Source organism: Cetorhinus maximus, chromosome 10 (assembly GCF_964194155.1).
Source record: "Cetorhinus maximus chromosome 10, sCetMax3.hap1.1, whole genome shotgun sequence".
Lineage (NCBI taxonomy): Eukaryota > Metazoa > Chordata > Chondrichthyes > Lamniformes > Cetorhinidae > Cetorhinus > Cetorhinus maximus.
The window spans coordinates 65,249,594-65,393,772 of NC_135888.1; the positions used below are offsets into that span (position 1 = coordinate 65,249,594).

Below are 144,179 nucleotides of genomic sequence, written 5' to 3' on the forward strand. Positions count from 1 at the left end.
CATCTTCCAGGGTATGGATCTTTTGGTTTCTTTTCCTGTCCATTCGCCCTGTTGCTCTGGCTCTGGTGCTTTGTCTACCAGCTTCTCCTTGTGTTCTACACATTTTTGCCCAATGATTGGCCTTTCCACAAGCTCTGCAGATTGATCCAGATGCAGGACATTTCCTTTTGTCTATGAATTCACGTGGTTGTCCACAGCGTCTGCACGTCTTTCTGTCTGCTTGGTGTACATTCTGTTTTGCTTCTGCAGTGCATCAACCCAGTCTTTCTCTTGGCTTAACTGAAGGCTAGCCGTTTGGGCAGTCAGTGTCTTCATCTGCCTGTTTGTGTGCTCTGGCAGTGCCTATGGCCTGTGATGTTGTGAGCTCATCCTTCCCAATAAGCGCTTTCTGTACTTCAGGGTGTTCTGAACCCCAAATTAGCTGATCTAGCAGCCTTTCATCCATGTCCTTAAATTTATATATCCTAGCTGCATTTTTTAATCTTGTTACAAAGTTATCAATAGGCTAGCCTAATTCCTGTCTGAGGACTTGAAATTCATACTGGTAGATCCGATGATTCGATTTTGGCAATAGGTGGGTGCTGAATTTTTCAAAAATTACGTCTGGGTTTTTAGTGTCCCCTTGAGTAAGCTCCCATCTTTTAAATAAATTTAATCCTATATCTCCTTCCCATAGAAGGGTATAGCTGACCCTCTCTTCATTGATAGTGCCTCTTAGGAAACTACCAAATGTCAATCTGCATTTTAAATTTCGCTAATGCCTGTACAACATCGTCAGCTTCCCAGTACATTATGGACTGTAGCTGTGCGTTTATTGTTGTGCCTGTCAACATTTTGTTTCTTGTTTTCGAATGAACACTCAGATTTTCTTCTGGCACTATTGGGGTTGATTTTCCAAATCAGCGCTAAATTAATTAAAAATGCTTTAGGTTAACTCACAGACACTCGCTGCCACCATGCTATGTGTTCTTGTTGCTTTTTGAGTCCCAGATGTCGGTACACATCACACTTTAAGCTTGGAAAGATGAGAGCTCTTTATATTTAATATTGGCCATGTTGCCGTGTACAGAAGAAGTGCTGGTTTGAACTGGCACATCACATGACTCTAGTGGCCCACATGAAAAGTGGCCTCTGGAAACTTACACACAATAATTAGCTTCCAGCTAATTAGTTCCTAGATCTTTATAGATGTTTACAGATAAAATAACAATATAGACATTTACAGCACAGAAGGAGGCCATTCAGCCCATCGTGTCTGCTCCAGTCAACAAAGATCTGACTACACTAATCCCATTTTCCAGCGCTTGGCCCATAGCCCTGGAGGCTGTGGCAACACAAGTGAATGTCTAAATACTTCTTAAATGTTATGAGAGTTTCTGACTCAACCTTTCAGGCAGTGAGTTCTAGGCTCCCACCCAACCTCTGGGTGAAAACTTTCTCCTCAACTCCCCTCTTAGCCTTCTACCTCTTACCTTAAATTCATGCCCCCTGGTTATTGGCCACTCTATTAATGGAAAAAGTGCCTTCCTATCCACTCTATCTATGCCCCTCAAACTTATACACCTCTATCAGGTCCCCCCTCTCAAACTTTCCTGCTCCAAGGAAAACAACCCCAGCCTATCCAATCTTTCCTCATAGCTCAGACCTTCCAGCCCAGGCAGCATCCTGGTAAGTCTACCCTGCACTCTCTCCACTGCAATCACATCCTTCCTATAATGTGGTGACCAGAACTGCATGCAGTGCTCCAGTTGTGGCCTAACTAGTGTTTTATACAGTTCCAGCATAACCTCCCTGCTCTTGTATTCTATGCCTTGGCTAATAAAGGCAAGTATCCCATATGCCTTCTTAACCACCTTATCTACTTGCCCTGCTACCTTTAGGGATCTGTGGATATGCACACCAATGTCCCTCTGATCTTCTGTACTTTCCAGGGTCCTACCATTCATACTGTAATCCCTTGCCTTGTTAGCCCTTATTATGATACAGCCAATGGTAAAGGGTGAGTTGTTCAAATTCCAGAGGGAAACTTGAAACAACTGTCATAACTCATTTTTTGCAATTTGTATGTTTCGAGATGCATGCTTTGAATTCTGTATAATAAGACCACTGAGTCTCAAGAGGTTTTATAAAACTAAATTAAACATTTATTAATACAAGAAAGATTGTACACACATACATACGTCTACAAAATCACGACTATAATAACTACAAAAATCCCCTAATTAATCTGACTCTCAATTACATCCCCATTAAGGCAACAGGAAATCTCACAGATTTAAACAGACACCTGGCAAAGCACACCCTGGACAATCGCATTCAAAATGAGTTTCTTTCAGCTCTGGGTCCTTGCAGACAGCAGCTTGAGGCTTACAGGCTGGAGGTTTCTCACACTTGTTGGTTCTTAACTGCCTCTGTTTTACACACAATCTCCTTTCTCCTTTATATATATCTTTCTCTTTGAATATAAAATCTCTATTGTATCACAAGGCTTTTAACTTTACCTTTTCTAACAATAACATACTTTCATCCCACCAATTTTATTACTAAGCTGAAAAAAAATAAACACATTGGTTGGCATCTTCTAGCTAGGTGCAAGATTTCACCCGCAGTCTTGAATGGTTTCTTTTAACAAATGCAAATTTACATTTTACGTTCTACCCTCCTTACATTTACCTAATTAACATCTCAAAACTACTATACATCAAAGCACCCAAACTAACTGGCTTTAACCCAGTTAAGACACATACATAGACACAGACCCCACTATAACTCTATTTTATAAAGTAATTTCCAATGACATTATAGACATTAATATTTCTTCATGATAGCCCTCCCCAAGTGCATTACCTCACACTTCTGAAAGCCAGACTGTATCTCTTAAAGGCAAGGTGCTTATTGGCTGCAGTAGGGGATCAAACTGCTTGGACAGGACTTGAAGACCTAGAGGAAGCAACAGACCAAAAAGCATGCCCCCCCTCTGATTTTTAGATGCTTCGATGGAGTCACTGGTGCAGGAGGAGGACCGGAGGAGAGAGAGGTTCTCAACCCTCAGTGAGGCAGGATATCCTCTAGATGATTGCTCAGAGGAGTGAGAGTGGGTGGTCTGGGTGATCAATGTCATCAGTCTGGACCAAGGACCTGCATGCAGTGCCGCAAGAAGCTTAATGACCTCACATAACTGGTCAAGGTCAGTGAATGCATCTCTTACATGTCAAATCCTACCAACTGCACTATTAGCCTCATGCACTGCTCCACTCACCACTTCCCCTTCGCTCGCCTCCCAATAATCTACATCAACCATGGCTCAAACTTCACATTCACAGGCTTCACCTCACCCTCACACACTTAGCACTGCTGGAAGTTGCACCCTCAAATCTCAAAGCTTGCATACACTTCCAGCTATTCAACTGTGGCAGGCACAGCACCCGAACACATTTCAACACTTCTCTCTCTTGCAGTACAAGGTGGCCCATAATAGATGGCTGTAAACTGGCAGGGGTCAGACACAGCTACATGTGCAGACTCCCCAGGGACAAGAAGGCATTGGGAATAATTGGAGCTGCCTTCACTGAGGCCATGGCCAATGGTGTCTCTGAAGCCGTTGAGGATGATGGAATGTCCTGCCTAACGCACCTTCTCAAATCCCATTTTGTGCTCAACCAGCAATCTCTTTTGATTTAAAAGCTGCAGATGGTGTAACCATGTGTAACTTACTTTCCCTACCACCCGTGCCCCTCACCAACCCCGCCAACCTTCTTCTCCTCAAGCCATATGCATTTATGCTTTCAGATACCTTCGAAGTGCAACCTAGCCAGTCATTGATGCCTGATGTTGAAGGCTTAAAGGAAGAGCAGATGGAGTAGGAAAAGTACCATCATTTGATCTGCACACGCAGCAACCAGTTCAGATACTGGCACTGTGCATACTTCAGAGGCTAGCATAGAGACAGGATCAGCACATGGTGAGTCACTGGGCACGAGTGGCCTGCAACCCAGCCGGGGGAATGAAAGCTCATGTGCCAACTCCCTGTAAGACTGCAGAGGACGCAGATGAGGATTTCGATGGAGGGGCATACAGAAAATGGCTGATAGGTATGCACACAGAAATGCTTGGTGCATTGGCGCACCTGACAGAGAATCTCTTGTCATTATAAAGGAACATGAAGGGGTCTGGCTCCAGCTCCGCACAGGGCTTCACAAAGAGCTTGGAGCTCCTCCTTTCCAGTGTGGAAATGGTCCAGCTCCCACGACAGCACTTACAGACCAGCTGTGATGCAGTATTTGATAGATGATGTCTCAACTCCCATTGCATTAGAGATAGAAGCCACCCAAGTTCTGAGTGCTGTAGTGAAAGCTCAGACTGAGGTCATCAAAAGTCTGCCCTTTGCCATGCAAGCCCAGCTTGGTGCCACACATACTCAGACTGCTGCTGTCATGGATGCGAGTACCAATGCTCAAAAATGCTTTCAGGGTCTCAAGCAGTCTAACAGCATGTGCTCCAGAAGAGTGCAGGAATTGCTGAGGCAAGCCCTAGGGAGTGCCAATGTCTCTGGGGATCACAAACCTGATGTCCTCTCTCAGGATGACAGCATTCATCTTCCTATCACCGCCACTCCACCAGTACCTTTGCTGTTGCCTGTCAGTCAGCCAGCCGGCCCAGACTGTTGCCCCCATGCTCCGGTGCCTTCTGCTTCCAGAGCTGCTCGAGGAGGTTCCGCATGACCATCTACAGTTTTACTTCAATGTAAGTCAGCAGTCTTCCACCAACCCTCCTACTGGGTATCACTGTGTAGCAGCAGTAGGCCAGGCAAAGGCACGAAGAGATTGCACAAGAGTGATTAGTTGAGTATTGCGTAAAGCATTGGATATTGTTGGATAAAGTTGGTATGGAGTGGTTGTATTGTGGTGTTTTTTATTTCAGGGTTTTAGACAAGAAGATGTTGGTCAGTGACAGACAGATGGTGAGACAGGGAAGTGTTGAGCACCAGAGATTCATGACAGGGAACCAGAGGCTAATGTTACACTCATGGACAGCCCATCCGGAATGTCGATGTGCCAGCTGTCTTCTCGCTCTCCCCACCTCCTCCTTCTCTTCCTCTTCCTTCTCCTCCTCTGTTGATGGGAAGGCCTGTGTCAAGTAGTAGCCAAGTTTTTGGAGGGTGCAGCAGGCCATCACGAACCGGGACATCTGCTCTGGCGAATACTGAGGGGCTTCTCCCGGGTGGTCCAGTGAGCGGAACCATTGCTTCAGCACCTGATGGTCTACTCGATGATGGCAGCATGGCTATCATTGTATGAGTGTTAGCTACATGTGGTCCAGTTGTGGAGGGAGGTCATCAGCCAGGAGCACAATGAATAGCAGAGTACCCACCATCTGGTTCAATGTGGTGGCTAAAAGATTGCTGGAATAGGAGGCAACTGCCAGGCTAGCAGGCATTCACAATGTGCACACCAACTACGCATTTAATGAGTGGTACCCTTTGAGGTTGCAGTACATCTCACAAAGCCACGTGTGTGCAGTCAAAGACTCCCTGCACCGTATGGAAGTCCTACATTCTACATAGCCACACAAGCACATCTGTCTTTCTTCTCTCTGGCATACAAAGCGTCTGTGACCACTCACTTGCAACAATTGATGGTGAACTGTGAGATATTTGCTATGTCACCTGTTCCAGCCTGGACAGATCAGCTGTCAAAAGAATTTAAGCACCATGATCACCTTGATCACCGTTGGCAGTGTCATCCTTGCCCTGCTCTGACTCTGCAGGTCTAAGAGGCAGCACCAGTCCAGTGACCACCTTCTTGGTGCAGTACAACCACTGAACACACCGCTCCTGGCTTACGTACAGGACAATGCATCCTGAAGATGCCCCTGAAGTTCCTAGGTGGGTGAGGCCCCCTGCTGAGATCCCTTCTCCTCTTCCTCCTGTAAGCAGCTTGTCATCCTCTCCTGCATCTCCCTCTAATGCTACAGGCCAAAGGGCCTGCAACCATACCCTCATGATTGAAAACAAGTGCTCTTCTAGTAATAACCAATGCCTTCTCAATTTCTAGCACCACTTCCTGCAGATTTTACCCAATTTTCTGAACTTTTCCAACAACCCATTAGTTCCACAAACTCTGCAAGAAACAATAAACAGCGAAAGCAACTAACCTGCAAGTTGGATGGCGATGCATTTAAATAACATTGGTAGGGGTTCGCTCCTACACTGTGCATGCTTAAGAGAGGATGTCATGAGGGACTAAGACCTCACACTGTATATTTTTATAATAGATTTTATAATAGATATGCTCATTGATATTTCTAAAATTTTAAAACTGAATGAAGATCTTTAAAATGGCTGAACCTATGTCTGTCTGTGGCCCCCAAAGAAAAGAAGCCATTTGGCAGTTTTGGGAAAACTCGCACCTCATTATCTCTGAGCACCCACCAACGACCACCTGTGAACTGCACAGCCCAAATTCAAAGAAAGCCAGACAAAGGCCATCTACATTTAATAATCCAGGCTAGCCAGAAGGAGATGGATCATCTGCTAAGACAAAGGCCCTGCAACCTTCCTTTCAATTCCTAATGGCTGGGACATTTAACAGTTTTTGGAATCCAGCCAATGAGATACACATTCTTTGTCAAAGACCTGGTGCAGAGGTTCGAGTCATGTGACATGGTCCTCTGACTTGAGGAACAAGTAATATTGTCTTGTTGAAGTGCATAGCTCAGTCTGCTGTTTACCATCTAACTAGCAGCCTCACAGACAAGGGGCTCAGCCCAGGTTGGACATTTGGCCCCATATACACTGCTTCTGCTTGAAATTCTGTACCATCACCTACAAGCCTATTAATAACCCCATCTGATACATCTCTGCATGCCTATCTCATCATGTGGAGTCAACATCACCAGAAAAGTGAATTATCTAGCATCGGTTTTCAACCCACTGACCTCCATTAAGGAATGCCTCATTGGACTTTTATTCTGGGCTCTGGAGCTCACATGAACCAATATTGTCTATCCTTCCCTTTACTGTCTCAGTGTGGAGGTGACATTGAGACCCTGTTTCACATTTTGAATGTGTGCAAATAAACTAACCCTTCAAGTTCATCCTATCTTGAGTTTGCTGTGGGGTTATTAATAGAAAATTGGATCATACAGAAATCAAGGGGTTGGGAGATGCCCCACCACTTATAAAGAGGGAAACAAATCAAAACACCTTTCTGTTTACGGACAGGTGGTAAGGGGAGAAATTAGTGCTGTTTAAATTAACACCCCTCCATTCCATAAGAGTGTTAACTAGAGCAGTGAGCTCAAAGATGGTAGGTCAGGCATCAAAACAGCATTTGACTTACTGATGTCATGATTTTCCTATTTTTCACATAACGCCCATGCTATCACCCTCACCCAGATGGCAATCAGCATAGGCTGCACCAGAAGTTGTCATCTGACATTTTGCATCTAAAGTGGCATCCATAGTACCAAAATCACAAGTTGAATTCTATTGCACTTTCTATAATCTTCCACTTGAAACCTTTTTGCCCAAAGGCTGTATGACTGACATAGAATGTATATTGTAAATATCAGTAATGCAATTGTATTGAGGCACCTCAGAGTGGACCATGGTATATGGAGACAAGCTGAATTTTATTGCATTTTCTGAAATTATCAAGTCAAAATGTTGTGTAATGTACTTTTGTAAATTTTATGAATAAAGTATATTTTGGGAAAAAAAATCACTAACACTAGAGCCAAGTTTCACCATTAGTGAGTTTTAAAATCTGATTGGGTCATTTAGATTCCCTAAGCAAATATGCAGGTTGCGAAAATTAGTTGTATATTTTTTCCAGTTTACAATTGTCATAATTTCCCACTGTAACTTCAATGCAAGTCACCCTAAAGAAACAGCATTAATGGGCAAAATCGCCACTCAGCATCATTTCTCCAGGGTTTTCACTGATCCTGCACTGAAACGATGGCACCAAAAAAATTGGTAACAGATTTTACATTATCAGCTGATTCAGATCTATCCAATAGACCAGAAAATCTCAGCCTGAAACCTTAACCTGCCAGTTAATTTATAGATGTTTTAACCTCTGTAATTACATACAGTTGATGAATTCTAAATGCTTCTTTTAACAATGTAGTGTTAATTAGTTGATGACTCATTAGCCAAAACCATGCTGTGTCATTTCACCACATAATCAGAAACTAATTAATAGATCATCCAAAAGCAGATTACTACAGATGCTGGACATGATAATATTAGATCATCCAAACCTGCGAACAGCAAATTTATCACTTTAACAGCTCTTATAAATATAGAGCCAAGTGCATCTCAGCTCCAGACCGATTAAGATTCATACTGAATGAGTTCTCTGTGATCTGTTTCTGTTACAGTTTGCAATTCCTCCCACTACATTGCAGGGTGGATAATTAGCCCACCAGCAACAACAACAAAATAGCTGTGTATAAGCAATTGCTCAATACTATCCAGTTGTGATTGTGACACCCCATTACTGTTGCAGAATACACCCAAAGTCAAAAAAGAAAGGCTTGCATTTGTATAGCACTTTTCATAACCTCAGGGATGCTTCCAAAACATTTGACAGCTAATTAAGCACTTTTTGAAGTGTAGCCACTGTTGTAATGTAGGAAATTTGGCAGCCAATTTGTGCACAGCAAGGTCCTATGAACAACAATATGATAATTACCAGATCATCTATTCTTGTGCAATGTTGGTTGAGAAAATAAATGTTGGCCAGTGCTCAGGCAAAAAATCTCCCTGCTCTTTGAAATGTTGCTACAAGATCTTTTACGTCAATCTGAGAGGGCAGATGGGGCCTGGCGTTAAAAGCTCACCTGAAGTATAGCACTGCTGACAGTGCAGCACCCCCTCACAGTGCCTACCCAGATTTTTGTGTTCAAGTTTCTGGGGTGGCCTGAGACTCGGGCAAGATTGTGACTCATTGAGCCAGAACTGATGCACATTTGCACTTGTCCTGTAAGAAATTACTATTTATCGATACATAAGCACAGCTAAATGCAGATCAAATCAACCTCTCTCAACAGACCCTTGCCTTCCCAAAAAAAGTTTTATTTAAAGTGATCAAACCTTTAATGGAAATAAAACATTTTAGCGGTCACAGCAGGAGTTAAACAAGTAATAATGTTTACACAAACTGAAGTGCACTAAATTGCAAGCCAGCTTGTGACCCATCTTATAAATAAATAAATAGATAAGTTTGCACATTAAAGAGTTGATCATTTATGGCAATAAATTGTCAATGATTAATATGGCAATGATTAAACCTGAACAATGCAATCGATAAACACCCACAGAAAAGTTACTACACCTTTAGTACAAACAGAATGCACAGTGCAGAATGATACACTTCACTCAGTGGTGTGTAATGGAGGCACAATGGTAAAATCAGAGCTAGACCATCAATGAGTGAAATCGGGAGTTCAAGGAGTTGTGGAAATCTGACACTCACTCCTCCAAAAGGCTGTAAAAGCTGGACCAGATAACATTTTCAAGACAGGTAATAATGGATTTTTGTATGGATATTAAGGGATCTGAATCAAAGGCAGGTAAATGGGACTCAGGTACAGATTAGCCACAATCTAATTGATTGGCAGAACGGATGCAAGGGCTGAATGTTCCTATGAGGCTTTCCAACCCTTTGAGCATGAGTTTCACAATTAGGCATTGTAGTGGTGTTTGAGTGCAGTTTGAGATTACTGTAGGATGCCAGTGTTTCTTTTTTCTCAATTTTTCCTTTGAAGACACTGACTCTCCCTGGGTTAAGGTTCTACCAGCACTGGAAATAACTTCAGTACTTGTCCCTTAGTAAAAGAAAATATCTCCTCTTTGCAAAGAGATATCCCTAATAACTTTCAGTACAATACTCTCACTCTGAGGGAATGCTGCAGCCCCTTCCGTCAGAGTGCTGCCTCCTGTTTCACAAGAGAGAAGCTACTCATCAGCAGACATTGAAGAACAAGTAAACATTTCAACTTGATGGAGTTATGAGGAGCTGGCATTTTTTCTTCATCAATTGTTCCACTGATTTTAATCGACTTACTCTTAAGGTAATAGCTTCTGCTACGAGTCAACTTCACAAGTGCCAACTGTCCTCTAATAGTCATCATATTTCATATGTGAAGCTAGACAGGCTACATGGTTGTCAATCAAGATCTCTGCATGTGCACTTATTCCCAGGTCACTAACTAACGAATTCTAGCTTGAAATTACACCATTTTACAGCGTACAGCACTTAAAGCATCGGTCTAAAATTCTTCTCCAATGTTACAGGATGTTTTTAAAATCAATGGTCACAATTCTGCCAAAAGAACAGAGCAATTGGAGACGTTTATACTAAGCATATCATATCCTAACATCAGTGTAATTATGTCAAGCCCTCAGTCTCCTAGGGGTAGATTTTAACTTCACAGCTGAGTTGTAGATGTTCCACCCAGTATAGAAACTGCACATCGATTTCAGTGAAAAGGAAAATTGAGCATTTTTTTAACAACAGGTGATCCACAGCTTTACACCCAGATGGCAAGTTAAAAATCTACCCCACTCTGAGCAAAGCTGTGTTAATTCTTCTTTTTTGCCTTTAATGGTGTATTAATGAGCATGTTTTTCTGTTTATGAACAAACGAATTAGGAGCAGGGGTAGGCCACTCAGCCCCTCGAGCCTGCTCCACCATTCAATAAGGTCATGGCTGACTTGAGTATAACCTCAACCCCACATTTCTGCATGCCCCCAATAACCTTTCACAACCTTGTTAATCAAGAATCTATCTAGCACTGCCTTAAAAATATTCAAAGACCCTGCTTCCACCACCTTTTGAGGAAGAGAGTTCCAAAGACTCATGACCTCTGAGAAAAAAAAATTCTCCTCATCTCTGTCTTAAATGGGTGACCCTTTATTTTGAAACAGTGACCCCCTAGTTCTAGATTCTCCCACAGAGGAAACATCCTCTCCACATCCACTCTGTCAAAGACCCCTCAGGATCTCAAAGGTTTCAATCAAGTCACCTCTTACTCTTCTAAACTTCAGCAGATACAAACTTAACCAGTTCAACCTTTCCTCATAAGGCAACCCACCCATTCCTGGTATTAGCCTAGTAAACCTTCTCTGAACTGCTTGGAGGAGAAACACTTGTAAATATATTTTACTCATCCTCATTATCATAATGTGTACTCCACCCGAAAGGTAGGTTCTTGGCTCATAGTTTTCCCCATGTCTCTCTATCCTGTACCAGTCTTTTCATTTTCCAATAACTTCTTTCAATTTTCAAGCCATCCAGCATTGATATTCTCTTCCTTCCTTTTCCTCATTTCTTTGAAATCTTCCCCCCATAATGTCTCTTACTAGTCTGTTCTCTCTAAAGCTGGGCCCTGCTAGACACTCTGCCTTTTCCAAATTACACTCAGCAAATTTCTTTTTCATTCCCTCTCCTCAGCACTTGTTACATGTTACTATAGGTGGAGAAAATAGCAGAAGGAAACTGTTCCCCCATTCAGCCGTTTTTCTTGTCTGTTTACTCAGATCCACTTTCTCATTAAACCACTACATGGGAAAAAAGTGGTAAATTTTGCACTTAGACAGATATAAACATGGCTAAAATGCCCTCATAACGTACTTTAGCACAGATAGGACAAGGTGTTAGTGTGATGTTGGATGGTGCAGTGATCTAGATGGTGCAGTGATCTGGATGGTGCAGTGATCCAGATGTTGTCCTTTTTCTCTATAATGTCTACTTCAGAATGGAAGAAAAGTCACTATCTGCTGGCTGGAAGGGTCCTATATGAAACAGGAGACTAGTGTCACTAGAGTGGTTGATTCCAAAGTAGTCCCATGTGAAATGGGTTTGGGCAGTCTCAATCCAGTCCCTAGTGGGTGCAAAAACTGTCGCTAAATGCATCACTAAACTGGTAACCTCAGTTGGATAGCTGATATTGGGGAAAAGTGAAATATCTCGCAGCAAGTGCATTTCTCCAAATTCCAGGCATACTGTTGGGGCAAAATAGAAGTGCTTTAATTTGTATCTAACAACTTTGTACCTGTCCTCAGGGTGACTGACAATGTGAGGGTCTAAAATCCTTTAGTTCGATGAACACCAAATTCACCCAGGAATAAGGTTACTTATTGTAAATGAATTGTTAATAAAACAAAAGTAAAATACTGTTGATATTGGAAAGCTGGAATAAAAACCAAAATATGCTGGTAACATTCAGGCAGCATCCGTGGAGAGAGAAAGGTCATCGGCTTGAAATGTTAACACCATTTCTCTCTCCACAGTTGCTGAGGGCTCCCAGTATTTTCTGTTTTTATTGCAGTATGTGGGAACAACGCTGATCTGAAAATGTTTCCTTTGTGTTAAGTGTGTACCACTTTCTCAGAGAACTTTTACACTGAGCTTTTACACTCTATTTCCACACTTTCACAGGCTCCACCCCTCCTCATGGTATTCAACTTGACATGAGAGGTGGAGCTGCCCTTTGTCACAGCACCGCACAAGTGCTCTTGGAAATTCTTTGAGAAGAACAGGAGCAGAAGAGGGTTGATGCAGCTGTGGGCATAGCTCAGACAGATGCTGATATGATAGATGTAATGAAAGAGCAAGGTGTGCGACACGGAGGTTAAGTTGAGCACCTGCATCACATGAAAAGGCAACCAACACACCAAAAAGACAGCTATTACCATGAGAACAGTTTTGGTCGCCCTCTTTGCCTGCACTGATTGCTTCCTGCCCACTCTTCTGAGTGATTTAAAGACATGAAAGAGAGTCATTGAGTAGAAAGTGCTTATAATAATCAGGGGAATGATAAATCCCAATATGGACTGATAGAGTGTATACCAGTACATATCCTTTGTTCCAGAAGGCAGGTCCAGAGCACATATTTCAGAGCCTCCCATCTGAATAGTCCTGGAATATAACATGACTGGGACAGTCAGCAACAAGCTGCCAAGCCACACAAGAGTGTTCACCAGCACTGTCCGGCAGATGGTCCTTTTCTCCGTAGTGGGGTGGACTATTGCGATATATCTGTCAAAGAACAAAATAATTCAGTGGTTAGAGTTAGATTACAATACTGACATGCTGGGATTACTGCAGTAATACAGTTCTGTGGCTACTGCTAAGATGGGGCTAAGTGCAGTAACACTGTTTTGGTGGTACAATTTGTTGTTACTAACTGCTGTAATCCTGTGCTGATGGTACTAGTGTGATGGAAGTACTATAGCAATACTGTTCCAGTAGGACGAGTGTGCCAGGATAACTGCAGTAGCACTGTTCTTACGGTACCAGTGTGTCAGGATTACCATTTTAATTATGCCCTGACTTGTACAGCCTGCTGGATTTATTTTTATAGATTTAACTGGTCAAGATTCATACTGAGTTAGCCCAACATGTGGCTGTGTTTATAGCATTGAACTGGTGCTTTGGAATTCACCTATTTATATTGCAAAGTTAATTAAACTTGGATTCATCAGTTGAGAGGGGATGGAAACAATCTGTGACAGAGAAGCATTTCCAGTAGCATTTTGGAATCTGTTTGGACAGTGAATGCCAAGGAGATTGCTGGAAGTGGCTCAGTGAGGAAATTAACTGAACATGCTGGATCAAATTGTGGGGTTTTTGATGTGTTACTGACTGTATCTTTATTGAAGTTAATCCGGCTCTCTCACACTGTCAGCCTTCATCAAGGATTCCTGGCATCTTGAGAAGCACTGTATGTAGTGTTAAGAGTTGTTTGTCAAAATCTTTGAAAACGGATACCTGGGACATTCTCCCATTGCTGTCAGCGGGAAAGGAGCTGAAACTGCTGGAACTATTGAGCAATGCATCCCGGTGGCACATCATTTTACACTGCAAATGACCCCAATGCTAAGCTGTAAGGAGGTGGAAGCAGAAAAGTTGCAGGTGCCAGTCAACTGGCAGTGCCACCTCTTAGGTTGGCTGTAGATGTCCTTGAAGCAGATAGCACAGCTACCTGTCTGTCTCCCTACTAAGCAGAGCCTGCAGAGGTAACTGCTTTCACACAACATCAGGTAGATGTACCACTAGAAAAGACTTGCATTAATATAGCCCCTTCCCCAACCACCCCTCCACCCCACCCCGAACAAAGTGCAGTATAGCCAATGAAGTATAGTCACATCTAATGTAGGAAACGCAACAACTAACTTAGTGCATAAAAAATCCCATAAACATCAACTTAATAATGACCAGAAAATCCATTTTAATGATATTGGTTGAGGTATAAATTTTGGCCAGAACAAGGGAGAGAACTGCCAAGCTCTTCTTCAAAATACATGGAATAGTTTACGTCCACATGAGAAGGCAGATGGAGTCTTAGTTTAACATCTTAACCAAAAATTGGGACCAAGAAAATGCAATGGCATGCAGGTGTGATTGCTCACACAACGGCGGTGTGCCTAGTCTGGCTCTAGTGTTGATAAGCTCCCTAGCACATTTTCTTTCATCTTATACCACTTCAGTCATGAAATGGGGTGTTTTAAAGCCAATGCCCACCATTGATTTTAATTTGGCTTGTCAACCACCACATGGATCTGTAAATTTGTATTTAAGTGTTAGCTTTCTCTCTGGACCCCAGTCCATGTTGTACTGTAAAAGATTCCTTTCTGTTAACATCTCCCCTTTTCATAAATCTCTTCCAGTTCTGGCAATGTGTTACAAATATTTCAATTACAGTTAGTTTTAGAGATTTTCACAAAATAGCCTAGGTTTCATGGACAGTGGCAAAGCACCTGACCTCAAAGAAAGTTGTCCACAAAGATCTCAGAATCTCTGTGCTGGGGATTTTCCTTTTTCTGATTTCAGTTTGAACCAGGAGTTAATTCAAAAGGGTCTCAGGGGTCTCAAGGAGTCAGGGACATCCAGCAACAGTAATATTATCAAGCAGAGTAAGAAGCCAATCATACTGAAGTATTCTAACAGTCATGAAACCAGGGAGTAAAATACACTGTCCATTGTTTTTTTTATATTTTAGAGACTGAAATAAAGTAATAGGGACATACAGATGCGATTAAGGTAGAAGCTGAATATCTTAAACAAACTTTAAAAAATGCTATTTTAACTTTTTTTATCAGAATGAAGAAATTGTGCTTTCCACAAATATAAAATTATATTTTCAAGTCCAAAGAGATTTTTCAGCAGTAATTATGAACTTAGTGCACCTCATTCAACAAGGTACAACGTTTCAAGGATTTTTACAGCAGGGCTAGATTTCTACTTGATTGCAGCCTTTCATTTTACATATCTAGTTCATGTCTGATGTTAATATTTTAGAGTTTTTTTATACTGGGAAAATTAAAGTTGTAAAGGTTCAGTAATTAAAATGCTGGGCTGTAGAGTTTGCCAGAACACCTAAAAGAAATGGCAGTTCAAATGTGACCCACGTTTGCTGAATGAAGTCAGAAAGAATAGATAGAACTATAAAATAGCAGATGGACTTACTTAGCTAAAGAACTGGAGATGCAACGTCTGCAATGCTTGCAAGAACAAGGGCAGTCCAGAGAGATGTTTTTGTTTTGGGAGGTAGAGCTAAATTACTTTAAGAGCATTTGGTGAACCCTGAAAGGTTGTAAAACCCATTCACTTCATCAGATCAAATAATAAATTATATATGAGGGATAATTTACCTAAAGGTCAGTTTGGGCAAATCCCAGAGCAGGCTGTGTCATTATGCGGATGGCTGGAGCTTAGGAAGGTTCTCTGGTTTCAATTTATCTGGGTGTTTGCTGGACACGTTAGTTGTAGTTTGGATTGCGTGCGGTTTGCCGCTCACTGAAAAAAGATAGGCAAAGTAAATGAAATATACAGCACAGTTAGTTAGACCTGCACTGTAAGCAGAGTAAACGCATAGCTTCACCATTCGCCGTGTGGAATGTGGATAATGTTTAATTTCAGTTTGAACTTTATAAGGGAACAGAAATCTTATGGTAAAGAAAGCAACAAGCAGATTAGCTCGGAAGTATTGAAAAAGTAACCACAATAAGGGACTTAAGGATGGAATCATCCCAGATTTGCATTAAGTGCAGTAGCAGGCGGGAAAAAAGACGTTTTACCCATTAGCCACAATGGCGGCTTTTCACGCCATATCAAACCAATCCCACTTTATTCTGATGAAGAGTCATTCGGACTCGAAACATTAACTGTATTCCTCTCCACAGATGCAGTCAGACCTGCTGAGTTTTTCCAGGTATTTTTGTTTTTGTTTTGGATTTCCACATCCACAGTTTTTTGCTTTTATCCCACTTTATTAATCATGCATTTCCGGGAAGCATGCCCAGTCACTGGCGGGCGGCCTCCAATTCACCCTCCATGCCACCAACTCGCCCCTTCCTCACATCGGGCATTATACTTAAAGTGCAGCTGTACGCACACCTCTCAGCGCTCCCAGCCTAGGACTGCTGCACAGAAGACATGGCCCCGAAAGGCTAGAAGACTGCAGCCCCCCGATTCAGTGACACATCCGTGGGATGCCTTCTAGGCACCGTTGGATCTCGCCATGATGTCCTTTCTCCGGGCTATAGCTGCAGGAGGCTGATCAATGTCACCACTCCCACTTGAGAGGCGGTGGCAGAGGTGATCAGTGCCAACGCTACACAGAAGAAGTTCACCATCCAGTGCAGAAAGAGGATGAATGATCTCATCCATGCCGCCAGGGTAAGGCAACCATCTCATCACTCTAAACTCACACAGTCACAAACCCATCACACATTCACTGGCATCTATCTCACCTACTGCCAGCTCAAGGGACATCAGCACTCATACTCTCACATACACCCTCACATCTCCATCTGGCCTCATCTCATCTGGTTACTGCCTCCACAGCCCTCACCCTCTTGAGGCCACTTACACAGATCAACATGTAACCCTACACAAACCCTGGGATACCCCCCGCCCCCCTCCCCAGTACAGCTCTCACCCTGCAGCCTCTTCCCTTACCTGAGGCCACTTCTCCCCCTTTCACAAGGAAGCCATAGCCCTGCAACCGTTGAAAAATCACCCCCCGCGTTTTGGCTGGTTTTGTAAGTAGAGACCTGCCAATGAACCCCCTGAAAAGTGATGTAGTGCTGTCTGTGAAGCCTGGCGCTGATGACTACGAGTGCTGCCCAAAGCAAGGTAGGCAAACAAGCCTCGAAGTCCCGAGCGAAGTGCAGCTCGTCAGGTGCATGCCACTTATGTACAGTTGTAAAACATGTTGACGTTGTGCCCGGATGATCCAGTGTGAGGCAGATGATTCCGGAAAGCAGGGCTTATAATGATATACAGATATATTAAAATGATGTTCCCGATGTCCAGCGGTGGGAAAGACGGCCTGCCATTAACGGTCGGAGCAGACGATCGCAAACTGGTTCACAATAGCATGAAAACGATTTTTGGCTTTCCCACCATATTGTCTGCTCACGCCTGCCATGATGCCCAACACCAACGAGGACAGAAAATTCCGCCCTAAGGCATCCACAGTCAAGAGATGGTAAATGAAAGTTTTTCCTCTGAGAATAGCTGGAACTGAGGAGAATTTGCCAGTTGCATACTTACAAGTGGTCCCTACAGAAGTAAATAACTTTAAAATCGATGTGTCTTATAAGAGAATTATTGAGGGAAGTAAGAAGTAAACCTGAGTGTATAACATATAGACATGTCCCCTACAAAAATAAGAAAGGTACTGCCAAATCTAGACCTCCCTGGTTGTCTAGAGGAATACAGGGGAAAATCAGACAGAAAAAGAAAGCGTACGATAGGCACAAAGAACTAAGCACTGCAGATAGCCTAGACGAGTATAGGACGTGCATGGACGAAGTAAAAAAGGAAATAAGGAAATCAAAGAGAGGGCATGAAAAAAGATTAGAAAGTAAAGTTAAAGATAACCCAAAGATGTTTTACCAATACATTAATGCTAAAAGGTTAGTTAAGAAAAAAGTGGGACCTATCAGAGATGAAGATGGAAACTTGTGTGTAGACGCAGAGGCTGTGGGAAGGGTTTTGAATGAATATTTTGTCTCCGTGTTTACAAAGGAAAGGGAAGATGTAGATATAGTAGTCCAGGAGGAACGCTGCGAGATATTGGACAGGATAGTCATAAAGAGAGAGGAAGTACTCGAAGGGTTGAAATCCTTGAAAGTTGATAAGTCACCAGGGCCAGATGGATTGTTTCCGAGGCTGCTGAAGGAAGTCAGGGAGGAGATAGCAGATTCTCTGAGGGTGATTTTCCAATCTTCACTAGATACAGGGGAGGTACCGGAGGACTGGAGAAATGCAAACATAGTTCCATTGTTTAAAAAGGGATCAAAGGAAATGCCAGACAATTATAGGCCAGTTAGTCTTACATCGGTGGTGAGCAAATTAGTGGAATCAATCCTGAGAGATAGGATTAACTGTCATGTGGAAAGGCATGGACTAGTTAGGGATGGTCAGCATGGATTTGTTAAAGGAATGTCTTGCCTCACAAATTTGATTGAATTCTTTGAGGAAGTGACAAGAAGGGTTGATGAAGGTAGTGCAGTGGATGTTGTGTACATGGATTTTAGCAAGGCATTTGACAAGGTCCCACATGGCAGATTGGTCAGGAAAGTAAATGCCCATGGGATTCAGGGTAATGTGGCAAACTGGATAAAAGGTTGGCTTTGTAACAGGAAACAAAGGGTAATGGTCGATGGATGCCCTTACAAATGGAAAGTTGTCTCAAGTGGTGTTCCACAGGGTTCGGTGTTGGGACCCTTGCTGTTTGTGTTATCTATTAACGATTTGGACGTGAACGTGGGGGGCACAATTGGGAAATTTGCAGATGACACAAAGATTGGCCGAGTAGTGGATAGTGTAGAGGATAGCCATAATCTCCAAAATGATATAAATGGGTTGGTGGAGTGGGCGGTAAAGTGGCAGATGGATTTTAACATAGAGGTGTGTGGTCGTACATTTAGGGAGGTCAAACAGTTACAGGGATTACAAAATAAATGGGAATATACTAAGAGGGGTAGATGAAGTGAGAGATCTTGGTGTACAAGTACACAGGTCCCTGAAGGCAGCGGTTCAAGTAGACAAGGTTGTAAAGAAGGCATATGGAATGCTTTCCTTCACTGGCAGAGGTATAGAATATAAAAGTAAGGATATAATGTTGGAATTGTATAAAACACTGGTGAGGCCACAACTGGAGTACTGTGTGCAGTTCTGGTCTCCACATTACAGGAAGGACGTAATAGCTCTGGAGAGAGTGCAGAGGAAGTTTATAAGAGTGTTGCCAGGGTTAGAAAAGTGTAGCTACGAGGAGAGACTGGGCAAGTTGGGGTTATTTTCCTTAGAACAAAGAAGGCTGAGAGGTGACTTGATTGAGGTGTACAAAATTATGAGGGGATTAGATAAGAGTGGACAGGATAAAATTGTTTCCCTTGATGGAGAGTTCTAGAACCAGGGGACATAGATTCAAGATAAGTGGCAGAAGGTGTAGGGGGGACATGAAGAAGAACTTTTTTACGCAGAGGGTAGTGAGTTTCTGGAATTCGCTGCCCAAGCTGGTGGTAGAGGCAGAAACTCTAAACTCTTTTAAAAAGTACCTGGATCTGCACCTTAAGTGCTGTAAGCTGCAGGGCTATGGGCCAAGTGCAGGAAAGTGGGATTAGAAAGGGCACCTGGGTGTCCTCGGGCTGACATGGACAAGATGGGCCGAATGGCCTCCTTCTGTGCTGTAACTTTTCTATGGTTTCTATGTAGGTATAAACCATTTTGTTACGGTAATCGTGCTTATTTTGTTTAATTCTGTTACATATAATAAATTTGTGTTTTGATTTTTAAAAAATGAAATCTCGTGACATAATTGGTTAAAACAAGGTATTTGGATTTCTCTTTAAACGTTAACGGTCCTTAACTGAATCATAACGCTTTCAACGGTGCACCATACGGAGACGTGTAGAATCACTCCAAGCAACTTCCATGCTTAACATGTGCAGTCTTCAGAGGTTGTTAGCAATTTCACTAGCATTACTATTGCAAGATATTGGCCATTAAAATTGAAAATTCATAAGTGCATTGCCTACCTGGAATGCTAATCAAGAATTTGAGCATAATTTTGCTAGCCTGAAGAACAAGGACCCAGTGAGAGAAACATCTGCCCACTTTCCTGGCTTCCAGCCACCTGTCCCTCTCTGGCAAAATTGGCCAGGCGTAACTAAAACATTTATGCTTGTGTCTCTCTTGATGTTAATCCAACTCCTTTCTATTGTCAAACTCAATGAGGTGGAATTTTAACCCCCAACATCAGGTTGGGGGATGGTGGGCAGGCAGCTAACACACTGCCAGGAGTTTGTTATTTAAACTGGTCATTTAAATATCCTTACAAGGCTGACTGTCTCAAATTTAACTTATCTTCCCAACAGATAAATGGAGGGGAGGGCTACTTTGTGGAAAAGGGATGTTTACAGCTTACTGCTTGTGGACCATGTGGAGCGGGAATGTGTTCTCCCAGCTCACTAAGCTTTCCAGCCACCATTCCCATTGTCAGAATGCCCGCTCTCTCCCAGAGCGGAGACAGGAACCAGAGATTGGAACCTCCATCCCAGGGTCTGAGATCACATCTCCCCCAACCCCCAACCAGGCATCAGTGACCAACCACCCTCTGCCCACGAGCTGCAGCCCACCACACTGCACGTCCACTAGCCCAACTGCAGAATCCCTATCAGAGTGTTCTGATGCCTTTTCAAAACCCTGGAAGGTGAAGGAACTCTGACATTTCATTTTTTAAATTAGAAATATGATTCAAAGATTATTTCAGACAAGGAATTGTTGAGTGCTTCAAAAATGGACAACCATCGCTCAGCTCACTTGGAATGAAAGTTATGCTTACTGTTTGGAGAACATAACTACTGGATAGGCTGTTTCCCAATTGATTGTGATTGCAACTGGTCACCAGAGACAGATTGCGAGACAGAGCAAAAAGAGAGAGAAAGCAGATATAGATAAGCCAAAGGGAAAAACAGAGCTACATATAAACCATCTGAATCCCTCAACTATATCCCAGACCATTCATTTGTATATAAAATGTCTGAGCCCCTCAAACTGGTTCTAGCCTGAAACTCTCCCAGGTATCCATCATTCTATATATAAATGCTCTTATCTCCTTGATTAGATTCCAGCTGTAACTCACTCCACGAATCCATTATTCTACATGTAAATCACCTGAATTCTTCAACTGGTGTCCAACCTGAAACTTCACTTGCAAGTATCTAATATTCTCCATGTCAATCATCTGAACAATCACCTGAAGAATTAGATTCTGGCCTGAAACTCATTACCGGATACCCATTATTCTACTTTTGAACTCTTTGAATTCAAGGATGTACAATGTATACTGTATACAGTGTAAACCATCTTGTACCTATTGTTTCAGCTCATCTCGACAGCAGCATAACCACATGCTTCAACATTTCATCCAAAGAACCAGAAGAGTTCAAATTGTTAGCTATACCACTATCTGAGTCTATCAGAGCCTGACCTATAGTTCATCCAGGTATCGATTACTCCATAGATATGGACAAGAGTTTTTCATCCCGCTGGCGGGCATGCGCCCAACCTGAACGGGGTAATACTGTGCGCGATGACATCAGGTGAGTGTCCCAATGTCATCGCACACTCGCGCAATATTTCGCTCAGCGGACACACACGAGTGCTGGAGTGGCGCCCGCCATTAATTAAGCAGCCACTTAAGGCCCTTAACGGTCCAACTGACTGTGATTTTTCATTGCCCATGTGAGTTTCTGCTTGTCACACGGGCAAAAGGGGCAGGCGACCAGCTGACATCTTCACAAACCCCATCCAAGGGCGGGATAAAACGGGTCAGCAGCATTGCCAGGGTGAGTAGTGAGGAGTTTTGGAGATAGTTTGCAGCTGGTTGCTTATTGGTACTTGTCAGCTTCTTCTCTGTTCGGGGCTTCATTCTTAGCATTTCCAGGCTTAATTTCAGGACTCATTGCTGTCTGCCAGGCCCCCGGAGGATTCAGACTGTGTGGACACTTCCAGGTATCACACAACCTTCCTTTACCCTGGTAATGGGGATTGTGGTCTCTGCTGGAGGCATCTCCTCTGAGGAGGAAGAGAGGGGTAGAAGGGGGGGGGGATGCCACGTGTCCCAATGTAGCATCCAGGGGAGGGACCTGTGGAAAGACAGGCACAGGCGCAGGCACAAGGGGTGCAGGGCCAACAGGAAGCCCAAGTCGGAAGGGGCCGCTGAAGACGCCACTATCCTGCTGCCAGGGTTTACAGGCGGCGATGCAGCTACCTCAATATGCCCGAGGTGCAATGCCGAAGGAGGCTCCGCCTCTCAGGGGAGACCGTGACCTCCATTTCCCAGATGATTGGCCCTGAGATCAGCTCCGGCTGTGTGGGTGGACACCACATGTCAGTGGCTCTGAAGGTCACAGCGGCCCACAACTTCTATGCCTCCGGCTCTTTGCAGGGGTCAGTGGGGGATGTGTGTGGAGTCTCCCAATCAACTGTCCATAGTTGTGTCAAGCTGGTGACAGAAGCTCTGTGGGTACTGAAATTTATTCCCTACCATATGGGCGAGGCCAGCCAGGCTGAGTGAGCATTTTCTGGGTTCTGGGTTCCCCCGCGACAAGGGTGCCATTGGCTGCACACATGTGGCCACCAAGGTGCCAGTGGGTCATCCAGGTGTCTTCGTCAACAGGAAGGGATTCCACTCCATGAACGTGCAGATAGTGTGTGACCACAGGATGCAGATTCTGCAAGTCTGTGCAAGGTACCCTGGCAGCTCCCATGACGCTTACATCCTCAGACACTCCCTGGTGCCGAGGCTCTTCAGTGCTCCAGCCCAACTGGATGGATGGCTGCTGGGTGACAAGGGCTATCTGTTGAAGAGGTGGCTTATGACACCTCTCTGCCACCCAGGAACAGAGGCAGAGAAGCGCTACAAGATGAGTCATGCCTTCACAAGGGCAGTGGTAGCGAGAACCATAGGTTTTCTCAAGCTGTGCTTCCGATGCCTGGACCGTTCAGGGGGTGCACTACAATACCCCCCAGAGCGGGTGTCACTGATAGTGGTTGCATGCTGCACTCTCCACAATCTGGCACTGGCAAGAGGGGACCCACTGGAGGAAGAGGATCTTGAGGCAGCCGTACAGGTCACAAATGATGAGTCCAGCAGTGAGTCCGAAGAGGAGCACGGTGAGGAGAACACTGAGGATGTGGAGCCAGATCTTGGTAACCTACAGGGAGGCAGGGACACCAGGGATGCCTTGATCCAACGCTCCTTCAGCCAGGTGCCAAAGATCAGCTTCAACCGCATGCCAGGGCTGCCTCCTCCATCCCGGATGCCTGAAAGGACCCTTTCATTTGAACACAAAGAACATCCAGTGCCTGTGCAATTAAGTTCAGAGCCACCTATGTGCAGCATTACATAATGGCATTCCCCGCACCAATTAAATAAAAAGGTCAAGCATACTCAAGCTATGATGACAAAAACACGATTTATGCCATTCTGACAATTCAATAATCTCAACAGAAATGTTTCTGGTATTCAACATTGGACCAGTATACATAAAGTTAACAAAAATGAACATAAAATCACCTGTGAACTGTCCCTCTTGTGCTCATGGTGCCCTTAACCTAAGTTTGCAAGTGCTTTATCTAGGTGCTCCCCCCTCGCTGGCACCAGCTTTGGAGACAGCCTGCTGACTGTGCTGTCTTGTTGGCCTTGATGACCTTGGCAGTCATCCTCTGGCCAGTGGAGCCTGTGCTGGCCCCGCCTGATAGGGGGAAGCCAGTGCCACAGCTGGCATCTCCCCAGTCATCGCAGCCTCATCAGTTGCCACAGTCACTGGCAGAGGGGCGGAGGAGCTGCTACTATCATCCAGAGCATCCTGAGAGGAGCCCATGGAGACAACAGGCAGCTCGTGAGCCAATGTGAGGTCGCTGTGGACCTCCCTGCATGCCCCATTGATGGACGGGCGCCTAGCTGGGATACTGGGTGCCTCATCCATCTCCCACACTGACACTAACCACCTGAGGTCAGTGCCTGTGTGATGGCTTGCAGGTCTAAGTGCAACCCCAGGAACCCCTCATTCTGTCCCTAGAGCTTCCTCTCCATGAAAGTCAGCACTCTCTCAATGAAGGAGGCAGTGAGCTCGGTCATGAAGTTCAACGCAGTGCTGATGCTCTGCATGGACTCCTCCATCACGGAGACCATGGCACGCAAACCCTCACGGATCTCCACTAGATCCTCCCACACATCCCGCTGGTCATCCAGCATCTGCTGCCTAATGGGCGACTCCAGAGGCTCATCATCAGCCATCAACTGAGCATCATCCTGTTCCCCAACAGTCCTCCGACTGCAATCGCTCTGGGCACTTTCTGCCTCTGCCTGCACCTCAAGCGAATGTGGAGTGCCCTTACCACTGTGCACCGAGATACTAGCTGCCGCTCTAATGCCCACCAAGGTGTTGGTATCTGCACTGGTGCCTGCTTCAGAGAACGGGCGTGACACAGGTGCAAATGACGCCTGGTGGTCCTCTGGCGTCAGGGGTGGCCCTTCGGGGTCCGGAGAGCGAACGCCTGCTGGTGAACCTAAAAGGGAGAAGAAGGACATGTCATTAGTTAAAGTCATCACACTGTCACTATGCATACCAGGCACCCTGGTGGGACAATGGAGATTTGCATCATGGTGCCACCATCTTTCAATGATCAATGGGGACTCCAAGTTCAAGGCTCCCATCGATGAAAGGACTACACTAGAATGGTTGCACAATCGGAAACTCTCACCTCACTGCACTACACTTTTATCTTCGTCTGGCACCCCTGCCTCTCCACACCCAGTTGCACGCAGGACTTGCCAGCTCTCAAGCTCCTGGGCATCTTGCTCATACCTCGAAAGGATTAGGAGGGTAGTGGGGCCTCCGCCGGTCCACGACCTTTCTATATTCTTGTGGGCTGTCTTCTCCTGAAACAACAGAGGAGCATTGATTAGTCCACTCTGTACCTGCAGCCCCATTGCAGCCTGGCCAACCCCAGCTAAGGTGCACCTGGCAAGGCACTTCTGGGTCATGGCCCTCGTGCCACAAGGCTCTCAGTCCAAGCAACAGGGCTCACCTCCTCTAGCACCCCTGAGGTCCGCACGGGATGGCCAGGCCTAAACACATCTGCACACTGACCCATGCCAACACAGTGCTCACCCTTCCTGAGCGCAGCAGGTCATTGAACCGCTTCTGATACTGCACCCAGGAGTGCTGCACCACATCACGGCTGCTCACCATCACTGCCATCTCTTCCCATGCCCTCTCAGTGAGGTGCGGTGGCCTCCTCCTCCCATCCCTGGGGACAAGGATGTCCCTCCTGGCAGCCACCTCTTCCAGAAGGATGGCGAGGCCCCCATCAGAGAAGCCGGGGGTCAAGTGCCCACCCGACCTGCCCTCCTGCCTGCTATGTCCAGCTGCACTTGGGTCTATCGTGCCGGCTCAGGGAATGTCCTCCATGGCAGCCTTCCAGGGGCTGCCTGGTCTGCTTTTAAACCGGCCGCTAGGTCGCCATTGGACCCAGTGGCCGACAGGCCCCACCCCCACCCCGCAAGACCCTTCCTGGCTAGTGCGGTGCTGTGTTTCAAGCTGGGTGGGCCTTAATTGACCCGCCAGTGTGAAATCACGGTCATGGCCCGATCGCGGGCAGTGGTCCGTTTCTCGGACACTTCCGGGCCCACTTGCCGTGCTCGCTCGACAAAGGGAAAATCCTGCCCTGTGTTTTTTTCCTTTATTCTTTCATGTGTGTCATTGGCAAGGCCATCATTTGTTGCCCGTCCCTAATTGTCCTTGAACTGAGTGGCTTACTAGGCCATCTCACAGGGCAGTTAAGAGTCAACCACATTGCTGTGGGTCTGGAGTCACATGTAGGCCAGGCCAGGTAAGAACAGCAGATTTCCTTCCCTAAAGAGCATTTGTGAACCAGTTGGGTATCAATGATACAGTAGTTGGCATGGTCACCATTACTGAGAATAGCTTTATGTTTATTTAATTTAAATTCCACTTGCTGCTATGGTGGGATTTGAATCCATGGGCAGAATTTTCTTCTCATCGGGCGGGTGTGTGCATAACCAAACAAGCATAAAATGGCATGCGATGATGTCAGGCGAGTGTCCCAGCGTCATCGCACACTTGCGCAATATTTCAGTCGGCGGGTGTGCACAGGAGTAGGCAATGTGCTCGCCAACAATTAAGTGGCCTATTAAGGCCCTTAGTCAATTAATTGACTAGAATTTTTCGCTGCCCGTCCAACCGTTCGGTTGGTGGGTGGCAAAAAGGCCAAGTGGCCTTTGCATTTTTGGTGGAACCGCCTCCAGCCTGGCAGTGCTGAGCACTACAACGCACAATTCACGCTGGTTGGCCGGTATTTGGCCAGTCTGCGTGAAATTGTGGTCGGAGCCCGGTCGTGGGTGATAGTCGGCTTCCTGACCACTCCCGGGCCCGCCCGTCAGACGACCGGAATATCCTGGCCCATGCCTCCAGAGCACTAACCTGGGCCTCTGGATTACTAGTCTAGTGACATTATCATGAAGCCACCGTCTGCCTATATGCCTATATAAGAAGCATCCAAATGCCTTGATGAAGTTCTGTTATTCATCTCCAGCTTTTGCTGCTCTCTGTGATAGCAGCCCTTCACCATGAAATCCATTTATAGGCACATTGATATGTATTGTTTCCAAAGCACTGTACAGTTTGAAGAGCAAACATGCTAAAACACTGAAGGAGGAGAGGCTTCTTTGATTCTGATATAAAGCACTCCCTTGTGCAAAGGGTGCTTCTTCATCAGTGTCTGCATTTTTGAATAAACTAAACAGGATTTTGAAAATGAGTCATCCATATTGATTCTGCATTGCTCCAATATAAATGATACCCATATCTGGATGGAGTCTTGCTGGCTGGCTCCCTAGGAAAAGCACCACCAGTACCAGAATTAAACAACGACTGTCATCAGCATTATATTCTGTCTGGTGATAGGCTGAACTCACAACCTGCGGCTACAGAAATTTCAATCCTTTGTTTTTCTCTCTGGTAGAAGTTAGCCCAGCTTTGTGGTAATTGTACATATTCAAATCTTGCAGTTTGCTTTGTTTGATTGAGAACCTGAGGCGGAAGGTAATGCCCCAGAATGTAGAACCCCACCACAACTGAGGAGAGTTAAAAGAAAAGCTGAGGTAAATCAGGAATGAATGATGAGACGATGATAAGATTGGATTTTAAAAGCCTGAATATGATAGCGTGGGCTGATGCAACTGAGGAAGATGATCAGCTTCACAGTTTCTGGGAAAGAATAGCTTAGCGTAGGCGGCAGTGCAGTGAATCCTAATTTTCACATTGCGGGAATGTGAAAGGCAAGATAAATGTAGCTTATCACCCAGCTTCTCCACCCTGGCCCCCATGTTAGCCAATATTGTAAACAGTTCTTTTTCTTCAGGTGCTGCCCCCTCTCCTTTAAATCTGATGTCATCATCCCTTATCTCAAAAAACCAACCCTTGACCCCTCCAACCTGTCCCATCTCCAATCTCCCTCTTCTCTCCAGAGTCATTGTCTGTGTTGTTGTCTCCCAAATCTATTCCGATCTTTTCCGAACCCCACATTTGTATCCTTCCAATCAGGTTTCTGCCCTGACACAATAGTGGTCGTGGGTTTGGAAAGTGCTGTCTAAGGAGCCTTGGTGAGTTGCTGCAATGAATCTTGTAGATGGTACACATTGCTGCTACTGTGCTTCGGTTTGTGGATGGGGTGCCAATCGAGCAGGCTGCTTAGTCCTGGATGGTGTCAAGCTTCTTGAGTGTTGTTGGAGCTGCACTCATCCAGGCAAGGGGAAAGTATTCCATCACACTCCTGACTTGTGCACTGTAGATGGTCGACAGGCTTTGGATTATCAGGAGGTGAGTTACTCACTGCAGGATTCCTAGTCTCTGACCTGCTCTTGTAGCTACAGTATTTATATGGCAAGTCCAGTTCAGTTTCTGGTCAATGGTAACCCCAGGATGTTGATGCAGATGTTCTGACACCATGAAGTAGGCTTTGTGGTATGGAGTATTTTAACAGTAAGTCTTTATTAACAACTCATAACTATGTACATATTTATAGTAGAGAGTACAGTAATGGAGCCGACTCCAATCTAGGTCTTTACCCAACTCTGTCCATCTCTAGACTGACCCTGGCTCTGGGTCATGTGCTTTCTTACATCACTGTGTGGGCAGTACTCTACTCAGTCCCACATTAACTCTTTATGTACCAGACCCTACTGCTACAGTGACGCCCCCCCACCCCCACCGCCCCCACCCCACCCCCACCCCACCCCAAAGGATCTATCCTTGGCCTCCTCCTAATTCTTACCTCCTTGCTGCCTCTTGGCAACATCATCCGAAGACACAGTGTTAGTTTTCACATGTGCACTAATGAAATCCAGCTCTACCTCACCACCACCTCTCTTGACTCCTCCGCTGTTGTAAATTATCAGACAGCTTATCCACATTCATTACTGGATGAGCATAAACTTCCTCCGATTAAATGTTGGGAAGGCTAAAGCCATTGTTTTCCATCCCAACTCCAAACTACTGATTCCATCTTTCTCATTAGCAACATTCTAAGATTAAGCTGGTCTGTTCGCAACCTTGGTGTTACATTTGACCCAGAAATATCCTTTCGACCTCATATTCAGACCATCTGTAAGACCACCTATTTCTACCTCTGTACCAACGTCTGACTTTGCCTCTGTCTCAGTTCACCTGTTGCTGAAACCCTCAACCTTTGTTAATTCTAGACGATTCCAATGCACTTCTGGCTGGTCTCCCACATTATACCCTCTGTAAACTTGAGGTCATCCAAAACTCTGCTCCCTGTGTCTTAACTCGCTGAAAGTCCTGTTTCCCTATCACCCTTCTGCTTGCTGATCTACATTGGCTCTCAGCCAAGCAATGTCTTGGTTTTAAAATTCTCATCCTTATTTTCAAATCCCTCCATGGCCTCCGCCCTCCCTATCTCTGTAACCTCCTCCAGCCCATAGCCCTCTGAAATAGCTGCACTCCTCTAATTCTAGCCTTTTGTGCATTCTCAATTACAATTGGTCCATCGTGCCTTGAATTGACTAGGCCACATGCTCTGGAATTCCCTCCCTACATCTCTCTGTCTCTCTACCTCGCTTTCCTCTTTGATGACACTCCTTAATACCTACCTCTTTGACCAAGCTTTTGTCATCTGACCTAATATCACTCTATGTGATTTGTTGTCATACTATTTTTTATAATGCTCTGCAAAGCACCTTGGGACATTTCTTTATGTGAAAGGTGCGATATAAATATAAGCTGTCGTTTTTGTTAGTGCAGCTTAGAGACAAGGGAGATAAGTTCCGAGGACTACTGGCCATATATGAAGGAAAAGAATAAAGTTTGCAATGGAGAGAATGGCTGGCAGCTGCAGAGATGTTGCAGCCCGGAGTTAAAATAAATCGCCCATCAGACAACAAGCTTGAAGAAAACATTCCAGTACTCGAATTAAAAGTGGGAACTTTAATCAGACATGGCTCCCTTCAGGCTCAGGTGATGGCAAGAGACTTTGTTTGTCCAGGAGGCTGGGTTGGGTTGAGCTGTCACCGGCTCTTGATGGGACTAGTTTCTCACTTCAGTAGGGGCTATGTCCAGTAAGATGAGATGTACCAGACTCCAAGCTTAAGCTGGGGAAGGGGGAACTCCCAACTTAGGAAATCCCCACTATTGGTCCTATCCCATCTGCCTAACCAGGATTCTAAGGTGCCAAGAATATTTGTGGCTTTTCCACGGGACTTAAACCAGGGATCCACCAGATTGCCCAGGCAATTTCAGACCAAAAGCCAAGATTTTAATTGCCCCAGTGGAGGATACTGAAATTTAGTGATTCCACCTTCGCACAAGACTGAGCACTGATGACATGCATTCTACATAATTTTGATCACTGGAGGTGTATTATTAGCAAAAGAAGGTTCACCATTGATGTGAAGGAACAAAGCAGGATAGAGGCATAGCCCTGAACTAGAAATTACAGGACAGATTGAGCAATTTGAGAGGTAGACTAGATAGCTGTGGCCATAACTCGGTGGTCGGCCATGTATTATTAGATTGTTTGGAAGTGCATGGTGTCAAACCTTGTCAAGGCATTTGAGAATTATTTACTTTTTTTATTATTTCTTGTGATGTGGGCATCACTGGCTGGGCCAACATTTATTTCCCATCCCTAATTACTCTTGAGAAGGTAGTGGTGAACTGCCTTCTTGATCCACTGCAGTCCATGTGGTGTAGGTACACCCACAGTGCTGTTAGGGAGGGAGTTCCAGGGTTTTGATCCAGCGACAGTGAAGGAACAGTGATATATTTCCAAGTCAGGATGGTGTGTGAGTTGGAGAGTGTTATAGAGTTGATTTTCCAGGCAACTTTTCTTGGTGGAAACATTGAATTTTATTTACAAGACAGCAGCAGCAGCTACATGTGTGCATCAAACCCTATAACTAAAGAAGAACTCTCTTCTAGAGGTTCCTCGTGCTGCTAACTTATTGGTTTACACAGATCATGTGATTTTACAACACAGGATTATTCTTAAAGCTATATTCCCTTGTTTATCAGAACTATAATTACTACATTCCTCCCCTTTAACTTTTCTGCACATTTTGTATTTACGAGGATATTTATCTCATGACATTACAATATTTACACGTCACAAAATTATAAGATCAGTCTTTCAGCTGGTTTCCTGATCCATGTAGAACATTGTAGCTCCATGACTTCCAATTATTTGGAAGGAGCCACATTCTCTGGAACTGCATTAACATCAGGTACCTCATTAGGCAGAGGCACTTCAGTGCCTTCCACTCTGACAGAAACATCGGGCATTTCTATCCTTGATTGAGCAACTTCAACAGGAACCACAGGTTCAGCAATGGTTACAGATGGAACATCATTTTGTTGGGGTATCTCCCTTCTTCTTAAATGTTCCACATGCTTACAGCTGATTCAGCCCTCCACTTCCACGTGGTACAACAATGATCCAGTCACAGAGCGTACTTACTTACCAGGTAACCACTTCGGTCCTCTGCTGAAATTCCTTACATATACTGCTTCTCCAACAGTAAATTGTCGCTATTTGGTTTCCTTGACTTTTCTCCACCTTCCCCTCCAAATTGGGAAGTATCAGACTTAGTCTTGTTTGAAGACGGCACCTCATCAGTAACTGCAGGTGTTGTACCTGTCGTAGCGTGGGGGGTTGTTCTGTAGCGAAATAGGAAATGAGCAAGTTTAATTTCCAACGATTCACCTGTTAACTTTTTCATTCCCGCCTTAAAAGTTTGTACTGCTCTTTCCACCAGTGCGTTAGATGACAGATGGTATGGTGCAGTCTTCACGTGGTGGATACCATTTAGGCTGACAAATCTTTGAAATTCGGTGCTAGTAAATGCAGTACCATCATCTGAGACAATTACTTCTGGCAATCCATGGATAGAAAAGCTTGGCGTAGTTTTCTATAGTAGTACCTGACTTTGGCGAGTTAACCTATAAACATCTAACTACTCGGAATGAGCAACTATAATCAATAGAAACATGGTTCCAAGGAAAGGACCGACGTAATCTATGTGCAATCTAACCCAGGGTCTACTAGGCCACTCCCATGGTTGTAATGGGGTTGCCACCAGCAACTTTTGTAGCTGTTGCATTGCACGCAGTGTTTTACCACCTTCTCAATATCACCGTCCATTCCCGGCCACCAAAGATAACTTTGCGCTATCATCTTCATTCTTGAGATTCCCGGATGGGCACTGTGTACCTCTAAGAGTGCTTCTCTTACACAGTGGTAGAAGCACCAGTGTCTACTTCCATTTTTAAGGGTTTATCATTCATTTGCAATGTGACAGTAATTGGCTCTGTCTTCCTGTTGTAGGGTGGCTGAATTGCACTATTAGTGATAGAGTTGATCTGCAGACAATTCTTGGGTGGAAACATTAAGTTTATTTACAATATACTCAGCAGCAATTACACATGTGCTTTCAACTCCAACTCTATCTCTACAATGACTGCAGAGGTAACCCATGCTTCTCTCCTATTGGTTACTACAGATCATGTAATCCCTCCTTAACAAGTATTATTCTTAATGGTACATTACACACTAAATAAAACCATAATTACTACATTCCACCCCTTTAACTCAGCTATACATTTTATATTTACAAGTACATATTTTTCAAGATAACATAATACTTACACTGAGTAAGGAATTTACAAGTTCAGTGTTTCAGGTGGTTTCCTGATAGGTGTGGAGCATCTCAGCTCCACAACTTCTACGTCAGGAACCTCCTTTTCTAGAGTTGCCTGAACATCAGATGCTTCAGTGGGCACTTGCAGTTCTGTATCATCAGCTGTTACAGGAATATCAGACATGTCTGTCCTGGGTTGAGTATCCTCAACAGGAAACGCAGACCCAGTCATGGTCACTGGTGGAGCCAAATCTTGGTGATTTGTCTCTCTCTTCCTTAAATGGTCCACATGTTTACGGATGTTCCAGTCTTCCACCTCCACGTGGTAAGATAGAGGTCTAGTCACCGCACTTATTTCACCCGCTAACCACTTTGGCCCTTCCCTGAAGGTTTTCATGTATACCGGCACTCCCACAATAAATTTCCTCGACTATGCCAGTCGTGTCTAGTTTTCTGGCTTCCCTGACTCCTTTCCACCTTCCCCTCTAAATTCAGCATTATTAAGCTCAATCTCGTCCTGAGGCAGCATTTCAACAATAACTCTGCAGGTGTGATACCTGTTGTTGTGTGAGGGGTAGTCCTGTAATGAAAAAGAAAGTGTGCCAGCTTGGTTGCCAAGGAATCACCGGTTAGCTTTTTCATGCCTGTCTTGAATGTTTGAACCGCCCTTTCGGCCAGTCCATTTGAGGAAGGGTGGTACGGTGCAGTTTTCACATGAGTGATACCATTGAGACTGATAAACCGTGAGTAATCTAAGAAATTTAACAGTAAAACAAGTTCCTGTGGAACTGGGACATGCTCATAATTTTCTTGTAAAGGCAAATGACTAAGGGCATCGGCATTTGCGATTTGATTGCCAGGCCTATGTACGAAAGTGTATTCCTATGCTGCCAGAATTAAGGCCCATCATTGTATTCTTGCTGAGGCTAAGGATGGTATAGCCTTTTCCTCACTAAATAATCCTAACAGTGGTTTGTGGTCTGGAACGATTGTAAAATGGCAGCCATGTAAGTACTGGTGAAATTTCTTGTCACCAAAGATGATGAACAGGCCTTCTTTTTCTATCTGTGAGTATCCCTTTTCCGCTGTGGAAAGCGTCCTTGATACATACCGATTGGCCGTTCCGTGCCATCGTCCATCCGATGAGATAGCACTGTTCCCACTCCGTAGGGAGATGCGTCACATGTCAGCATCAAATATTTTCATCTGGTTGTAATGCACTAATAGATTGGATGAGAGTAACAATTGTTTCACCTTTATGAAAGCTTCTTTTTGGGGCGCTTCCCAAGAACAACGTTGGTTATTTTTGAGTAGGGAATGCAGGGAGGGCAGCACTGTAGAAAAATTGGGTAAGAACCGCCCATAATAGCGGATTACTCCTAGGAATGATTTGAGCTCTGAGGCATTCTTTGGCACAGGTTCTCTTTGTGCCTCTCTTATGGCTCTCATTTTCTCCTCAACCGGGTGGAGGCCCTGTGAACCTACCCGGTGACCCAAATAGATTGCCTCCCTTGCTTGGGGCGTGCACTTTTCTTTTTTTAGATGCATTCCAGCTTGCAAGAAATGTTTTAAGGCTTCTTCTAAGTTTGCCAAATTCTCTTTTTCAGTGAATCCTGTCACCAATATATCATCTAAATAGACTACAACCTGGGGCAGTCCCTGCAGTAAGCTTTCCATTGTTCTCCGAAAGATGGCACAAGCTGCGGAGAGACCGAAAGGCAACCATGTATATGGGTACAGCCCTTTGGGGGTATTAATTGTGACAAATTCCTGGGAGGCATTATCCAATTCTAATTGTTGATAAGCATGACTCATGTCAAGCTTTGTGTACGTTGTCCCTCCTGCCAGCTTGGCATGCAAGTCTTCAAATTTTGGAATGTCCAGTTTGGCTACTTTGTCAGTTTGTATTCCCCACAAATTCGGACACTTTGGTGGGGTTTAAGGGTGGGGATTATGGGTGCTGCCCATTCTGAGAACTGAAAAGCTTGTATAATGCCCAGTTTCTCTAGCCTGTTCAGCTCAGTGTCAACCTTTTCTCTCAGGGCATATAGCACCGGCCTTGCCTTCATGAGGCAAGGGGTTGCTTCAGGATCCACATAAATCTTGACCTGCAGGCCCTGGATTTTTCCCAGTTCATCCTGGAAGATGGTGGCATACTTTTAAAGTAGTTATGGTAGCCCATTTGCTCTCAGCTGAAAGATTTTGGACCATTCTAATTTAATCTCCTTTAACCAATCTCTCCCCAGATGGCTAGGCCCTTCACCTGCTACCACCATCATGGGTGGCTGTGCCGATTGGCTTCCATAATGGTCAGTTACTTTGCTAATGCCTTTACTTGAATGTCTTCACCTGTATAAGTTTTTAACTTGGCAGTTGTTTGTTCCAAACATAATTGATGTTCACCATTATTCAAATATCTGAAGGTATGTTCCCCAATTACTGTAGTGGAAGCTCCCATGTCTACTTCCATTTTAACAGGTCTGCCATTTACTTTCACTATGACAAATATTGGTTCTGTCTTTTCAACTTTCAGATTAAACAATGAGTAAATGTCAGAATTTGTTGTTTCAGGCTCTTCTACATTGTAGATTTCATTGGGCTTCTTCTTTTGTTTACAATCCTGCTTGAAACTTTCTTTGCACTGCCTCATTATATGTCCATTTCTATGACAATAGTAGCATTCGATTTTTTTAAACTGCCAATTGCTAAAGGACTCATTGTTTCCACCTCAATTAAAATTATTCTTCCATTTCACTGCTAAGTTATTTTTTTTTATTCTTTGGCTAGCAGGACATTTTCCCACTTCTCGGCAGAGTCTTGCTTTCTCGAGCCACTTTTGGCTGAGATTTCCCACCCAATGTGGAGGACAGCACCATTTTGCACACCTTGTATTGCTTTTGAATCTCTCACTGCGCTTTCCATGGCCAACGCTATCTCTAGCGCTTTGTTGAAATCCAGATTCACTTCGGACAATAATCATTTCTGAATAGTGTCCTCTTTCACACCACATACTGAACGATTTCTGAGCATGCCATTCAGAGTCATTCATAAATCACAATGTTCTGTTAGGTGCTTCAAATTTGCCACATAGCATGCAATTGTCTCACTCGGGGATCTATCTCGCAAATTAAACTTGAACCTCAGCATCGTGACTGAGGGCTTAGGTTGAAAATGACCCTTCACGAGGTCCACAAATTCATTGAAATTCTTCAAATCTGGGGCACTGAGTGCCGTCAAACTTTGAATCAAACTGTAGGTTTTGCTCCCACAAATACTCAAGAATACTCACCTCTTCTCTTCCCCCATAATCTTGTTTGCTTGGAAAAAAGACGTGAGGTGTTCTATGTATTGAGGCCAATCATTTGTGGCTGGTTCAACAGGATCAATTCTCCCAAATTGTGGCATTTTGAGAGAGGGTAACTTCAATTCTAACATAGCTTACTACTTATAATCACTGGGTGAGGTTAAGTACCAATTTATTTTTAAATTGATTTCTTGATTTTTTTCTGTTCAATCTCTCCTAACTAGTATTATTCTTAAAGGTACATTACACACTAAATAAAATCATAATTACTACACTTCCCAACTTGCATGTTGAATAAGGAATAAACGTCAGAATTGGTTGTTTCTGGCTCTTCCACACTTCATTGGACTTCATCTGTTGCCTGGAAGCCTGTTTTGATGTCGTTTTGCAATGCTTCAATATGTGCCCACTTTTGTGACAAAAATAATACTCCACCTTTTTAAATTGCCAACCATTAGGAGTATGATTATTTCCACATCGATAAAAATTCATTTTTGAATTTGCTGCTAAGCTGTTTCCTCTAAATTTTCAGTTAGCGGGAGCTGTTTCCCACTTTGCGGTGGAATCCTGGCTTTTCGTGCCATTTTCGGCTGACTGTTCCCGTCTAAATAGGAAAACGGTGCCATTTTGCACACCTTGAATTGCTTGTGCATCCCTTACAGCACTTTCCAACATAAGCACTATTTCTAACACTTTCTTAAAATCAAGATCCACTTTAGCCAGCAATCTTCGCTGAATAGCATCCTCTTGCACGCCACAGACCAAATGATCCCTAAGCATGTCATTCAGCATTTCACCAAAATCACAATATTCCACTAGGTGTTTTAATTTTGCTAAATGGTCTCCCCTGGGGCTCTTTTCTGTGAATTGAACCTGAACCTCTACATTGTGACTGTCCCTTAACAAGGTCTACTAATTCACTGAAGATCTTCAAATCAGGGGCACTGGGGGCCATCAAGCTTCAAATTAAACTGTAGGTCTTGATCCCACAAATACTCAGGAGAATTGCTCTCCTCTTTTCCTCCCCTGTAATTTCATCGGCTTGAAAATAGAACCAAGATGTTCTATATATTGAGACCAGTCATCTGTGGCTGGTTCAAAGGGATAAATTCTGCCAAACTGTGGCATCTCGGATGAGTATATCTTCCTTTCTTTTTTTAAATTATCTTAGATACTCACAATCGCTGGTCAAGGGTCAGTACCGGATCTGATTTATCCTCATCGTCAGTTTGTTATAAAGTTGATTTTTTAGGCAATTTTTCTTGGTGGAAACAGTGAACTTTTACAAGACAGCAGCAGCAGCTACATGTGTGCATCAAACTCTATAACTAAAGAAGAACTCTCTCCTGGAGGTTCCCCGCACTGCTAACTCATTGGTTTACACAGATCATGTGATCTTACAACACAGGGTTATTCTTAAAGCTATAGTCCTACGTTTATCAGAACTATAAATTACTACAGAGGGGAACTTGCATATGGCGGTGTTCCCATGTGCCTGCTGCCCTTGTTATTTCAGATGGTGAAAGGTTGCAGGTTTGGAAGGTGCTTCTGAGAAACCTTGGTGAGTTGCTGCCGTGTAACTTGTAGATAGCACACATTGCTGCCACTGTGCATTGATGGTGGAGTGAGTTAATGTTTAAGGTGGTAAATGGAGTGCCAATCAAGTGGGGTGCTTTGTCCTAGATGGTGTCAAGCTTGTTGAGTGTTGTTGGAGCTGCACTCGTCCAGGCAAGCAGAGAGTATTCCATCATACTCCTGACTTGTACCTTGTAGATGGTGAGTAAGCTTTGGGAAGTCAGGAAGTGAGTTGCTGCCACAGAATTTCCAGCCTCTGACCTGCTGTTCTAGCCACAGTATTTATATGGCTAGTCCAGTTCAGATTCTGGTCAATGGTAACCCCCGGAATGTTGATAGTGGGGGATTCAGCAATCAGAATGCCATTGAATGTCAAAAGGAGATGATTAGATTCGCTGTTGTTGAAGATGGTCATTGACTGGCATTTGTGTGGTGCAAATGTTACTTGCCCCTTATCAGCTCAAGCCTGAATGTTGTCCAAGTGTTGCTGCATATGGACATGGACTATTTCAGTATCTGAGGTGTTGTGAATCATGCTGAACATTGTGCAATTATCAGCAAACATCCCCATTTCTGACATAATGATGGAGGGAAGGTCTTCGAAGGAGCAGCTAAAGATGGTTGATAGTACACATTGCTGCCACTGTGCATTGATGGTGGAGTGAGTGGATGTTTAAGGTGGTGGATGGAGTGCCAATCAAGTGGGATGCTTTGTCCTGGATGGTATCAAGCTTGTTGAGTGCTGTTGGAGCTGCACTCATCCAGGCAAATGGAGAGCTGAAGATAGGACACTACCCCAAGGAACACCTGCAGTGATGTCCTGGAACTGAGATGATTGGCCTCCAACAACTACAACCATCTTCCCTTGTGCTAGGTATGAATCCAACCAGTGGAGAGTTTTCCCCCGATTCCCATTGATTCCAGTTTTTCTAGAGCTCCTTGATGCCACACCAAGTCAAATGGCGACTTGATGTCAAGGATGGTCACCCTCACCTCACCTCTGGAGTTCAGCTTTTTGTCCATTTTTGAACTAAGGCTCTAATGAGGTCAGGAGCTCAGTGGCCCTGGAGGAACCCAAACTGAGCATCAGTGAGCAGATTATTGCTGAGTAAGGACTGCTTGATGGCACTGGCGACGACACCTTCCATCACTTTGCCGATTACTATTCAAAAGCAGAATGGCATAGATGACAAGATCAGTAATGGCTCCCCCTAAATCTAAATATTTATACATTTACAGTAGGGTCCATTGGACAATGACCAAGAACAGCAGACTTAACCAATTTTCCCTCCCTATCCCTGAGCAATTATAATGTCTGAATGTCTCTGCTGCTACCCTGGTTAAACATAGGAACATATAAACAGCGAATAGGTCATTCGACCTCTTAAGGCTGTTCTGCCAACGTTTTTTTGAAAAATATACTTTATTCATAAACTATCTGGAAGAACATTCCAAACCATTTCAAAATTATCATCACAAAAGTACAATCAGATTCAACTTTTGCACATGTATCAGAAGGTGCATCAATACAATCAATGAATATTACAATCATTTCAATATGGTCAATGCAGACAATCAGACAATGGTACTGGAGTTATCAACATACATCATGTTGCACTCTGAGGTGCTTCAATACATTCACAATACAATTAGTATTTAATGCAGACATTCATTTTGAGCTGTACAGCCCGAGGGGCTCTCAATAGTTCCCAGCCCCTCGGTTCACTGTGGCAGAAAGGTCTTAGACAGTGACCTTTCCCCATTGCGCCTTTGTGGCGGCTGCCCCAAGCTTTAGTGCGTCCCTCAGCACGTAGTCCTGGACTTTGGAATGTGCCAGTCTGCAACACTCAGTCGGGGACAACTCATTGTACTGGAAGACCAACAAGTTTCGGGCAGACCAAAGAGCGTCTTTCACCGAGTTGATGATCCTCCAGCTGCAGTTGATGTTTGTCTCGGTGTGTGTCCCTGGGAACAGCCCGTAGAGCACAGAGTCCTGTGTCACAGAACTGCTTGGGATGAACCTCAACAGAAAGCACTGCATCTCTCTCCAGACCTTCTTTGCAAAGGCACAATCCACAAGGAGGTGAACAACGGTCTCGTGCCCACCACAGCCACCTCGAGGGCAACGTGCAGAGGGGGTGAGACTCCTGGCGTGTTGGAAGGATCTGACGGGGATGGCCTTTCTCACCACCAGCCAAGCTATGTCTTGGTGCTTGTTGAAAAGTTCTGGCGATGAGGCATTCTGCCAAATGACTTTGACAGTCTGCTTGAGGAACCACAAGATCCACCCTCTCCTTTCCCCGCAGGGCCTCTAAGACGTTACGTGCTGACCACTGCCTGATGGACTTGGGGTCAAAGGTAGTTCTCTGCATAAATTTTTCCACGAGGGACAGGTGGTATGGCACGGTCCAACTACTTGGAGCGTTCCGCGGCAGCGTGGCCAGACCCATCCTTCACAACACCGGGGACAGGTAGAACCTCAGCACATAGTGACACTTGGTGTTTGCATACCGAGGGTCTATGCACAGCTTGATACAGCCGCACACAAAGGTGGCCATCAGTATGAGGGCGATGTTGGGCACGTTTTTCCCCCTTTATCTAGAGGCTTCTACATCGCGTCCCTGCGGACACGATCCATTTTGGACCTCCAGATAAAGCGAAAGATGGCTCGGGTGATTGCCATCGCGCAGGAGTCTGGAATGGGCCAGACCTGCGCCATGTACAGCAACAGCGAGAGTGCCTCACACCTGATGACCAGGTTCTTACCCGCAGTGGAGAGGGAGCGTCACTCCCACATGCCCAGTTTGCTTTTCACCATAGACACTCGCTCCTTCCAGTTTCTAACACATGCCCCGGTCCCTCTGAACCATATCCCCAGCACCTTCAGGCCGTCAGCCCTGACAGTGAAGGGGACAAAGGATCGGTCAGCCCAGTTCCCAAAGAACATGGCCTCGCTCTTCCCACGATTTACCTTGGCTCCCGAAGCCAGTTCGAACTGGTCGCAGACGTGGATCAGTCTGCGCATCGACAGCGGGTCCGAGGAGAAGACGGCGACATCGTCCATATACAGGGAGGCTTTGACCTGTGCGCCTCCACTGCCTGGGATTGTCACTCCTCTTCTGCCCGGATCCTTCCTGATGGACTCAGCAAAGGGTTCTATGCAACACACAAAAAGAACAGGGGAGAGAGGGCAGCCCTGCCTGACTCCAGATTTAATAGGAAAGGTATGATTCCCACCCATTGATTGAGACTGTGCTACTGATGTTAGTGTAGAGCAGTTGGATCAAATTGCGAATTCCATCCCCAAACCCCATTTTGGAGAGCACATCCACCATGTGATGTGTGATATTCTGTCAAAGGCCTTCTCCTGATCCAGGCTGATGAGGCAGGTGTCCACACCCCTGTCCTGCACATAGGCAATCGTATCCCTGAGCAGCGCGAGGCTGTCAGAGATCTTCCTGCCCGGCACAGTGCAGGTCTGGTCAGGGTGGATCACCAATTCCAGAGTGGACTTGACCCGATTGGTGATGACCTTGGACAGAATCTTATAGTCCACATTCAACAGTGAAATGGGTCTCCAATTTCTAATTTCCTCCCTTTCCCCCTTGTGTTTGTAGATGAGGGTGGTGATGCCTTTCCTCATGTATTCTGACACACTGCCGGCCAGAAGCATACTCTCGTACACTTCTAGCAGGTCTGGGCCCATCCAGTCCCACAGAGCCGAATACAACTTTCTGCTAACTGGTTGATATCGGCTAACTCAGCCCAGTCCAGCCCAGAAATTGCATCTGGGGGATGTTAATTGTCTGTAAGTCTCAGCAAAATAAAAACAGAATTACCTGGAAAAACTCAGCAAGTCTGGCAGCATCGGCGGAGAAGAAATCAGTCAACGTTTCGAGCCCTCATGGCCCTTCGGCAGAACTGAAGCATAGTTTCAACAAGGGAGAAATATAAATTGGTTTAAGGTGGGTGGGGGGGAAGAGACACATTGAGGGTGTGGTGTGAGCAGATAATCGAAAGATGTCAGAGACAAAAGGGTCAAAGAGGTGTTGAAGGTGGTGGTTTTTGTCTGAGAAAAGTGCTAATTAAGAATGGAAGACAGGATATTCAAAGTACAGCTCTAGTGGGGGTGGGGTGGAAAGACTAAAGGCTTTAGTTTTAGATTTAAAAATAATGGAAATAGGTGGGGAAAGAAGAATCTATATAAATTATTGAAAAAAAAGGCGGGTGGGGGGGGGAAAAGAAACGTGGTGGGGATGGGGGGAGGGGGAGTTTAAGATCTAAAGTTGTTGAATTCAATATTCAGCCCAGAAGGCTGTAAAGTGCCTAGTCAGAAGATGAGGTGCTGTTCCTCCAGTTTGCGTTGGGCTTCACTGGAACAATGCAGCAAGCCAAGGACAGACATGTGGGCAAGAGAACAGGGTGGAGTGTTAAAATGGCAAGCGACAGGGAGGTTTGGGTCTTTCTTGCGGACAGACCGCAGGTGTTCCGCAAAACGGTCGCCCAGTTTGCGTTTGGTCTCTCCAATGTAGAGGAGACCGCATTGGGAGCAACGAATGCAGTAGACTAAGTTAGGGGAAATGCAAGTGAAATGCTGCTTCACTTGAAAGGAGTGGTTGGGCCCTTGGACGGTGAGGAGAGAGGAAGTGAAGGGGCAGGTGTTGCATCTTCTGCGTGGGCATGGGGAGGTGCCATAAGTGGGGGTTGAGGAGTAGGGGGTGATGGAGGAGTGGACCAGGGTGTCCCGGAGGGAACGATCCCTACGGAATGCCGTCAAGGGGGGTGAAGGGAAGATGTGTTTGGTGGTGGCATCATGCTGGAGTTGGCGGAAATGGCGGAGGATGATCCTTTGAATGCGGAGGCTGGTGGGGTGATAAGTGAGGACAAGGGGGACCCTATCATGTTTCTGGGAAGGAGGAGAAGGCGTGAGGGAGGATGCGCGGGATATGGGCCGGACACGGTTGAGGGCCCTGTCAACGACCGTGGATGGAAAACCTCGGTTAAGGAAGAAGGAGGACATGTCAGAGGAGCTGTTTTTGAAGGTAGCGTCATCAGAACAGATGCGACGGAGGCGAAGGAACTGAGAGAATGGGATGGAGTCTTTACAGGAAGCGGGGTGTGAGGAGCTGTAGTCGAGGTAGTTGAGGGTGTAGTTGAGGGCTCGAAACGTTGACTGATTTCTTCTCCGCCGATGCTGCCGGACTTGCTGAGTTTTTCCAGGTAATTCTGTTTTTATTTTGTTTTGGATTTCCAGCATCCGCAGTAGCTTTTAGCTTTTTGTAAGTCTCAGCACCACATTACAGTATCAGTACCAAATAAGCTACAAAGACATAAATTTTCTGTGTTTTTTTCTCCTTCAGCAGCCACAGTCCCTAGTATGAGCAATCTCATTTGGGCTATATGTAGATAAATGCCATTACAACACTTACCTAACACATCTCTCGGCAGTTATGACACTCATTCAATTATCCAATTGGGAGTGAGCTTGTACTTTCAGTTTGCCTGCCCTCATATCCACCTGTGGATTTAAGTATGATCTGGAAGACTGTTTACAAAAAAGGTACAAAACATGTCTAGCTGTCTGATGAACTAAGCAAGGTGAACCAATGATGAATCTGATGTAATCTCTACCTTCTACATGTCTCATTAAGATCTGACAATTAGTTGTTTCCTGCGCCCTGCCTGGTCATCTTTCTTTCACATGAATAGATCTGTCACGATTGTGCCCAGTTGGCTACGAGTTCCTACAATACCTGCATGCTAATTATGCAGAGAGAGCTATTCAGTAAGTTGTAAGATGGAGCACTTTACATAATTAGTGCACTAAACAATTTGAGTGCTTGATCAGGCAATTTTAGCAAGAGGCTACCTTTTCTATTCTCCTTCATTTTCTCCGTTGCCAACAATCTTCCAAGTGCACTGGCTTACACTGGAGTTTGGTTCTATATTTGCTAAAAGCCTTCTCGTATATCATCCAAGGGACCGTTCTTCTGTGAACCTAAGCAATGAATGAAGAATCGTATGCTAGCTAAGGTGCATTGAGGGAGATTCCCCTTGACATCAAGGCAGTCTTTGACTTTCTGTGACACCAAGTAAACTGAAGTCGGGAAAAACTCTCCAGTGGTTGGGATTGTGCCTCGCGCAAAGGAAGAATTATGTGCTCATTGGAGGCCAGCCATCTCAGCCCCAGAATATCACTGCTGGTGTTCCTCAGGACACTGTCCTAAGCCTAAGTGTATTCAGCTGCTTCATTAATGACCTTCCCTCCACCAAAAGGTTAGAAGTAGCGCTGTTCCTTGATGATCATAATGTTCAGCACAGGTAATGAAGCAGTCCAAGTCTACTTGCAGTAAGACTTGGACATTAATGAAGCTTAGGCTGAGAAATAGCAAGTATAGGATTCGCACCACGGAAGCGTCAAGAGAGAGTATAACCACCCCTCGTTTACATTACCATCACTGAGCCCCCACCATCCTCAGGTTTGCCATTGACGAGAAACTGAGCTGGACCAGCCACATAAATACTGAGGCTACTAAAACAGGTCAGAGAATGGGCATTCTGTGATAAGTAGTTCACCTCCTGGCTTCACAAAGCCTGTCTACAGCCTACAAATTAAAAGTCAGGAATGTGATGGAATACTCTTCACTTGATGGGCTCCAAAAACAATCAAGAAGCTTGACACCATTCATAAAAAAGCAATCTACTTCATCAGTACCCCATCAGCTAGCTTAAACATCCACTCTCTCCACCATCAGCAAACTGTGGTTGCGGTAAACATTATCCATAGGATCCTCTGCAGCAACTCACCGAGGCTTCATTAGCAGCACCTCCCAAACCCTTAGCCTCCAGCACTTAGCCGGACAAGGTCAAGAAGACAGCTCATCTTCTCAAGGTCAATTAGGGATGAGGCCAATAAATGTCGTCCTTACCAACATGTATATCCTGAGAACAAAATTTTGAAAAGTCCAATCCTATCCTCATTTACCATCTACAAACAAATAATTGTCTGATTAAGTCTGGAATGCACTGCCTAAGAATGTGGTGGAGGCAGGTTCAGTCGAGGCGCTTAAGAGGAAATTGGATTATTACCTGAAAACGAAGAATTTGCAGAGCTACAGGGAGAAGGCAGGGAAATGTCGCTAGGCGCATTGCTCGTTCGGAGAACCTATGGGTCGAAAGGCATCCTTCTGTGCTGTAACAATTCTGTGATGCTGTGAATTAGGTCCAGATAGCAATCAGGAGTGAGAAACCTGACCAGTGTTTTTCCTCTCCTTTGATTGCTGGTACTGAGGCAAAGATCAGCCAAGTTAGCACAGACTAGGGGTGGAATCATCCCAGATTTGCACAAAGTGTGGTAGCAGGAGAGAAAAAGGATGTTTTACCCACCAGCGGCAATGGTGGCTTTTCACGCCATTTCATCCCATTCGCAGTGCATCCTGCCTCATTAATTATGCATTCACGGGGAACACACTGGATCGCTGGCAGGCGTGCTTTGATTTGTCCACCAGGATGTGACCGCAGCGCTTCCTCACTCCAGGCACCATATTTAAAGCACACCAGAGCGCAGGCCTACTTCATGACTTCAGACCAGGACTGCTTGAGGCAACAGCAAGCAAGGTCACAAATCCAGCATGGGAGACAGTGGCAGTGGTGGTCAGTGCCAATGCCATGCAAAAGAGGACAGCCACCCAGTGCTGAAAGAGGATGAATGATCTCACCCGTTCTGCCAGTGTAAGTCACTCTTCTCATAACTCTCAACTCACGCACTCACAAACCCATCACACACCCACAGGGATCTCACTCACTGCCAGTTCAAGGGACATCACCATTCACTCTCTCACACACCTTCAACTGCCCTGTGGATCATGTCCTCATCCTGTCCATGGCACCACTCACCACCCACACATGCCAGGCATCCTCCTCATCTGGCCTGGCAGATGTGCTGCTTACACTCTCTCCATCGCTCTTCATGTAGGACAAGCTCGCACACAACAAAAGGGAGAGGCTGCAGACTGGTGGGGGAATGCCTGACCTCAAGGTCCTCACAGATTTTGAAAAGTCATCCAGCTGGCCGATGATCTGAACCTTTCCAATGCTGACGGTAAAGCTAGCGGTGCTCAAGCAAGTGAGGATCCAGCAGTGCAACATCCATCAGACAACCATGCCGTGAGTGAGTTCCCCTGTTCCGCAGTCACCTGCCATGCACTACTTATCTCTTCTTGCTTTCGCAGGCACATCTGGGAAGCAGCCAAGGTGGTCCACGAGCCAGGTCCTCGACTCAAGCCCCAAAGACACCTCGAAAGAAGAATCTGATGACACCCTCATTGAAGACCCATCACAGCGCTCACCCACACCCTCCACCAGTGCATAGACACACAGCCCAGTGGGATCTATCTCTAGAGTAGCCTTGGGGTCACAATCTGGTGAGCACATCGCACTGTCTGATCTACAGCAGGTGGTGGCAGGGAGTTCCCAACTTTCTGGTACTCAGAGGACTGCTGGAGGCCAGAAATTTGCTGAGTCTGAGTCAGATGTGGAACCTTTGGACTCGGTTATGTCACAGTCGCTGGAGATGTAAAGGCAAGCTCGGGGACATCAGGAAGGGATGTCCACTGCACTCCTCAGATTGCAAGGCACAATGGGGGAGTCTGTCCGCCTTCAGGCTGAGGTGATAGCACCGGCATGCCAATGAACCGAAGTCAACACTGGTAGGATGGCAGCCGCCATGGAGACTTTGGTCCAGGACATTGGTCCTGCACTGCTGCACAAGCTGAACCCCATTGCTGACACCATAGTTGGCCATCAACAGTGTCAACGCGAGAGGGGTGCAGGGAAGCTCAATCTCACTGCAGCTTCCTCTTCTCCCCAAGGAGTGAGCCTGGGGCCATTGGGCACCCATGGGGAGAGGATCTGCAGGTACATACCACGGGACCATCCATTCCGGTGACTCTGAGAGTGTCTGGCCCATCCGAATCCCCTCTTCCTGTGACGCCAGCAGCTCCAGCTCCACAGGCCGAGGAAGGTGCCACAGCCACACAGCAGGACCTCAAAAGCAGGCTGGGGCCCTCCAGGTCTCAGCCCTCCAGAGGACATCCATCAAGTTCATCAGGGACAGGGCGCAGCAGTCAGTAGGTTGCCTCCACCTCCGCCATGGGTGTGCGGGGAGCACTAAGACATAGCGGCAGAATTAGAAAGGTTAAGAAGATGTAACTATTTTGAGTCAACCAAATAAACTAAATTAACAAATTCAGGGACAAAGTAAAAAGCAGCCCCTTAAAGGGAAACTGCAAAAACAAAGACAAAATTTAAAGGAAACTTCCCAACATTAAATCAAAATGTGAACAAAAGGGTCTATAAAGCATCCCAGTCCCCCCAGTACCCGCCGGGCACTGAAGGCCTCGATGGTGCCAGCAGACACTGCATGCTCCCTCTCCAGGGACATCCAGCTGTGACCATAGCCATGGAAGAGGGACAGACAGTCAGGTCAAATGACCCCCTTGGTTGCCCACTGCCTAGACCTGTTAATGGCCAACTTAGCCAGGCCCAGGAGCAGGTTCATGAGGAGGTCCTCCTCCCTCTTGGCCCCCCTCTGCACCGGGTGCCCATGAATCAGGAGCGTGGGACTGAAGTGCAAACAAAACAACAGTAAAAGGGCTAAGAAGATGTAACTCTTTTGTTACAAAACAAATAAACTAAATTAACAAATCAAGGGACAAAGTAAAAGCAGCCCCTTAAAGGGAAACTGCAAAAGCAAAAGACAAACTCCAGAGGAAACTTACAACATTAAATCAAAATGTGTCATCAGCCATGTCCTCTGCGGGTAGCCTTTGTCCCGAGCAGCCATCCCTGCAACCTCTGTGGACTGTGGAAGACATCATGGATCTGAAACTTCCTGAGAATGTAGGAGTTGTGGACCCTCCTAGGGAATCATGCGCAAACCTGCAGCATTGCTGTGGTCACAGACCAGCTGAACATTCAGCGAGTGGAAGCCCTTGTGGTTCACATACTGCACTGATTGTTGCCACAGAGATCTAAGCACCACGTGAGTGCAGTTGATGGCAACCTGGACCGGTGGAAAATCAGAGATCTGTGCAAAACCCAACACTCTTCTGGCTTTTCTGATCCCGGTCAAAATGCACAAATTTCTGTGCCTTCACAAAGATGGCATCCATGACCTCCTGGCTACATTTGTGGGTGGAGGCTTGCAAGATCCCGCACAGTTGACCTGTGGAGGCCTGGAAGGAGCCGTTGGCATAAAAATTGAGCACTGGGGTCACTTTCATGGCCACTGGCAGTGGATGCCCTCCATGTCCCCGTGACACCAAATGCTGCAGTAGCTGGCATATGTGACCTACCAGTTCTCTGGACATGCACCGTGTTTGGCGACACAGGTTCTCGGTCATCTGCAGGAATGACAAGTGCCATCTGTAGACCCTGGGCCTAGCTATGTGCTTACCAGCGACGGCTCGCTGTGGCTCTTCAGCAGCCTGTGCAGGAGCCCCAGCCACCCCTTCTTCCTGAGAATGCTGCTCTTCCCTCTGCCCAGCCAGATGCCTCCGTCGCTCTCTTCTCCTTTGTCTCCGCTCTCTGTAAACCATGAGGCATACAGCTGGGTCACCAGGCTCCATGCTCCTGATGTATTCCTCCTGCAGGTAGAAAGAGAGAGAGACGTGGGTTAGCATTGGTCTGCTAGGGACCCCTTCATGGTTACGTGTGCGGCTCTGGCTCCGTCTCAAGGCCGCTTAATGTATGCTAGAGATTTCTGGCCACCACTTGGATGACCAGAGTTTAGTGCACTGCATGGCTGCCCGAAACTCCAACCAACTCTGCTCCACTCCACCTGACCAATTGGCGGCTGCTTCGCCCACTGGACTGCATGCTGTGCTCTCAGCTCAGGAGCAGGCATTCTCCTGCAAGGCTGCACTGTTAGCTTGAACCATGGGGGACACTGGTCCAAACATGAATGAAGACATTGCAAGGGGTTGTGTGCACCTGCACCAGTGACTCCATGGCCAGCTTTCGCATGGAGATTGTACAACTTGCCCAGTCGTCCAATTGTTCTGTAATCCACTAAAACGCTCATTAATTTGCAGTCTGCTGCCGAGGGGTGAAAAATTCAGGAGCATTTGGTGGCACTTAATCAAATTTGCAGTTGACACTAAGTTAGAAGGCAGAATAAGTTGTGTATATAGGATCAGGAAATTAAGGGATATAGACAGACTAAGTGAGTTGGCAAAACTGTAGCAGATGGTAGCGAAATGTGAGGTCATCCGCTTTGGATCCAAGACAAACACGTCAATATGCTGGGGTTCCTGCGCACGCCATTGAAGAGCCACAGCGAGTTATCGCTGTTCAGCGCATAGCCAGGCCCAGGGTCTACAGACAGCAATTGCCATTACTGCAGATGACCGAGAACCAGTGTCGCCAAAGACTGCATGTCTAGGGAGCTGGTCGGTCACATGTGCCAGCTGCTGCAGGATTTGGCATCATGGGGACTTGGAGGGCATCCACTGCCAGTGGCCGTGAAAGTGACCCCAGCACTCAATTTTTACGCCAGTGGCTCCTTCCAGGGCTCCACAGGTGACCTGTGTAGGATCTTGCAAGCCTCTACCCACAAATGTATCCAGGAGGTCATGGATGCATCTTTGAGCATCAATATGCTTTCTTAATGTTGGGAAGCTATGGGTTGTGAAGGAGAAAAGGATTTAGTTGTCTATGTACACAAATCAAAAGGGTATTATAATGGTGCAAAAATCCATTAGCAAGGCTAATGGAGTGTTGGCCTTTAACTCGAGGGTTTGGAATACAAAAACGAGGTAGTGTAGATTCAGTTGTACAGAGACTCAGTCAAATTCCATCTTGAACAGTGTGTTTCGTTTTGGGAACCACATTTCCGGAAGGATATATTGACCTTGGAAAGTTGCAATGCCGCTTCAACAGAGTAATAGCAAGGCTTAGAGTTAGATTATAAGGGAAGGTGACATATTTTGGTTTGCATTCCCTTAAGTTTAGAATTTCTCTTAAGTTTAGAACATTGAGGTTAAATACAGAGAAGCTATTTCCTTTAGAGAGGTAATCCAGAACAAGGGGGCATAATCTTGAGGTTAGAGGTCGGCCAGTTAGGGATGAAATCCGGAAGCAATTTTGCGTTAAAAAAAAATTAGTAGAAATGTGGAACTCTTTGGATGCTGGTATAAAGTTTCAAGACTGAGATTTTTATTAGGTAAGAGTATCAAGCAATGATTTCTCTTCAGGGTGTGTTAAGCAAAGTCACCAAGGCTAAATTAACTCTAAAGTTGCTCTTGTTAACTTATGCCTGAGCATGCAGAACTTTGGTAAGTGGGATGTATCCCTATGAGGACTTCATAGTAAGCAAGCAGAAACTACCTCCTGACATTGACCTGAAATAAAATTCTGTTTCTCTCAACACTGATGCTGGCAGGCCTGCTGATTATTTCCAGCATTTTGTGTTTATATTTCAGAAAATATACCTCTGGATTTGCCCTTTGCTTGAAAGAACATTCTTCATGGCTACTCCCAGCTTTGATCACCTCCTCCCTTGATAGGTAGCCACATAGGAATGGGATGTTGTGGCGATAACTGAGACTGGGTACAGAGTGTATATTGTGAAGAGGATAGTGATAGACTTCAAAAGGACATGGACAGGCTGGTCAAGTAGCAGCAAAAATGTACTGCAGAGAAATGAGAAATGATACATTTCTGGGAGGAAGGATGAGGAGAAGCAATATAAAATAAAGGATACAATTCTTAAGGCGCTGCAGGAACAGAGGCAAGTGGGAGTATTTGTGCATAAATTGTTTAAGGTGGCAGGGAGGGGTGAGAAAGTGGTTAAAAAGAATAAGTAATCCTGGACTATATAAGTAGAGGCATATAGTACAAAAACAAGGGAGTTATGATGAACCTTCATTAAACACTGGTTCAGCCTCAACAGGAGTATTGGTTCCCCAGTTCTGAGCACTGTGCTTTAGGAAGGCTTTAGAGAGCAGAAAGATTTATGAGAATGGCTCCAGGGATAAGGGATTTTCCATTTTGTGGATTGGAGAGGCTGGGTTGTTTTCCTTAACAGAAGTTGAGGGGAGATTTGATAGAGGTGTTCAAAATCATGAGGGATCTAGACAGAGTAGATAGAGAGAAACAGTTCCCATTGGCAGGAGGGTCAGGAACCAGAGGATAGCAATTTGAGGCGAATGGCAAAAGAACCAATGGCGACGTGAAGAAGAACTTTCTTATACAGTGAGTGGCTAGGATCTGAATTGCTTGCCTAGGAGTGTGGTGGAGGCAGATTCAATTGTGGCTTTCAAAAGGGAATTGGATGAACACTTGAAGAGAGAAGATGTGCAGGGTTATTGGGAAAAGGTGGTGAGTGGGATTAACAAAGTTACACTTACATACATAGGATTCCATAGAATATACGGTTTAGAAACAGGCCATTTGGCCCAACCATGCTCTGCTATATGCATTAATGCTCCACTCGAGCCTCCTCTCACCTTTCCTCATCTAAATCTGCCATCCTATCTCTTTATTTCCTTCTTCCTCAAATGCTTGTCTGGCTTCCTCTTAAATGCATCTATACTATTTGCATCAATCACGCCCTGTGATAGCCATTTCCATATTCTCATCACTGTTTGAATAAAGACGTTTATCTGAATTCTGTTTTGGATTGCCTATCCAGTGCCTCTATTAGTTGGGGAGGCAATGGCATAGTGGTATTGCCACTGGACTAGTATTCCAGAGACCCAGAGTAATGCTCTAGGGGCTGGGGTTCAAATCTCACCACGGCAGACGAGGTATTTGAATTCAATAAAAATCTGGAATTAAAAGTCTGATTATGACCATGAAACCATTGCCGATTATCATAAAAACCCATCTGGTTCACTAATCCCCTTTAGGGGAGGAAATCTGCTGTCCTTATCTGGTCTGGCCTACATAAGACCCACAGCAGTGTGGCTGACTCTTAAATTGCCCTTGAAACAAGGGCAATTAGGGATGACCAATAAATGCTGGCCTAGCCAGCATCACCCACATCCCATGAACGAATAAGAAAAAAAACTTTCATGCCTCTGCATTGCTTGAATGGGTACATAAGCTAGAGGCCCAACTCCAAGCATGTCAATGTAGCCACACCTGAACTGTCTCAGCTGCGGAGGAATGGTCACCTTATACAAGGTTTCCCTAATACATGGCTGCTTCCCTCACCACCAACCTTTGCATGTGTTTGTGCACTACCATCAAACTGGGCTTCCTTGCCCCATATCCCCCCCTGCTGTCCCCATACCCCAACCCCTATCCCGCTACCTGCAGATGAAGTGCAGGGTTTGCCCAGGCACCACACTGTCAGCCAGCCGACTTGCTTGGCCAACTGTCAAGTGACTTGCCTGTGCCCTTGTCTGAATGCGTGGCGCCTCTTCCTTGAAGTCGAACAGGCAACTTTCATGAGTGCTGCACTACATTAGTGCGTGCTCACTTCCGAGTTCAGCTCGCCAGGTGCACGCCTTATAAATGCTGTTGTGAATCACATCATTCTGAAGTCACGCCAACATGGTAGATAAATTCGACATGGGGCAGGGGTGATTCCAGCGGGCAAGCAAGGTGATGAGATGCAAATGCATTGAAATTATGTTCCCAACATTGGACGGTAGGAAAGGCTGTCTGTCATTGACGGGCAGAGCGGACGATTGCTAACTAGTTTCACAGCAACATGAAACCCATTTTTGGCCTTTCCACCATATTGTTCCCCCCCCCCCCCACCCCACCCCCCACCGCTCCCACCACCCACCCCACCTACCCGCCCACCAAGACACCCACCGCCAACAGGGCCGGACAGTTCTGCCCTAGGGGTGTCATTTGGCAAAAGATTCAATTTGAAATGATTATTTGTGCCTTGCCTGAGGTGAATTTGATGTGGGAACTTGTTGGCCAACCGTCTACTTCTCTATGGGAAGAATTTTCCCCCCAGTGGGGTTGGGGGGGAGTTCAGGAGCGAGCATGGGCAGGCGTGCCTCCGATCAGTGCCCCCAATTTACATGGGCGGGCCAATTAAGGCCCACCCAGCGTGATGTCCGCCAGGAAGCGCTATGCGCTCCCTGTGCGGGTGGGGGGGGGGATTCCCTCAGCGAGAGTGCGCTCTGCGCACTCATCTCCCTGAGGCTAAGTGCTGCCTCAGGGAGATCGGCTCCAAATGTAATAATGGTGAAGGTACAAAAACAAAATTTCCCTGACATGTCCCTTCATGTGACACGGTCACATGAGTTGAGACATGTACATCACTTTAAGTCAAACATTTATTAAATTTTTAAAAACCCTCATGAAACCTCATCCCGCCCATGGATGAGTTTTCATGCTTTTTCTGAAGCCCGCCAGGTCTCCCAGCCTGCCCGCCAACATTAAGGTTGGACGGGCAGGTCCATTAATAAGGTTAATGACTTTGTCAATGGCCTCAATAGGCTGTTGACTGGCCGGCGGGCACACAGCTGATTCGGCTGCGTCCCCGCTGACCTGAACATTAAATTATGCGGGGTGACGTCGGGAGTTCCGCATCATCCTGCATCATTTTACGCGTTGGTGAGCGGGCTTTGTCCCCGTCCCCTGCCCTAAAGATCCTGCCCTATGTCTGTAATCAAATTTCCCATGCTTTCGGCAGCTCCACTGAGTGAAAGGGATCACTCAGATCAGAGTTATTGCCAGGAATTACCAACACTTAAACATTTTCTAATCACTTCTTTCAAAGATTTCCATCAAATTAAGAGGCTGAAAATGACTACAACTTCCCACCAGGAACTAGAATTAAAGCTAATGTCTGGTTCCTTTAACTTTCCTCTCCTAAAGAGCATATTTTAGCTTGTGTTGCATTCATAGTCAGAAATTATTGGAACTTGATTGTGTGCATTCTTTTTGTAGGTCCAACTGTGCATGTGCACAATGAGTCCCAGACAGCAGTTGAGAGATGTGCAGACCCTAAACAGCAAGGGATTTATCCTGAAGGAGCTACAGTAGCAAACACATAAAAATGATGGACAGGAAAGTCTGCCCCACACTCACAGCTAGAAATACAAAGACAGATAGTAAGAGTTTCTATAGATATTTGAAAAAGAAGAGTTAATGAAGTGAGCATTGGTCCTATAGAAAGTGGGTCTGGGGAATTAATAATGGAAAATAAGGAGATGGCAGATGAATTGAACAGGTATTTTGCATCAGTCTTCTCAATAGAGGATACAAGTAACATCCCAGAAATAGCTGTAAATCAGGAAATAGGAGAGAGGGAGGGAGGAACCCATGGAAAATTACAATCACCAGGGAAGTGGTGACTGAGGAAATTGTTGTAGCTGTGGACTGACAAGTCCCTGGGTGCTGGTGGACTTCAGCCCAGGGTCTAGAAAGAAGTGGTTAGTGAGATAAAAACAAAAAACTGCGGATGCTGGAAATCCAAAACAAAAAATAAAAAATAAAAAATACCCGGAAAAACTCAGCAGGTCTGGCAGCATCGGCGAAGAGTACAGTTGACGTTTCGAGTCCTCATGACCCTTCAACAGAACTAAGTACAAATAGGATATTTCACAAATAGGATATTTCACCCCTCTCCTATTTGTAATTAGTTCTGTTGAAAGGTCATGAGGACTCGAAACGTCAACTGTACTCTTCTCCGCCGATGCTGCCAGACCTGCTGAGTTTTTCCAGGTATTTTTTATTTTTTATTTTTTGTTTTGGTTAGTGAGATGGTTGGTTTTAATTTTCTAAAATTCCCTACATTCAGGGAAGGTTCTATTTATTGGATAAAAGCAAATATAACTTCTTTATTCAAAAAGAGGAGATAGAAAGCAGGAATCTACAGCTTAACATCTGTAACAGGGAAAATGTTAGAAGGCATTCTTAAAGGTGTAATAAGAGGACACTTGAAAAAATTCAGAGTAATTAGGCAGCATCAACATAGTTTTGAGATAGGGGAATCATGTTTAACCAATTTATTGAAGTTCTTTGATGAAGTAACATATGTTGTGGATAAAGGGGAACCAGGGGTGTACTGTATTTAGGTTTTTAGGAGGCATTTAATAAGGTATCACATCAAAGGTTATTGTGGAAAATAAAATATCATGGTGTCAGGGGTAACATATTGGCGTGGATAGAAGATTGGCTAGCTAACAGGAAACAGAGACTAGGCATAAATGGGTCTTTTTCTGGCTGGTAAGATGTAATGAGTGGTGTGCCACAGGGGTCAGTGTTGGGGCTTCAACTTTTTACAATTTATATAAATGACTTGGATGAAGAGACCGAAGGTATGGTTGCTAAATTTTCTGATGACACAAAGATAGGAAGGTAAGTAAGAAGTGAAGAGGACACAAGGAGGGTACAAAGGGTTGTAGATAGGTTAAGTGAGTGGGCAAAGACCTGGCAAATGGAGTATAATGTGGGAAAGTGGGAAATTGTTCATTTTGACAGGAAAGCTAAAAAAAAAAAGCATATTATCTAAATGATGAGAAATTGCAGAGCTCTGAGATACAGAGGGATCCAGGTGTCCTAGTGCATGAATCACAAAAGGCTTGTATTCAGGTACAGCAAGTAATTAGGAAAGCTAATAGAATGTTATCATTTATTGCGAGGGGAATTGAATACAAAAGTAGGGAGGTTATGCATCAGTTATACAGGGAATTGCTGAGACCACATCTGGAGTACTGTGTACAGTTTTGGACTCCTTATTTAAGGAAGAATGTAAATGCATTGGAAGTAGTTCAGAGAAGGTTTATCAGGCTAAGGCCTCGAATGGGCGGGCTGTTTTATGAGGAAAGGTTAGACAGGCTAGGCTTGTAAGCGCCTGAGTCTAGAAGAGTAAGAGGGGATTGAATTGAAACATATAAGATCCTGAGGATTCTTGACAGGGCCAATGTGGAGAGGATGTTTCCTCTTGTGAAAGAATATAGTACTAGGGGTCACTGTTTAAAAATAAGGGACCATCATTTAGGACAGAGATGAGGAGAATTTTTTTCTCTCAGAGGGTTGTGGGTTTTTGGAACTCTCTTACTCAAAAGGTGATGGAAGTGGAGTCTTTGAATATTTTTAAGGCAGAAGTAGATAGATTCTTGATAAGCAAGGGGTGAAAGGTTATCGAGGGTAAGTGGGAATGTGCAGTTGAGATTGCAATCAGATCAGCCATGATCTTATTGAATGACAGAGTTGGCTCGAGGTGCCGAGTGGCAACTCCTGCTCCTAATTCGTATGTTCATATGATGCCCAGAGCATCATGGCCACACATTTCCCACCCTCTTCCCACTTCCCCATAATCTCTGTAATCTCTTGGGAGAGGGAGAAACATAGAAAAATAAAGAGGGGTAATATAGGAAAAAAGCTTTAGAAAATTACACTCCAACCCCTTCAGAAGGATGAAATCAGTTTATGAGATCACATTGGTAGCATGCCCAGCCTCGCATCTTTAGAAAGGATGTGAAGGCTTTAGAAAGGGTGCAGAAAAGGTTTAAAAAAATGGTTCCAGGGATAAGAGACTTCAGTTACATGGATAGGTTGGTGAGGCTGGGGTTGTCCTTCTCAAAGAAAAGAAAGTTGAGAGGAGATTTGATAGAGACATTCAGAAATCATGAGGGATCTAGGCAGAGGAGAAAGGGAGAAACTGTCTCCAGTGGCGAGAGGGTCAAGAAATAAAAGGACAAAGATTTAAGAAAATTGACAAAAGAACCAGAGGCGACATGAAGAAAAACTTTTTTATGTAGTGAGTGGTTACAATCTGGAATGCCCTGTCTGATAGAATGGCAGAGGCATTCAGTCATAGCTTTCAAAAATAAATTGGATTAGCACCTGAAGAGAAAAAAATTGCAGGATAATGGGGAAGGGTACAGGAGTGGGGCTAGCTGTGAGAGCCAGCATGGGCTCAATGGGCCGAATTTCCTCCCTCTGTGCTGAAACTGTTCCATAATTCTACTCAGAGGGGCTGTTTTTAGCCAAACCACCCATCAGCAACTGATGGGATTTGATCACCTGCCTATCTTTGAGCCCTATTAACTTCAATGAAAAATAAAATTGTACAGGTTAGCTGAGCTGAGCCCTTCAGTTACCCACCAGGCAGGTTAGGTTAGAATTGTGTCTGGAGAATTGGGGCTGTAGAGTCAATTTGGGGCAAAGGAGCACAGGATTGCAAGTGTTGTATACCAAGACACAGGAGTGCTTTGAATCACCTCAAGAGGGGCTGGTCTGATTGACTGACTGACCTGGGAGGGGATTATCATTTATCTCATTGCTGTTTGTCAGTCATTATTGACACAGAATGGCTTCACTACATAGCAACTGTCATTTCACTGAATTATTCATTGTGTGAGATGCTTTGAGACATTTCACATGATAAGATAATATATAAAAGCCAAGACTTATTATTAGAAAATCCAAATTGTAATACAAAAAGTGATGATTTCTTGTTATGTTCAGCTCCGCTCATCTATTTAAAGAAATTCACTAGAGACCCTTTCAATTATTAGAAAAAGCAGGAGATATTGTATGTGTTACAAAAGCAAAATACTGTGGGTGCTGGAAATCTGAAATTAAATCTGAAATACAAACAAAAATGCTGCAAAAACTCAGCAGATCTGCCAGCAGGTCTAGTCATATGGACTTGAAACATGAACTCTGTTTCTCTCTCCACAGATGCTGCCAGACTTGCTGAGCTTTTCCAGCATTTTTTGTTTTTATTGCCTTTATTACACTCTGCCCAACTTTCTATTCCATTGCAGCCATAGAAAGGAAAACGACTATATAGCAAGTGGCCAATCCAATATTGCCCGTCAAACACCGTCCACGATAGTTAAATTTACTCCATCCTGCCTGAACTAAACAACTCTCACTTGGCTTCTGCCTCACATTCTCTAGCAATTTTCATCCACTTTAAAAAGCAGAGAGAGTCGGCAATGATGTACTGTTGCTAATTGCATCAGTCACAGTCTGTGCCTTACAAATGGTGAGATATATGGTTTGATAAAAGCAAAAAACTGCAGATGCAGGAAATCCAAAACAAAAACAAAAATACCTAGAAAAACTCAGCAGGTCTGACAGCATCTGAGGAGAGGAACACAGTTAACGTTTCGAGTCCGAATGACACTTCAATAGAGCTAAGGAAAAATAGAAAAGAGGTGAAATATAAGCTGGTTTAAAGGGGGGTGGGACAGGTGGAGCTGGATAGAGGGCCAGTGATAGGTGGAGATAGCCAAAAGTCATAGACAAAAGAACAAAGAGGTGTTGAAGGTGGTGATATTAGCTAAGGAATGTGATAATAAAGGTACAGATAGCCCTAGTGGGGGTGGGGTGGGGGGAAGAGATCGAAATAGGCTAAAAGGCAGAGATAAAACAATGGATGGAAATACATTTAAAAATAATGGAAATAGGTGGGAAAAGAAAAATCTATATAAATTATTGGAAAAAGGGGGGATCAGAAAGGGGGTGGGGATGGAGGAGAGGGTTCATGATCTAAAATTGTTGGACTCAATGTTCAGTCCGGAAGGCTGTAAAGTGCCTAGTCGGAAGATAAGGTGCTGTTCCTCCAGTTTGTGTTGAGCTTCACTGGAACAATGCAGCAGGCCAAGGATGGACATGTGGGCATGAGAGCAGGGTGGAGTGTTGAAATGGCAAGCGACAGGGAGGTTTGGGTCATGCTTACGGACAGACCAAAGGTGTTCCACAAAGCGGTCACCCAGTCTGTGTTTGGTCTCTCCAATGTAGAGGAAACCGCATTGGGAGCAGCGAATGCAGTAGACTAAATTGAGGGAAGTGCAAGTGAAATGCTGCTTCACTTGAAAGGAGTGTTTGGGCCCTTGGACGGTGAGGAGAGGGGAAGTGAAGGGGCAGGTGTTGCACCTTCAGTGGTTGCATGGGAAGGTGCCGTGGGAGGGGTTTGAGGTGTAGGGGTGATGGAGGGGTGGACCAGGGTGTCCCGGAGGGAATGATCCCTACGGAATGCCGCCGGGGGGGGGTGAAGGGAAGATGTGTTTGGTGGTGGCATCATGCTGGAGTTGGCGGAAATGGCGGAGGATGATCCTTTGAATGTGGAGGCTGGAGGGATGATAAGTGAGGACAAGGGGGACCCTATCATAGTTCTGGGAGGGAGAGGAAGGTGTGAGGGCAGATGCGCGGGTGATGGGCCGGACACGGTTGAGGGCCCTGTCAACCACCGTGGGTGGAAAACCTCGGTTAAGGAAGAAGGAAGACATATCAGAGAAACTGTTTTTGAAAGTGGCATCATTAGAACAGATGCGACAGAGGCGAAGAAACTGAGAGAATGGGATGGAGTCCTTACAGGAAGCGGGGTGTGAGGAGCTGTAGTCGAGGTAGCTGTGGGAGTCGGTAGGCTTGTAATGAATATTGGTGGACAGTCTATCACCAGAAATTGAGACAGAGAGGTCAAGGAAGGGAAGGGAAGTGTCAGAGATGGACCATGTGAAAATTATGGAGGGGTGGAAATTGGAAGCAAAATTAATAAATTTTTCCAGGTCCAGACGAGAGCATGAAGCAGCACCGAAGCAATCATCGATGTACCGGTGAAAGAGTTGTGGGAAGGGGGCCGGAGTAGGACTGGAACAAGGAATGTTCCACATATCCCATAAAGAGACAGGCATAACTGAGGCCCATGTGGGTACCCATAGCCGCACCTTTTATTTGGAGGAAGTGAGAGGAGTTTAAGGAGAAATTGTTCAGTGTGAGAACAAGTTCAGCCAGACGGAGGAGAGTAGTGGTGGATGGGGATTGTTCGGGCCTGTTCGAGGAAGAAATGGAGAGTAATCAGACCATCCCGGTGGGGGATGAAGGTGTAGAGTGGTTGGACGTCCATGGTGAAGAAGAGGCGGTTGGGGCCAGGGAACTGGAAATTGTTGATATGATGTAGGGCATCAGAGGAATCACGGATGTAGGTGGGAAGGGACCGGACAAGGGGAGAGAGAATGGAGTCAAGATAGCAAGAAATAAGTTTCGTGAGGTAGGAACAGGCTGACACGATCGGTCTGCCGGGACAGTCCTGTTTGTGACAAGGTCCAGAGGAAGTTTGAATGGGAATAACAGAATCCTTACCAACAGCTGCCGTCTGAAAAAATGGAAGCAGCCGCTTTGATCTGAAATCACTGAACTCAATGTTCAACAGAAGGCTGTAAAATGCAGAATCGAAAAATAAGATGTTGAAGCTCCGTGTAGGAGGCCAAGACCGGAGCGGTCAGAGAGGAATGGCGAATTAAAATGACAGGTAACCAGTAGCTCGGGTTTACACTTATGAACTAAACAGAGGTGTTCTGCAAAGTATTCACTCAATCTGCCTTTGATTTCCCCAAAGTAGAGGAGATTGTATGCTGAGCAGTGAATATTAAATTGAAAGAAGTAGATGTAAATCGCTATTTCAGCTGGAAGGAGTGGTTGGGATACTGAATGATGGAAAGGGAGAATGTAAGGGGCAGGTGTTCCATCTCGTGCACCTGCACGGAAAGGTGCTGTGGGAATTGGAGTGTGATTGAAAAGCGGAGCAGGCTGTTGTAAAGGGAGTGATCCCTTTGGAATAGAGAAAGGAAAAGGGAGGGAGAGATGTGTTTCTTAGTGACATCATGCTGGAGATGGTGGAAATGATGATCCATTGAATATGGAGGCTCATGAGGTGGAAGGTGAGGACATGGGGAATCCTCACCCTAGTTGTGGGAGGGAGGAGAAGAGGTGAGAGCTGAAGTGTGGGAAATGGAACAGACATGGGCGAGTGTCTGTCAACCACGATGGCCGGGGGATGGGGGGGAATGTTGTTACGGACATGAGGGCAGGATGAATTGAATTATTATTACTTTCCCCCTCTTCTACCCATAACAGTGGTAGTTTGAATTTCTCATTTAATTCAGTATCCTTTCCCTTGTTGAAATGGGCCGTGCTGCATTTCCCAAACCCCGGTTTCAGGTCCGACGTTAAAAATAACCCCACAGCAAATTCTTTAAGGTGAAACAAAATTAGGGTTTATTAACATATTCAAATCCCAAGGGATGGATCATGACACATATTCACACTCATGAGCACACAAGGTAGAAAGGCAGAGAAAGAAAGGGAAAGAAGTTACAAATTGCGAGTTACTAAAAAATATCAAAGGGATTGGCAATAATACACGTGAGTATAGTCCAGTAAGTCAATGTCTAATGAAGGTTCTTTCAGGTGGCTTTGTCTGGCAGGATTCCTGGGTCTTTGTCCTAGGCAGCTAAAGATGCAGAAAAGCATTCTTATATTCTGGAAATTAGTTCACTCTACGTGAAATATAAGATTCTTTCTGGAGATCAGACTTTGAGAGAGATGGAGGTCAGAGTCAGGCTGCTAGCCTGGAGTCCAGTTTTCTCTTCTGAGGTTAAACTGCAACTGAAGACAGAATTCAAAAGTTGTATAACTGATGCAGTTCAAACAGCTCAAGTCTCGGTCACGCAGCAGGGTGGTTTTGGGTCAAGCCATTCAGCTAACGATTTTACTTAAGGACCCCTGTTAAAATCCATTGTATTTTGAGCAGGTAACTATGGAGCTATTAGCATAACATTGGTGATGAGGAGTCATAGGTAGCTCTGCCTTTGTCCAGAGCTGGTTGGGGCAGACATCTTGTCTACTAGTCTTTTGCATTGGCTTGGCTGGAATGTCCATATAATGCAAAGGGGATGTCGTATTCCAGTAGTATGATGAGTTAGCCTATGTCCATTGGAATAGCTTAGAATCTTCCAGAACTACCAGCATGTGACCAGCTGTGGCCATTTTATAAGCCCAGCAATTATCCATTTGAAAAAGAGAACTTAAACAAGAGAATGTGGAAGAGACACAAGTTTCTTTTAGATATTTTTCCTTCATTCCTTCTCAGCATGACAGTGTATTCAAGGTAGTCGTGGGAATCGGTGGGTTTGTAATAAATATTGGTCAATAGCCTGTCCTCAGAAATGGAGACAGAGAAATCAAGAAAGGGAAAAATCGCAGGTGAGGGAAGGGTAGAAATTGGAAGCAAAGTTGATGAAATTTTCCAGTTCGGAATAAGAGCAGGTTATGCCACTGATACACTCATCAGTGAAGCAGAAAAGAAATGAGGAAGGGGACCTGAATAGGAACTGGGCAAAGAATATTCCGCATAATCCCATGTAAAGGATGGTAAAACTAGGACCCATGCAGTTTCCTCTAGCAATATATTTTAATTGAAAGAATTGAGTGGAATCCAAGGAGAAATTTATCTGCCAAAGCCAGAAAGTAAGATCTTTCATTTATATAGTCCTTTCATAGCTTCAGGACTTTTGAAGGTGCTTTAAGCCAATTAAGAACATACGAAAGTGTTGTAATGTCAAAACTCCAGCAGCCGTTTGTTACGACTAGTCCCCAGGCAAGGTCCCCCAATTTGTTAACTTCCCAAATGGGACGCCAATTTTGCTATGCTCCCGGTTGAGGAGGAATGAGCTGGCTCCCCTTCTTTATTTAACACCCTCTGTTAGTCGCAACAAGGTTAATTTAAAATGTATCCCTTCTCCCCATGGATATCTTATCCCAGTCTGTAGATATTTAACTTTTTGAAGGAGCTAATTAACCTGTCTTTCTTGAAAGAAAAAGTAAGTTCATTACTTACTAAAATCCAAGATAAAAATAATAAAAACGCAACACACATACACACAGATCAGAAATTAAAAGTTAAGAGTCGAAATAAGAATTGGAAAATATATATACTAATCAGTCTTTGGCTTGTCCATGAGGCATAGATGGCGGTACCTTGCGGCCATTAAGTTAGCTGATTCTGGTGGAGCTGACTTTGGCAGTTTCGCAGTTGGTTTTAGAGACATTTGGTTCTGCAGGGTGGCTGAAGAGGCTGTCCTATTTCCTTTTTGATTGTGGCTTCTGCTGAGCCTTGCCTCTAGCAATAGTGAGAGATAGAGAGAGAGCCTTTGCCTGAAACTGCAGGGGTGACTAGCTGGTCTTCTTCTTGCTGTCACACCAGCATGCACTGTACTGCTCTGCGGCTTGCTTTTTAACCAATTTTTTTCCTTTCATTCCAGGAGGGGAAAATAGTCATTTTGCATCCATTTCAGAACTTTTTATACATTCTGAGATGTAAATTAACAGGGATGTAAATCAACAGGATTTTTGGGTGACTGCTGAGACATGCAGCAGTCTTTTCCACAACCACAGGAGATTAAAGTTCAGTCATTTTGCATCTTTTCTGTCTCCCTTTCAAGTGTCTCTGCTTGAAGAAGGCCATGGTACCTTTTCAGGTACGACATACCATGTTCTCTCACGACAGATCTGTCAATATAACCCACATAGGAATTTTCCAGAAAGTGGTCACTTTATATTATCAGCCATCTCTTGCTTAGTGTCCTTACTTATATTTCTTAAAAAACATACAAGTCTTCCTTAAAAAGTTCAATGTGCACGTAAGTAATTTGTGGTAATTGGCTTTCGTGACACTATTCATACGCAGCAAGATCTTACAAACAGCGATGTAATAATGATCAGATCATCAGTTTTAGTATATTAGATAAGGGATAAATATTGACCAGGATACAAGAATGTATCCTATGTGCAAATGTGAGACCTCCATCCCTGGCCTCAGTTCTACTCCATTATCATTCCTGCTGGTCAGTGCAGATGTGAACTGTGACCTTTCTGGTCTGTGCAACTCAATACCAGAAAAATAGCACCTCTGCTTATCCAATCCAAACTTTCTTTAAGTAACATTTATTCTATTAATCTGAATTAAAGCTGTAGAATTGTCCAACTTGTTGGTACAAGGGATCGCTTTATTTGCCATATGACTCTAATCAATCACCAAGCTACTTCTTCAGTTCCCATCTGTGCAGTTAATACAATTGTCACATCTTTGCATTCTGTCGGCATGTCTTCATCCAATCTCTGATCTACTTCAATTTCATTTTCCTCTGGTGACAGCTGATGTGCAATAGAGTTGCTTTTACTGCACCTAACAGAAATGAACACTAAACCACTCGTAGCATAGCTATAAACTCAGGTCGACCTATACAAACTTTTGTGACCTTGAGCGTGTTGCTGCTGAACCTTCATTTCATTTGGGCTTTTCATTCCCTACAAAACTATGACAAATGACTAAAAACAGAATCAATCCATGACTCTACATCTTTATGCAATCTTACGAACCCTTATGGCAGAAGTAATGAGCGTTACAGCACAGGATAGTGGTTGCATTGCTTATTTGGAACACAGCTGAATGGGATAGACTGGATGGTCCAAGAATCCTTTTCCTGTCTTTCTGTATATTCATAAAAATGAGCCATTCAGCCCATCAAATCCATGAAGGTGCCTTTCTCCTCAAGAGCCACCTAGGCTAACCCTGCTCTCCTGTTTTCCCCCCATATCCTGAACAACCACTTTTAAGCAACTAAAAAATTTGCTTTTATAAGATTATATGAATTCTACTTCAACAATTTGTGGCAGAGAAATCCAGAAACCAACCATGATCTATAATGAATTTTTGTGTGAGTATCCACTCTTTTTGTGATTGCCTTAAATTATTACCAGCTTGTCAATCTGCAGAAATAGTCTTTCATTGTTTGCCTTATTATCATACTTCACAATCCTGAGGACCTTTGTCAATTCTAGATAAATAGGCGTCAGCTTCTCAATGTAACTTTTCATTCCAAGTAACACATCTATACTGTAACCTTTCAACTGCTTCCATTTATTCTTCCCTAAAGTGGGGTGCTTAAAATTTTTCAAAATACAATACAAACTGCACATAATACTGGCCAAAATACTTCAATTGCCGATTAACAGTGTCGGTTAGTTTGGCTTTCTTCTCTCTTTATCTCTGGTTCCTTTGCTCTTTAGGTCTCTCTTTGTAAAATCAATTTCTGCTATAATTAAGTGGTCTCTTGATTTAATTTTCTGTCCTCCCTCAGTTTTCTTGCCTCCTCTTTCAAATGCGTGTTCATTGTTGCATCAGGTTGGCCCTGCCCTCAACTATTATGCACAAAATGCACTTTCCACCCAACGTCACTAGATCATGCTTTCTGAAGAAACCTTTTGCTGATTTTTTTTTCCCCTGCCCATTATCCAAAGGTACTTAGGCAAAGCCTAGTGCCCCTAACGTTAACGAGTGCGATCTTGAGTATTGCAAACGTAGTCATAAGCTGGAATTTTACACCCCCTCCCCAACTCTGAGGGCAAGATGGCAGGTGAGGATGGCAGTAAAATTGAGTGCCATACCAGTGGTGCCATTCCCAGCACCTACCTGCCACCACCACCCATCCCCGCTGCAATAAAACCTGGTAAATCTTGGTACCGGGCTGGCGGGATGCTGCCCATCGTAGGGACACCCACTCCTACCACCACAATGTTTGAAACACCCGCCTGCATTCCCCCCTTACCATTCCATTCCCCACACTCCCCCTCAACCCCTCATTGAGCCCTGCCAACCTGGTTCTGGTGAGACCCCAGACTCACCTTCCATCTCAGCTCCAATGTTGAATGCCTTCCTCTCAGCCTCACTGCAGTCCCAGCAATGGCCACCACTCCCCGTGGCACTACTGGGACATGTAAGCTACTGGCCCTTAGATGGCAGTTCTCTGAGGTGGGACTCCCTTTTGGTGAGGGGCAGTGGCCCTGTCTCATGCCAGTTAAAGGACGGTTGGCCAGATACTGTCTGCGGGGCAAACCAGTCAGCCAAACAGAGGTCAAGCACCAATCCAATTTCCTTTTGAATTCATTCATCATCTTCTAGGTAGCGAGTTCCAGGTCATTACCACTTACTGAGCAAAAAGCTTCTTCTTTTCATCCTCCCTGCATCTTTTGCTCACAATTCCCCTAGTGCTTGTTCACTCAGCTAATGGGAACAGCTTTTCTTTGCCTACCTTATCTAATCTGACATAATCGTGCACACCTCAGTCAAATGTCCCACCAAACTCTAAGATAAAAGCAAAATACTGCAGACGCTGGAAATCTGAAATAAAAACAGAAAATGGTGGAAAAACTCAGCAGTTCTGGCAGCACCTGTGGAGAGAGAAACGGAGTTAATGTTTCGAGTCCGTATGACTCTTCTTCAGCTCTCTCAGAGGGTTATGCGACTTTGGAACTCTCTGCCTCAGAAGGCAGTGGAGGCGGGGTCATTGAATATATTTAAGGCAGAGGCAGATAGATTCTTGTTAGGCTAGGGAATCAAAGGCTATCGGAGGTAGATGGAAATGTAGAACTCAAAACACAAACAGAGCAGCCACGATCCTATTGACTGGTGGAGCAGGCTTGAGCGGCTGAATGGCCTACTTCTGCTCCTATTTCATACGTTTGTATCTGAGCTGATGAACTAATGGCAATGATGTGCTTGTATCCGCACTGGTGTCTGGTAGTGAAAGAGGGCCTGACACTGGTGGATCTGTCTGTGCCTCCTCCTCAGGTCAAAGGAAGGTCCTTGGGTTGACACATTGTCTTCCTCCCTCAGATGAGCCATTCTCCAGAGGCTTCTGGTACCCCAAGGACCCTTCCTTACCACCTGAGGAGCTACAGACAGATCCACCAGTGTCAGGCCCTCTCTTACTACCAGGCACCAGCGCAGCTACAAGCACATCGGTGGACATTAGTTCGACAGCTCAGATGGTAGGGCACTATGGGGACACCATGACACACTTGCATGAGGAGCTGACAGAGGCAGAGAATGCCCAGGATCCCAGCTGTCGGAGGACTGCTGGAAACCAGGGCGATGTTGAATTTGAGGCAGATGATGTCCAGCAGGATGCGCGGGAAGATCTGGCAGAGATCCCTGAGGGTCTGTGTGCCATGGTCTCTGTCATGGAGGAGTCCATGTGGAGCGTAAGCACTGCGTTGAGCCAGGGATCTGAGCGCACTGCCTCCTCCATAGAGAGAGTGGCCACTCTCATGGAGAGGCAGCTCCAGGAACAGAATCAGGGGTTTCTGGGGACTGTGCTCGGACCTGCAAACCCACACACTGGCAGTGACCGCAATAGCTCCCTGCCAGTGTGAGAGATGGATCAGCACCTAGTCACTCTGCTAGGTGCCCATTCATCAATGGTGAGCAGGGAAGTCCAGACATGCCTCACACTGGTGGATGAGCTGGCTGTCTGCTCTGTGGGCTCCTCTCCGGGCGCTCTGGATGAGGGCGGCAGCTCCTCCGCCCCTCTGCCAGTGACTGTGGCATCTGTTGAGGCCGCAATGATTGAGGAGTGCCCAGCAATGTCACTGCTCAGACCCCACCGGCAGAGGATGATCGCCAAGGTCATCAGGTCTGACACGACAGCAGAGTCAGCAATCTGCCTGCAATGCCACTACCAGGGAGGGGGACACTGAGAAGCAGCACTCGCAAGTGTAAGTTTAAGGCACCGTGAGCACAAGAGGGGCTTTTCACGGGTGACATTCTTCTTTTAATCCATTCATGGGATGTGGGCGTCGCTGGCTAGTCCAGCATTTATTGCCCATTCCTAATTGCCCTTGAGAAGGTGGTGGTGAGCTGCCTTCTTGAAACGCTGCAGTCCACGTGGTGTAGGTACATCCACAGTGCTGTTAGGAAGGAAGTTCCAGGATTTTGACCCAATGACAGTGAAGGAACAGCGATATATTTCCAAGTCAGGATGGTGAGTGACTTGGAGGGGAACTTCCCATGTGTCTGCCGCCCTTATTCTTCTAGATGGTAGTGGTCATGGGTTTGGAAGGTGCTGTCTCAGGACCCTTGGTGAATTTCTACAGTGCATCTTGTAGATGGTACACACTGCTGCTACTGTACATCAGTAGTAGAGGGAGTGAATGTTTGTGGATGGGGTGCCAATCAAGCAGGCTGCTTTGTCCTGGACGGTGTCAAGTTTCTTGAGTGTTGTGGGAGCTGCACTCATTCAGGCAAGTGGAGCGTATTCCATCACACTCCTGACCTGTGCCTTCTAGATGGTGGACAGGCTTTGGAGAGTCAGGAAGTGAGTTACTAACCATAGGATTCCAAGCCTCTGACCTGCTCTTGTAGCCGCATTATAAATATGGCTAGTCCAGTTCAGTTTCAGGCCAATGGTAACCCCCAGGGTGTAGATAGTGCGGAATTCAGCGATAGTATTGCCATTGAATGCCAAGGGGCGAAGGTTAGACTCTGTCTTGTTGAAGATGGTCAATGCCTGGCACTTGTGTGCCACCAATGTTACTTGCCACTTGTCAGCCCAAGCCTAGGTATTGTCACTGGAAAGGATATAAATCTAGATTTTGTTTCAATGGCCTTCATGTTTCCCAGAGGTGCAGGCCTCATCAGTGCCTTATGATAGGCAACAGGGGCAGCAAACTTTATTACAGAGGTCGTAGGTGACATTGGGGTCATGGGATTGCCTCCTCAGAAATTTGTGATGAGGAAGTGGCACTCTTGCCATGAGAGCAAAGCTATGCCTTGGCAGCCTAGCTGAAGGTGCATAGAATCAAGGCCTCCCTGGTGTCCCTGCCTCCTTGGAGGTTCCTCATATCTGCTTCCACGTCCTCACCCTGTGCCTCCTTGGGCTCCTCATCAGTTCCATCAGTAGAGTCATCCTCTGTGGCCTGTGGAGCTGCCTCGGTATCCCCATCCTCCAGTGGGTCCCCCCTTGCCAGTGTCAGATTGTGCACAGCTTAGCATGCAACGATGGTAAATGACACGTGCTCTGGAGGATATTGCAGGGAATCCCCTGATCAGTCCAGGCAGCAGAACCTCATATTCAGCAGCCTAATGGTCATCTCAACCACCGCCCTTGTGGAGGCATGACTCCTATTGTACCTCTCTTCCACATTTGTCCTTGGGTGCCGGAGTGGTGTCATGTGCCACCTTTTCAAGGGATATCCTTTGTCACCCAGCAACCATCCATCCAGCTGATGGTCAGCCTTGGCACCAGGGAGTGAATGGAAGCTGCCAGGGTACTTTGCACAGACTTACAGAATCTGTGTCTTGTGATCGCTTACTATCTGCATGTTCATGGAGCGGAAGCCCTTTCTGTTATCAAAGGCACCCGGCTGACCCGCTGGCACCTTGATGGCCACATGTGTGCTGTCTATGGCACCCTGGATGCGGGGGAAACCCAGCAATCGCTGCAAAGCCTCTAGCTCGCTCAGGCTGGCTGGCTTAGCCCATGCGGAAATGAATGAAAGTGAGGACCCTTCTGAACAGAGCATCAGTGATGACCCAATGCAACTGTGGACAGCTGATTGGGATGCTCCACACAGATCCCCCACTGACCCCTGGAAAGATCGGAAGCAAAAAAATTGAGGGCCACTGTGACCTTCAGAGCCACTGGCATTGGGTACCCACCCACACAATTGGAGGTGATCTCTGGCCCAATAATCTGGCATATTGATGTCACAGCGTCCCTAGAGAGGTGGAATCTCCTGTGGCACTGGACCTTGGACATGTTGCGGTAGCTGGATCGCTGCCTGTACACTCTGGCAGCAGGACAGTGGCATCTTCTGTGGTCCCTTCCGCATTGGACTCCCTGCTGGCCCTGAACCCCCCGTGCCTGCACCTCTCCTCTCACATGTCACTCTCTGGGATGCTACCTGTGGACAGCTAGCCTCCTCTCCCTTCTGCCCCTCTCTTCGTCAGAGGAGGAGGTCCCACCAGCAGTGTAAACAATCACCATTTGCTGAAATGCAGCTGGCATAAGGGGAAAACAACAACGTATGTGAAGACAGTGCTGATTAGTTAGCAAGTGGCATTGCTATGGTGAATGCACCATTGATGGTGACTGATAGTTAACAGCCGAGCAAGAAATTTAAACCAGCTGCCTGGTTTAAATTTCAAACAATGCTTAGCAGTTAACTGTCAGTCACCATCAGTAGTGCATTATCCATGGCAACACCATTTGCCAGCCAATCAGCACTCCCTTCACATACAGTATAAGCTATCATTTTCCCCCTTATATTGGTATTCCTGCGAGTTTCCTGATGAGTGCAAGATGAAAAGATTAGACATGTCCCTCTTTTCAGCAATGCTTTGTATCACACTCATCAAAGTCATTTCTATAAAAAGCAGTGGTCCTGGCACTGACCCATGGGGAACATCACCGTCCAGCATCCTCCAGTTTGAAAAATAACCATTTACTCCAACTCCCTGTTTTCTGTCCTTAAGCCAATTATTTATCCAAGCTGACACTGACTTTTCTATTCCATCAGCCTCAATTTTGGTAACCAGCTTTTTACGCGGTGCTTTGTCAAATGCTTTCTTAACATCCATATAGACAACATCCACTGCATTCCCATTACCCACCCTCTCTGTTACCTCATCAAAAAAATCAATTAGATTAATCAAGCATTATCTTTTACAGATGTGCTGACTCTCCTTAATTAAATCAAACCTCTCCAAGTGGGTCAAGGAGCAGAAGAAGCTACGAGCCACTGAGGGTTGGCAGTGAGAGGGAGGGTCAGGTAGTGTTATGTGGGCAAGCAGGAGGTTTGGGAAGTAGGATCAGTGGTGAGCAGGATTGGCAGTGAGTGAGAGGTAAGTAGAAAGTTACCATATTTCTTCTATATTTTTACATTTATTTTATTATATAAGTCATTTAATTTACCAATACTGGAATTTAACAATATAAAGTATTTCAACTTGCAGGGTATAATGTTTTAATGTATTTTTTTCTCTGACAATGTTTAATTGAGGACTTACTGTATCCCAGCTTTGTGTCTGTGTCCCTAAGCATATATCATCCTCTACCTCTTGTAGCCCTATCTAGCTTCTTGCTACCCTCTTCCTTATCTCTGGCTCAGCACCACACAGGCAGTATGTTTATTAACCGAGTCATTGGAAGTACTTCAAACCTTCTTCTCTCCTCACCACTTTGTCTCTCCTTCAAGCACTGTTACATAAAGAGAAAGGAATATTATGGAGAGTGCACTCCCAGGACACGGAAATACCTGAATCACTTCTCTGCTGACAAAAATGCAGCACAGCAGGATGCCTATGCACTGGTCGGGAAGGGCACAAGTCCCATCCCAGAATAATCTTCACAAGCCTTGCCTGCACTGTGTATTAGAGAAAGAACAAAGATGCACTGACTAAAAGAACAGAATGGGAAACTGACTAGGCAGAAAGAGACAATAGGGAATCAGGATAGGGATTTGGAACACAGTGAGAAAGAAGACGAAAAGAGAAGAGGAAAAAATATTGAGGGGAGATATCAAGCCAATGGGGGTCAGAAGGTCGAAGATGGAAACGTAAAGGATCAGGGAGAGGGATGGCAACTGGAAGAAAGAGAAGAGATTGAAATGGTAAAGAATACATTACATTCTGAAACAAAAACAAAAATAGCTGGAAAAACTCAGCAGGTCTGACAGCATCTGCGGAGAGGAATACAGTTAATGTTTCGAGTCCGTATGACTCTTCATCAGTTCTGATTCATACGGACTTGAAACGTTAACTGTATTCCTCTCCGCAGATGCTGTCAGACCTGCTGAGTTTTTCCAGCTATTTTTGTTTTTGTTTCAGATTTCCAGCATCCACAGTATCTTGCTTTTACATTACATTCTGACCTTTGCAGTGCCAGTTCTTACATTCTAGTCATTATTAGTTCTGGATTTGAAGCAGCTTTTCACCCCAGAGTATTCAATCCACGACATACTGGGGAAAAGTCAGTGGTAGGTTTTAAAATCATCTTATAAAAGCTTTAATATTTATACGCACTGCCTGAGAGCACTTTCAACAGCTTGAATGTAATATTTCAAACACTGTCAGAGGCAGCTTGTATTGAGTAAAGACTGATGAGTGATCCTAGTTAACAAAAATCCCACCTGGTCACATACTGAAAACAAAAGTGCAGTACTGCATGTTTTTGATTATTTGTCTTCCACTAACAACAAATTAACATGTTGAAATGGCAATCTATTTGGCAACTCAAGATGCTCCAGGCTGACTGAAATTGTGCCATGTGGCAAGATGAGCCAAGCATATCGGCTGCAAAGGTTGCACTGCTGGTCTCACAATGTCAGACAGCCAAAAGGATTGTAAAAGATTACAGTGAATGACAAAGGAGTCATTATGACAAAATAAGAGTGCAGCAACTAAGGTTATGTAAGCAAAGTCTGACCTAGTGAATTATTCATTTGTTTGCTTCACACTGTCTCTCAACTTGATATTCCTCATTCTACTTGATCAATTCCTTCTGGGCAGATCTCTCAGCTCTTTACTTTCTCATTTCTTGCTGAATTCCCCTTAGCATAAAGAATCTTTACCTTTTCACCTTATTCAGACAGTTCCCATTCCTTCAGCTGCCTGACACTGTGTGACTGACAGTGCCGGATATTTCTATGGGTCTTGCTGCAGATATTTTACAGGTTCAGATAATTTAATTTAAGGAATTTAATTTAATTTAATTGAAATGTTGTGTAAGTGCTGACAAAATTATATTAAAAAATTGACTGTGGCAATAGAACTCAAGTAGCTCATCAAGATTATCTCCGTTCTACAATGTATCACCTTTCTGAACACACTTGAGTTTCTGTTACTATATATAATACATAAAGATGGAGCTCTATGGAAGATAATTAATACATGTTTAGCAAATTCCTCTCCTATCCCCTAGCTAGTCGCCTGTGTTATGGCAGATAGCAATAGATGAGAGACTTCAGTGATTGAATCATATGGCTTCATCTGACACACTATTGGAACATATAACCTAAACTGGAGTGATAATAGGCATCAGGGGTTACTGCAGAATGACATACCTTATTTTATGTTAGAGAGAGAGTGTGAGAGAAATATTTTATTATTCAGCCCTTGGTAGGGTACAGAGGATATTGCCAGGACTGGAAAGCTTTGGCTACACAGGAAGATTGGATAGACTGTATTTGTTTTGTTTGGAACAAACGAGGCTGGGTAAATTTAACTGAGGTGTATAAAACTGTGAGGGGTCTAGATTGAGTGGATAGAAAGGACCAATTTCCTGTACAGAGGGTTCAATAACCAGGGGAGTATAAATTTAAAGTATTGGACAGATGGGTAAGAGGGGAAATGAGGAGAAACTTTTTCACCCAGAGGGCAGTGCCTAAAGAGTTATAGAGACTGAAAACCTCATCATGTGTAAAAAGAACATGGATATGCAATAGAAGTGCTCTAATCTGCAGGGCCACGGACCAAGAGCTGAAAAGTAGGATTAGGCTGGATAGCTCTTCTTCAGCTAGGAGGGGCAGGATGGGCCAATTGGCCTCCTTCTGTGCCATAGATTTATGATCTAGAAGGAGAACGTGTTATCTTTGGATTTCAAGGGGGTATTGGAAATTAAAAGGACCTGTTGGCACCTCTGGTAAAATGCTGAACATTTTGAATGGCCTCTGAATTCAGTGATATATTTATCTCTCTTCTCTCTCTCTCTCTCTCTCTCTGTTTAGGACATCCCCTAAAAATCCCTGATTGGGGTGGTGAACAGCCAGCAATCATAGTACACATTGATATGAATGACATTGGCAGAAAGAGGGATGTGATCCTGCAGTCAGTATTTAGGGAGCAAGGTAGGAAATTAGCAAGAAGGACCCCAAAAGCAGTAATCTCCATATTATTCTCAGTACCACATGCAAGTGAGTATAGAAATAGGAGGATAAAACAGATGAAAGTGTGGCTGGAAAGATGCTGCAGGTGGGAGGGCTTTAGATTCTTGGAATATTGAGACTAGCTCTGCCCGAGATGGAACCTGTACAGGCCACTGGGTGCCTTGTGGGGTGTTTTACTAGTGCTATTGGGAAGGATTTAAAATAAGTTGGCAGGGGTATGACAACCAGGAGTTAACATCAGAGAGTAATATCAAGGTGCACAGAATACTGGGACAGATAGGAAGCACTAAAGTAGGGAGTAGTAAGTTATTAGGGTGGGATCAGAGTTAGGAAGAAAGTAATAAAGTCTAAATTGAGATTAATGTGCATGTTTGTGAATGAGTGTGGTAAATAAGATTGTTGAGTTACAGGCGAAGATCGCCATGTGGAAATATGGGCAAGAATTTTTCCTATGGCAGGAGCGGGCAGGGGCAGACATGGAGCCGATCGCCGCCCGCAATTGGCTGTGCACTGCCATTTTACGCGTAGCACACGGCTAGTAGTGCTACTACCTGTGTGGGTGGGGGAAGGAGGGAGAGTCAGGGCCTGTGCTCTTTGATGCATGCGCGTGAAAGAGCGCAGCAATCTCCCTGAGGCAGCTCCGTGTCTCAGGGAGGTTAAGTAGATAATAAAACATTTTAATAAATAAAGTAAAAAATTATTTAAACATGTCCCCTCATGTGACAGTGTCACATGAGCTGGGACATGTTTGTGAAGTTCGCAAAATTTATTTAATTATTTTATAAAACCTTCAGGGAACCTCATCCCGCTCTTCACCTGCCCACTAACATTAATGTTGGGTAGGCAGGGTTCCGAACAAGGTTAATGGCTTTTTTAATGGCTTTACTAAGCCGTTGACGGTTCGGTATGCATGCAGCCACCTCCGGCGCGCACCCACCAAACAAAATATCAAAATGATGCATGCTGAGGGACGCACGCCCGATGTCATCGCGTGTCATTTTATGCATCGGCGTGTCAGGCCCGTCCCCGCACACTGACAGCAGTATTCTGCACATGATGTTGTGGCTATAACAGAGACTTGGCTCAAAGAAGGGCAGGACTTTGTGTTAAATGCTCCTGAATACAAAATGCACAGGAAAGATAGCAAAGAAAGAAATGGGGGAGAAGTGGAGGTATTGGTTAAGGAGGGCACTGCAGTGCTGGAGAGAGAGAATATCTCAGAGGGGCGATGGACAGAATCTATTTGACTAGAGCTAAGGAACAAAAAAGGTGCAACTACATTGCTCAGAAAAGTCCATAGGCCACCAACAAGTGGAAAGGATGTAGAGGAACAAATTTGCAAGAAAATTACAGAGAGGTGCAAAAATTATAGGAATTATAGGAGGGATGATGCAAACATAGACTGGGATAGTAGTAGTGTAAAGGGCAGAGTGGAGCAAGAGTTCCTAGAGTGTGTTCAGGAGAATTTTCTGCAGCAGTATGTTTCCAGTCCAACAAGAGGGGAGATACTGTGAGACTTGGTTCGCGAGGATGAGGTGGGCTAAGTGGATCAAATATCAATAGGAGAATATCTAGGGAACAGTGATCATTGTATCTTAAGGTTTAGGTTGGCTATCGAACAGGACAAAGAGCAATTTAGAATAAGAATAATTAACTGGGGGAAAGCCAACTTCATTGGGGTAAGAATGGATCTAATCACAGATTCACAGAATTGTTACTGTGCAGAAAGAGGTCATTCAGCCCATCATGTCTGCACCAGCTCGCCGAATGAGCAAGTCCCTTAGTTCCATTCCCCTGCCTTCTTCCTGTAACCCTACACATTCTTCCTTTTTCTGATAATAGTCTAATTCCCTTCTGAATACTTTAATTGAACCTGCCTCCACCACACTCCCAGGTAGTGCTTTCCAGACTGTGTGAAAATATTTTTTCTTATGTCGCTTTTGCTTCTTTTGCCAATTACTTTAAATCTGTGCCCTCTTGTTCTCGGCCCTTTCGCAAGTGGGAACAGTTTCTCCTTACTTACTCTGTCCAGACCTCTCATGATTTTGAATACCTCTATCAAATCTTCAATCAGCCTCTCTTCTCTAAGGAAAATAGTTCTAACCTCTCCAATCTATCTTCGTAAATGAAGTTTCTCATCCCTGGAACCATCCTTGTGAATCTTTTCTGCACTCTCTCCAATGTCTTCACATCCTTCCTAAAGTGTGGCACGCAGGACTAGACACAGTACTTCAGCTCAGGTCAAATTTGTGTCTTACACAAGTTCAACATAACCTTCTTGCTCTTGTATTCTATGCCCCTACTAATAAAGCTTAGGATATGGTATGCTTTGTTAACCACATTCTCAATCTATTCTGCCACCTTCAATGACTTATCCACATATACACTCAGGTCCCTCTGCTCCTGCATTCCCTTTAGAATTGTATGCTTTATTTTATATTGTCCCTTCATATTCTTCCTACCAAAATGAATCACTTCACATTTCTCCACATTGAACTTCATCTGCCACTTGTCTGCCCATTCCACCAACTTAGACCTTGATGTATATGGCACAATTTCAAAATTTGCGGGTCATACAAAACATGGAATCATTATGAACTCTGAGGAGGATAGTGTAAACCTTCAAAAGGGCATAGACAAGTTGGTGGAGTGGGTGGACAGGTGGCAGATGAAGTTCAACGATTGAGATCATAGTCAATAAAGCATGCAGTATCATAGGCTTAATTATTAATGGCATAGAGTATAAGAGCAAGGTGGTTATATTGAATTTGTATAAGATAGTAGTTCGGCCTCAGCTGGAGTATTGCGTCCAGTTCTTCAGAATTAGACTGTTACCTGAAAAGAAAAAATGTACAGGGTTAGAGGGAGAAGCCAGGAGAATGACATTAAGGGTATTGCTCATTCGGAGAGCCTGTGCAGACACGACTGGCCGAATGGCCTGCTCCTGCGCTGTGACAATTCTGCGATTCTATTGACGCGTTCCTGGAGTTCCCCGGCAAATGTTAGCACACTCCCAAAGATCCCTTTCCTAAATTCCGGAAGTATCAGCAATGAAATCACAACCGTGCAGAGAAATCACTGCAAAAAGTTCTCATTAATATACAGCAACCGCAATTACTCAGCTGAGTCAAAAAACGAAGAAATCTGACGAGAGACAGACAAATATTCTGCCCTTCACTCGCCCTCTTACCCCACTCCCCCCAGCCACCACCATGAGATTCCCTAGTAAAGAAACTGCTTGGGAATCCCAGTTTGATCATCAGAGCTACCCTTCTTGTTTCGTCCTCTACACTACAGCCCCATTAAACTGCTGAATATCTCCACATAATTTGTTCCCCGTGGAGCTTTACTGTATTATAAAGATTCAGAGACCGAATAAGCAATCTCCTTTCCACCCTACCCCCCCACCGAGTCTTAGTCACCTTCATCCCACACAAGCTCCAGAGAATAGTTATACCGCCGAGAGGGTTTAGATAAATACTCTAACCCTATCAATAAAAAAAATGAATATAAATGTTTTAGGGTTGTTGGGAGAGAGAATATTAATCTTCAATTACCACATTTATACTTTCCAGATGGTTACTAGTAACAAAAATAGTGCTGGCCCATTAAACTCTCCCATAAAACTTTACCAAACACTCATTCATAAACCTTGAAGATTTGTGTATTTGAGGGGGGCGGTCACAATGTGGAACCAATGGAGGATTTTTATAGGTCTGATCTGTAACTTGAATCTCCCCAGTTTTCTTACCTGTCCACACACAGGACGGTAATGATGCCCACTGTAGTGAACTGGTTGGTGACATCCAGGACCGTTACTGCCTTGCACATGAATTGTCCGAAGACCCAGTGCCTGTCCCTGACCAGTTGGTGGATGGTGAAGGGCATTCCCATTAGAAACAGCAAGTCGGCGATGGCCAGGCTCAGTACGTAGATGTCCGACACCCCTTTGGTTTTGCACACCAGCAGCGTGTAAATGACCAGGCTGTTCGCCCCGATACCGACGATGCACAGAATGCCGTAGACAGAGGGCAAGATGTGCATCATGGTGGTGTTGTCCAGAAGCTGCCCGGCAGCAATCTCCGAGGAGCTGTTCGACATGATCAAGCCTTCAGAAGCGTTCAGCCCCCAGCTCCCTCCATCGGTTCGGTTCGAACTCTCCATGTCCAGGGACAGAGTCCAGGAGCTGGATTGTGATTCCAAACCCGAGCCCTCTCTTGAATGCTGCTTAATCAGTGACTTGAGCTTGTCAGTGCCAGGGGAAAGTACTTGGTCAGCTTCAAACACTAAAAATGTCTGTTTCGTTGGCTATTTCAATCGTTTAAAATGGTGCACCCTCCACATTTATCATCCTCTGCTCAACAGGTATATTGTTGTAGTTATCTCGCAGTCTTGGCCACTAAAGACTTGACTGAAATGAGTCATTGAAGTCGCTGCTGCCTGTTTTATCTTCTCCAGGGCTACTAATCGAATCAGTTAGAGCATGAGATGCATCAACTCTTTTCTTCTCCGCCGATGCTGCCAGACCTGCTGAGTTTTTCCAGGTAATTCTGTTTCAGTTAGAGCATGAGGCTGGTGAAAGATCCAGCGCCAGTTTGTGAAGTGGCTGTTGCATTTTTGCTATGAGATGCTTGAGGCAGGAGTCTGACTGACTTTCCTGTACGATCCCTACACAATCTCAACGCGGAAAGTGTGCCAAAAAAAGGGTGTTTGAAGTTGGGAAGCGGACAATGGGCGTCTTGAAGGACAACTGGAATTTATCCGGGGGTTACCTCAGTGACCATGGAGATGTCTTGTCCAAACAAGGAAGATCAGATTTACTATTTTGACTGTTGCCACAATCGCTTTACACCTTATTCGTTTATGACAGAACCGCTGGAAAGATATTCAAAACAAATTAGCCTTTTGGGAAAGAATAGCATTTGTATAGCCTGTTTACCTCCTGGGGCAATTCCAAAGTACCGTACAGCCATTGAAGTGCCTTTGAAGTGCAGGCATTGTTGAACTGTGGGGATGTGGGGCAGCCAATTTGTACACAAGGTTTCACAAATAGCAATCAGGGCCCAGAGTTTGTGGAAGTTTTGCTGGCAAACTGTCAGATTAATGCAGGAATCCTGAAGTTGTGGGTTGCCATACAGTGCTTCACCACAGGCTATTCAGACACACCTGGTTCAGGAACACAGTTAACGTTTCGAGTCTGTATGACTCTATTTTTACTTAGTTCTGTTGAAGCGTCATACGGACTCGAAACGTTAACTGTGTTCCTGAACCAGGTGTGTTGGTTGGTCAGGTTTAATAGAACTCTGAATTGCTATGCCATCAGAGCTGTTGTGATCTGAGTGAGAGGGTTTGTAGACGTACCCCGTGCCCTCCGAGGAATTTGGATGGACACAGTTGCTGATGAATGTTACTCAAGGGCCAAAGTGATTGAGTGGGAAGTGAGATTCTATGTAACAGAGGTACATATGCCCACGTGTCCACCCTTGGCCTACTGTAAAGTTCCAGTGAAGCCCAATGCAAACTGGAGGAACAGCACCTCATCTTCCGATTAGGCACTTTATAGCCTTCCGGACTTAACATTGAGTTCAATAACTTAAGACCATGAACTCTCTCCTCCATCTTGACCCCTTTTTAAATTAAATTGGGTTTTATCTTTGTAATTTTAATTTTAATTAATTTATTTGTTTGTATTTATTTTATTCATTTTTTAAATCCTTTTTCCCCAACCACCACACCCCACCCCAACAGGGCCATCCGTCACTGGTTTCTACATTGTGCTTTTACAGAGTGCTGACCCTTGTTCTGCTATTAACACATTCTGCTTTTACCTTTATGCCACTTCTTTACTCTTTACCACTACCATTAACACTTCCTTTGTCTTGTGTCCATGACACCTTTGTCAATCTCTCCTACCTATCCCTCACCTTCTATCTTGCTCCACCTGCTCCACCCCCTCCTACACAGTATAATTCCATCACATTTCTACTCTTTAGCTCTGAAGAGTCATACAGACTCGAAACATTAACTCTGTTTCTCTCTCCACAGATGCTGCCTGACCTGCTGAGTTTTTCCAGCATTGTTTGTTTTTATTTTAGGTTTCCAGCATCCACAGTATTTTGCTTCATCTTGGTGTTTAATTCATTGCCACTTCTCTTCCAAGAATGCCTACATTGTTCAATAAATCACATTCCCATCATTCAACCATCAACAATCTGTAACAATTAGGAATCAGGCCAAAAATTCAGATACTCAACCTCACCCTCACGTGGTTGCCAATGCTGCCAGCCTCAGACACACCTCTTGCTGCTTTCACATAGCGGCCGCTCTTCAGCCAAACTAATTGCAACGAACTCACTGTCATTCTTCCCTCTCTCATGCAGGACAAGGTGAGCCATATGAGCAGCCAGAGCAACCAGAGGATGGGCATGGCTGCAACTTCTGAGCACTCTAGAGGAGATGTTGCTTCACATCATGAGGCCAGCAGTGACTGAAGCCATTGCATCTGGTGTTGTTGAGGATGATAGTATGTTCCCACCCTTTAGGCTTTCTCAAATCTCACTTCACCCTCATCCTTCTACCAGGCATATACTGCAAGCTACAGGCTGGTGTGACCATGGACCTCTTATTTTCCACTGCTCCAGGGCACCATATCCCTACTTACAGCATCCTGAACCTTCTCTTCTGCAGTTTGGCTTCCAGAGACCCAAGATTTTCTGCCTGATCAGCCAGTGCAGCCTCACACTGAAGGGGGTGAGCCACACCAGACCTCTGTTGAAGAGGTACCTTCAATTGATCTGACAGTCCCAGCTACCAGCTCAGATACTGGCATTGTGCATATCTCAGAGTGTGGCATTGAGATTGAGTCAGGATCACTACATGGTGATTTGCCAGGCACAAGTGGCCTGCAGCCAGTCAAGGAAAGGATAGCGCATGTGCCAGCTCCTCAGAGGAAGAGATCACAGACAAGAGAATTCAGGGGAGGACTTCAATGGGACAGAGTACAGGAGACTGCTAATGGGAATTCAAACTGAGAGGCCTGGGGCATTGGTTGCCATTTAGCCTGCTGTCATTGTACAGGAGCATGGAAGAGTCCGGCTCCAACTTGGCACAGAGCTTGGAATCCATCCTTTAGAGCCTGGAAGTAGTGGTCAGCATTTGTGAACCCAGCTGTGATGCATCATTTGATGGCCTAAGTCTCAGTGCTGTCATGGGAGTTTAGTCTGAGATCATGATTCCCATGCCTGGTGCCTTGCAACCCCAGCTTGGTACCACATATCATCATTGTTGCAGACAGCTCAAAGTGCCCAAAGGGTCATGCAGGGTGTCATAGCAGTCCAGCGATCTGTCCTTCAACAGGCACCACCCAGTGGAGTGGTAGTAGTTCTGTTGTGCACAAAAGTGTGTCCTCTCTCAGGAAGGAAGTATTTGTACTCCCACTACTTCCACTCCAACACTGGCCTAGCCACCGCCTTTCAGCCATGCAGCCCAGACTGCTGCTGCTGCCCATACCAAGGTAGAGCAGTTCAAAGCCAGATTCACACAAAGCTCAGCATTGATCAAGGTCTTCCCACAAGGTCACCTGCAGTCTACCCCAGCAGCCTTCCACCAGCTATGCTGCAGGCACTGGGATAGCACTGCTTAGAAACACTAGGACAGGCAAGGGCATCTGCAGGACAGGGATTAAGGGAATGTACACATGCGATTAGTTCAGTTTTGTATGTATTGTTGGAAATATTGGATGAACATGTTATGGAATGATATTTGTGTGTGTCTTTTATTTCAGAATCTTGATCAAAGAGGATGCTGTGATAATCTGTAGCAGATGAATTGAAAGGTGCGGAATTGCGAGCAACTGTGATGTGGGGATGGGATCTCATGGGAACCGCAATCTGAATACTCATTCACAAACAGCTCATCTGGCAGGAAGGTATCCTGGCAGTCTCCCCTGCTTCGTCCTCCTTCACTTCCTCCTTCTCCTCCTCTTTCTCCTCCTCCTGCGATGGCTTCTGAAGGCCTGGTGGGCACTGGCTGCACCCTCATGATAGTGAGGTTGCAAAGGATGCAGCAGGCCATTAGGAATCTGTACAGGCTCCAGCAAGTATTGGAGAGCTCCTCCTGAGCTGTCCAGGCACTGGACCATTGCTTCAGGATACCGATGGTTTGCCCCATGACATTCCTGGTCATTCCATGGCTCTCAATCTACATGTGCTGTTTACAAAGGTAGGATGTTGGAATGGAGCCATGAGCCAGGTGTAAAATGATACCAAGTAGCCAGCCTTCATGGCAGCTGAAACATAGTGGGAAGAGCTGACTGCCACGGGATGAATGTGTTGTGGCTGATGCTAGTGGAGCGGGCATTCACCGAGAGGATCATCTGGTCAAGGTTGCATGCCAACTGAAAATTGTTAGAGTGGTAGCCCTTGCAGTTACGGAACATCACTCCGTTAACATGTGGGCCAGACAGAGCTATGTGAATTGTAGCCTGCACCATTGGTAATCCTGCTAGCCTTGCAAAGGCACATGCTCACTCCTCCTGCTTCTCACTGGTCAGTGAGAAAATTAGGAAGTCCCCTCTCCTTCTGTACAGGACCTCTGTCACCTTCCTAATGGACAATGAACTACAAAATGTTACTAATGTTCCCGCCTGGAAGAATCCTGGCATGAATAATGGTGTCCACTGTGAGTGCCATCCTTGCCTTGTTGTGTGGCTGCAGGTTGAGTTGTAGGAGATGGCACAGTTCAGTGAGCACCTACTTGTTGAAATGTAAGCTCCTCATACACTACTCCTGGATAAGGTAGAGGTATGTGAAATGTTTCCTGTAGACCCTTGGTGGGTACGGCCTCCTATTACAAGTCCTCTTCCTCCCTCCGGGCACAGCTTCCCCTCTCTTCTGCCTATGCTCCATCCCCAAATCACCCCATTACGGAAGCAGGCTTTCCTCTGGAAGGTCTTCAAATTCCTCTGGCCTCCTTGTTAAAATCCAGCAACAATTCCTTGTAAATCCATAAGGTTTGTAAAACTCCTCCAATACACACAACACAGTACTTCCACTAACTCAGCAGCAGCAAAATTAGTATAAAAAAAACCCCTCACCTGAAGGCTGCTTGGTCAGCCATTTAAATAACACTAGTGAGGGTTCCCTCAGGCAGCTGAACTGGTGAAATTGATGAAACATGGTGAAATTACAATGGGGAATAAGGAAATAGCGGAGACATTAAGCATATATTGTGTGCCTGTATTCGCAGTAGAAGATGCAAAGGATATAGCAGAAATTATGGGGAATCAAAGGTCTAATGAAAGTGAGAAAATTAAAGTAATTAATATGAGTAAAGAAATTAATGAAATTAAAAGCTGACAAATCCCTTGGACATGTGGTTAACATCCAGGAGATATAAAGGAGGCAGCTGCGGATGTAGGAGGATGTATATAATTGGAATAAAGTTTGAGGGGGGAGGTGTAGAGTAAAGGGCTAACATCAGAAGCACCTGATGCTGATGTAACTATGATGTAACATCACATGACTAAGTAGCAGAGATCTGGAGGGTGGAGGAGTCCAACCTTGTGCAAAGTTTCTAAGGTGTATGTAGAGCTGTAAATAAATGATAATAGTTTTAACTACAGCCTTGAGTATCTACTTAATCACGGAATTACAGAATTGTTACAGTGTAGAAGGAGGCCATTCACCCCATCGTGTCTGCACCAGCTCTCTGAGCATTTTAACTTAGTGCCAATCTCCTGCCTTTTCCCCAAAACCCTGTGCATTGTTTCTATTTAAATAATCATCCAATGCCCTCTTGAATGCTTCAATTGAACCTGACTCCACCACACTTCCAGGCAGTGCATTCCAAACCCTACTATTCGCTGTGTTAAAAAGTTTTTCCTCACCTCACATTTGCTTCTACAGGGAAGTAGACAAACCCCAAAGAACCCTACCTAGACCCCGAACACACAACAAAACATGGTGGCAATGGATAGTGTGTAGAAAACCCAGAAAAAGCTCCAAAAAGCAGCTACAGACTTGGCAAGTCAAGAGATCCTCAAAAGGAGGATGAAAGAAACAGGTTCAAAACTCAGCAGAAAGTTGGAGCATCACATGTGCAGCAGACACAAGCCGAGACACAGACCACAGACCCGGGGTCTGGACAGCAGTGAGTACACACCAGAATCAAGAAACAACACCAGTGAGGCAGCAACAAGTCCAGAGCTTGGTACAAGCATGAAATCTATACAGCCACTCCCGGAACCTTCCCAAAGCACTGAAGGCACACAACAAGCTCAGCACTAGGACAACTGGAGAAAGAGGCTTTCCAGGGATTGAACACTTCTGGTTTGCAACAAAAGGAACAAAAGGATCAGGTCAGTACTTTATACAGTTGGAGCTATTGCCAACTATGTAATAGCAAGGCAGGGAGTCGATGAGATTTCAGGCTGTCATGTGAAGGTCCTCCAGGCATTTGATTCATTTCAGCATTTGATTTCAGCATTTGCAAAAGGTTTAATTATAGAATGGGCATAATTTAACAAACATAAAACAAAGACCAGGTGAAAGTATGGATTCTTCATCAACAATCTATACAGGCTGGCAGAAAGTTGTGCCTACGGAATATTGAGGGATCAATTAATTCGTGATCGCATAGTACGGTTGGGATGCTAGATGAAGCTTTAACAGATCTCTTGCAAATGAAAGGAGATCTAACCTTAATTAAGGAAATGCAAACTGCAAAGCAAACTGATCTCAGAAAGCAAAATAGGGTGTTTGTTTGCAGGGAAAGTGAGGTTCCTTGGAAACAAATGAGTGATGCTGTTCAATTTGGAGGCTGGAAGAGAGAAAGTGCATCGAAACACAAGCCCGTGTAAATGGGGAAAAGTGCGCCAACTGCCATCTTGAAATGCTCTCGTTGTGGTGGGAAAAACCTGCACAAGCGGGAAGAATGCCCAGCGCAGTGCCATAGCTGTGGGAAGTTAGGACATTTTAAAATTGTCTGCCGATCTAAAACACAAATGGCCTGCAAAAAGAAAGAAAAAATATTAAGGCCAAACCACATACAAGAAGTGAAAGAACCACAGAAAAAGAAATAACTTTCCTAGGAGAAGTACATAAAACAGAAAATAAATACTGGAGCATTAAACTTGAAGTGGCTGGTTACCCCACAGAGTTTAAATTAGACACAAGGCTGGCTGTCTCAGTCTTATTTGAGGAAGGAAAATGGCTTACACTACAAGGTCCAGGTGGGACTACACAGAAAGTTATAGGACAACGCCTGGCAAAATTAAAATACAAAGATAGAGAAATCATTGAACCTTTGTATGTCATACAGAACCAAGAATCATTGTTATTAAGCAGGAAGGTATGCTTACAATTGAAGCTGATCTATAAAGTTGATGAAACTGATGACGAGCAGCACAGTAGCACCTTCAGGAATGAATCTCCAAGATTATTTACGGGCTTGGGACAGACTGAAGACTGAATACCATGTTCCCTGAGAGATGATGCTAAACAAATTTGCCTCTTCACGCTGAGGAAGGCCCCTCACCCACTCTTGGACTAAGTCAAGGGTGAAATTAAGCACAATGCTACAGCAGGGGGTTGGGGGTGGGCAGCCAGTGGGGTCTGTTATCTCTCCAGTAACCAAACCGGCAAAGTGGTGCTCTGGAATGCTCACGGTCCCCAAGCCAAGTGGATCAATTAGAATCTGTGTGCACTTGACTGAACTAAAATATCAGTGGAACATGAGATGCACCCAATGTCCTCAGTGGATGAGATCCTTGCCAAACTCGCTGAAAGTACTCTATTCAACCATTTAGATGCAAACAGCAGATTTTGGCAGTTGCCTCTGGACAAAGAATCCAGAACGCTGGCCACTTTTATACGGCCATGCAATCATTATTGTAACAGATTACCATTTGGAATTGCGTCTTCTTCAGAAATATTCCAGAGAGCAATGTCTCAGACCATAGAAGGCATGGAAGGTAGTAATATGCCATATGGATGGCATACTTGTACACGGCTTCACGAGGGAACAGCATGACTGTAGAGTGAGGGCACTCCTGCAAGTTCTACACAATGCAGGTTTAACATTGAATGGGAAATGTGAATTTGCAAAACTTAGAATTAAATTTTTAGGGCACATCACGCAAGCCTCAGGGATAACAGCCGAGCCATAGGAAACAATGGTGATTGGAAAGTTTCCATGACCCAGGAACATTACAGAGCTACAGAGATTCCTAAGAATTGTCAATCAAGTAGGCAAGCTCCTACCAAATTTGGAATCAAAGAGCCGTTGAGACAGCTGTTGAGACAGGTTCAACAGTGGTGCTGGAATGTGGACCAGCAAAATGCATTTGCAGAAATCAAAAATCTTCTAATTTCTCCTGAAATTTTAGCACATTACAATCCAGAACTGCTGACCATAATAGCAGCAGATAGGGATACATCATCTACAAGTCTGGGTGCAGTATTTATTCCAAGTACAAAGAGATGATAAATGTAGACCAGTTTATTACACTTCAAGATCACTCACAGACACAGAAAAAAGATGCCATATTGCCATGAGATACTACAATTGAGAAGAAAGCAACATGGGCATGTAAGAAGTTCTCAGAATATGTGATGGGATTGCAGTTTAAAATTTAAAACCATAAGCCATTAGTCACTCTTCTGAACATGTAGGAGATTGTGAAGATGCCATCTAGAGTTCAACACTACAGACTGAGACTAATGAGGTATGATTCAGTAACTGAGTATGTCCAAAAGAAGTACCAGATAACAGCAGATGCAGTATCAGGAATAGTAGTTGAAGGAATCAACCTGGAAGATTTGAATTTCTTCAGGGAGGTGGAAGTGTATACATCACTCATTACTAAACACCTAATGGCTACTGCAAAACAGCTGCAGGAGATAAAACAGGCACCATAGCAAGATGGCGGATATGTCCAGATAAAGGAATACTGTCTGGAAGGATGGCAATACTACACTCCTAACAATCCAATGCTACAGCAATACTTTGAACAGAGAAAGCATCTCATAATCATTGATGATCTCCTAGTTTTTAACAACAGTTTAGTCATTCCAAGACCACTGCAGTTTGATAATCTTCAAAGAGTTCACAAGGTTACTTAAGGATAATAAAATGTTGTCAATTAGTCTTGTGGCAATTGGTCTTGTGGTCAGGCATTACGTGTTCTATTGAAGAACTGATTTTTAATTGTTTTACATGTGTTCAGTGAACAGCCAAGAGCAAAGAGAAGCACTATCACCTTCTGTTGTTCCATTAAGGCTGTAGAGGCACCTGGGATTGTATTTATTTGATTTTAAAGGGAAGGTATTCCTTATTGTCATTGATTATTACTCAAGGTGGATTGAAGTGAACAGATTGCACAGCATCATGGCAGAAGCGGTCATTCAATCACTGAAGAGAATCTTTGCAACACATGGCATTCCAGATATGGTGGTATCAGACAATGGTCCGCAACTTTCAATTGAATTATTCCACAACCTTGTGGAGGAATATGGATTCATTCAGGTTAATGGAGAAGCTAAGAGAGGTATACTAACCATTAAAGACTTAATGAAGAATTAAGGTCTTAATTTAGCTCTTCTGAGTTACCGAACCTCACCGCTACAAGATGGCTTGTCACCACCAGAGTTATAAAAAGGAAGGAGATTGAGAACACAACTTCCATCTCTGCAATGGAAACTAAAACCTAATATTACCTCGAATGACCATGAGAGGGTAAAGCAGCATGAGGAGGAACAAAGAAACAAACAGGCTTGGAGCTTTAACTTCAGGCACAGAGCACAAGACTTATCAGTGCTGAAGCCTGGAGAGAGAGTGTAGATACGCAACCAACAGAAAGAAGGTATAATAATTGAAAGAGATCCACAGCCAAGATCTTACAGGATTGAGACAGACCAGGGAATTGTATGGAGAAACCGGAGTGCCTTAATACCCTTGGAATGAAAGCCGATAGAAACTTGAGCTTCCTACTCAGATCCAGAAGGAGATAACGAACAAGAAGCAAGACAAAGCTCTACAGCCACCCAGGAGAAGGTCATCATATCAAATAAAGAGAGTACAGAATGTCCTCAACCTCAGAAAAAGATCAGAACAAGATTAGGGTGGTTAGTCAAGGCATCTCAGTGACTTACCCTGTGAAGCTTGAGACTTTGGGGAGAGATGCAGAAGGATGTATATGATTAGGATAAAGATTGTGGGGGGAGATGTAGAGTAAAGAGTTAACAGCAGCAGTACGTGATGCTAATGTAACATCACATGACTAAGTAACAGAGATCTGGAGGGAGGAGAAGGCCAACCTTGTGCAGAGTTTCTAAGATGTGCATAAAGCTGTAAGTGAATGATAATGGTTTTAACAAACTGCACTCTTGTGTAGCTTACTTCAGGAAAATAGACAAACTCTGAAGAACCTGATCTAGACCCCAAGCACATGGCGGAACAGCTGAGATAGTGGATGCTTTGGTTTTGATTTTCCAGAATTCCTGAGATTCTAGAATGGTGCCTGTGCATTGGAAGGTAGCAAATGTAACCCCATTAGTCAAGAAAGGAAGAAGAGCTAAAAGAGGGAACAGTAGCTCATTTAGCCTGACATTGGTAGTAAGGAAAATGCTGGAATCCATTATGAAGGACATGGTAACAGCGCAACTGAAAAATCAAAATATGATTAGACTAAGTCAGCAGGGGATTAATGAAGGCAAATCATGTTCGGCAAATCTTACAGGGATTTTTGAGGGTTTAATTGAGGGGAATGAGTGGATGTGGTGTATTTGGGTTTCCAAAGGGCATTCAATAAAATGCCACATAGAGGTTGTTACACAAGATTAGGGATAATGAGATTGGGAATAATATATTAGCATGAATTTAGGATTGATTAACAGACAGAAAACAGAGAGTAGGAATAAATGATTCCATTTTGGTGCCATGCCCTGTAAAAGGCATGTCAAACACATAGCTTTACCTATAGACTGTATGTGTATAGAAGCTTCTGGTACTGCCTTTTATTTAAAAATGGACACTGATGAACTGTTAACATGGCTGCCAAGGGGGTCAGGTGGCCTTTGCAACTTCAACACAGACTATCAAGATTCTGGAAAGCTCTGAATTGTATCATACTGGGTGGAAGTCTCCCTCTTGAATGGACATGCCTAGCACTCCTTTGTGGAATTCACATCTGCCATTGTTCGAAGCTTACTCCAAAATACAGAGTCAATGGCCTCCTAGACTCTATGTCTCCAGGTCTGCAATGTAACAAAGGAAAGCTGTCAAGACCAGTTATCCACAAGTTAAATGTGAAAGACCATCACCTGCCTTCTATTGTGTATCAATGGTCATTGACCAGGTGACTGAAACTGGTTCTCTGAAACTGAAATCTTTTTATACCAAAACTCAGAAGAGACCTGGGGGCAGTCTGCAGAATAAGAGTGACAAGATAACAGCTGCAGAAAAAGATTGTGCCACCTTTGCTTTTTTAAAACCGAGAGGCTTAAAAGTCTTTTTAAATAAAAAGATGGGTTGTAGAGATAAGCCAGGGAGCTACAGACCAGTGAGTCTCACATCAGTGGTAGGGAAATTATTGGAGAAAATTCTGAAGAAGAGAATCTATCTCTATTTGGAGAGGCAAGGTTTGATCAGGGATAGTCAGCATGGCTTTGTCAGAGGGAGGTCACGCCTAACAAATTTGATTGAATTTTTTGAGGAGGTGACCAGATGTGTAGTTGAGGGTAGTGCAGTTGATGTAGTTTATACAGATTTCAGCAAAGCCTTTGACAAGGTCCCACATGGGAGACTTATAAAGAAGGCAAATGCACATGGGATACAGGGTAATTTGATAAGGTGGATTCAAAATTGGCTTACTTGTAGGAGACAGAGGGTGATGACAGAAGGATGCTTTAGTGACTGGAAGCCAGTGTCCAGTGGCGTACCACAGGGATCTATGCTCGGTTCCCTATTATTCATTATTTATATAAACGACATAGATGACTATGTGGGGGGTAGGATTAGTAAGTTTGGGGATGACAAAAAGATTGGCCGGGTGGTTAACAGTGAGGTTGAGTGTCTTGGGATACAGGAAGATATAGACAGGATGGTCAAATGGGCAGGTAAGTGGCAGATGGAATTTAACCCTGAAAAGTGTGAGGTGATACACTTTGGAAGCAGTAATTTGACAAGGAAGTATTCAATGAATGGCATGACACTAGGAAGTTCTGAGGAACAAAGGGACCTTGGTGTGTGTGTCCATAGTTCTCTGAAGGCGGAGGGGCACGTTAGTGGGGTGGTGAAAAAGGCATATGGGACATTTGCCTTTATCAATCGAGGCATAGATTACAAAAGTAGGGAGGTCATGTTGGAGTTGTATAGAACCTTGGTGAGGCCACAGCTGGAGTACCGTGTCTAGTTCTGGTCACCACATTATAGGAAGGATGTGATTGCACTGGAGAGGGTGCAGAGGAAATTCACCAGGATGTTGCCTGGGATGAAACATTTAAGTTATGAAGAGAGGTTGGATAGTCTTGGGTTGTTTTCGTTGGAGCAGAGAAGACTGAGGGGCGACCTGATCGAGGTGTACAAGATTATGATGGGCATGGACAAGATGGATAGGGAGCAGCTGTTCCCCTTAGTTGAAGGGTCAGTCACGAGGGGACACAAGTTCAAGGTGAGGGGCAGGAGGTTTGGGGGGGGTGGGGGTGAGGAAAAACCTTTTTACCCAGAGGGTGGTGACGGTCTGGAATGCGCTGCCTGGGAGGGTGGTGGAGGCGGGTTGCCTCACATCCTTTAAAAAGTACCTGGATGAACACTAGGCACATCATAACATTCAAGGCTATGGGCCAAGTGCTGGTAAATGGGATTAGGCAGGTAGGTCAGGTGTTTCTCAGGTGTCAGTGCAGACTCGATGGGCCGAAGGGTCACTTCTGCACTATGTGATTCTGTGATTCTGTGAAAGCCTCCCAGCTTGATTCCAAAGCTCTGAGTTCACCTGTAAAGAAATTAGACCTGATTTTATAGCCACGAGTGCCTGACTTCATGGCCTGCTGAACATTCTTCTCTTCAAAGTAATCCAACCCCCAGCCATTTGAATAAATCTGAACTACAATTCAAGTATGGGAAAATGCTTCCTTTTTCACTGGACTCTCAAAGAAACATGAACTGTTAACCATTCTTTTGGTTTATACTTTTAGAAGTGCACTGTCTTCTTTAATTGTATCTTTCTGGAGTGTGTGTATGTGACTGACGTATCATAGATGTTTCAGGCTGAATGTGTGAATAAATAATCTTCTTTGTTTAAATCCACAAAGATCTGCTACTTTTAAAATTGACCACACATTAATGGGGGTTTATAAGCACACACATATCCCATTTCCAAAATAAACCACACTGACTACAGACAGAAAGGAATTGGGGGGTTTCAGTTTATCCCCCCTCCCCTGTCCGTAACATTGGAATAGCAGGCATGAGTACCAAAAGAATCAGTGATGTGGGCCTCGGCCATTTACAATCAATCTCAATGACTTAGATGAGCAGACTGAGTGTAATATTTCCTTGTTTGCTGATGATGTAAAGTTAGATGGGAAAGGAAGCAGCGAGGAGGAAGCAAAGAGGCTGCAAAGGGATATAGACCAGTCAAGTGATGGGGCAAGAAGATGTCAAATCAAATATAATGTGGGCAAGTGTAAAATCATCCATTTTGGTAAGATGAATGGAAAAGGAGAATATTTTTTAGAAGGTGAGAGACTGGCAAATGTTGGTATTCGGGTGAATTTAGGGGTTTGTAGACATAACTTAAGATGCAGATACAACAAGCATTTAGGAAGCCTGATGGTGATAAGCCTTTATTGCAAGTCAGTTGAAGCATAAGAGTAATGAATCTTGCTGCAATTATATAAGGCTTTGGTGAGACCATACCTGGAGTGCTGTGTACAGTTTTGGACTCCTTACCTAAGGAAGGGTATGCTTGACTTACACATGGCACAGCAAAGACTCACTGGATTTGTTTTTGGGATGAAAGGGATGTCCTATGAGGAGAGATTGAGCAGAATTCTCTAGAGTTTAGAAGGATGAGAAGTCATCTCATTGAAATGTATTAGCACTTAGAGGGCTTGACAGAGAGACCATGCTGAGAGGTTGTGGTGTCAATGTAGGAGTTCAACCATGATTTTTGGATTGGCAGAACTGACTCAAGGGTCCATATGGCCCATTTCATCCCCTTTGACTTATGTTCTCATGTTTTGCACCTTTTGTTCTTTCTCTCCCTGTCTCCACTGTCATGTTTCTGGGATTTTTACACTGAATAGTTATTTTGTTCAGCCTCAGCAACCATTCCAGATAAGCCTCATGTTCTGCATGAATCAGAGCGGGCCATCCCCAACCAGTACCTAGTTAAATGTAGTGAGACCCAACGGTCAGACAGAATTCTTATCATTCCACTCTGGCATGCTGACATAAATCAAATATTACTGCAACTGACTGGTTTTGGAAAGCTGTCATTTTCAATCATTTATGGCGTTTCCCTAAAAGTTCCACCAATGTTCTGTCAGAGTCACAACAAGAGGCAAGTAAAACCCCCATGGCATGCCTTGTACCTCTGCTTAGGTAATTAGAAATTCCCAGGATTCAAAACAGTATTTGTCCAAGCAAGAGCAGTAGACATGTGCAAACATTAGGGATGGGAATTAAATGCTAGCCTTGCCAGGAGCACCCACATCCAGTGAAGAATAAAGAAAAGAAAAGTGTGTTATCAACAGATCCATTGGATACTTGTAAGTAAATGTAATTATGATTCAGAAGGTTCTGGGTTCAAATCTCATTCCAGAGACTTAAGCACAAATGTCAAAGCTGACACTCCAATGCAGTTCTGAGGGAGCGCTGCATTGTCGGATGAGACAGAAGCTCATCTGCCCTCTAAGGTGACCGTGAAAGATCCCATGGCATGATTTTGAGGAAGAACAGGAGAGTCATCATTGGTGTCCTGGCCAATATTTGTCCCTCAATCAACACTACAATAACAGATTGTGTGGCAACAATCATATTGTTGCTTATGGGGGCTTGTGCTCAAATTAGCTACTGTGTTGTCAACATTACAACAGTATTAACACTTCAAAGTGCTCCATTGCCTTTAAAGTGCTTTGGAATGTCTTGAGATTGTGAAAGGTGCTATATAAATGCAAGTCTTTCATATAAATGAATGATCTGTTCTAAATGCTTTTAGTATTATACAGGTTTCTATCAAAGGACAATGGCAGCAATCAATCCTGCTATATCAATATCTTTGGCATGCCAGATGGTAATTTAACCACTCTGTCTCTCCATGTTAGATTAATTTTGTCTCTCATTATGTATTCTGTTCCTACACTTCTGTCCTTTTACAATCCCGTCTTCAAACTTCAATTCCTACACAGTCCCCTTTTACATCTCCCCTTCACAAAGGAAACAAAAATTCTCTTCAGTATTCAGTCACAGCTATTTTAGAATTGTTACACTGATGATCAGGAACATGACGAGTCCTTCATATTTCTCAGTATTAAGCTTCCTTTACTATAAATCTGCCCACTTGCTTAACTGATCTAAATCCTTCTGTAAATCTTTAACTGCAGTGTCTGGAATAAAAAGTTGTGTGTATTTTTTCCCACTTCTTATGCAGTTTAAAAGTACAGCCTGTACCCAATTTGCACAGCATTGGTAATGCTGCTAAATATGTGGAGCCATTTCTTAGGTGTCCAGAGCGGATACCTAAACTACAATAAATTAAAAGCAAAATACTGTGGATGGTGGAAAACTGAAACAAAAACAGAAAATGCTGGAAAACTCAACAGGTATGACTGCAGCTGTGGAGAGAGAAAAAAACAAAGTTAACGTTTTGAGTCCTTAAGGTCACAGGGACTCAAAACGTTAACTTTGTTTTTTTCTCTCTCCACAGATCTGTCAGACCTGCTGAGTTTTTCCAGCATTTTCTGTTTCTGTACCTAAACTACAAGCTTGAATATATTAATGAGGCACCTAATACCTGTGGAAGGATTGTTTTACAAAATGAGTTGCCCCACTCAAAATTCTTCAACAATCTCAGGACCACCAACTAAAGGTACATTTAATCTTTTATACATCTGTTCCCGCGGAGCTAGGAAGGAAAGAGGCGAAGGTGTGACTAGTGCTGGAAGCTCAGTCCAAGCATGCAAATTAGGCCCAAGTAAAAATTTCTATTGGAACTTGTGCCTCTTAGTTCAGTATAAGAATGACAAACCCAGGTTTATTTCTGTCTCTGTTTCTACTGCTCTCCCTTTTAGTGTAATTTGTGGTCTGACAAGTTTATAATTGGTTTCAGTTTGCAATTTGTAAATGTAGATTAAAACCACAGGAGGCCATCAATGATCAAAGCCATGATATTTTCAAGCTGTCACACTGACAATGTACTATATTTAATGCATAGAAATTCAAAACAAAGGCCCCATGCCCCTTTCAGTAATGTCACCATCCAAACTGCATTCGCAAATTATGTGGAGGTGGTTTGTTTAGTGATAACTCAAGGTTGATAGTCACGCAGTGCTCTTACTTTGGGTTGAACGTGTGACAACCTCCCTGAAGTTATGCAAAAGGTGCCACACTTGTAGGATTTCTTTAACACTTAGCTAACCTATTCCTCCTGAGAACAAAAACTTATATTTATAAAACACCCTTTACTGAGAAAATATTCCAAATTGTTCACAAGAGCATTATAAAACTACGGGCGGGATTTTCCGCACCCACCCACCGCAGGGATCTTCCGGTCCCGCTGCAAGTCAATGGACTTCTGGCTGGGGCGCCACCTCACCCGCGACGGGGCTGGAAAATCCCTGTCTAAGCGTGACACCAAAACACATATGGTGATAGTAGGTTAGATGACCAAAAGGTTGGCCAAAAAGATAGGTGTAAAGGAGTGCCTTAAAGGAGGAAAGTGAGGTGGAGAGGTGTAGGGAAGGAATTCCAGAGCTTAGGGCCGAGGCAACTGAAGGCACAGCCACTGATGGTGGAGAATTAAAATTGGGATGCTCAAGAGACTGGGATTATAGTGCAAACATTTCAGAGGGTTGTGGGGTTGGAGGAGATCACAGAGATAGGGAGGAATGAGATTTGAAATCAAGAATGAGAATCTTAAAATCAAGCCGTCGCTTGACGTGGAACCAATGTATGCCAGTGAGCATAGGGTGTAGGGGAATGGGACTTGGTGCAAGGAGAGGCCCCCAGACAAAGTGATGCAGGAAGCAGACAAATGTCATGCTGCTTAACCATCTGAATGATTGTGGCACAAAACATGTTACTGACTGGGGGCTTGGGGGGTGTGTGTGGCTAACATGACTAGAAGTTAACCAGCATTTCTTAAAGGGGAGGGTTATTCATGATGTAGCAACTGATGGAATTGTTCGCAAAAGCCATGACAAAAGGAAGAAGGTTACCAATGGATCCTTAGCTCAGAGAGAGCACTCCCAGGTTCCCTGGTGTGACAATGGAGGACTCCGTGCAGGAGGTCATAATTAGGAGAGGGTCATGTCTCTGTAGGAGACCAGGAGGCAATGAAAGCAGCTGAACAGGGAGGTGAATTAGAGGAGTCTAGAGCCAAGCACACGGCTTCTGTGCCATTAATGTTCAACGCCCATACAGGAGTTGCCATGGTCAGCAAATGCATCTTCCAATAACATCTCATATCCACTGCACTACCATCCTTCCATGCTGCTCAATGTACCACAGCTCCATCACTCATCAATCAGTAATCATGACTCTTATCTAACATTCAGATGGTCTACCTCGCCCTCACCCACTTAACAATGCTGGCAGCCTCACACTCGCATCCCACAGTTTCCACATAGCTATTCAGCTATGAAAGGCACATCACCCAAACACAATACAACACACTCAATGGCATACTTCCCTCTCTCTTGCAGGACAAAGCCCTACATAATGGGAGCAAGTAGCAGAGAACTGACAAGGCACAGGCAGCCCTACATCTCCTAATGCCCCCCTGGCCTACCCTTGGAAAAGATGGTACTCTGCATTGTAGCAGCAGTAGTGAATTTTCTTTTTATTCGTTGATAGGTTGTGAGCATCGCTGGATAGGTCAGCATTTACTTCCATCCCTAATTGACCATGACAAGGTGGTGATGAGCTGCCTTCTTGAGCTGCTGCAGTCCATGCGGTGGGCACATCAACAGTGATGTTCGGGAGGGTGTTGAAGGAATTTGACCCATCAATGATGAAGGAATGGAAATATAGTTCCTAATTAGGATGGTGTGTGACTTGATGGGGAAATATTCCCTTATTCTAGAGGCGGTAGAGATTGAGGGCTTAGATGGTTCTGTGAAAGGATGCTTGGTAAGTTGTTGCAGTGTATCTTGTGGGTGATACACACTGCTGCCACTGTGCACCAGTGATGGAGGGAGTGAATGTTTAAGATGGTGGACAGGGTGCCAATAAAGCAGGTTGCTTTGTACTGAATGGTGTTGAGTTTCTTCAGTGTTGTTGGAGCTGCGCTCATCCAGGCAAGTGGAGAATATTCCATCACACTCCTGACTTGTGCCTTATAGAGAGTGGACAGGAGAGGAAGACAGGAGGTAAGTTACGCACCATAGAATTAAACAATCAAACAACTAATCAGAAGAGGAGTGTCCACAAATTTCCCCATCATCACTGATGGGAGGAGCCCAGCACATCTGTGCAAAAGACAAGGTTGAAGGATTTGCAACCACCTTCAGCCAGAAGTGCCAAGTGGATGACCCATCTCAGCCTCCTCATGAGGTTCCCAGCATCACAGTTGCCAGACTTCAGCCAATTCAATTCACTCCACAAAATACCAAGAAACCGCTGAAGGCACTGGATACTGCAAAGGCTATGGGCCCTGACAACATTCTGGCAATAGTACTAAAGGTTTGTGCTGCAGAATTAGCTGCACCCCTAGACAAGCTGTTCCAGTAACTCTTGCATCTACCTGACAATATGAAAAATTGCCCAGGTGCGTCCTCTCCACAAAAAAGTAGGACAAGTCCAACCTGGCCAATTACCACCCCATCAGTCTATTCTTGATCACCAGCAAAGTGTGCAATAGAAATTATTGTTTTCCCCTTATATAGTATTCTTGCAAGTGTCATGATGAATGTAAGGCAAAAAGCTTAGACGTGTCTCTTTTTTCAACAATACTTGAGTTCTGTACTACCAAACAACCCTGAGCAAAGTAATGGAAGGTATTGTCGACAGTACTATCAAGCGGCACCTACTCAGTGATCACCTGCTCACTGGCAATCAGTTTGCATTCTGTCGGGGCCACTTGTCTCCTGACCTCAGTTCAGCAACCTGTGCTCCAGCAGATTACAGTCTAGGAAAAGGGTAGTAACAATGGCTTACCTGTTGTACTCTCCCAGGATGACAGTCTTCGTCCTCCCACTGTTGCCAAACTGTCAGTGCCCTCACTGTTGCCCTTAGCTAGCTAGCTAGCCATTCCAGACAGCTGCTGCCCATCATAAGATGGTTCTGTCCAAGACCAGGCACTCAAGGGCCAGAGCTGCTCGAGGTAGTGCTGCAAAGCCATGATATTCCAGTCCTCCTGAGATGTGGAGGTGGTGCCAGAGGCCCTCAATTACGCGGAGAGATTGTAGAAGCTGGGATTGTTCTCCTTAGAGCAGGTTGACAGGACATTTGATAGAAATGTTCAAAATCAGGAGGGGTCTGAACAGAGTGAATAGAGAATCAAACTGTTCCCATGGGTAGAAGGGTCAAGAACCAGAGGACATGTTTAAGGTGTGATGACCAGGAGAGGAGGGGGTCAAATGGTTCCCCTCTTTTCCCATTCCTTGCTTGATCGTAACAGGTTTTTTTAATTTAAAAAGATGCAGTTGTCAATTCAGTCTGTACTTAACTGTTTCCACATTGTGATTATAAAGAACTGGTCAGACAGGTTTTTCTGAGTTTAACTAAGTAAGGAGTTAGTTTTATTGCAGTGAAAAACCAACCCGAGTAAAATATAAGAAAAGTACATCTCGATTTCTGCAACACGCACACATATACACTTGAACAAACACGAATACAGATTACTGAGGAGGATAAATTTTGCCAAATCTAAGAGTTCATAAGAAAAAATAAACAAAGTTCACATTTGTAGCCTGCTGTCTTGCCTGGCTGCAGGTAGGAGCCAAGGGCCTTGCTTTCCATGTTGAGGGGGTTTAAAGCTGTCGTTGGTATTTCTTCTTCCCAGGAGACACTGCTGTAAAATTGAAGTCTTTCTTTGAAAACTCTCTGTTTACTGCAGCAATGAAAACATAATCAAATTTAGTAGATTTAGTTTAAATGGAGAGAAAAAGACTGTAGAGCAGGAGGCTTTCATTCACTCAACTGCAGCTGATTTTCTGCAAACCATGTGCTTAAACGCAGAGAGAGAAACAGAGCTTGACATGTCACATGACTTATCTTTTCCCACTATCACTTTCAAATAATAATTGTATATTCCAACTATAATTAGATTGACCCAAGTCTGGATCTTATCTTAGAATCAAGATCCTTTGTTCAATGAATAATCAATCTCTGGGTGGTTCATTTTCAAATGTTGAACACTGTAGCGGCTGCCAAGACAGGAGGAGGGTTGTTTACAATTCCCAAGGGGGTGTAATTGTTTGTAATGAGTTTCCTAGACTGGCTGTCTGTGGAACCTATGGTGATGTAGATTAGATTTGGCCATCCTGTTGTAGGTTGAAATCACTTTGTGGAACACCTTCAGTCTGTCCGCAAGCATGACCCAGACCTCCCTGTCGCTTGCCATTTCAACACTCCACCCTGCTCTCATGCCCACATGTCCGTCCTTGGCCTGCTGCAATGTTCCAGTGAAGCTCAACGCAAACTGGAGGAACAGCACCTCATCTTCCGACTAGGCACTTTACAGCCTTCCGGACTGAATATTGAGTTCAACAATTTCAGATCATGAACTCTCTCTTCCATCCCCACCCCCTTTCCGATCCCCCTTTTTCCAATTAATCATATTTTTTTTTCAAATATATTTTTTCTTTTCCCACCTATTTTTAAATTTATTTCGATCTATTGTTTCATCTCCACCTTTTAGCCAATTTCGATCCCTTCCCCCACCCCAGCCCCACTAGGACCATCTGCCACTAGCTTGTCCTGTTTGCTACCCTTAATGTCCCATTAGCACATCCTTTAGATAATATCACCACCGTCAACACCACTTTATCCTTTTGTCTATGACAGCTTTGGCAGTCTCTTCTTGGCCTCCACCTATCACTGGCCCCCTAAGAGCTCTACCTGTCCCTCCCACCCCCCTCTACCAGCTTATATTTCATCTCATTTCTATATTTTTTTGCTCTGATGAAGGATCGTACGGACTCGAAACATCAACTGTATCCCTCTCTGCAGATTCTGTCAGACCTGCTGAGTTTTTCCAGGTATTTTTGTTTTTGTTCTAGATTTCCAGCATCCGCAGTATTTTGCTTTTATATTATATTGAAATCACTTTAGTCTGTTTCAAAGATCTGTCTTTTTAAAAGTCCAAATCCTGTTCTAGCCGATGAATGAAAAATCAATATTTGATATCATCATAACAAAGGTGATTGGCAAAGGAAGCAATGGCGGGATGAAGATGAGGTTGAATTCACTTTAGTCTGGTCACCTCTGTTGCAACCATACAATGATTCATTTCGTATGGAATGGTTGTATCTATTTACAATGTGAAGTGTATTTGATTGAATGGCTTCAATGTAGGAGATGGCGATGAATACTGCACAAAGCAGGCTTAAACAAGACAATGTTGGCAATCACAGTGATGCAGAGGTAGTCACTCATAGCACAGCAGTGCATGGAGAGAAAGTATTGTCTGCCTGTAGTCAGGTAAACTTTTTCCATGTACATTTGTTCAGTGTTCCTCCAGCAGTGAGCTTGCATGGACATGATGAGCCAAATTCTCTCATTCTGTGCTGTAAACATGTTATGATTCATTCTATTTGTAAAAACACTATCAATTTATAAAGCAAAAATTACTTGACGAATGGCTTCAAAGTAAAAGTCAGTGGAGTGAATACTGCACGAAGAAGCTGGAGGTCTTAAAGTAGACAATGTTGACAATCGCAGTGATGCAGAAGTATTCACCCATTGCACAGCAATGCACGGTGTGAAAGTATTGTCTCCTTGTATTCAGGTGAGCTTTTTCTAAGATAAAGCAAAATACTGCAGATGCTGAAAATCTGAAACAAAAACAGAAAATGCTGGAAAAACTCAGCAGGTCTGACAGCATCTGTGGAGAGAGCAAAAAAACAAAGTTAACGTTTCGAGTCTGTATGACCCTTCTTCAGAGAAGAAGGATATTTATAATTCTTCAGAGATAATTTGTTGTATGTGACTGCCCACAATTGGCTTGGAAGGAAAGATGACTTTAAGTGGAAGAGAAAGATGGGGCAGAATCTTCTGTTCAGTGAGCGGCGGGTGGGGCACGCTCACCGATGCGTGCGCCCCGACGTCACCCCGCATCATTTCACTTGCCGAACTGTCAATGGCCTATTAAGGCCATTAATAAAGTAATTAACATGATTAATGGACCTGCCTGTCCAACCTTAAGGTTGGCGGGCAGTCCGGGAACCCAGGCGGGCTTCTGAAAAAACATGAAACCTCATCCATGGGTGGGATGAGGTTTCATGAGGGTATTAAAATTTTTATAAAATGTTTAAATTAAAAAAAATTGACATGTCCCAGCTCATGTGACAGTGGCACATGGACATGTCAGTAATTTTTTTCCCCTTCTCTATTGAAATTTTCAAACCAGAGCCGATCTCCCTGAGGCAGCACTTTGATCTGTGCACTCTTTCACGCACATGGGAATCCCCCCACCCCAGCCAGCACAGGGAGCGCATAGTGCTTCTGGGCGGATATCACGCTGGGCGGGCCTTAATTGGCCGACCCACGTAAAATGGCGGCGCGCCCCCGACTGGGTGCATCGATCGGAAACCCGTCCGCTCGCACCCGCTCCCACAAATCCCCCTTGACGGGGGGAGTATGTTGCCCATGGTGACAGGATAAAATGCAATGCAGAGGAATCAGGCTGTGGGAAATAGCAGAGTGGCGCAGTGGAATCATGCTGGACCCATAACCCAGCAGTCAATGGATTGAAACCATTCTCTGCTATGGCTTTACTGACCTTATGTGCAAATCATTCCATTCCACTGCACAATAAATGCAGCAAACATGAGAGGTACAAAGTAAAGGGTAAAGTAATGGCAACATTGTGATGGGCAATTCCAGTCCTCTGTTTCTAAAGTGCCGATAGTATTACATGCGCGCACTGAAGAAATTGCTGGCCGGGTGAATTTTTCACAACCTAGGACCAGTCTTGACACTCAAGCTGAATTTCTCACCAGTCCTGTTTAATTAAAACAGATTTTGCCAGTGGAATTACAGTCGGCTGGCTAAAGTTCTATCGACCACTCATGGAGGAAAAGAAATGTTGGCAACCACCATCGAGATAAGGGACATGGCCAAAGTTAGAAAAGAGAACTTTGCATCTGTGTTTACCAAAGAAGAAGATGATGCCAAAGTAATGGTGAAAGGGGAGCTGGTTAAGATATCTGCTGGGCTGAAATTTGATAAAGTGGAGGGATGAGAAAGACTGACTGTATTTAGAGCTGATAAGTTACCAGGAGCAGATGGGATGCATGTGAGGATGTTGAGGGAATTAATGGTGACAATTATGGAGGCACCAGCCATAAACATCTGGCACTCCTTGGATAAGGAACTGGAACTGGAGGAATTCAATTCTGTGGATAGGCCAAAGAAGCTGGATTGTTCTCCTTAGGGAAGAGAAGGCTGAGTGGAGATTTGAGGAGTGTGGACAGAGTGGATAGGGAGGCAAACTGTTTCTATTGGCAGAAGGGTCGAGTATCATGGCACACTCATTTAACATGATTTATAAAGGAAGCAAGAGGAAAACCTATTTTATGAAGCGAGGGGATAGGATCTGCAATGCATAATATGGAGCCAGAAACATTTGGGGCTTTCAAAAGGAAATAAGATAAATATCCGAAGAAAAAGATTTGCAGGACTATGGAGAAGGGCGCGAGAGTGGGACTAACTGAGATACGCTAGCAACAAGCCAGCATGGACGTGCTGAGCCAAATTCTCTCATTCTCTGCTGTAAAGATGTGATGATTCATTTATTTGCAATGGTTGTATCAATTTATAAAGTGAAACTCACTTGATGGGACGGCTTCAAATAAGAGTTGTCCGAGTGAATACTGCACAAAGCAGCTAGAGGGCCTAAAGAAGACAATGTTGGCAATCACAGTGATGCAGAAATATTCACCCACAACACAGCAGTGCACAGTGTGAAAGTATTGTCTGCCTGCATTCAGGTGAGCTTTTTCTTTGTATTTGTTCAGTGTGATTTTGAGAATTATTATTTAAAGCAAAGGAAATATTCTAACTCCAAGGCCAGAATTTTCCCGTTAGTGTGCAGAGTCAATGTGTAAAAAAATGCACGGTGACAATCTTCGGGTCAGCGCACGGCGCAACGGGCAGGTGGGTAGGACACATTTGTATAAACCTCATCGATGGGTGGGATAAGAGGGCTCAGTGCGGTCATGAGTGTGCTCTCTCAAGTATTGATTTTTCAAAGTTATTGAAACTTGCCTGTGTGATCTGCAATACTTCAAAATGCATACCAGCTGCTTTGTCTGGACTCTTAACCTTCAGGTCAGCACTCTGCAGTGAAGAATCTTTTTTGGGTCTGCAGGTTTCTGGAAGCCTTCCCATAGCCTGGGAATGGGAGCTGAACTCTCCACTGGAGGCATCTCTTCTGAGGAGGAAGGGAGGGCTAGAAGGGAGAGGAGGCCAGGAGTGCACATTCAGCCTCCAGGGGAAGACAGGCGCAGGCACAAGGGGCGCAGGGCCAAGAGGTAGACCAAGGCGGAAGGGGCCGCAGAAACACCACTGTCCTGCTGCCAGAATCTACAGGCGGGAAAGCAGCTACATCAATATGTCTGAGGTGCAGTGCCGAAGGAGGTTCTGCCTCTCAAGGGAGACAGTCAACTATATCTGTAAGATGATTGGGCCTGAGATCTCCCCTAACTGTGTGGGTGGACACCCCATGCCAGTGGCTCTAAAGGTCACAGCCCTCAACTTCTATGCCTCTGGCTCCTTCCAGGAGTCGGTGGGTGATCTTTGCAGTGTCTCCCAATCAGCTGTCCACACTTGTGTCAAGCAGGTGACAGACATTCTGTTCAGGTGTGTATTGTCCTTCATCCACTTCCGTTGGGACCAGGCAAGCCAGACACAGTGAGCCAGAGGCTTCACAGAGATTGCTGGCTTCCCCCGCGTCCAGGGTGCAATAGACTGTACATATGTGGCCATCAAGGCGCCAGCAGGTGAGCCCAGTGCCTTCGTCAACAGGAAGGGCTTCCACTCCATGAACGTGCAGATAGTGTGTGATCACAGGATGCTGATTCTACAAGTCTGTGCAAGGTACCCAGGCAGTTCCCACAATGCCTACATCCTCAGACACTCCCAGGAGCCGGGGCTTTTCAGTGCTCCAGCTCGGCTGGATGGTTGGCTGCTGGGTGACAAGGGCTATCCCCTCAGAAGGTGGCTCATGTCGCCTCTCCACCATCCAAGAACAGAAGCTGAGCAGTGATACAATAGGAGCCACGCCTCCACAAGGGCTGTGGTGGAGAGAGCCATCAGTCTTCTCAAGATGCACTTCTGATGCTTGGACAGCTCAGGGGGCGCACTCCAGTACCCCCCAGATCATGTTTCAGTGATAGTGGTTGCATGCTGCGCTCTCCACAATCTTGCGCTAGAAAGGGGGGACGCAGTGGACGATGAAGACGACGCAGTGGCTGCGGCTGCACACAATGAGTCCAGCAGTGAGTCCGAGGATGAGCAAGCACAGGGGAATGCTGAGGGGGGAGACGCTGGCCCGGTCATACTGTGGGGAGGCAGGGACACCCGGGAGACTTTAATCCAATGAACCTTCAACTAGCACACCACAGATGAACCTCCAGGACAAACCTGGTCTGTAGGCTCCGTACTCGCTACCTAAGTGCAAAATCTTCCAGATTAGGAACAGTAACTAAGGGCCTTGTTAATAAAGCTGAATGTCCCACAAAGCACTCCTAACATTTTTGGAGACGATACATATGCAGAAGAAAACAGGCACCCTCAGCCATGGTCACGTGTCTGCATTTAATATCCCAAGCAAAGAAACTTAATGAAACAAAATGACAAGGGTGTTCCAATTCAAAGCAAATCATAAAGACCTCATCTCGGGCCAACACAAAAGCATCAATGATAAACCCGTGGTGTGTTTACGTTTCCGGGTGCTATGTCATGGTACTGCCCCATCGCTGGGAATGGCATCTGAGACAGCCTGCTGACTCTGCTGTCCAGCTGGCCTCAATGACCTTGACGGTCATCCTCTGGCCCGTGGAGCCTGTGCTGGCCCTGCCTGGGAGGGAGCTGCCAAGTCCACAGCTGGCATCTCCCCAGTCGTCGCAGCCTCACCAGATGCTACGGTCACTGGGAGAGGGGCAGAGGAGCTGCTGCCCTCATCTGGAGTGCCCTGAGAGGTGTCCGCAGAGGTGACAGGCAGCTGCTGCGCCAGCGTGAGGTTGCTTCAGACCTCCCTACTCACCATGGATGGATGGGCACTGACCTGGAAAACTTGGTGCCCATGCCATCTCGCACACTGGCACTGACCAGCTGAGGTCAATGCCGATGTGAGGGCTTGCTGGTCAGAGCACATTCCCAGGAAACCCTGATGGGTCTCCTGGAGGAGCCTCTCCATGAGAGTCGCCACTCTTTCCATGGGGGATGCATGGCGCTTGGACATGTGGCTAATTGCTTCGGCGATTGTCCGCGTAGACTCCTCCACCACGGAGACCAAGTCAAGCATAGCCTTATGTATCTCTGCCAGATCCTCCCGCACACCTTGCCACATTTCCTGCATTTGCTGCGTCGCGGACGAGTCCAGAGGCACATCACCAGCCACCGACTGAGCATGTGCCTGGTCCCCTGCAGTCCTCTGACTGCTAGCACCATGGGCACTCTCTGTCTCTGCCAACTCCTCCAGCGACTGTGAAGTGCCCTCACCGCTGTGCCCTGGGACACTAGCCAATGTTCGAATTCCGAGGTGCTAGTAACTGCGCTGGTGCCTGCCTGGCAGAGATGGTGTGACGCTGGTGAGGTTCAGGACACTCAGGTGTGAGTGAGGGCATCTGCTGCTCCTCCTCCCGGCCCTGCTCCCCACTGATGCTGAAAGGAAGAACAAGGACATTGGATCAGTTAACGTGGAGACAATGTCAATGTGTATCCCTGTGCCCCTGATCATTATGCGCTCATCCTTCCACCAGCAATGGTCAAGCCATGTTGCAAAATTAAATCACTTAACATTCAGCACTGCTATGGCCGTTGGGAGAACAATGCTGACCTCACTGCTGGCCATACATACCTGGCCGTGGCACCCCAGCCTCACCGACACCAGTGGACCTGGGCGCCTGGCATCTCTTCAAATCCAGGGCCTCTGCTCAAACTGGCTGAGAATGGCTAACTGTGCCTGGCCGCTGCCAGTCCTCACCCGCTCGGCAGCATTGTGAGCATTCTTCTCCTGAAAATAAGAGAAGAGCATTGATTTGTGCAAATTGTACATGGAATCACTTCGCGCACGGCCCACCCCAACCAGAGTGGGACATATCAGGGCACCGGTGCCTCCTCACCCCGCTGCTGCCGAACACTCACACAATGATGCTAGGCCTGCTCCCCACCCCCCACCCCCCCACTTGGACACATGCTGCCAACATCACATTAGGTACCACACGGTATATCCTTCCATAGCAAGGAGGCACAAGCACGTGGAGTGCAGAGGGTAGCAGATGGTTCGTTGCCACGCCACCTTGAAGCTCCCCTCCCAGCATGTCATCACCCTGACTTGGACATGTCCTGGAGTTCAAGTACAGCGCCTAGGTGCAGCTCCTCCAGGTTGCGCCCAAAACAGTCATGTGTAGCACATGCTGCGGGTGAAGAACACATCTCTTCACCACCCTCTCAGGCTGACCTCAGCATGGGCAGTATCTGCTGCCCCACCCAGCAAAGGACATATGCCATCAATGATTCAATGCAGTCACTACACTCAGACTTGGTTGGGGGGGTGGCAGCAGAGGGGAAAGCCGACCTGCTGGGTTAAGTGGCCAATGCCAACATTGTCCTCACCCTCCCAGAGTGCAACAAGTCGTTGAAGTGCTTGCTACACTGGATCCAGGTGTGCCGCACCACATCATGGGAGCTCACCACCTTCACCACCTTCGCCACCTCCTCCCAGGCACGTTTCGTCATGTAGGGGGCCCTCCTCCTCCCGTCAGGGGAACCAGCACCTCCCGCCGTGCGGCCACCTCCTTGAGGAGGGCAGCAAAGCAATCATCAGAAAAACGAGGGGCACACTGGCCCCCCACCCTACCCTCCGACCTGGCCTGCCCTGATGGCCTACCCTCTGGCCTGGCCTGCCCCGATGGCCTACCCTCCGGATTTGTGTAACCCCCAGAGCCATTCGCCCAGCTATTGCGAGCAGCCTTTCCAAGGCTGCCAGGCCTTCCTTTATACAGGCCGCCGGGCCGCCATTGGACCCAGCGGGCTGAGTGCGTCCGCAAACTCCCACTATGCATGGGAGTCAAGAAGTACGCTGGGCAGGCCTTAATTGGCCCACCCGCGTAAAATGGAGGCACAGACCCTGATCGCGAGCGGCAATCGGGTCCACGTCCGCTCCTGCTCCACCCCCACCCCCCGCCATCCAGAAAATTCTTCCTCAAATGTATTGTAGATAAATTTGCCAATGGCACCAAGATAGGTAGGCAAGTAAGTTGTCAAGAGGAGGTAAAGAATCTGCAAAGGAGTATAGACAGGTTGAGGGAGTGGGCAAAAAATTGGCAGATAGAGTATAATGTGGGGAAATATGCACTTGTCCACTTTGGCAGTATACCACTTAAATGGAGAGAGACTGCAGAATTCTCTAGTACAGAGAGATCTGGATGTCCTGGTACGTGAATCACAAAATGTTGGTGTGCAGGTATAGCAAGTGATTAGGAAGACAATTGGAATGTTGGCATTTTTTTTATGGGAAATGGAACATAAAAATTGGGAAGTTTTACTGCAGCTGCACAGGGTCTTGGTGAGACCACATCTGGAATACTGTGTACAGTTTTGATCTTCTTATTTACAGAAAGGATATAATTGCGTTAAAAGCAATTCAGAGAAGGTTCACTTGACTCATTCCCGGAATTAAGGGCTTATCTTATGAAGGAAGGTTGAACAGGCTGGGCATATACCTATTGGAGTTTAGGTGAATGAGAGGTGATCTTATTTAAACATATAGGCTCCTGAGGGGACTTGACAGGGTGGATACCAGTAGGATCTTTCCACTCATTGTGGGAGGCTACATTAGGGGACACAGTTTAAAAATAAGAGGTCTCCCTTTTAAGATGGAGACATGGAGAATTTTTTTCTTTCGGAGGTTCGATAGTCTGTGGAATTCTCTTCCCCAGAAGGCAGTAGCAACTGGGTCATTGAATTCATTCAAAGCAGTATAAGATTTTTGATCGACATGGGAGTCGATGGTTATGGGATGCAGAGAGGAAAGTGGAGTTGAGAACACAACCAGATCAGCCATGACCTTATTGAATAGCAGAGTAGGCTCAAAGGGCTGAATGGCCTACTCCTAATGTAACAATGTTCAAAGCTCAGAGATAAAAAGCAAAGAGTGAAGTAATGTCAATAGGTGTGATAGGCAATTCCAGTCCTCTGTTTCTAAAGTTTAAGACAGTCTGAAAAGAGTGCTCAGAAGAAAGTGCTGGCCAAGTGGATTTTTCACAACTTAGGCAACTCTCCACTCAAGTTCAGTTGCTCACTAGATCTATGACACAGCTTTTTGAACAGATTCTACCATTGGAATTACAGACACCATGAAAAGAGGAGTACAGAAATTTGCTTGCCCTAGAGGCAGAGGAAATGGCTGATACTAAGTGAAAATGCTGCATCAGTCATTACAAAGGAAGAATATGCTACCAAAGTCTTAGATGGATAGAGAAGGCAGTTGAAGTGCTGGATGGGCTAAACATTGAAAAATAGGAGGAACTAGAAAGGCTGGTTGTCTTTAAAGCTGATCATTTACCAGGTCTGAATGGGAGCCCCTGAGGATACTGAAGGAAGTAAGGATGACAATTGCAGAGGCACCAGCCATAAACTTCCAATCCTCCTTAGATAGGGGATTGGGACAGAGAACTTCAGTTACGTACATAGATTGGAGAAGCTGGGATTGTTCTCCTTAGAGAAGACAAGGTTGAGAGGAGATTTAATAGAAGCGTTCGAAAGCATGAGGGATCTAGACAGAGTGAATAGAGAAACAAACTGTTTCCATTGGCAGAAGGATCAAGAACCAGGGAACACTGATTTCAGATGATTGGCAAAGGAAGCAACAGCGACAAGAGAAAAAGCTATTTTATGCAGTGAGAGGATAGTGAAGTGGATTACAATCCTAGCCCCTTTTTGGGACTATTCCAGATCAGGTGAACTCCTCAGATGATCACTCTCACTTAAGGTTGAGAAAGACAGGTCTCACAGACACTTAAATGGGTCTGAAGAACTGATCTAACTCTCCCCAAAGGAAAGGAATCACCAAAGAATATTATGGTTGCCCAGATAGCCTTTTTAACAAGTTTTAGCTGGGTTATAACAACCCGCATATTATAAGGGTCCGGGCATCTTTCCTCAAAAATGTACCTCTCCACTGAAGAGTGTACATAGATGGGTTCTCGAGTTTGGTTATAGAAGACTATATGAGACCATATACTTTCTAAATGATGTAAAAGTTTATTAAAGGAGCAAACATGCAATTCACTTTTGATGTTAATCGCAACATTGATAGTTCCAGGAAAAGTAAGTATAATCTTGTTTCTGTTAGAGAACCCAAGTCTTATTAATGTTACAGAAAGATACTTAAGATATCCATCAATATTTAAAGCAGAATTTACCTCAAATCCCCAAGTAGAAAACCATCGAATCTAGTAAGATACCTCTATCCCAATTAAGGGGAGAATTATCACTGGAACACTACAGCAATTACTTTTACCTTGAGAGACGCTGCAGTGAATCTAACAAATCTAAAAATCCTACTGTGTGCTTCCAATATTTATACCATAAAAGAACTGAACCAACAGGAAGCACGTTGAGCATTAATACTGGACAACATCCTTTGTTTTCATCAACAGCCTTCATTTTAGTCAACATCCTTCAAGTGAACAGGATACCAAGTAGTGGTCACGACACTCAGTTTCCAGGGTTCAGCTGACAATTTATTTAGGGTCATCCTTAATGTTATCCATTGTTAGGTTGTGGTATCTTACATTTTATCAATGCCTTGCTGAGGTGATATAGAGGACAGTCCTGTTTTTTTTCAGAATTGCCTTGTGCTAGAGAATATACCATTTCCTAAGTTAGAGGTTGTTAGTGTCCTTGAGCACACAATAACACCCTAGTATGTTTATAAACTTTTAAACCTTTGCCCAGCAGATGAACTCTGCTTTTAATTTTTAACTCCTACTTCATAGGAGAATCATAGGAGATTTAAATTGTAAACTTCAGATGGTTCCGATTTGTTACAGTAATTGTTACCTAGAAGAATTAAAACCACTTCTAGCTTCTGGGTAACTATAGCACTGACCCACCCTGACCCTTTCCCCCCCAAACAGGGCTCGCCTGCCGATCCCCACAGACCCCGGGACTCCCCCACTAGCCCCCCTGAACCCCCGACTATCCCCTGAACCCCCAACCCCCCACAGGGCCCCCTAACTACCCAAATCCCCAGTAACCCAAGTACAACCTGATACCTTGAACACTTACGGGACCCTCCCTCAACTCCCCACGGGATGCCCCTCCTCCAACAGCCCTCCTGGCTCCTCATCTACATCCTCAAATACCCCAACTGTGCCACCTACCCCCGATTGTAACCCTACCGCCATCCCACTGACTCCCCACCCCCAATTACACCCCACCCCCTCGAATGCCCTTCCCACACCATGACCCACCTCCCTACTGGCCACCTGACACCCCCCCCACTAAGATTACCCAACCCCCTCATTGAACGCTCCCCCACACCACTGGCAACTCAACCTTTCCCCCACCCCCACCACCGACATCCTATCCACATGCCCTGCACAGCAGCAGCATCAAGCAGGAGCGATGGTCACTGTCGGTACTGTAGGTAGGGCAAGGATGTGGTGTTCAGCGATGGACCCAGACATTCAGGTAACTCCAAGATCAGGCTGTCAGGCCCCAGCAAGGCGGGGGCGGTGGGGCAATGCAGTGGGTGGGGAGCATGTTGGAGAGAGGGTGAATGTGGGGAGGCAAAACTGTGGGATGGGGGTCTCTGATTGACACATGGGGCCTGGGAAGGAGGCACACCCCCACCCCCCTCTTTCATTGGCTAGCAGCTCACAGGGTTAAACCTGTTGGGCTACACATTGGGAACAGGCCTCTCTCACCAGGCATTATATCAGCACAGTGGGATTAGGCCTTTGAGCATTAATTGCCCACTCAAGGGCGTCCATTGGGCCAAGGGCAGATGACCCAACTGACGCCTCCCCCGCTGCCCATAAATCACGGTGAGGCAGGGTTAGGGGTAGGTCGGTTAACAGTGGATAGGCGGCCAATGGCCCGGCACCCTAATTTATGGGTCCACCGGCCTGTTTTCCTACCCTGGGGTGGCCCATACAATTCCGCCTATTGCTATGTGTTCTTGCTATCTTTTGGTTCCCAGATATTGTATGACACTTTAAGCTTGGAAAGATCAGAAACTCTTATGTTTAATTTTTGCCATGCTGCCTGGTACAATAGAAGGTCCAGATTGAACTTGTTCTGTTATACTTCATATGAGTCACTCGTGCAGCCTTGAAACGTGACCCTCATGAATATTTACACATAACACATTAGTTCCTAGCTAATTTACAGATATTTGCAGATAATACAACGTATAACACCTGTTAGCTCCATTTCTCTCTCCACAGAGGCTGCCAGACCTGTTAAGTATTTCCAGCACTTATTGTTTTTATTTCAGATTTCCAGCATCTGTGGTATTTTGCTTTTGTTTTATTGACTATTGATTGATTTCAAGTGGTGACAACAGGAGCTTTTGAGTGTTTTCTGGTCTCCGGCTGCATTCCTATGAAAAGTCTGAAAGAGACCGCTCAAATGTGTTTACCTGTAGACTCTTGGCTTGATTTTGTTATTGCTGCTGTTATTTGTAGAGTGGAGTGAATCGTTCCAATTGAAGAGCTGAGACTGCCACAGATGTGTTGAGCCTCCTGTGCTGAAACTCGCATTGAGGGAGTTTGTCACCCAGCACCTTGTAAAGCTATTGTGGAGAGAAGAGGAAAAAACAATACTTTCTCAGCAACTTCAAAGAGGTATTATCATGGCAATGAAAATGTTTTAAGCCAACTCCAGCCTCACAAAGCCAGGAGCATTCTTCATTAAAAACTATCACTTAACGCTTTGCTTTGACAGGGGAGTTTTGTGACAATTTTCTGTCAAAATTTAAGATTAATTTATTTTTCCAAGTTTGTTCCTTCTTATCCCCATCTTTTCTTGAGGTGTGAAACATGCTAAGGGTTCCAGCAGTTTTGGTCCTTGATACCATGAATCTGATATTATTAAGAACCATCATCAACAATGTATTTATAAACTGAAATGGGTTTGTTGGTGATTTATCTCTTCACCAGTCCCCAACATTGCTGCCTCATTTCTTTTGTTTATTTTCTGGCAAAACATTTTGCAAATGACAGTGGCTAATTCTGGTGATATGTATGCAGTATTTTCAATAAAAATATAAACATGTTTATTTGAAAGCAAAATACAGCGGATGCTGGAAATCTGAAACAAAAACAGAAAACGCTGGATAAACTCAGCAGGTCTAGCAGCATCTGTGGAGAGAGAAACAGAGTTAATGTTTCGAGTCCATATGACCCCTCTTCAGAGCCTTCCTCATGTTTATTTACATTTTTACAAGTTATAAAATTATAGGAGCTAGTGCACTTGGGGAGACAGTGGTGTAGTGCCACTGGACTAGTTATCCAGAGATCCAGGCTAATGCTCTGGGGACATGAGGTCAAACCCCACCATGGTAGCTGGTGGAATTTTAATTCAATTAATGAAATATGGAATTGAAAGCTAGTCTCAATAATGGTAACCATGGGCAGGATTTTACAGTTGGCGTGCGGGGACTGGCCTGACACGCCAACACATGAAATGACACGCAATGACGTCGGGAGAGCATCCTGACATCTACGCGCAGTCTCATGATATTTCGTTCGGCAGGCACGCACCAGAGTTGGCTGTGCACCCGCCGAAATGCAAAGGACCTATTAAGGCCATTAAGGAAGTAATTATTGTGATTTTTATCGCTGCCCGTCCAACCTTAAAGTTGGCGGGCAGCTGAAAAGTCCAAGCGGCCTTCACATTTTTTAGTAAACCTCATCCAGGAGCAGGATGAGGTTTCCTAACACTTTTATTAAATAAATAAAAACTTTTCTCTAAAACTAAAAGTATGTTCCATCTCATGTGACATGAGGGGACATGCTGAAATAAATTTTTGACCCATTTATTTAATTATTTCAATATCCATTCAATCTCCCTGAGGCAGCTGCGTGCCTCAGGGAGATTGAAGCACTTTTTCGCTGAAGTGCATGCGCGAAAGAGCACTGGCCCCGACTCTCCCTCCTCCCCCTGCCCGCACAGGTAGCACTGAGTGCTACCGGTCATGTGTTATGCTGGGTGGGCTTTATTTGGCCCGCCCATGTAAAATGGCAGTGCACAGCCGATTGCAGATAGTGATTGGCTCCTCGACCGCCCCCACCCGCTCCCGCCAAGCCCGCCCACCCCCTGAAAAATTCAGGCCCATGAAATGATTGATGTACAAACCCATCTGCCTTCCTTACTCCAAGCCCATAGCAATGTGGTTGACTCTGAAATTGCCTAGCTAGCTCAAGGGCAATTAGGGATGGACATCGAAGGTTGGCCTTGCCAGTGACACCCACATCCCATGAATTTTTTTAAAAATCCATACGATATAAAGAGGGAGTAAAATAAAAGCTGGCAGAGCATGTCAAAGTTAATGGCAAATGTCTTTATAAATACATTGAGAAAAAGAGAACTGGAATAGAAGAGGTGAGTCCATTAAAGCAGATTAATTATGGCTTTCTAAGTACTGAGTTTTTCAAGTGTATATCTACTTCCCTTTTGAACAATACTACTGAATCTGCATTCAACTCCTTTTAGTTCATACATCCCAGATTACAACAACTCACTGAACAAAAACATTTCTCCTCATTTCCCCCCAGATTTTTTTGCCACTTATCTTAAATCTTTGGTTACTGACTGTCCTACCAATGGAAACTATTTCTTCCTACCAACTTTACCAAAATACCTCTATTAAATCTCCCTTAAATTTCTCTGAGATGAGGACAACAATCACAGCTCCTCTAGACTCTCCACATAACTGAAGTACCATGTACCTGATTCTACTCTGGTAAATCTCCCCTGCACCCTTTCCAAAGCCTTGACATCCTTCCCAAAGTGCGGTGTCCAGAATTTGACACAATACTCTAGCCGAAGTTATAACCAGTGATTGATAAATATTTACCATAACTTGCTTATTTTTGCACTCTTTGGACTGAAGTTTAACTTTCTGCCTCACTGGCAGTGTGGGAACCTGGCAGTGCATGCAGCGAAGCCAAAGGTTTCAGCAGTGTAACTGTGAGGGTTTTTTTTAACCCAGCCGCTATATTTGCATCTGACTTTGTAGTAAAATGGGTTAATAGTAATGGTAATGAGATAGTGATGTGCATGATGATACAAGAGTGACATCAGCAGTCATGTGCTGGAGACTCTGTACAGTCGAAGCAATAGTCTGTACACAAGAGAGATGTATGTACCTAGTAGCTTAGCATGTATGTAGTGTAAATAAAGTAGTTTTGATGTAACCTACCTGAGTCAGACCTGAGTCACTCATGAGAGGGGAGAAACCTTCCCAGTATAGGTTTGGCCACAAGATAAATCACAAAACCTGACCAATTAGAACCGAGTGTGATGATGACCTGCATCAGTCTATTTCAGCTCAACTATTTAAAGAGACCTTGCAAAGTCTTTAAACAGAGTCAGAACCCAAAGCAATGGAAACGCAACCTAGCAGGGTAGCATTTTGTAAAAACTCTTTAGAGCTGATGCTGTAGGCTGTAAGCGCCCGGAGAGAGATTCTGTTCCCTGCTGATGTTGCAAGGCAAAAGGAGATGGACAAGCAAAGAAACAAAAGATAGGCATAAAGAAGGAGTAAATGAAAATAGCAGAATCAGTGCCAACAGCTGCCATGCAAATAAAAATGGGGGCAGAGGTTATAATCTGAAATTATTGAGTCCAGAAAGCTGTAAAATGCCTCATTGAAAGATGAGGTGCTTTTCTTTGAACTAACATTGAGCTTTATTGGAACAGTGTAGGAGGCGAGGACAGAGGGGTCAGAGTGGGAGTAAGGCAGAGAATTAAAATGGCAGACGACCAATGGCTCAAAGTCATGCTTGAATGGAGATGTTCCACAAAGCAGTCACCCAGTCTGCATTTGGTCTCCCCATTGTAGAAGAGACCGTGAACAGCAAATACAGTATACTAAATTGTAAGAAGTAGATGTAAATCACTGTTTCATCTGGGAGGTGTATTTGGGGCCTTGGTTGGTGAGAATCAGGAAGAAGATAAAATGATATGTGTTGCATCTCCTGTGTTTGCATGGGAAGAAGCCATGAGAATTGGAGGGGCTATTGGCGATAAATGAGGAATACTTTCATTACTATGCGTAGCTATTTCTTACTATTGTTTGTCATTTGAGAGATCGCAGCCCCAAAATATCATGCAAAGAAAATCTCATCTGAAGGAGTTGACAGGCCTGACCTAGCAACTAGATGATTGCCTGATAAAATTTGGAAATATTCTGGAGATACCTGACAAGTAATTGCTTCCTGCAAAACCATTCAATCTTATATTAATTTAAATGCAGAGAACTGAATTTTATGAAAGTGTTGTTGAGTTCATGGCATGTATTACTGACTGTAAGTGGAATCAGAATGGAATTGTTAGGAGCACAAGCTATCAGTGATTTGAAACAATCAAGCTGTGAATGTGAATAACAAATATATTTTCCTCCATACAGCATTTGTATGCATTTATATAAATAACAATTTGAATTTATATAGTGCCTTTAAGTCAGAATAAAATACCACAATTTTTAAAGAGGAAGTATAAGGAATGGATGCTGAGCCATAGTGGGAACTTTAGAAGAGGCAACTGAGAACTTGTTTGAAAGGTAAGTTTTAAGAAAACTTTTAAAGGTGAAGGTCAGAATGGAGGGATTTAGCAAGGAATTTTCTGAGAATAGAGCCAAGGCAGCTAAAGACTTTGGCCCTAATAGTGAAAAAAATGAAGGTCAGAGTCAGAAGACCAAAGGCTGCAGGAGTCGCTTTATGCTTGGAGAAGTTTGTCAACCATAGCTCAGCGATCGCTCTTTGCCTCTCAATCAGAAGGTTGCAGGTTGAAGCCTGCTCCAACCAGTGCTGCACTGTCAGATATGTCGCTCTTCAAATGAGGCTTCAAACTGATGCCTTGACTGCCTCTCAATTGGACATAAAGGGTCTCAAAAGCACTATTTTTAAAAAGGTTAGGGGAGTTTCCTTGATGTCCTGTCACTTTTTATTCCTCAACCAACACCCAATAGCAAAATATCTGGTCATTCCTATTTGTAGGGCATTGCTGTGCACAATTGGCTGCTGTGTTTCCTATATTATCACAGTAACTATAGTTCAGAAGTAATTAATTGAGTGTAAAGTACTTTGGGACATTCTGAGATTATGATAGGGGCTCTATAAATACAAGTTCTTTCTTTCTTGAAAGGTAGGGTGAGGTAAGGTCATAGAAGGATTTGAAGATAAGGACACGAGTTACAAATTCAATCTATTAGAATTAGAACCAGCGTGGTTCCATGTGGATAAGGGTGATTGGTGAGCAGGACTTTGTGCGGGACAACAACCAACTGAATTTTTATTAAGTTGTAGTTTTTGGAGAAACAAGGATGCGAGGCCAGCAAAGTTGGCACTGGGAAATTGTGAGCTGATAGAAGAATAGCTATGGGTTTGGACAGAGGTGGATGTGAGGGGCCGAGGGGAGAGATGGGGCTATATTGCAGAGGTGGAATTAAGCAGTTCTAGAGATGGATCATGTGGGGAGTTTGAACCTCACTCTAAAGTTTGACACACTTGACTCAGTACATATCAGTAAGCAGGGAGGGAATGGAATCTGTTACAAAGGAGAAGAATAATGGCAGAGGCCAAAAAACAATGACATTAATCCTCCTAATGTTGAGTTGGAGGAAATTCTTACTCATTCGCAACTTAACCTTTCTCACGCAATCTGACATTACATGGAGTAAAGGGAGATGTTATCAGCTAGATGAGGTAAAAGAGAATATTACAAAATGTTGTGTTTTGTTAAAGGTGCATTATTTTTGTTTGATTTTGACTTCTTAATGCACAGGAATAAATAAAGGGGTACATTTTCAGATCGCCCATCAGCGGAAATGAAGCAGTGGTGCCACATAAGTGGTGACCAATGACCTATGACCCAATGATAATATTCCCCAGGCTTACCATTGGACAACCTGAGTAGCCCCTTGAGTCAGGTGATAAGCCTAATTAAATGACATATGTAGGATCCATTGCCATTGTTGAAGAGAACTGAACAGAGATTTCCCTTTGCGCTGTTGGCTCTATTAGTTGGCAGCTTGGCCAAAGAGGTTCCCAAATGTTCCTCTGGGTTCCACAGGTCAAGTCTGGGCTGTTGCCACTCCATCTCCACTCACTCAAAACATCAGGACACTTCCCATCCCCAATACTTACTCTTTACCCACCCAGAGGCTGGCTGAACCATCCAATATTGCAGAGATTTGGAACTGGTGACCTGTCCCAGGTCACTCAATCTCCAGAAAAAGCCCACCGTGTCAATGCTAATGAGGTAAGACCTTCAAAATGGATCATGACCACCAGTCAGACAAAGTCTGCTAGGGAGAAGGGCTATACATCTCAATATATCTTTTGTGGATATGAGGTTAGACATTAATATGTACATTATCCTATATTCATTAAAGCAATAGCTAGAACAAACAGGGTGTGGGGTGGGGAAAGCACACAAGATTAATTCCCAGTTTGAAGCATGTTGGCTGCCAAGATAGGCTCAAAGAGCTGGGACTGTATTTTTAAAACGCATAGCCTCAGGGGTCAATTGATCAAGGTTAATAAAATAATGAAGTGTTAAGGTATGTGTGTGCGTGTGCGTGTGCCAGAGGTTGTAATTTCAAGTTATGTAAGGCCAGAACTATGTTAGAGCTGAGGAATTTGTTCCTTTTCAGAGAATAGTGGACAGGCTGCTGACATGTGTGGTGAATGTTGCTTCATTGGATTCCTTCAAATGAGTTCTGTACATGTTTCTGGCTGAGGTGGAGATTACCTCAGACAAGATGCTTCATGACATTGATCATGGCCAGAATGAGAATTAGTTCTGATTGTTTGAGGGGATCAGAGAGGAATTTTCCAGATTGTTTTCCCTATAATTGATATTGTTTATTTTTAATCTTTTTTTGCCTCTCACAGGAGATTACAAGGTTTCTAGGTGGAGTGGGGACTGTGTATGTTCTGCTGCACAAGGCATCACATTTACCTGTGACAGTCTGGATAGATCAGAGAGTCTTTTCCTGTCCACCATTATTACCTTTAAACTTAACTTTTCCAATTCACTCCCATCTTCCCCCCACAGTCAAGCGTATGCCTTACAAACCGCTCCCCACACCCCTTGCCTTCCTGCTGGCCTTGCATGAGCAGCCTTGGCATGGAGTTGGAGCAGCCGCGAACGCAGCACAGTGAAAGATAGGCGAACACTGCGTGCACAAACCTCAAGGTTGTGAATGAAGTGCAGTTCACCAGGTGCACATCTATAATATCCGGTTGTCATTCATGATGATCTAATTAGCCGCCGGCATGGCCATTTGATTTGGAGTGGTGTAAGAAATTGGGGTCTTGAATAAACAGATATTTTCTGCAAAATATAACACCCCCTAAAAAGCTTTCTAAAAAGGAAAGAATGTTTAAACAGTCTGCGGAAACAGGCAAGGTCACTTAGTTCATGTTGTCATCCCTAAGTTAAGGTGGCATCTTCTGTATCCCCTTATCTATGCAATTGTTTAAAAAGGACCAGGATAGGACCCTCAGCGAGATGTAAACTAAAAATCTGACCTTGAGTGGCAACCACCCTGCCGTTTTAAGTACCTATCCTGGTCAGAATAGTTAGATAGATGATTGACACTGGGTGAGCTACCAGCCCCCAGAAAAGAGTATTTTGGAGTTGGTGGTAGTGGGCTTAGGTGCTGCTGAGTGGCAGTGCTCGTTGGGTAGCTGCCTTCTTCAGATGGAAGATGGACTGGAGGAGGAGGAGGAAGATCGAGGGAAGGGTTTCCTAACACTTCCACTCAAGGGCAGAATGCTGTTATCACAAGCTGTAACGGGTTGTATACTTTTTCTGTCTAATTAGTTAATATATCATATCTAAACTGTTATTCCTTAATAAACTTAATAAGCCATCTTAAATTACTTATGACTAGTCGATTGCCAATTTAGGTGGCCCCGAACCCCCAAAATCTTACAGCTGGGGCATGATTCCAGTGAGCTGAGTTTTTAATGAGCAGTCATGAAATGCAAATACATGCAAATGCAGTTCCCGACATGGAGCAGCAGGTGACCTGACCTGCAATGAAACTTGGGAGCAGAAAATTTCAATCCATTTTCATGCGGGCAGGAAACTGACTTTTGACCACGTGCCAAATTTTCCACCCTGCCTGCCATGAAGCCTGCCGCTGGCGGGACCGGAAAATTCCGCCCCTTAAGTTTTAGCACGGGAGATGTAACTAATATTTTCTATATTTTGATGAGTTCTGTACATGACTGTAACTCCGCTGTCTGCTTTTGCTACTGTTAAAGTTTAGCTGATAAAGAGGAGGTATTCGAAAAACTGTCTGTACTTAAAGTTGATCAGTCACCAGGGCCAGATCAGATGCTTTCGATGAAACTGAGGGAAGTAAGGGTGGAGATTACAGAGGCACTGGCCGTAATCTTCCCACCCTCCTTAGACTCAAAGGTGGTGCCAAGAAACTGGAGAATTGCAAGTATTACATCCTTGTTCAAAAAAAGGTGTAAGGATAAGCCCAGCCAGTCAGTTTAAGCTCAGTGGTGGGAAAATCTTTAGAAAAGATAATCTGGGACAAAATTAGCAGTCACTTGGACAAGTGTGTATTAATTAAGAAAAGCCAGGACTTATCCGTTAAGGGAAAATCGTGTTCAATTAACCTGCTGCGGTAACAATGGGTTGATGAGGGAAATGCAGTTGATGTGGTGTACATGGACTTCCAAAAGGCATTTGACAAAGTACTGCATAAAGTGCCATATGAGTTAATCAGACTTGACTGGAACTGACAGTTCCAATGTGCAATTAAATAACCTTAAGCATAAATAATTTTAAATCTATTAAATGCTTTTATTTCCTGACTAACCTGGTAAATAACAGTCATAGAGTCATTATGGCACAGGAGACCATTCAGCCCATCGAGCCTGTGCCAGCTCTCTGTAGAGCAGCCCAGTGAGTCCCATGCTTCCACGCTATCCCATAGCCCTGCAAGTTTATTTCCCTCAAGTGCCCTTCCAGTTTTTCTTTGAAATCAGTAATTATTTCCACTTCCACCTCCTCACAATAAGTTCCAGGTCATTTACCACTCACTGCGTAAAGAAGTTCTTCCCCCACCCCCCTTGTACTTCTTGCCTCAGTCTCTGTAGTAGGTAGTGAATCCTTTAGCGCTAAAATCCTGGAAATGTTTAACATCATTTTCTGGCCTGCTAGAGATATCTTTATTGCTGAAAGAACTTTCTTTTGTGAGATTATAACTCGCTCTATTTTCCAGTTATCTGTCATCCCCTTCCCTGGTTTCTCAACATTATCCATCACCTACGGCCTGCTCCAGCCTCCTGCCATTACAGATGTGAAACCAGCCACTCAGCACTTCATCACAGGCACTGCTAGCAGTAGGAGACAAGCAGTGAGGGCATCATGAGTTCCACACAATCTCTAGTCAGCCTGCACTAATGTTCAAACATGCTGTCTATCACTGGAATTGGATTTGACATCCTTAACCATTTTATTGTAGTCATCCCAATTAGATTTATCCTTGAAAATGTCATTTATAATTGTTTTAAGTTACATGTGTAATGTTGAAGGGCTGACGTATTGGCCAGTGTGGGTTTCTCCACTTTGTTCATTTTATTTGGCACTAAAAATGTTGCCACAGTTGCCAACTAGCTCCCTGGGATTAGTTAAGCTGATCAGTTTGAATCTTTGTGACTTGGATTTTATTGCACAGGCAAACTTACTGTTGGCATATTCACTAGCAGCAATAGAAAGATAAATTGTGTAACATGTCAGCCAAGAAACTTGTTGGTGCCACACCCATTTTTCTGTCACAGAACTAGTACCCAAGCACCCAGTATGGTGGGAGACACTCAACTGCTCATACTGCACCAGAGTTTGAATCAGGCTGCTTTATAGACATCCAGGATGTAAGTCGGATGTTTGTACATTGACAAATAAAATACTTCAATAAGGGTCCTACCCTGGTTGCCAGATTCTTTTGTAGTATTAATCTGACCCAACACCTGACTCAATACGTAAAAAGCTTGCTCAGCAATTGATGGTGTTAACAAGGTGGAAGGTCGCTGCCACAGTGCTATTTATAATGCTTTTCCACTCCAAACAGGTTGTAAAATCACAGATAAGCACAGAATGAGGCCATTCAGTCCATTAACTTTGCACTGGCTCTTTCAAATACTGGTGACATTCCCCCACTCTTTCCATGTAATCTCACAAATCTTTTCTCCATCAAATATTTATACAATTCCCTTTTGAAATATATTATTTAATATGTTTCCACCGCCCTATCAGGCAATGCACTCCAAGCCCTAACCCTAATAGCACAAAAAACTTTTTTTTCTCATGTCAGCTCTCTTTCTTTTGCCAAACATCTTAAATCCATACTTTCTATTGATCACCGCTTCAGCCATTGGAAACAGCCTCTCTTTATTTACTCGGTCTAAACTCTTCATGACTGTTAATGCCTCTACTATAGCGCTTCTTAGGGGAGGATTTTTCCCTCGTCAGGCGGGCTCACCGCCTGCGATCGGGACCGGACCACGATTCCACTGTCAGGCCAATTAAGGCCCACCCAGTGTGAGTCGTGCACGGCAATGCTCAGTGCTGCCTGTGTGGCGGGGGGGAGAAGGGCAAAAGCGCAGGTTCGCGCATGCGCGTGGGTACGCACTGGAAAAACTCCCTGAGGCACAGAGCTGCCGCAGGGAAATGGAGAGTTTAAAACATTAAAAATAAAGATTTTTTAAATGTTATAGAACATGTCCCCTCATGCGACTTATATGAGCAGGGACATGTCAGTAATGAAATGTTTTAAATTTTATTTAATTTTTAATAGCTGTTGGAAACCTGTGGATCAGGTTTCCTAAAAAGTGCAGTGTCCACTTGGCCTTTTCACCTGCCCACCAACCGTAACGTTGGACGGGCAGCAATAAATTGAATTCAATTACCTTCTAAATGGCCTTAATGGGCATTTTACTTGTCGGTGAGCGCGCTGCCGACTCCCTTGAACGCCGGCCGACCGAAATATCGCGCAAGTGTGCGATGACTTCGGGATGCTCGCCTGACGCCATCGTGCGTCATTTTACGCTCAGTCGGGTCGGGCGCTCGCCCATTCGACAAGCGTTATATTCTGGCTTAGTGTTCTTTGCTCTAAGGAGAACAGCCCCAGCTTCTCCAGTCTATCCATGTATGTGTAATCCCTCAATCCTGGAGCATTTCTGGTAAACTTCTTCTGCATTCCCTCCAAAGTCTTCATCTCTTTCCTAGCACATGATGCCTAGAATTGGACACAACGCTTCAGCTGGGGCTGAGGTTTAGCTTAACTGCCTGGTTTCTGTGTTCTTTGCCTCTATTTATAAAGGCCAGGTCAGTTGCTGGTTTCTCCTTTTGGCAGTTAGTTAACTTCTAGTATTCTTTGGCCTGATAATGACTCATAAAACTTAATTCTAACTTTTGAGAAGATGTTTTGCCTGTTCTGTTTCTGGCTGCCTCAAAAACAGCCTTCCTGCCGTCATGCGTGACCTGGGGCTACTTTTTGGGCTGAAGAATGGAGCAGCAAAGATGAGAGGAGCATCCAGGAGTAGAGAGAGGTTTTGCCCACTGTGTGGGTGGCCATACCCATAACGGCTCTCCAGGGCGTACTTCTCCCACCTGAATTTCTCTGTCAAACAGCCTGTAGCTGTCATGGTCACCATAACTCTTAAATCCCAGGCAACAAGCTCCTATCAGGCTGCAGCAAGTGATATTAAGAACATGTTGCAGTCCATCATCATCACAGGAAGGTACTGAGACTCTCTGATGTAACAGGGCCATCAACAAACTTTTCCCCTCGGACAGGGCAAAGCACGATGAAAGAGCATTAGACTTTGATCATTTCAGAATCAAGGTGCCACAGAGTGGAACCACATTGCCTTGCCTGGTCCCCAACACCAATCTGGCCATTTCTCAATAGGAAGTGTTTCCCTCAATGCCTGGCTTTCTGCGCCCACCGACCATCATGCAGGTTAGGAGATAGAGTGAATTGTGGTGCAGTGATGGTAGGAAAGCCAAGAGAAGCAGGAGAAGGGAGTGTTGAGAGACGTGAGTTTGTCAGGGAGGGGTAGGGTGGAGGTGTGAGCAGAGATTAAGAAAGCAATGTGCTTATCTTGACAGCCCTGTGATGTCATTGGACACCTTTCAGCATTGCAGCCAACTCCGAGGAGCTAAGATCCTGGCCTTTACCTCCTCGGTGATCTCTTCCCACTGGCAGCGGAGGCATTTCTTGCCCCCAAAGAGAACAGAGGGGAGCAGGATCTCCCTCCTCCTGTCCAGTTCCTGGACCAGGGCCTCCAAGGTGGCATCATGGAACCTGGGTGCCCTCTCTGTAGTCCTTCCAGCCATTTCTGTGTTCAGAAGTGTTTCTCTGTTGTCTGCCAGCTGGCTGCCTTTAGGTGGCGTCAGAGAAGCCCAGTTTCCCACCCTCCTCCCCTAAATAGGCATGCAGTTCATGAGTAGCCCAGGTTGCTGGCTGCATATCTGAAATGGTATAATGATGTTCCAGTGCCAATTTCACATAGACCTTCAGTACAGAGACTCAAATTCTTCAAGATTTTGAAAGACTGAGATTGCAGCGTCAGTCATCACGGACATCTGCAACCTCCCCAAGGAAGACCTGTTACCTGCTGGACCTGGCAGACATGCATTATCAGTGGGTGTAAAAGTCACCAGTTGTCAATTAGTTTGCCTTTGGTTCCTTCCAGGGCTTTCCTAGTGATAGTGAAGGTTTTGCAGTCTGCTGCATGTAAAATGCAGAAGGCACAGAATGAAGGGATTGTTTGCCAGGGCTGGGAGTGCTCCAAGCTTCCCCAGTGAGGACAAGAAGCAGAAGGAGCAGACCCTCACATTCACTTCTTAGGCTGGATTCCCAACAGTACAGGGACATATCGATTGCACGTGCAATGGCAGTCGAGCACCAGCATAGCAGCCAAGAGTTTTTATCAACTGCAAAGGGCATTGTTCCACCAGTGCATAGCTGGTGAGAGCCACAGGCTATGTGAGGAAAGATATGTTCCTCTTTCTCCTGGCCTCATCCAGCAGTAATTCCAAAGAAGCACCATAAATCTGGTGCTGGTCTTCATGCATCCATCTGAAATACCACCTGGCTTCTCCAAATTCCATTTCTGTATTGGCCTTTTCAATATTGAACTTGAGGTCATCTAGGTGAGTGCATATTACGTCCGCTAAGCTGCTTGAAGACGCAAAACCCAGGAGTCAAAGCTTAATGTCTCTATCCAGCTGAAAGCGGAGAATCTGACCCGCTGACTTCACTTCTGAGTTTCATCTTCACAATTCCACACCATCCTTCACATGCACACCCTCCACCCTGCTCAGAACTGCCTTTACATTAATATCAGGACATTTGTCTGGATTGCAGTTGGAGCTGCTTAACATTGGAAGTGTGGTCATTTGAATAGCAAATAGTCAAACTTGCTTGATATGTTGGATCTTTTATATGCAGCTCAGCCATTCTGTAACATGTGAACCAGACATGTACTTCTATCATTATTAAACAATGTAAACGATGTTCTTCTTGACAATCGGGTATTCTGGTATCCCAAATCATTGTAGAAATGAATTATAAGGGTCTTCTCTTTGTTTGCCCTCATGTTATTTATGTATTTAAATCTCCTTCTCCATGGTGCTTTTGTGTACTTTATTGTGCAAATATGCCATAGAAAATGGGAAAAAAAGTAATCCCATCAGCCACTCTATCAGATGCATGTAAATAAGGTTGACAAATTTGATTCAACATTAGAATATTTATATCTTGACTGGCTGCAAATCACATTCAGATTTTCCCAGTGGATTATGCAATTTTCCCCCATGTTATGCAAGCCCATGCCTGTCAGATTCTTTGCCAGGAGAAAAAGCACATCACAGGGTTTTTCAGTTTAAACAAGTGTTATTAAAGTGCTGCTGTTGTAGCAGCCAAGCCGTCACAATTTCACTGAATTTTGTTCCTTCAACACAAAGCAGAATTTACCAAGCATTATGATTTACATTCTCTGCGCTGATTTTCAACCTTTATAAGAATATAAGAACATAAGAAATAGAAGCAGGAATAGACCATTCGGCCCTTCAAGCCTGTTCTGCAATTTAATATAATCATGGCTGATCTTCTGCCTCAACTCCAATTTACTGCATGCTTCCTATATTTCTTGATTCCCCGAGAGATCAAAAATCTGTTGATCTCAGTCTTGAATAGAGTCAATGATGAAGCATCCATAACCCTCTGAGATCAGTAATTCCAAAGATTCACAATCCTCTGGATGAAGAAGTTTCTCCTCATCTCAGTCTTAAATCATCAGCCCCTCATCCTGAGGCTGTGCACCTGTGTTCCAGATTCCCCAGCAAGGGGAAACAACATTTCAGTATCTACCTTGTCCAGTCCTTTCAGAATTTTGTATGTTTTAATGAGATCACCTCTCTTTCTTCTAAAGTCCAGCATAAAGGCCCAATTTACCCAGCCTGTCATCATAGGACAACTCTCTCATCCCATGAACCAATCTAGTGAATCTTTGCTTTACCACCCCCAAGGCAAGTAGATCCTTCCTTAGATATGGAGACCAAAACTGTGCACAGTACTCCAGGAGTGGTCTCACCAATGTCCTATAAAATTTTAGCAAGGCTTCCTTATTATTGTGCTCCAATCCCCTTGAAATGAAAGCCAACATGCCATTTGACTTCCCAATTGCTTGCTGTACCAGCATGCTAACATTCCGTGTTCCTTGTACAAGTACATCCAAGTCCCTCTGAACATCAACATTTAAAAGTTTCACACCTTTAAAGAAATATTCTGCTTCTCTGTTCTTATGACCAAATTGAAAACCTCACGCTTCACCACATTACATTCCATCTGCCACGTTGTTGCCCACTCACTAACTTACCCTGTCTATATCTCTTTGCAGCCCCTTTGTGTCCTCCTCACAGCTTACGTTTCCCACCTAACGTTGTATCATCAGAAAGTTTAGATACATTATCCTCAGTCTCTTTGTCTAAGTCATAAATATAGATTGTAAATAGCTGAGGCCCCAGCATTGATCCTTGAGGTACTCCACTAGTCACATCCTACCAACTCGAAAATGTCCATTTATCGCCACTTTCTGTTTCCTGTCTGTTAACCAATCCTCCATCCATGTTAATATATTGCCTCCAATTCTATTAGCCGTTATCTTGCATATTAACCTTTTCTATGGTCTTTGGGATGCTTTTTGGAAATCCAAGTATTTTACATCTACCGCTCCCCCCTTTATCTGTCTAGTAGTAATAGCCTCAAAAAACCTCTAATAAATTTGCCAAACACAATTTCCCCTTTGTAAAACCCTTTTGACTTTGTCTGATCCTGCTATGATTTTCTAAGTGCATTGCTAAGACTTCCTTAATAGCAGGTTCCAGCATTTTCCCAGCAACTGGGGTGGAATCTTTTTGAGATGTTGGGAGTCTCGATTGTGGGCTGGAGAGCCAGCAAGAGACTCACGCTGCCATTTTTTCGGAAAGACTCGCCAATCAAAAAAAAGAATCACATCTTCCCCTGGAATCAAGGCCCTAGGGGGTGGAAGTCTTGCCTACTGAGAGCTAGGCTAGCAGCAATTGTGCACAGCAGTGCCACGGGAGAGGCCGTGGTCATTGCCAGAGAGACAGGCACCAGAGTTCCAAGATCACGGAGCGATCCAGGTCATGGGGGGGTGGGGGGCTGTGGTTTCGTGGTGTGCGGGTCACGGGGAGAAGGGCGTAGGGGGTTTGGCAGCAAGGGAAGGGGGTTGGCTCTCAGCAGGCATCCCTTCCTGATGTCGGGACACTCGATCAGGTACTGAGTGCCTTTAATCGAGGGCCCCACCCCCGTCCCCAGAGGTGACAAGTAGCCTGCACAGGTTTACCTGTCGTGCATGCTGCATGGCAACAGGCCTGCCTGCAGCTGGGTTAATACCAGCAGTGGTGGGATGAGGCCCTTAAGTCATCATTAATTAGCCACTTAAAGGCTTAAGGGTAGGAGGGTGACCATGAGCCTTCCCACCCAGAACTTAATTCTGGCGGATGCTGGATGGCGGCGGGGTTCCATTTCACCACCATCCCACCAAATTATATGCCGTTCCCACCTCCAAGCTCACCACCAGTGAGAGTGGAAGATTCCATCCCTGATGTCAGGCTAACAGGCCTGTAGTTTCCTGTTTTCTGTCTCCCTCCTTTCTTGAATAGCATTGTTACATTTGCTAACTTCTAATCCGCTTGGACCATTCTAGAATTTAGGGAATTTTGGAAAATCATAAGCAATGCATCCACTATCTCTGCAGCTATCTCTTTTAGAACCCTAGGGTGTAGGCCATCAAGTCCCGGGGATTTGTCAGCTTTTAGTCCCTTAAATTTTTCCAAAACTTTATCTGTGCTCATATTAGTTAGTTTAAGTTCCTCACTTTTACTAACCCATTGGTATCCTTTATTTCTGGTATGTAATTTGTCCTTGGCTCTGAAGAAAGACACCAAGGGCGGAATCATCTGTGCCTGCGTCGGGCGTGTTCGGTGACGTGAGCAGACAATATGGCGAGAAGGGCAAAAATTGGTTTCATGACATCATGAAACCAGTTTGCGATTGTCCGCTCGGCCCATCAATGGCAGGTTGCGTCTCCCGCCATCAGACGTCAGGAACCTTATTGTAATACATCTGCACATCATTATAAGGTTAGCCTGCCGGAATCATCTCCCCACGCTGGATCATCCGCCCCTATCACGCCGACATGTTTCACAACAGCACCTAAGCGATGAACACCTGGCAACCTGCACTTCACTTGGGACTTTGAGTTTGTTTGCCTACCTTGCTTTGGTCAGCACTCACAGTCATCAGCGCCAGGCTTCGCAGGCAGCACCACATCACTTTTAGAGGGGCTCACAGGCAGGTGTCTAACTACCAGGCCAGCCATAAGGCGGGTGTGGCTTTGGACAATTGCAGGGTTAGGGCTTGCTTGGGCAAGGGGGAGGAGTGGCCTCAGGCAAGGGCAGAGATTGCAGGGCGAGGGCGAGTGGAGTATCCCAGGGTTTGTGTGGGGGTACAAGTTGATCTGTGCAAGTGGCCTCAAGATGGTGCAGGCTGAGGAGGCAGTGTCCAGAGGAGATGAGGCCAGTTGGAGATGTGGGGGTGTATGAGAGAGAATGAGTGGTGATATCCCTTGAGCTGGCAGTGAATGAGATGCCAGTCAATGTGTGATGAGCTTGAGTGTGTGAGTTCAGAGTGATGAGATGGTTGCCATACCCTGGTGGCACGGAGGAGGTCATTTGTCCTCTGTCTGCATTGGATGGCCAATCTCCTCTGTGCAGCGTTGGCACTGATCACCACTGCCATCGCCTTCCAAGCCGGAGTCATAATGCAGTCAGAGCGGGGTTAGATGATATCACAGTGAACCTCCACAACGTCCAAAAAGCTCTCAAGTGACGCATCATTAAACCTGGTGGCTGCAGTCTTTTTGCCATCCTGTCTTCTGTGCAGCAGTCCTGGGCTGGAAGCACTGAGAGGTATGTGCACAGCTGCACTTTAAATATGATGCCCAGCGTGCTGAAGTGGTGAGGTGATGGCATGGCGGGCAGATGAGTGCCCACCTGCCATGGAAATGGCATGTTTCCCAGGAATGCAGAATTAATTAAATGGGTTTGGGACGGTACAGCATGAAAAGCCATTGCAGCCAGCGGGTAAAACGTCATTAGTGCAAATCCTGAACCCTCCCTCGGGAGCCAGTGCCCCGCAACCTGATTCACCTCGCGGAAATGCCCTCTGGGCCCTTTTGCACAGAGCGGAGGGCTTTCCTGTATGGGCTGCTGCTGCACACCTTCACTTCCTTGCCATCCCCCGCCGCCCAGACACGCCCTGGCTTGCCTTTTTGCCATCTGGCGGCAGAGATCCCCAGTGGGGGGCCCCTCTATGGAGGTGTCCTCCTACTTTCCATCAGGGACCTGGGTTGGAGGGTGTTGCACGCAACAGTCCCGTATAACCGCAGGATGTGTCAGTTCACAGACTTCCCAAGATACCTGCGTCTTTTGCAGCTTTGTGGAGTCCGTGGACCATGTATATGTTAATTGTTGTAGGCTGCTTCTTGAAAAACCTTATACTGTCGTTTTGCTTCAGTCCCACGCTACTGATCTACGGGTACCCAGTGAGGAGGGGGGCTGGGAAGGAGGAGCACCTCCTCGTGAACCTGTTCCTGGGCCTGGCCAGGTTGGCCATTAACAGGTCCAGGCAGCGGGCGATCGAGGGGGTCATCCGACCCGACTGTCTGCCCCTCTTCCGTGGCCTTGTTCACGGCCGGGTGTCCCTGGAGAGGGAGCACATGGTGTCCGCCAGCACTGTGAAGGCCTTCCATGCTTGGTGGGTACTGTGGGGACTAGGGTGCTTTTTAGGCCCTTTTAATCATATTTTGATTTGATGTTGGTAAGCTTCCTTTGCATTTTGTCTTTGTTTTTGCAGTTTCCCTTTAAGGGGCTGCTTTTACTTTGTCCCTGATTTTGTTAATTTAGTTTAATTGTTTTGACTCAAAAGAGTTACTGGTACTTTAACAACCTACTGCTGGAGGACGAGCGGTTCCTGGACTCACTTCCCCTCCTTGAGGCTATGGTGGGACATGGGCAAGGCTCACGTCCGCATCTTCAGTAAGGAGTATGCAAGGGGGTCGACAAGGAGGCAGAAATCCAGGGTTGAGGAGTTGGAGAGGGAAGTGCTCAACCTGGAGGCACATCTCCATCAGCCCAATGCGGACCCGGCCCTGTGGCTGGCGTACAAAGAGAAGAAGGGCGTGATGCAGGACCTGCAACTCGCCAGGTCCCGCAATGCATACGCGAGGTCATGGATCCAATTCCTCCAGGACCTGGACCGCGGCTCTCCCTTCTTCTACTCGTTGGATAAAAGGCACGGGGTCCGTCAGCAGCTTCTTACGCTGCTGGCTGACGACGGATCCCTTGTCTTGGATCCAGAGAGCGTCAGGGCCATTACCCGAGACTATTACACTGCCCTGTTCTCTCCAGATCCGTCCAGCGAGGATCCTCACAGAGTTATGTGGAAGGATCTGCCGCAGGTCGGCCTGGAGGGTGCTGGAAAGCTTGACTCCCCTAAAAGCCTGTGGGAGCTGACCGGCGGTCTCAACAGCCTCTCCAGGGGCAAGTCCCCAGGGCTAGATGGGCTGACTGTGGAGTTCTGGGATGTCCTAGGGAACAGCTACGCAGGGGTCCTGGGGGAGAGTGTCGCAACTGGGGAAATGCCCCTCTCCAGGGCCATTCTTGAGTGTTGTGGGAGCTGCACTCATCCAGGCAAGTGGGGAGTATTTTCCATCACGCTCCTGACTTGTCAATGGTGGACAGGCTTTGTGGATCAGGAGGTGAGTTACACATCGCAGGATTCCTAGCCTCTGACCTGCTCTTGTAGCCACAGTTTTTATATGGCTAGTCCAGTTGAGTTTCTGGTCAACGGCGACCCCCAGGATGTTGATAGTGAGGATTCAGTGATGGTAATGCCATTGTACGTCAAGGGGCGATGGTTAGATTCTCTCTTGTTGGAGATGGTTATTGCCTGGAACTTGTGTGGTGCAAATGTTTGATCATCTGAGGAGTTGTGAATGGTGCTGAGCATTGTGCAATCATCAGTGAACATCCACACTTCTGATCTTATGATGGAAGGAAGGTCATTGATGAAGCAGCTGAAGATGGTTGGGCCGAGCACACTATCCTGAGGAACTCCTGCAGTGATGTCCTGGAGCTGAGGTGACTGACCTCCAACAACCACAACCATCTTCCTTTGTGCTACGTATGACTCCAGCCAGTGGAGGGTTTTCCCCCTGATTCTCATTGACTCCAGTTTTGCTAAGGCTCCTTGATGCCACATTCAGTCAAATGCTTCCTTGATGTCAAGGGCAGTCACTCTCACCTCACCTCTGGAGTTCAACTCTTTTGTCTATGTTTGAACCAAGGCTGTAATGAGGTCAGAAGCTGAGTGACCCTGGCGGAACCCAAACTGAGCGTCAGTGAGCAGGTTATTGCTAAGCAAATGTCGCTTGATATCACTGTTAATGACCCCTTCCATTACTTTACTGATGATCGAGAGTAGACTGATGGGGCAGTAATTGGCCAGGTTGGATTTGTGCTGCTCTTTGTGTACAGAACATACCTGGGCAATTTTCCATTTAGCCGGGTAGATGCCATTGTTGTAGCTGTACTGGAACAGCTTGGCTAGGGGTGCAGCAAGTTCTGGAGCACAAGTCTTCAGTACTATTGCCGGAATATTATCAGGGCCCATAGCCTTTGCAGTATCTAGTGCTTTCAGCCATTTCTTGATATCACGTGAAGTGAATAGAATTGCCTGAAGATTGTCATCTGTGATGCTGGGTACCTCTGGAGGAGGCTGAGATGGATCATCCACTTGGCACTTATGGTTGAAGATTGTTGCATATGTTTCAGCCTTATCTTTTGCACTGATATGCTGGGCTCCTCCATCATTGAGGATGGGGATATTTGTGGAGCCTCCTCCTCCAGTGAGTTGTTTAATTGTCCACCAGCATTCACGACTGAATGTGGCAGGACTGCAAAGCTTAGATCTGATCCAATTGGTTGTGGAACTGCTTAGTTCTGTCTGTCACTTGCTGCTTACGCCATTTGGCACACAAGTGGTCCTGTGTTGTAGCTTCACCAGGTTGACACCTGTTTTTTTGGATATGCTTGGTGCTACTTCTGGCATGCCCTCCTGTACTCTTCATTGAACCAGGGTTGATCACCTGGCTTGATGTTAGTTGTAGAGTAGGGAATATGCCGGGTCATGAGGTTACAGATTTTGGTTGAGTACAATTCTGCTGCTGCTGATGGCCCACAGCACCTCATGGTTGCCCAGTCTTGAGTAGCTAGATCTATTCGAAATCTATCCCATTTATTACAGTAGTAGTGCCACACAACATGGTGGAAGGTATCCTCAATGTGAAAATGGGACTTTTTCTCCACAAGGGCTATGCGGTGGTCACCCCTCCCAAAATGGATAACTTTATTACAGAGCTTGTTAAGCAGTTACATGCTTGAAGCTCGTCCACAACTAAAAATCTCCACTCCCTAAGATTACTCGCACTTAGGGCTCATTTGTCAGTACAATCACGTGACCCCTAAGGGCAGTAGGAAAGGTTATACCTACAATCACTACATTTCCTCCCCCTTTAGTTTTTTTTAAATATTTCCTGTTTACAAAGAATACTTTAATCCACGACATATACATATATACACAGGTCATGTGATTAAAGATTTAATCTCTAAGGTGGTTGACTTTTAAAATTCCCTCTGAACGAGGGCAATTAGGGATGGGTAATAAGCGCTGGCCTAGCCAGCAACACCCACATCCCATGGACGAATAAAAAAAACAAGTGGTTTTCAATTGGGTTGGTGCGTCGTAGCTCTACCACTTGAGATTCTCCCACTGGATCGACATGATCAGGAACTGCAGCATCAGGGACATCCTAAGTCAGTGGCAGTTCAGGGTTATGTAATTCAACGAGACATCAGGTATGTATATTCTAGGTCGATCTGTCACCTCAGGAATTAAATGTTCAACATCAATTACAGGCGGAATAACTGGTTGTTGGAATGTCTCTCTACTCCTTAGATGATCCACATGTTTGCAAACAATCCGGTGTTCAACTTCCACTTGGAATGACAAGGGTCCAATTTCAGAGACAATTATACCAGGAACCCAACTAGGTCCATTTCCAAAATTCCGCAAGAAAACTGTATTTCCCACAGTAAATCTTCGAACTTTGCTATGAATAATGTGATTCAATTTCTGGCTATTCTAATTCTTCCCTACCTTCCCCTCTAAGTTTGGAAACACCAGACCTAGTCTTGTACAAAGGTGGTTTCATCAGTAATTCAGATGGTGTTGAAACCATAGTTGCATCAGGGGTCGTACAATAATTGAGTAGGAAACATGAAATTTGAGTTTCTAGAGTAGCTTCGGATAACTTCTTCATTCCTGATTTGAAAGTTTGCACTGCTTTTTCAGCTAACCCGTTTGATGAGGGATGATATGGTGCGGTTTTATTATGCTGAATTACATTTAAATTCATGAATCTCTGAAATTCTGTACTAGTGAAGACAGTACCATTTTCCGAAACAATGACTTTTGGTAGGCCATTTATACTAAAACATTGGTGCAGCTTTTCAATAGTTGCACACGATGTCAGTGATCTCACTTCATGCACATCCATCCACTTAGAATGCACATCGGTGATCAATAAAAACATGGTACCTAAAAATGGACCTACATAGTCTATATGTAATCTAGCCCAGGGTCAACCAGGCCACTCCCATGGATGCAGCGAAGCTGAAACGGGCAACTTCTGTTGTTGCTGACACTGGAGACAGTGCCTGACCATGCTTTCAATGTCACTGTCTATGCCTGGCCACCAGACAGCTTCGCGCAGGCATTTTCATCTTCAATATGCCTGGATGCTCACTGTGAAGCTCTGTCAAGAGTAGTTCTCTTCCTTGCAAAGGGACGACAACTCTCCATCCCCACAACAAGTTTCCATCTTGACAAATGAACTTTGTTTTATGGACATGGAATGATCTCATCTCTTCAGATACTGGTGAATTCAAAAAGCCTTGCAATACAAGGTCTCACACAGGTGAAGAGTCCATGAAATTCAGTACAAACACAATTTCTTGTGGCACTGGAGCATGTACAATGCTATCTGGTAACAGGAGACGACTAAGTGTATTTGCAATATGCACATCAGGACGGTGCATAAAGGTGTACTCATACACCGATAATATCAAAGCCCAACGTCGAATTCCTGCTGCGCTGAGGCTATTGGTGGAATAGCTTTATCCTCACTAAATAAACCCATTAACGATTTATGGCCCAACATTCTGGTGAAATGTCGTCCATGTAGGTACTGATGGAATTTCTTCACTCCAAATATTACTGATAAACCTTCCTTTTCAAGTTGTGAATAACCCTTCTCGGCTGCAGAGGGGGTTCTGGAGACATAGCCAATTGGCCTTTCAGAACCATCTTCCATCCTGTGTAATAACACAGCTCCCACACTGTTAGGAGATGCGTCACGGGGTAATATTAATTGTTTTGATGGATCATAATGTACTAGTAGACATGATGAATGTAATAGCTTCTTAGCTTTCACAAAGGCTTCTTCTTGTTGTGAATTGCATGACCAACGATGGTCCTTTTTCAATAATAAGTGTAAAGGTGCTAACACTGTTGACAAGTTTGGCAAGAAGTGACTATAATAATTTATCATGCCCAAAAAAGACTTGAGTTCAGTGACATTGGTAGGAGAGGGCGCTGCTTTGATTGTCCTAACTTTCTCCTCTAATGGATCCACTCGATGACCCAAGTAAGTGACTTCTGTTGCCTGGAATGTACATTTCTCTTTCTTCAATCGTACACCAACTACCAAAAATCTTCTTAAAACCTCTTTCAGGTTGGCCAAATGTTCAGCTTCCATTGATCCTGTGATCAGGTACACTACTATTCGGGGAATTCCTTGCAATAGACTTTCCATGGTCCTTTGGAAGATTGCACATGAAGATGATACACTAAAGGGTAGGCGTGTATATTGGTACAGGCTCTTGTGCGTGTTGATGTTACATACTCTCTAGACGTGCTGTCCAGCTCTAGCTGTTGGTATGCATGGCTCATGTCCAGTTTGGTGTAGTATTTTCCTCCAGCTAGCTTAGCGTACAGATCTTCAAGCCTTGGGATTGGATATTTATCTAGTTTGGCTGCCTTGTTCACAGTTAATTTGTAGCCTCCGCAGGTGCGAATACTTTGATCTGTTTTCATCACCGGGACTATGGGTGCTGCCCATTCTGAAAATCTGACTGGCTAGATGATGCCTAGCTTCTCTAAGTGGCACAATTCTGCATCCACCTTCTCCTTTAGGGCATAAGGCACAGGTCTGGCCTTAAAGGACTGGGGTGTTGCCTCTAAATCTACATATATTTTTGCTTGTAAGCCTTTTATCTTTCCAAATTCACCACAAAATACACTGCTGTGCTTCCTTAATAACTCAGGAACTCCTCCTGTTTTCACTTGAAATATTTCTGACCACTTGAGCTTAATGTTTTGTAACCAATTGCAGCCCAGAAGACTAGGTCCTTCACCTGTCGCTATGATCACTGGAAGCTGGGCTGTCTGTTGCCTATAGGACACAGGTACTGTGGTGATGCCCTTTACCTGTATTGACTCTCCAGTATATGTCTTCAGTTGAGCCCATAGTTTGCTCCAGATTCAGTGACTGGGTGCCTTCATTTAGGTATTTAAATGTGTGTTCTCCCACCACTGTGGTCGAAGCTCCCGTGACTAGAGGCTTCCCATTCACTTGAAGGGTGACGGTGATTGATTCAGTTTTTACTGCTTTGACATGGTATAGGGAATAGATGTCAGTATCAGCAGCTTCTCGTTCAGTTATATTGTGTACTTCAATCATCTTGATCTGCTGTCTGATTAGCTGTCTCGATTTCGCCCTGCATTGCTTTAAAACGTGCCCTTTCCTGTGGCACTAATGGCATTCTGCCTCCTTAAATCTGCAGATTTCTGGTACATGGTTACCCCCACATCTGTAACAGATTAACTTCTGAATTGCTGCTGAGATGCTTCCACTACGCCTTTTCGTTTTTCGAGCAGCTGAGACTGTCTCCCGCTTCGCGGCTGTCTCTCTGGTTTTTGTGCCACGCCTGGCAATCCCCAACCCAACTGAAGAACGGCTCCATGTTGCACAATCTGTAAAGCCTGCAAGTCCCTCTCATCACTCTCCATCTCAGCATGTAATGTAATGAACTTGGTGTACTGGACAGGTTTCTTACTTGAAACAGATAACTTTATTACAGAGCTCATTTAGAAGCTACACAATTGAGCCAGGTCCATGACTAGAAAGCTCCGCCCCCGGATTACCCGCGCTTAGGGCTCATTCGTCCATAAAATCACGTGACCCCTAAAGGCAGTAGGAAAGGTAGGAAAGGTTATACCTAGGATCACTACAGTGAGGATGAGGTTCCCTCACCACCAGCCACAGACCCAGTCCAGCAGGTATGTCATTTAGGATTTGGCCAGCTCGGTCTGTGGTGCTACTGAGCCACTCTTGGTGATGGACATTGAAGTCCCCCACCCAGAGCACATTCTGTGCCCTTGCCACCCTTAGTGCTTCCTCCAAGTGGTGTTCAACATGGAGGAGCACTGATTCATCAGCTGGGGGGGTGGGGGGGGCGGGGGGTGGGGGCAGTGGGGGTGGCGGTAGGTGGTAATCAGCAGGAGGTTTCTTTGTCCATGTTTGATGCCAAGCCATATAACTATCCTTGCCTGGATGCTGCACAGGTCTTGTGACATGCAGACAGCTTCATTTTCTGAGGAATTCTGAATGGAAGTGAACACTGCAGTCATCAGTGAATCATCTACCCTTCTAAACTTATGATGCAGCAAAGGTCATTGATGAAGCAAATGAAGGCAGTGGAGCTTGGGATGCTGTCCTGAGGAACTCCCGCAGCAATATCCTAGGTTTAAATGATTGGTCTCCAACAACCACAACCAGCTTATTCTGTGCTCAGGATTCTGAAGGATCATCTGGGCTGGGTGCGCCTTTGTCATGTCTTTCTTCAATTCTTAGGTTGCCACTGAAGTGATTTGTCTGGTTTTATTCTTGTTTTCCTGTCTCATGGTTTGATACAAGTGAGGCACCTGCTCAGCCACTTCAGGGAGCAGTCAAGATTCATTTTGATGTCAGGCTGGAGTCACATCTAGATCAAACTGGGTAAAGACAGCAAGTTTCCATCCCTAAACGACATTGCTAAAGCAGTTCTGTTTTTACAACAAACCAATAGGTTCATTATCAATTAAATTAGCTTTATATTTCTAATTTTGTTTAAACTGAATTCAAATTCTCAAATTGCGTTGTTTGGATTTGAACTCACGTTCCTTGGATTATTAGTAGAAGCTTCTGAATCAGGAGTCCAATAGCATAACCACCACACTATCATATCCTGTTAACTGAGAAATACAATGAGCAAAGCTCATAGTGGATTAATTACATTTCAAGAAAATTCTTTGGAAAATAACAGTTATTGCCAAAATCTATCTGTCTCATCCCCTTTTGGTCTCCATCAGTTGAACTTGAATTGCGAAAGACATAAAATATACTTCACAATATGAAGTTCTCTGTCTCCGAATCCCAGAATGTGATAGATAACCACATTACCAAACATTAGCTCTTATCCTCATAATCGGGCAAATGGAGTGCAGCTCAGCTAACTGAGTGAAGACATGGAGTTTGGTGAGTAGGGAATTTTAAGTGTTCATTTTGTTCTTAAATTTTTCTCTTAAGATCTAATCTAGTCTGTAGTTAGCAGTAACTGGAAAGTACTGTGTAGGTAGGCTAAGTTATTTCTTTCTTGCAGTTTAGACAGGGTAACCTCACTCTCAGCTGTAGGAGCTGAGTAGTTAATGAGCTAACTGATTGAAACTGGTTACTGTGGCCCCAGTTCAGGTTACTATAAATTCAGGGTTCTTTAGTGCAGTCTTGGCAAACAGAGTGCAGCTGACTGAGTGAATGGAGTTTAGTGAGAGGGGTAGTTGGGGCAAGGAGTTTTTCCATTTCCTCTTTCTATCTTTCTCACCCCATAGAAATTGGTTCTTGCTCTACTACATGGAAAGGAGCTAGCAGTTTGGTGAGTATCTGGTAAGTGGGCAAGTTCTATTCTATCCCTAAGGTTTAAAATAGTACACAATTTGGTGGTAAAGTTAATCAAATATATAAGAAAGCAACAAAAATAAGTGATTAATAAAATTAAATAATTATTTAAAACACATCAAGGATGGCAGGACAGGTGATGTGTCAAGACTGCAGCATGAGGGCTCCTGGATAACATTGTGATCCAGGACAAACACGTCTGCAGTAAGTGTTTGCGGCTCGAGGAACTTCCGCTCAGAGTCATTGAGCCTGGAGGCTGAGCTGCAGACTCTGCGACACATCAGGGAGGGGGAAAGTTACCTGGATGTTTTATACCAGGAGGCAGTCACACCACTTGGAATAGGGTCTTCTGACTTGGTCAGTGGTCAGGGGCAGGAGGGTGTGACTGTGAGTGAGGCAGGCGAGGGGACCCAGAGGGCAGGTGTGAGCCTCTGCAATTGTCCAGTAGGTTTGAGGTTATCTCAGCTTGTTTGGATGAGAGTGGGGGCTGCAAGGCGGATGAGCTGACTGACCATGGCACCATGGTACAGGAAGCCATCCAAGTGGAGGGAGCAAAAAGGGACGTAGTGGTAGTAAGGCACAGTATAGTAAGGGGAACTGTTCTCTGTAGCAGAGAGCGAGAGTCCAGGCAGCTGTGTTGCCTGCCCAGAGCCAGGGTCTGAACATCTGCTCTGGGTTAGAGAGGAACTTGCAGTGGGAGGGGGAGGATCCAGTGATCATAGTCCATGTAGGTACCAACGACATAGGTAGGATGAGGAAGGAGGCTCTGCATAGTCAGTATGAAGAGCTAGGCACCAAATTAAAAAGCAGAACCTCAAAGGTAATAATTTCTGGAGTATTACCTGAGCCACGTGCAAATTGGCATAGGACAAATAAGATTATAAAAATGAATGCATGGCTCAAAGACTTGTGTGGGAGAAGTGGGTTCAGGTTTGTGGGGCATTGGCACCAGTACTGGGGAAAGTGGGATCTGTACCATTGGGACGGTCTACACCTGAACTGTGCTGGGGCTGATGTCCTCGTGAGCCGCCTAACTAGGGAAGAAGAGAGGGTTTTAAACTGAATAGTGGGGGCAAGGGATCAAATTTGGGAAGTTGTTAAACCAAAAAGTACAGACAAGGCAAGAGAGACAGGTATTAATTTGGGAAATGATAAGCAGACCATGGCAGGAAGGGACAGAGTAAAAATCTAACAGTAAATTAGAGATAAGGCTAGCCACTACAAAAATAATAAAAGGACAAACCAAAGGCTCTGTATCTAAACACATGTAGCATTCGAATCAAATCAGGTGAACTGATATTGCAAATAGAAATAAATAAGTACGATCTGATAGCCATTACAGAGACATGGCTACAGGATGGCATAGATTGGGACCTGAATATTGAAGGGTATGTGACATTTAGGAAGGACAAGATGTTAGGAAAAGGTGGAGGGGTGGCTCTGTTAATTAATGATGGTACTAGCGCATCAGATAGGGATGACCTAAGTTCAGGAAATCAGGATGTCAAAGCAGTTTGTGTTGAGATGAGAAATGATAAAGGCAAGAAGCCATTTGTGTGAGTGGTGTACAAGCCCCCTCATTATAACTACACAATAGGCTAGAAATAAAGGAAGAGATGGTGGGAGTTTGTTGAAGGAACAGCAATAATCATGAGGGATTTTAATCTACTGACTGGAAAAATCAAATGGGCAAAGGTAGCGTAGATGAGTTCATAGAATGTTTTTGGGATACCTTCTTAGAACAGCACATTCTGGAGCCAACCAGAGAGCAGGCTATACTAGACCTGGTATTGAGCAACGAGATAGAATTTATCGATAACCTCCTAGTGAAGGCACCCCTAGGCAGCAGCAATCATAATATGATTGAATTTTACATTCATTTTGGGGGAGAAACAGGTGCTCCCAAGACTAGTATTTTAAAGTTAAATACAGGCAATTATGAGGGCATGAAAGCAGAGCTAGCTAAAGTGAACTGGCAAATGAGGTTAAGGGATAGGTCAATAGAGGTTCAGTGGCTGACATTTAAATGGATATTTCAGAATACACAAAATAGACACATTCCAATGAGAAAGAAAAATTCCAAGGGGAGAGCCCACCATCCATTGTTAACTTAAAAAATTAAAGGCAGTATCAAACTTAAAGAAAAAGCATATAATTACTCAAAGATGGGTGGCAGGTCAGAAGATTGGAAAGAATATATAGAACAACAATGAATGACAAAAAGATTAATAAAGAGGGAAAAATTCAAGTACAAGAGAAAGCTAGCTAGTAATATAAAGATGGATAGTAAGAGTTTCCATAGATATTTAAATAAGAAAAGTTAAAGTGAGCATTGGTCCTATAGAAAGTGCATCTGGGGAATTGATAATGGAAAGTAGGGAGATGGCGGATGAATTAAACAGATATTTTGACATCTTTTGCAATCTCTCCTTTGCTTCCACCTCTCACTGGCCTTCTATCCAGCTTCACCTATCCCACCCCCATAAACAGTATATATTTCACCACATTTTTACTTCTCTTGAGGTCTGAAGAAGTCATGCAGACTCAAAACGTTAACTCTGTCTTTCTCTCCACAGATGCGATCAGACTTGCTGAGTTTTTCCAGCAATTTTTGTTTTTGTTTAGGTATTTTGCTTCAGTCTTCACTATGGAGGACAAAAGTAACATGGCAGAAATAGCTGTAAATCAGGAAATGGAAGGGAAGGAGGAACTCAGGGAAAATTACAATCACCAGGGAAGTGGTATTGGACAAATTGTTGGGGCTGCGAGCTGACAAATCCCCAGGTCCAGATGGTCTTGAAAGAAGTGACTAGTGAACTAGTTGGTGCATTGGTTTTAATTTTCCAAAATTCCCTAGATTCAGGGGAGGCTCCATTAGATTGGAAAATAGCAAATGTAACTGCTTCATTCAAAAAGGGAGGGAGACAGAAAGCAGGAAACTACAGGTCAGTCATCTGTCACAGGGAAAATGTTAGAAGTTATTATTTAAGATGTAACAGCAGGGCACTTAGAAAAAAATCAAGGCAATCAGGCAGAGTCAACATGGTTTTGTGAAAGGAAAATCATGTTTAACTAATTTATTGGAGTTCTTTGAAGGAGTCACATGTGCTGTGGATAAAAGGGAACCAGTGGATATACTGTACTTAGATTGCCAGAACGCATTTGATAAAGTGCCACATCAAAGGTTATTGCAAAAAATAAAAGCTCATGGTGTAGGGAGTAACATATTGGCATGGATAGAAGATTAGCTATCTAACAGGAAACAGAAGGCATAAATGGGCCCTTTTCTAGTTGGCAGGATGTGACAAGTGGTGTGCCATAGGGATTAATGCTTGGGCCTCAACTTTTTACAATTTATGTAAATGACTTGGATGAAGGGACCGAATGAATGGTTGCTAAATTTGCTGATGACACAAAGATAGGTAGGAAAGTAAATTGTGAAGAGGACATAAGGAGGCAACAAGGGGACATAGATAGGTGAAGTGAGTGGGCAAAGATCTGGCAAATGGAGTATAATGTGAGCAAATATGAAATTGTTCATTTTGACAGGAGGAACAAAAAAAGAAGCATATTATCAAAATTGTGAGAGATTGCAGAGCTCTGAGATTCAGAGGGATCTGGGTGTCTTAGTACATGAATCACAAAAGGTTAGTATGCAGGTAGAGCAAGTAATTAGGAAATCTAATTGAATGTTATCATTTATTGATAACAAATTGTTACAATTGTTATTGATACAAAAGTATGGAGGTTAAGGTTTACTAAACTAGTACCAGGAATGGGCGGGTTATCTTATGAGGAAGGATTGGACAAGTTAGGCTTTTATCCACAGGAATTTAGAAAAGTAAGAGGCGACTTGATTGAAACCTTTACGATCCTGAGGGGTCTTGACAGGGTGGATGTGGAGAGGATGTTGCCTCTTGTGGTAGAATCTAGAACTAGGGGTCGATCATTTAAGACAGATGAGGAGAATTTTTTTTCTCAGGGTAGTCAATCTTTGGAACTCCCTTCCTGAAAAGGCGGTGGAAGCAGAGTCTTTGAATATTTTAAGGCAGAACTACATGGATTATTGATTAACAAGGGGGTGGAAGGTTATCGGGAGTAGGCAGTAATGTGGGTTGAGGTTACAATCAGATCAGCCATGATCTTATTGAATGGCAGAGCAGCCTTGAGGGGCTGAATTGCCTATTCCTGCTCCTAATTTGTATGTTCATATGTTCGGATAAGTTCCTTTGAAGTCAGGTTTCCAACCAAACTTGACCAGATTAAAATGCAGATACAAATGAATCCAATTGAAATTTTAGATATATCTTTATGCAATTGCTAGCTCAGTAGAAAATGCCAAAACAAATTTGTAAGAAACCATCTCCACACAAAAGCAGATATGTTTCTATGCAGACTATAGATTAACATACAAAACTCCATGTTTTTATGCAACATGTATACCATTAGCTTGTTCAGCTCGCCGGTAAATGGGAATTGTGGTTTACATCGCATGTATGCAATTTAAAACAGGAAATTTATCTTACCACAGGATCAAAGGGAACTTAAGCCATCAGCTCCTTCTGAAAATGACTTTGAACTATCTCAAGTGCAGTCGCATATTGAAAATCCTTATCAGAAAAAGATAGAACAAATGAATAAACTCATATTTTAGATAGTAACTTTCACAACCTCAGGATGTCCCAAAGTGCTCAACAACCAATTTTCTCTTTTTGAAGTGTAATCACTGTTGTCCTGTAGACAAACATGGCAACCAATATGGTCACACATGGCCCCACAAGTAGCAATGAGATAAATGACCAGGTAATCTGTTTAGTGATGATGGTTCAGGAATAAATATTGGCCAGGACATCGCTTGGGTCTTTTTTGCACACAAGTGGGAGGGCAGAAGGGGGGCTCACTTTATGCATAATCTGAAGGACAGTAGCTCCAAGATCTCCTCAGCACTGTAATGAAGTATCAGTCTCGATTATATGCTCAAGTCTCTGGAGTGGAACTTGATCTCGTGACCCCTGGCCAAGAAAACGTTGTCATGGATAAATTGGAGTTCTATCATTGAGCTGACAGTAATAAATGGTTGCAATAATAGATTTCAATTTGTACTTGTGCCCATCTGCTGTACTCTCAGTGCTTGATTAGCATTTTTGATAGTGGCTGGATGATTATGTGTGATGTTGATTAATTATATTTAGTGAACACCATCCACCGTATAGTCAAAAGTTAATTTATATTAATTTACATGTTTATCTATCTAAAAATCCACATGACATTCTTTAACAGGTTAGCAGTCTTTAATGTGCTATTAAACGGCTTTACACTAAACACCCATCTGCAAATTTTGATGATATCCAGTTAGCTGATAAACCATCAGCTGGACTCTGGAGAACTCTGGAAATCCCCGGTTACATATGAGATTCAGCTGTTTGACATTCTACAGATGATTTAAGATACCATGTCTGTCATAGAGGGCTGACCTGTTGTCATCAGCAAATGTGATAATCTATAAACACTCCCTTTTTCCCCTCAGATTCAGTCCATTTGACATTGGACTTTTATGGCTAGAACACCAAAGCGGCTGATATTACACATGTTGACCTGTAGTCAGCTCTTCCAATACACAAGAGGCTGACATTTGTCAAATAGTCACAAAGGTTTGGCATAGCAGCAGCTAGTAGATGTTATCTGGAGGCTGAGTATAATGGCATACGTCAATAAAATTGTAGCACAAAAGGAGGCCACCTGGCCCATTTTCTATGTTTCAGCTCTTTGAATGGCTATCCAATTAGTTCCACATGCTTGCTTTTGCCTCATTGCCCTGTAAATCCATGATCTCTCACTCTTGGTGCTGACAGAGACAATGGATTGGGGAATCGGGTATAAAAGGATGGCTGGCCAGCCTGTTCCCTAAGGTGTGAGGTCGGGTCCATTTTGAGGGCCAGGTCACATTAACATGCTGCTGACAAGTTCTAGGCCAGCTCAATATCAGGTGCCCTAGAGGCTGACCTCTCTGAGGGGAAAGTAGCACTGTAGCTGAGTGGTGGGAAGGCAGATGCCGGGAACCTGCAACTGCCTGTGTTATTCTTGTGGACTCAGAAAAATGCTCCTGAACTTCCACACACCACAAAATTAAAATATTAGGTGAGAAGAGAGTTCACAGTGCCAGCTCCACACAGTAGACCAGAATTTGCATTGCTGAATTTTGATTTGAATAGACAAATGAGACAGAATTTGATTGAAGTGGCGGTCTCAGCTGCTCAGCAGAAGGCCCCAGGGAAAAATGACAAGAGCAGGCCGATAAGTCTAACGCCTCCATAATAACTCTGTTACCACCTCACTTCTACCAGACGGAGGGAGTTAAAATCTCAATATAGTATTACAGACCAATCTCTAACCTGTGCTCCTTTCAAGCACAGATTTTCCACTCAGCGAGGAGATTGTAGAATCACCTCCATTGGTTTCTTACTCCTGTGCTGTCTGGCCTCTTTTCAGGTTAATATGTAAAGTGCTGTCAAACCTCTGAAGCAATTTCCCCATACAGGTATTCGGTGAAATCAGATTTATTAAATTACTTTAGCCTGATAACTCCATTTCGCATTTAAATCTTTTTTTTAAATGAATCAGTGTTGGCATGGCAACCAAAATGCGCTGGAATTTTGTCTTATTCCTATTAGGCATGATTTTTCTTTAGCTCTTTTCCTATTCATCATGAGTTTAACATTTCCAACTTGTATTTTTCATTTTCGGGTAGCTCTGTTTACAGCCTGAGTGTCCCAATGGTGCTCTGGTTTGTTTTTATATACGCAGCATTAAACTACCTTTGAATTAAATCATCTATAGAATGTCAAACAGCTGAATCACAAAGAAAAGGAACATAAAGAAAGACAGAACAAATATCGTCCACAACTGCCTTGAGCTAGCAATCGAGTTAATACTTTTTAGCCAGATGTTAAACAACCATCAATTGGAGTTGACTTTCCATAGATGTTGGTTCCATCTTCAATGTGCACTATGATGGAAAGAAATTATCCTTTTTATATTTTGGTCGCAAATGCATCTGTCTGTGAAAGTATTGGTAGGAGTGACCACCGTAAATTGTGGGATCACATAGCTCTGTCTATCACATTCTGTTTACGCTGTTTGGCACGTAAGTAGTCCTGTGTTGTATTCACCAGGTTGACACCTCATTTTTAGTTCTGCCTGGTGCTGCTCCTGGCATGCCCTCCTGCACTCTTCATTGAAGCAGGTTTGATCCCCTGGCTTGATGTTAATCATAGAGTGAGGGATATGCGGGCCATGAGGTTACAGATTGTTCTTGAACACAATTCTGCTGTTGCTGATCAAAGGGCTGATTTTCCAGCCCCGCCCACAGCCGGGATCATTGGGTCCCACCAAAAGTCAATGGGCTTTACGCTGGCCTGCCTAATCTCCCACGGTGGGACCCATCACGGTGGGGCTGTAAAATTCTGCCCAAGTCCTGTTTTTACGTTGAGGATACCCTCCATCGTGTTGTGTGGCACTACCACCATGCTAAATGGGATAGATTCGGGATAAATATAGCAACTCAAAACTGGGCATCCATGAGGCACTGTGGGCAATCAGCAACAGCAGAATTGTGTTCAAGAACAATCTGTAACCTCATGGCCCGGCATATCCCCCACTCTACAATTAACATCAAGCCAGAGGGTCAACTCTGCTTCAATGAAGAGTACAGGAGGGCATGCACCAGGCAGACCTAAAAATGAGGTGTCAATCTGGTGAAGCTACAACACAGGACTGCTTATGTGCCAAACAGCACAAACAGAATGCGATAGACAGAGCTTTGTGATCCCACAACCTACGGATCAGATCTAATCTCTGCAGTCCTGCCACACCCAGTCATGAAAGGTGGTGGACAATTAAACAACTAACAGGAGAAGGAGGCTCCACAAATTTCCCCATCCTCAATGAGGGGGAG

General features: G+C 44.7%; 1 protein-coding gene across 1 annotated transcript; it reads right to left on the reverse strand.

The window, feature by feature from the left end:
- Positions 1-12,410: 12,410 nt before the first annotated feature.
- Positions 12,411-76,808, reverse strand: mchr2b (melanin concentrating hormone receptor 2b). Its single transcript, XM_078549740.1, has 2 exons — positions 76,396-76,808; positions 12,411-13,050 (listed from the first exon to the last, which is right to left on the reverse strand). Exons 1-2 carry the CDS (start codon positions 76,806-76,808, stop codon positions 12,411-12,413), a joined length of 1,053 nt encoding a protein of 350 aa, XP_078405866.1.
- Between the last annotated feature and the right edge of the window lie 67,371 nt (positions 76,809-144,179).

Coding starts and splice junctions, on each gene's coding strand:
- mchr2b (XM_078549740.1), bottom strand. CDS start 76,808: ATGGAGAGTTCGAACCGAACCGATGGAGGGAGCTGGGGGCTGAACGCT. Junction 13,051..76,395: donor ACCGTCCTGTGTGTGGACAG/GTAAGAAAACTG, acceptor GTTCTTTGACAG/ATATATCGCAATAGTCCACC.